Raw genomic sequence first — 143,805 nt, 5'->3', positions numbered from 1 at the left:
GACTCAGCTGAAAAATGTAAAGATTGGATTTTGAATCATTTTACCGCCCAATGAGATTCTCTATATCATCTCCATCCATTTTAATAAAGGGAGGGTTTATTTTGAATATTCACTCTGCATGCTTATCTATTAAATTTTAAATTTTAATTTTACCTTGTGCACTCATTGAAATATAAAAGAAAAAATTAATTTAAACCATTTAAATTAACTTACTAAAAACAACAAGAAAACTATTATGAATAACAAAATAATAAAAAAATTAGTGTATACTTACAACAAATAGAATCACGTCAAGTTGTAAATAAATCCTTTAACACAATTTTAATTATTGATTTTTTTTTGTAAAGCGTAAATTTAATGTTGATTTTTACACTCATTTCTTTGCCTGCAATAATAATTGAAACAAAAAGAAGCTAGAAGAAGTTAGGAGATGCTGCGCCTGGATGCAGAAGTTTATTTGGCTTAAATTTCCGCTTCCTCTCCCTCCAATTTTTTTTTTATTTTTTATAATCAAAAGACTATATGAACATCTTGACCATATTTTAATTTAATTTAACATTTTGAAAAATCAACACAGTCTCAGAAATCTTGTAGTTAAAATATTTCAAATTTTCGATTTACTTATTGTTCAAATAAGTTTTATTATTGTAAATAAAATTTTCAAGATTTAAAGCAAAAGAATTATAGGTTCGAGTGTGCTATATGGGTGTTCAAAATAAGTATATTATTTCGACTCATAATAAATTATCCTTAATAGTAACTCTAATTACTGATATTTTTATAACAAATTATTTTATTAAAATGAATGTTCAAAATAATTTTTAAATTATAAATAACCCTTCCCTTTAAGCTTTTTTTTTTTCCATAAAAATTATTTATATACTCGCTGGCTTTCCGTTTAAATCTTTTAAGAGTATGATGATAAAGAACAAATTGATCAGAGATAATGAAGGAATTTATCACCTATAGTATTCATGATAACTCATTTGGGAGATTGGAGATTTCGAGTCCCGAAAGTCGTTGTAATTGTACGATAAGGGATTCAAGTGCATAACTGCTTCCTTTTGATGAACTTATTGATTCCGTATTGCATGAATGTCCCAAATTTTATTCCCAATATATATATTTATTAAATAGTAAGAAAATTATCAATTTCAAAAATATATTTACAAACTTACAAGAAGCTTATATGGGAGTGAGCGACTGAAAAAGATTTGGAAAGGTAGAGCACAAAGGGTGCGTTTGGTGTGCCAGATTTTATTGGGCTGTACGTAATTGTAATAGATTTTATTGTGTAGGAATGTATTAAATAATACAGTATCATGTTTGGTAGAGTATAAATTGTATTGTATATTTTTATTATTTAATGTTACTAAATAATATTATATAGTTATTATTTATTTATATTAAATCAATATTATGAATTTAATAAATATTTTAATATTTAAATTAATTGATTATTTAAATTTATTAATAAAAATATAATTACCTACAGCGAACTTCAACATCTTTTCTTATTTATCATATAAACATAAATTAATATTTATTTTAAGAGGGGGAGAAATTTATGCAGCATAAAACATGAGGGCCCAAATAGTGGAATAGAGTAGGTGTGTTTTGTTAGTGGATTGTAGTTGGTGTGTCTGCTGAGTGGAATGTATTAGGTATATATAGCTGAATATGAGTACTATAAATATGTGCTAAATCCCTTGTAAAAAATCAACCAATCTTTAATCAAATTTGAGTTTTCTTCAATACAAATTCTCGTTATGAATTTGTAATATCTTTTTCTCTCTGTGAGAGCGTAAGTTAGAACGAAAATCTAGCAAACCATTGCGTCACCTTTTAAGGACAATCTTGAGAAGCTTCAAGCTTTGGTGTTCATTTGCCAGTTGCAAAGCCAAATTTTCCTTGACACCAAACAAGCCCCTATTGGCATCTTGCCAACCTAGTATAACAATGAGTTGTCGCAATGCAGATAATTTGTTATTCATAGTAAATTGCAATAGCATGATCCTCCCACTAGTTCTCTACTAGTCTGTTACTTGTACACAAAATATGGTGCTGGTTTTGCCTTCTTTTTTCTGTCAACACCAACTTCATATATATAATTGTTTCTCCTGTTAATTTCCGTTGGAATTGGAAGTACAATATAACTTCTATAAATTAATAATGTCGGGACCATAGAAATTTATTAATTTAGAGAGATATTAATTAATCGATATATTAATAATTTATTAATTTATAGAGTGTGTTCACAGTACAAAGAACTAATATTTGATTGACTGAAAATTCATTGTATTTTACAAATCAGTAGAATTTAAATAAATTCATCAAATAAATAATGTATACTTAATTAAATAAATTCATTAATTTTACTCAATGTATTCAATGAACTAAACTAAATGTTAGTTATTAAATTGTATAAATTGAATTAAAACTAATCCAATGTACCTATATACTTGATTAACTAAATTCATGTATTTACAAAAATTTATCTAAATGTATTCAATGAACTAAACGAAATGTTAGTTATTAAATTGTATTAACTGAATTTGAACTAATTCATCTAATGTACCTATCTACTTGATTAACTAAATTAATGTATTTACATAAATTTATCTAAATGTATTCAATGAACTAAACTAAATGTTAGTTATTAAATTGTATTAATTGAAGCACTCAAGTCATTAACAACACTTCATAAGTTTTTATTGCAGTACGAGAATTCAACCCCAGAACGTTTAGATGCAATAAGAAAAATTAGAGATGAGATTCAACTAGATTTAAACTTTAAGAAAAAATAAGTTACAATAGACTCATATTTTAATAAATTGACACAGTCAGTTATATTTGTAATTTCACAGTATAAATGGAACCACAGAGTTATATAGGAGTTCTCAGAAAAATTATTATCTTATTAATTTATCGAAATTATTAATTTAGCTTCAAGCCCCAAGTTAGGAGCGTAAAAAATTATTATATTATAGAGATTATTAATTTATAGAATATTAATTTATAGAGGTTATACTGTATATTACTACCCAAATGGGAAATGTTCTGGCTGAAGGTCATATATCCAAGGCTTTTCATGACCGTTAAGTTGGTTTTAGTAATGACATACGTACATGGATTGGAGGCGCCTCCGAAAAGTGAAATAAAATTTTCTGCTAATTTGTTTATGGTTTTTGTTTTCTTCATTTATTTGGTGAAAGGTTTTTATAATGTTCAAAGAGGGCTCTGAAAATTGAAAGGAAGAATAGGCAAAGGAAACGATCTACTTTGAAGGGTCTACATGCTAGACAGCTGGCGTAAGGGGGAGATGTAGGGCCTACCGGCTAAAATTAATGTGAGGGTAAATTCGTAAAGTTGCAACTGAAATTAATGTGAAGCATCTTAATGTGCAACTTTAATAATATCTCATTGCATTTGAATTATTTTTTGACATTTGTATTTTCTTATCTACTACGTAAACTTTTATTAGGATTTGTTTGTGTTCGAGATAAGTTTCATAGTTGAAAAAAACAATTCAGTTTATCCAAGTCTATAAAAAGTTCTTTGCTTCGCCCCTGGATGAAGAACAAATGCAAGGACAAAATTCACTTATTTTCACCCAATTCTCTTGTTTTGGGACCAATAGAGTCTTATGTTGACGTTATTTTCAGGAAGCATTAGGAAACTTGATTTATTTTTATCGTTTACTAGGAGACCCATATCTGACTTTCATTATTATTATTTTTTTGCTTTCTCCCTTGATTTCTAGTTTTTCTTTATGGAATAAATTGCATACTTCTCCAATGCGAGAAATATCATTTACACCCTTCTAACTATATAATAAGAATGATATGTAAGAAAACAAAACAATTCGCTAATTATAAGTAAATAAATAAGTAATGGCAACCAAGTTGTGAAAGAAGGTGCAAATGCAGAATGGAAATATGAATTTTATATGTAAAAGGCCAAATTGAATTCACAAGCAAAAAGCTTAGGGGGAAAACAACTTTGAAACTCACTCACATATGTTTATATTACTTCGATCAAAGATTGATTCAAATGCTAAGAAAATTACCTTTTTAGATTAAAGGTCTAGAGTTCGAATCTCATTACGGGACTAAGAAGTTATTTTTTTGTGGGGTTGGTCACATGAAAAAATGGAGTCCATTTTAGATGTGCAATTGTCAATTAGCTCGTGTGTTTTTCCTTCCCCGGCGACATCATTTGATTTGGTAGTCGCTTATGTTGTAGTTGAGGGAGCTACCAACAGTAGACAACAACTTTTTTTTTTTATTACATGAGACTATTGCTCAGATTACAACTCATATTACATGAAAGTATAACTGATATTTACAAATCAGACTATTACTGAGACCAACTTACATCAATGCTAATTGAGTTATGCCCAGATTTTAACCCTCACAAATATTCGGGAGATGTCTACTCCTAACTCTTGGGTAAGGAAGAAGACTACCTTCACTCAATGTTAATTGAAGAAGGAAATTCCCCCCCAATGCATTTGTGGGGGTTCGAACTGCTGCCCTCCAAGTTGGAGGGCAGCAGCCCTAACCACTCGGCCAAAGGCCGAGTGGCTAACAGTAGACAACAACTTGATTTGCCTTGTATGGACAATCTTGAGGAGGTTGGCCATCTTTTGCATTTTATCGATTACTAAACCCGCACTTGCAAATTTTCGTTGAAAGCAAACAAGCCCCTCCAACTTCAAGATGGATCGACTCACAAGTTCAAAAAAAAAAAGGGCCGCTTCGGAATCTTGCGAACCTATAACAATGAGTTGTTACTCACTGCAGATTATTTGTTATTCATAGTGAATTGCTATGTCATAACCATCATTCCAAGCATCCCAACAAGGCAACAACACCCACTTAGACTCTCAGTCCCTGATCCTCCCACTAGTTCCTTGTTTCTAGTACATACAATACGGTGGTGAGGTTTGCATTAATTAACAAGCTACATCTGAAGTTGTATGGATTGAATCTCTGCTTAGTGAGTTGAAAATCAAGCCTGTTTCAGAACCTATTATGTGGTGTGATAATCAAAGTGCCATAGCTGTGGCTTACAATCCAGTTTATCATGCTAAAACCAAGCATGTTGAATTGGACATTCACTTTATCAGGGAGAAAATAGCAACCAAAAAGATTGAAGTGCAATTTGTTCCAAGTGAGGATCAAACTGCAGATATACTTACCAAGCCACTAACTTTTGATCGCTTCCATTATCTTCGCAGAAAGCTTAATGTCCATCCTGGACAATTTAGCTTGAGAGGGGATGTTACAGAGCATGGTCAGAGCTGTGAGGATGAGCACACTTGATAACTTGATAGCTGACGTGTAAAGAGTTAGTTAGCTGAGTCAGCTACTTTGTTAACCAACTGATTTAGTGTGTTTAGAATATAAAACAGATTTAGTTTACATTGTAACTAAGTATAAATACAGATCTATAAGCACGATTGTCTGGTTGAGTTTTATTCAATAAATTATGAAGAATATTACGAGCATTGCTGTAGTGTTCTAGGCTTTTGGCTTCAAAAAAACAACAAAAACGGTTAGGTCCTCAATTTTTAGCAAACAAACAAAATAAGTGTAGGTGGAGAAGCTTTTTTTTTTTTTTGGTTCTTTCAATAACGACGTTAGGACATCAATTAAGAACAAACAAACAAAACAAAGGTAGGTGATGGCGATTTTTTTTTCTCAATAATTGCCCGATAATTTAATTGTATACATAAAAAGAGATGTACTTGTAAATTGACAATGAAGCCATTATTCAACGTTTTCAAAGTATGAAAGCACGTCGAAGATAATCAAAGAAGTGTTGTAAATAATTATAACTGTAAAGTTCAATATTTTGGCTATTATTTTTTCTATTGGCTTTTTTTGTCTTGTCCAAAATTCTTTTATCAAATTATATCAAGTCCCTTTTGAATTTATTTATTGAATCCATCATTGAGAAAAATATCCCTGTATCACCATTATTTTGTTATATGTACATCTGACAACAAAAAAATCTCCGACATAATCTTTGTGCTGCCTATATTATGTTTCTCCCGACTCCCTCTTCTAAATCCAGCTACTTCTTCCACATTCCAAGTACAACCACATAAAACACCATATTTTATATTTAATTCTCTGTTATTCTAAATTTTTATGTTGAGTGTGCCCTCTTACAACAGTTATAATCATGATGTTCCGAAGAAAATTTGTCAACAATTTATTCGCACTAAAATATTATTTTAAGGAGTAGAAATAGTCTTAAGGACAGTGCACAGCACGCCTGGACTTTTATTTATTTTATTTACGGCCACATTCTACAAGGTACAACATATTACAGACATGCCCTGGCTTTTATTTATTTTATTATAGCCAGATTTTGATTCGTACAACATATTATTTATTTTATTAAGTATTCAAGACACATTCGACATCATGTCAAATGTATTTATTATGGTATGGAGAGAAGCCCCTTCAATAACTGAGACCGATGGTGCCTGCAAGGGCACAAAAGAAATTAATTAATGATCGGTAATAACTACTCGTTCAAAACATCTTAAACCACAAGCAAAGACTGCCGGCGGAGGACCACCCGACTAGCGTAAGTAAGAATGCAAAAGAATAGCAGAGAAATTCGAATGATTAAGTTAGCATACTTACCCCAAGCTACTCCATCACCAGGATCTGGACCTGAGGGAGATGAATGTTCGTAAGTAAATTGTGAACAAGGGTGAAAAATTTCATGCCAAAGACTAAATAAGACTAACTAAAATTTCATGATTCACACAGTACGCGAAACTTGACTTTAATTTTTAATAAATCGTTGTTATAGCTTTTACTCAACCTATACTTCAGACAACATGATTCAAGTAAATAAAGCAGCAATAAAGTATATTCAACTGGGAAAAAAGACTTGGAAGTTCACAAAGAATGGTATATTACTGGGACTTGAGTGGACTACAAGACCCCTTCCAATAACGGAATTTGTTCCAGAAAGAGGAATCTGCAAAATGTATATAAGAGGATAGAGATCAGTTCAATGGAGTTGGGTCCGTGAATATACAAATAGAAACATAGCAAAGCCAAAATTGACAAGGAGGTGAAAGAGTACCGTCTTGTAAATTTCAAAAGTAGCAATACCTAATCAGATATAACCAGAAAAGAGTTAATGACTCGACAAACATCGCACACCGTAAACCACTACATTAGTCAACATGATATTACGTGCGGCTGTGGCATTTACATACCCTCACTAGTAACAGTGATGTTTTCTAAAAAACCGTCAGCTCCAGCAGGTTTAAAAGGGGGTCCTGAAGGAAAGCCAGCAAACGATGAATTAGGAAGGAATTCTATGAGACGAAAGACAGCTTTTATTCGCAGGTTTCACGCAAGTTATTTGGTATACATAATAGAAATACTCATAGTCAAAGGGCCTCGCATACCAGTTGATATCCAATCATTGCTTATGTTTCCGTAAGTGTGAATAATGAGTGCGTGATCACCAGGCGGCAAACCAGAGAGGCTTCCTTTCACAGTTGTTGGACCTAGAAGAAGAAAAAATAAAGCCAAAAAAAAAAAAATTAGTTTAGACATGATTTAAGAACAATAAGTTCTAGAACCGACTATTTATTTAAGAACAATGACTTCCAGAACCAACTAATTAATTAATTATGCCCCCAAGAGCGTGCTCGGGTTGGTAGCCAACGAACAATGAATCACTGGACACCCGGGTTCAATTCTTAGGGGAAGTCAGGGAAAAAAAAAATTATTTGGGCTTTGCCCACCCTTTGCTTTAAAAAAAAGAAAAAGAAATTAATCAGTGATTAAATTACCACTTCCTTCAACGCTAAAGGAAACAGTTCCCTTGCGACCGTTAGTTCCAGTAATAACTGCAACTGCATTCACCATTGTGCTGTGTGATCTGAGCAATACAAAATACTACATTTAAATGAACTGTCAAGAGCATGAAAATCCTAAACTTCCAACAAACATAGAAACAACGCCATCAGAAGGAAGAAAGATATAACTTTTTCTGAAGACAATAGAAGTAACAACACAAAAAAAATAAAAAGAGAATCAGTTAAACTACAACTTGTTATTTCATCAGCGTAATCAGTAGGAGGGTACGGCTAAGGCTCGAACTTTAAACATTAAAAATAAAAATATTAAAAGGAGTAGAAAACACGTAAATTCCTGAAATCATTCACAATAAATCCCTAAATCACGACTTTGACTTGGCCACAAGCACACATAGAAGCGTGAGACAATCAAATCTAGCAGGCAAGTCCAGATCTTTAAGCAAAAAACATAAAAATAAAATAAGTGATCAACATAAAGTCAACACAAATAAATACATCATCGGAAACCCATATTGATCAGATCAAAAGTGACATAAGAGAAGTGAAATGAATAGTACATCACAACGCCCTTAGAGAGAGGAAAATGAAGATGGACTGTAAAGAGAGAGTATACAGAGATTGGTTTATCGAGTTGACGAATTTATAGGCGCGTGTGTGTGAACAGCAGTGATGAAGAATATTACGAGCATTGCTGTAGTGTTCTAGGCTTTTGGGTTCAAAAAAACAACAAAAACGGTTAGGTCCTCAATTTTTAGCAAACAAACAAAACAAGTGCAGGTGGAGAAGCTTGTTTTTTTTTTGGTTCTTTCAATAACGACGTTAGGACATCAATTAATGACAAACAAACAAAACAAAGGTAGGTGATGACGATTTTTTTCCTCAATAATTATCCGATAATTTAATTGTATACATAAAAAGAGATGTACTTGTATATTGACAATGAAGCCATTATTCAACGTTTTTAAAATATGAAAGCACGTTGAAGATAATCAAAGAAGTGTTGTAAATAATTATAACTGTAAAGTTAAATATTTTGGCTATTATTTTTTTTTGTTGACTTTTATTATCTTGTCCAAAATTCTTTTATCAAATTATATCAATTCCCTTTTGAAATTATTTATTGAATCCATCATTGAGAAAAATATCCCTGTATCACCATTATTTTGTTATATGTACATCTGACAACAAAAAAATCTCCGACATTATCTTTGTGCTACCTATATTATGTTTCAAAACTTGTATCGGTCAAATAATTTTCCACTTACACGTACCATTTAAATACATTAAATAGCCCAAACAAAATAAATATTCTACCGTCAATTGTATTAAATGAAAATAATCTTTTTGCTTAAATTTTCTTATAGATTCTGTTGGGCTTAATGATAAAGCTGTTGACTGAAACGAGTTTGAAAACATAGGCAGTGTAGAAAAGATGTCAAAAATATTTAGTGAGTAAATGTACGTATAATAGAACAGAGGTGATGCCGAGATTATTTTTAAAGTAGAAAGAAAACAAAAATTATAGTCATCATTAGTAGTTAACTCCTCGTCTTGAGCTAAAACCGATGAGATCTGTGAACAAAGAGGCAAACATTGAAGCGTGAGACAATCAAATCTAGCAGTCAAGTCCAGATCTTTAAGCAAAAAACATAAAAATAAAATAAGTGATCAACATAAAGTCAACACAAATAAATACATCATCGGAAATCCATATTGATGACGACGTTAGGTCATCAATTAATAGCAAACAAACAAAACAAGGGTTGGTGATCAAGATTTTTTTCCTTAACACAGATATTACACGTTAATATGGATAAATGTTGGATACCTACCCTGAGTTTTGAGATATCTACAATTAGACGGCGAGATTGCCCGTTTTATTAGGGATCTCCGCGGCTGCTTGTACTCAGTTTCGCATATGATTATATCGCCAGTATATGAGGGTAAATTCGTAAAGTTGCAACTGAAATTACTGTGAAGCATCTTAACGTGCAACTTTAATAATATCTCATTGCACTGGAATTATTTTTTGACTTATGTATTTTCTTATCTACTGGCTAAACTTCTATTAGGATTTGTTTGTGTTCGGGATAAGTTTCATAGTTGAAAAAAAAAAATCAGTTTAGCCAAGTCTACAAAAAGTTCTTTGCTTCGCCCCTGGATGGAGAATAAATGTGAGGACAAAATTCTCTTATTTTCACCCAATTCTCTTGTTCTGGGACCAAAACAGTCTCATTTAGAAGTTATTTTCAGGAAGCATTAGGAAACTTGGTTTATTTTTATCGTTTACTAGGAGACCCATATCCGACTTTCATTATTATTATTATTATTTTTTTGCTTTCTCCCTTGATTTCTAGTTTTTCTTTATGGAATAAATTGCATACTTCTCCAATGCGAGAAATATCATTTGCACCCTTTCAACTATATAATAAGAATGATATGTAGGAAAACAAAACAATTCGCTAATTACAAGTAAATAAATAAGTAATGGCAACCACGTTGTAAAAGAAAGTGCAAATGGCAGAATGGAAATATGATTTTTATATGTAAAAGGCCAAATTGAATTCACAAGCAAAAAGCTTAGGGGGAAAACAACTTTGAGACTCATTGGCATATGTTTATAATTTTATATTACTTCGATCAAAGCTTGATTCAAATGCTAAGAAAATTACCTTTTTAGATTAAAGGTCTTGAGTTCGAATCTCATTACGGGACTAAGAAGTGATTTTTTGTTGGGTTGGTCACATGAAAAAATTGAGTCCATTTTATATGTGCAATTGTCAATTAGCTCGTGTGTTTTTCCTTCCCCGACAACATCATTTGATAAGTTAGTCACTTATGTTGTAGTTGAGGGAGCTACCAACAGCAGATAACAACTTGATTTGCCTAGTATGGACAATCTTCAGGCGGCTGGCCATCTTGTGCATTTTAGCGATTACTGAACCCGCACTCGCAAATTTTCGTTCAAAGCAAACAAGCCCCTCCAACTTCAAGATGGATCGACTCACAAGTTCAAAAACAGGGCCGCTTCGGAATCTTGCGAACCTATAACAATGAGTACTTGTTACTCACTGCAGATAATTTGTTATTCATAGTAAATTGCTTTGTCATAACCACCATTCTCCATCGACTGAAGATGATGAAAAGGTTCTGACCCAGGAACCTTCATAGCAACAAGATTTAATTGCATATAGAAGGCCACGTACTTGCTCGCTTTGTTGATATGGTGGCCTATGCACTTCCAATTGTAGATGATGATATTCCTTCCACTTACAGTGAAGTAGTAAGTAATCCAGAAAGCATACAGTGGAAGAAAGCAATGAACGAAGAAATGCAGTCTCTTCAAAAAAATGAAACTTGGGAGTTAGTTACATTGCCGCAGGAAAAGAAGGCAATTGGGTGCAAATGGGTATATGCAAAAAAGGAAAGATTTCCTCGTAAAAATGAAATTCGATACAAGGCTAGATTGGTAGCGAATGGTTACGCTCAGAAGGAAGGAATGGACTACAATGAGGTATTTTCTCCAGTTGTGAAACACTCGTCTATTCGAATTTTGCTCGTCATTGTTGTGCAATTTGATCTTGAACTAGTTCAACTTGATGTAAAAACTGTATTTTACATGGTGATTTGGAAGAGGAAATCTACATGACTCAGCCAGATGGATTTAAGGTTGCTGGAAAAGAAAATTGGGTTTGCAAATTGACAAAGTCGCTTTATGGGTTGAAACAATCTTCGAGGCAGTGGTACAAGCTATTTGATCGATTTATGAAAGGGCAAAGGTACACAAGAAACAAATTTAATCATTGTGTGTATTTTCGCAAGCTACAAGAAAGATCTTTCATTTATTTACAATTGTATGTCGATGGTATGCTAATACCATAATAGCATCGAAGAGCAAAGATGAGATAGAGAAGTTAAAGACTCAACTCAATCAAGAGTTTGAGATGAAAAATCTGGGTGAAGTTAAGAAGATTCTTGGCATGGAGATATGCAGAGATAGAGCTCGTGGCAAAGTAAGCTTGTCTCATAAGCAATATTTGAAGAAGGTACTACAGCATTTTGGTATGACTGAGTAGACAAAACCTGTAAGTACCCCGTTGGCTTCTCATTTCAAGCTTTCTGCACAATTATCTCCTTCAACAGATGCGGAACGAAAATACATGTTACAAGTTCCGTATTCAAATGCAGTGGGTAGCTTGATGTATGTAATGGTGTGTACAAGGTCTGACATTTCACATGCAGTTAGTATAGTGAGCAGATATATGCATAATCCTGGTAAAGGACATTGGCAAGCTGTGAAATGGATTCTACGGCACATTCAGAAGACCATGGATGTCGGTTTACTGTTTGAAAGAGACGATACACTTGGTAAAGGTGTGATCGGGTATGTTGATTCTGATTATGCTGGTGATTTGGACAAACGACGGTCAACCACCGGATATGTATTTACTTTTGCTGGAGGGCCAATTAGTTGGAAGTCTACACTACAGTCTACAGTTGCACTGTCGACCACAGAGGCCGAGTACATGGCAATTACAGAGGCTATTAAAGAGGCTATTTGGTTACAAGGTTTGCTTGAAAACTTGGGATTGGCACAGGAGCACATTAACTTGTATTGCGATAGTTAGAGTGCTATTCACTTAACGAAGAACCAAGTTTATCATGCGCGTACGAAGCACATCGATGTACGATTTCACTTTGTGGGGGAAATCGTTTATGAGGGGAAGATTCTTCTTCAGAAAATCAAGACTACAAAAAATCCTGCAAATATGTTGACTAAGGTGGTGACGACGATCAAGCTTGAGTATTGTCTAAACTTGATCAATATCTCACAAGTTTGAAAGCAGTCAGAGAAAGTAGAGACTGGAGGACGGGTTGTTGATAGTCGACTCAGATTTAGATAAAATCTTTGTCGAGGTGGAGAATTGTTGAAAAGTTCAAATTTGGAATTCAAATACATGCATTCAAATTTGGCTAATACATCATTTGACCAACTTGCATACACATGCATGCATTCAACTTTGGAGAGGCAAATTTGAAGACAAATTCCTATGGTAGATAGGTGCCTAATTTTTGTTGACAATTTTGTTAGGGTTGGTGCAATAGTGCACCCCATTTTTACTTATAAATAGAGGGCAATTCCTCATTTGTTATGCATCCAAATTTGTGAGATTTCCAAGTGAGTTTTTGGTAGAGAAATTCCTTAGGTGCTAAAGAAATTTGGGTGTATTGGGTATTGAGTTTTTTGTTAGTTTTTCCCACTTTTGTAAATTCCAATTTGTTAGTAAAATTATCTTTCAGTTTTTGCCCGTGGACGTAGGCATTACACCAAACGACGTAATTTATTGTGTCCTATTTTCTTTGCATTTGTTTATCACCACATTTATATTTCTCCAGAAGTTGCAGCATTAGTAATTGCTCAACCCACGTTTCCGCAACACTTACCGTGGAGAGCTGCAAACCTGCAACACCAACGTGAAGCCAGAAGGAAGCAAAGACAGTCAAGATAAGCATAGAGCCTTTCATTTGTCTGTTCTACAGATTGGTTCTGCTATAAAGTGCCAAAAAGAGGAGAAAAGAAAGTTTAATTACAATAGAATTGTAATGGAACATGTTTATAACAATAAAACAGTCAAGTTTTATGGCATTTGTAGGCCACAACAGCCTTAATAGTTAAAAATAAAAAGCGAGTGGGTCATAAAACATGACATGCATTGGCCACAACTGCCTTAATAGTTAATTAATTCCCTCAAATATTCGAAAATAAATATGATTAATTATTAATCTAAATATTCAGATTGCATTGACCTATTGCAAAATCAATAAAATAATATGATAAATTTTTATGCAAAAAATTATTAAATTTATAAATATAATAAAAATATTTAATAATTTATAATTATGTTTATTTACTTATATTTAAATAACATTCTGAGTAGTGATAAGTTCCATATTTTGAGGAAAAAAATATATATAAGTCTTTTTTTAAAAATATATTTTCATGGTGAAGTTGAGGGGGTATTTGATAGTTCCATAATTTAAATTGATTATTTTGTTATATACTTAAAATGAGTGTAGCTGTGTGATATTTACCTTTAATAATGTTCACAATAACCCATTAAAATAAGGGATAACTGGTGGCCGGTTATAAAATTAATTAAAAATATAAAAACAGACTGTATGAGATACAGCGGTGTATTGCAGGCTGACCCCTAATTTCAACCGCTCAAAAGGTTAATAATTGTAGTATAATAGTAATACAAACACCTAAAAGACGAAAATGAAAAAGATGAAATCAATTAATTGCAACCCGCTCAAAAGGTTAGTGGTGGCAGTCCAATTTATCCAATAATGAAGTCCAGCTATTACATTAAACAAAGAAGCATCTAAATGATTGTTTAATACAGACAAAAAATGTAGTATGGTGCAATTGTTGCAACATAGTTGGACCCTGTCTGTAAGAAAGGCTCTAGACTTTATCTTCTAATTAACAGCAAACCACGTCACCAATTAATGACAAACACAAGTGGGTCATCAATTAATAGCAAACAAACAAAGGTTGGTGAAGAAGATAAAGCCTACTCGGCGAGCATATGAATTGTGATTTTTAATCCCCTCAAATTATCTCATTAGTCTCTATTTCTTAATTAACTTCATAAAATATTTTAAAATAATCTCATTCTCTCAATATATCTCATATAATTCCCTTAATACTCTTATTTTATCATTTTTACTTTTTTTTTTCACTCTCATCGTTTAAAACTCCAAAAGTAATCTAATCCGAGAAGGGGGTTGGTGTTTTTTCACCGTATTGCTGACTTATGCAGAAATAGATCTAGCCCTGTTGATGGTGATGAAAGTACCGGGACAGGAGATGCATGGTTTTGCCCGAAGGTTGAGGTGGATGATAGAGCAATAGATGAAATTTCTCTAGAAATTTGTCTTTTGATAAAATTTCAAATTCTCATTAACGTATAAAGATTACTTGCTTATCATGTGCACCGTGCAAAGCAAAAAATAAAAAATAATGTTTCAACTAGTTAAAGTTGCAAGTTGCCACGGTTGTGAACTGTGTTAAAAAGAGTGCTGCGTATCTTTTCATTCACGAAGAAATGGAAAGCCCCGTAACTTCTATTGAAGCTTACACAACCCTTGGGTTAACGGCATGAACCAAATCATTGTACTCTTTTCAACACGTTATAGGCCTTTGAAATATGGTCAACAATCTAACATAGCATTGAGTCAAAATATCACGTGTACTCAAACAAGCATTATATTTTGCACATATTATTCGGAGTAACCACAATATTTAATCTCATGAAAGGTTTAATGGGTTTAGGGCTTTTATAATTGATTCTGCAGTGATTCCATATGCAAAGTAAATGGGAAAAAAGATTGAAAGAGATGATAGTAATAATATTGTTGAGAAGAAGGAGATTAAGATTTACGGTGTTTGCGTAGAGAGATAAGAAAAAATATCTAATTTATCTTATTAATAAATTAGTAAATATGTGCTTATTGGTAAAACAATATAGAAATAATTTACTAAACTAAAATTTTATTTAAAAAATGGGTATAAAAGACTATTTTCGTGGGTCAAATAACTTCACTTTAAATTTATTAACAGGGCTGAGAAAAAATTAAGGGTCATCGCTGCTCTGACCATATTTTGCGTTATAATGTATGTGGGCTTTAAATTGGGTTTTTCTAGAGTTTGGGGTTGGGCATAATGAAGTTATAGAGTCCAAAACTTGACTCTTTTTTTTTTTTGAATTTTTTTAAGGATGAAATTTAATTTAATTTCTTCAATGCTTGTTTGATATAGGAAAAAAAACATATCTGTAGCTTGTGATTTGATAAATAGTCATGAAGAGTCGAAAATTTCTTAGTTTTAAAATTTGTCACACACATTTCTCTTTGTATTGAGATATTATCATATAAATCTTCAAGGATTGTCTAAAAAGTGGGTTTGTCTATCACAAAAAGAGTATGTGGGTGCGATAATTTTTTAAAACAAAAAATCTTTATAACCATTTCGTGAAATCACGGAATGTTATTTTTTACCATTGTTTTATATAAAATTTGTTTTTAATGTGAATTTTTTAATGTCAATAAAATTTAATGTGATTTTAATCAAACGACCCACTTTTTTTCCTTTTTTTTTAAGTTTACTGCTTATTCACAAATTTTATTAGAGATGCCCACGACCTAATCCAATTAATTCAAATTTTTCATGTATAGATTCCGTTGAATTTGTCATATACTTGTGTTTTGCAATATTTATCATGATTGTATATCGAATAAACAATTATTAATTTATTGGGAACACCCTTTTACTTGAGTAACGATAATAAGTATAACTTGAAAATTCACTTTGATGGAGATTTTAACCCACATGGCAACTAGCAGGAATCGATAAAGATAGGGCAATTATAAAATAGACTCAGCTGAAAAATGTAAAGATTGGATTTTGAATCATTTTACCGCCCAATGAGATTCTCTATATCATCTCCATCCATTTTAATAAAGGGAGGGTTTATTTTGAATATTCACTCTGCATGCTTATCTATTAAATTTTAAATTTTAATTTTACCTTGTGCACTCATTGAAATATAAAAGAAAAAATTAATTTAAACCATTTAAATTAACTTACTAAAAACAACAAGAAAACTATTATGAATAACAAAATAATAAAAAAATTAGTGTATACTTACAACAAATAGAATCACGTCAAGTTGTAAATAAATCCTTTAACACAATTTTAATTATTGATTTTTTTTTGTAAAGCGTAAATTTAATGTTGATTTTTACACTCATTTCTTTGCCTGCAATAATAATTGAAACAAAAAGAAGCTAGAAGAAGTTAGGAGATGCTGCGCCTGGATGCAGAAGTTTATTTGGCTTAAATTTCCGCTTCCTCTCCCTCCAATTTTTTTTTTATTTTTTATAATCAAAAGACTATATGAACATCTTGACCATATTTTAATTTAATTTAACATTTTGAAAAATCAACACAGTCTCAGAAATCTTGTAGTTAAAATATTTCAAATTTTCGATTTACTTATTGTTCAAATAAGTTTTATTATTGTAAATAAAATTTTCAAGATTTAAAGCAAAAGAATTATAGGTTCGAGTGTGCTATATGGGTGTTCAAAATAAGTATATTATTTCGACTCATAATAAATTATCCTTAATAGTAACTCTAATTACTGATATTTTTATAACAAATTATTTTATTAAAATGAATGTTCAAAATAATTTTTAAATTATAAATAACCCTTCCCTTTAAGCTTTTTTTTTTTCCATAAAAATTATTTATATACTCGCTGGCTTTCCGTTTAAATCTTTTAAGAGTATGATGATAAAGAACAAATTGATCAGAGATAATGAAGGAATTTATCACCTATAGTATTCATGATAACTCATTTGGGAGATTGGAGATTTCGAGTCCCGAAAGTCGTTGTAATTGTACGATAAGGGATTCAAGTGCATAACTGCTTCCTTTTGATGAACTTATTGATTCCGTATTGCATGAATGTCCCAAATTTTATTCCCAATATATATATTTATTAAATAGTAAGAAAATTATCAATTTCAAAAATATATTTACAAACTTACAAGAAGCTTATATGGGAGTGAGCGACTGAAAAAGATTTGGAAAGGTAGAGCACAAAGGGTGCGTTTGGTGTGCCAGATTTTATTGGGCTGTACGTAATTGTAATAGATTTTATTGTGTAGGAATGTATTAAATAATACAGTATCATGTTTGGTAGAGTATAAATTGTATTGTATATTTTTATTATTTAATGTTACTAAATAATATTATATAGTTATTATTTATTTATATTAAATCAATATTATGAATTTAATAAATATTTTAATATTTAAATTAATTGATTATTTAAATTTATTAATAAAAATATAATTACCTACAGCGAACTTCAACATCTTTTCTTATTTATCATATAAACATAAATTAATATTTATTTTAAGAGGGGGAGAAATTTATGCAGCATAAAACATGAGGGCCCAAATAGTGGAATAGAGTAGGTGTGTTTTGTTAGTGGATTGTAGTTGGTGTGTCTGCTGAGTGGAATGTATTAGGTATATATAGCTGAATATGAGTACTATAAATATGTGCTAAATCCCTTGTAAAAAATCAACCAATCTTTAATCAAATTTGAGTTTTCTTCAATACAAATTCTCGTTATGAATTTGTAATATCTTTTTCTCTCTGTGAGAGCGTAAGTTAGAACGAAAATCTAGCAAACCATTGCGTCACCTTTTAAGGACAATCTTGAGAAGCTTCAAGCTTTGGTGTTCATTTGCCAGTTGCAAAGCCAAATTTTCCTTGACACCAAACAAGCCCCTATTGGCATCTTGCCAACCTAGTATAACAATGAGTTGTCGCAATGCAGATAATTTGTTATTCATAGTAAATTGCAATAGCATGATCCTCCCACTAGTTCTCTACTAGTCTGTTACTTGTACACAAAATATGGTGCTGGTTTTGCCTTCTTTTTTCTGTCAACACCAACTTCATATATATAATTGTTTCTCCTGTTAATTTCCGTTGGAATTGGAAGTACAATATAACTTCTATAAATTAATAATGTCGGGACCATAGAAATTTATTAATTTAGAGAGATATTAATTAATCGATATATTAATAATTTATTAATTTATAGAGTGTGTTCACAGTACAAAGAACTAATATTTGATTGACTGAAAATTCATTGTATTTTACAAATCAGTAGAATTTAAATAAATTCATCAAATAAATAATGTATACTTAATTAAATAAATTCATTAATTTTACTCAATGTATTCAATGAACTAAACTAAATGTTAGTTATTAAATTGTATAAATTGAATTAAAACTAATCCAATGTACCTATATACTTGATTAACTAAATTCATGTATTTACAAAAATTTATCTAAATGTATTCAATGAACTAAACGAAATGTTAGTTATTAAATTGTATTAACTGAATTTGAACTAATTCATCTAATGTACCTATCTACTTGATTAACTAAATTAATGTATTTACATAAATTTATCTAAATGTATTCAATGAACTAAACTAAATGTTAGTTATTAAATTGTATTAATTGAAGCACTCAAGTCATTAACAACACTTCATAAGTTTTTATTGCAGTACGAGAATTCAACCCCAGAACGTTTAGATGCAATAAGAAAAATTAGAGATGAGATTCAACTAGATTTAAACTTTAAGAAAAAATAAGTTACAATAGACTCATATTTTAATAAATTGACACAGTCAGTTATATTTGTAATTTCACAGTATAAATGGAACCACAGAGTTATATAGGAGTTCTCAGAAAAATTATTATCTTATTAATTTATCGAAATTATTAATTTAGCTTCAAGGCCCAAGTTAGGAGCGTAAAAAATTATTATATTATAGAGATTATTAATTTATAGAATATTAATTTATAGAGGTTATACTGTATATTACTACCCAAATGGGAAATGTTCTGGCTGAAGGTCATATATCCAAGGCTTTTCATGACCGTTAAGTTGGTTTTAGTAATGATATACGTACATGGATTGGAGGCGCCTCCGAAAAGTGAAATAAAATTTTCTGCTAATTTGTTTATGGTTTTTGTTTTCTTCATTTATTTGGTGAAAGGTTTTTATAATGTTCAAAGAGGGCTCTGAAAATTGAAAGGAAGAATAGGCAAAGGAAACGATCTACTTTGAAGGGTCTACATGCTAGACAGCTGGCGTAAGGGGGAGATGTAGGGCCTACCGGCTAAAATTAATGTGAGGGTAAATTCGTAAAGTTGCAACTGAAATTAATGTGAAGCATCTTAATGTGCAACTTTAATAATATCTCATTGCATTTGAATTATTTTTTGACATTTGTATTTTCTTATCTACTACGTAAACTTTTATTAGGATTTGTTTGTGTTCGAGATAAGTTTCATAGTTGAAAAAAACAATTCAGTTTATCCAAGTCTATAAAAAGTTCTTTGCTTCGCCCCCGGATGAAGAACAAATGCAAGGACAAAATTCCCTTATTTTCACCCAATTCTCTTGTTTTGGGACCAATAGTCTTATGTTGAAGTTATTTTCAGGAAGCATTAGGAAACTTGATTTATTTTTATCGTTTACTAGGAGACCCATATCTGACTTTCATTATTATTTTTTTTTTGCTTTCTCCCTTGATTTCTAGTTTTTCTTTATGGAATAAATTGCATACTTCTCCAATGCGAGAAATATCATTTACACCCTTCTAACTATATAATAAGAATGATATGTAAGAAAACAAAACAATTCGCTAATTATAAGTAAATAAATAAGTAATGGCAACCAAGTTGTGAAAGAAGGTGCAAATGCAGAATGGAAATATGAATTTTATATGTAAAAGGCCAAATTGAATTCACAAGCAAAAAGCTTAGGGGGAAAACAACTTTGAAACTCACTCACATATGTTTATATTACTTCGATCAAAGATTGATTCAAATGCTAAGAAAATTACCTTTTTAGATTAAAGGTCTAGAGTTCGAATCTCATTACGGGACTAAGAAGTTATTTTTTTGTGGGGTTGGTCACATGAAAAAATGGAGTCCATTTTAGATGTGCAATTGTCAATTAGCTCGTGTGTTTTTCCTTCCCCGGCGACATCATTTGATTAGGTAGTCGCTTATGTTGTAGTTGAGGGTGCTACCAACAGTAGACAACAACTTTTTTTTTTATTACATGAGACTATTGCTCAGATTACAACTCATATTACATGAAAGTATAACTGATATTTACAAATCAGACTATTACTAAGACCAACTTACATCAATGCTAATTAAGTTATGCCCAGATTTTAACCCTCACAAATATTCGAGAGATGTCTACTCCTGACTCTTGGGTAAGGAAGAAGACTACCTTCACTCAATGTTAATTGAAGAAGGAAATTCCCCCCCAATGCATTTGTGGGGGTTCGAACTGCTGCCCTCCAAGTTGGAGGGCAGCAGCCCTAACCACTCGGCCAAAGGCCGAGTGGCTAACAGTAGACAACAACTTGATTTGCCTTGTATGGACAATCTTGAGGAGGTTGGCCATCTTTTGCATTTTAGCGATTCCTAAACCCGCACTTGCAAATTTTCGTTGAAAGCAAACAAGCCCCTCCAACTTCAAGATGGATCGACTCACAAGTTCAAAAAAAAAAAGGGCCGCTTCGGAATCTTGCGAACCTATAACAATGAGTTGTTACTCACTGCAGATTATTTGTTATTCATAGTGAATTGCTATGTCATAACCACCATTCCAAGCATCCCAACAAGGCAACAACACCCACTTAGACTCTCAGTCCCTGATCCTCCCACTAGTTCCTTATTTCTAGTACATACAATACGGTGGTGAGGTTTGCATTAATTAACAAGCTACATCTGAAGTTGTATGGATTGAATCTCTGCTTAGTGAGTTGAAAATCAAGCCTGTTACAGAACCTATTATGTGGTCTGATAATCAAAGTGCCATAGCTGTGGCTTACAATCCAGTTTATCATGCTAAAACCAAGCATGTTGAATTGGACATTCACTTTATCAGGGAGAAAATAGCAACCAAAAAGATTGAAGTGCAATTTTTTCCAAGTGAGGATCAAACTGCAGATATACTTACCAAGCCACTAACTTTTGATCGCTTCCATTATCTTCGCAGAAAGCTTAATGTCCATCCTGGACAATTTAGCTTGAGAGGGGATGTTATAGAGCATGGTCAGAGCTGTGAGGATGAGCACACTTGATAACTTGATAGCGACGTGTAAAGAGTTAGTTAGCTGAGTCAGCTACTTTGTTAACCAACTGATTTAGTGTGTTTAGAATATAAAACAGATTTAGTTTACATTGTAACTAAGTATAAATACAGATCTATAAGCACGATTGTATGGTTGAGTTTTATTCAATAAATTATGAAGAATATTACGAGCATTGCTGTAGTGTTCTAGGCTTTTGGCTTCAAAAAAACAACAAAAACGGTTAGGTCCTCAATTTTTAGCAAACAAACAAAATAAGTGTAGGTGGAGAAGCTTTTTTTTTTTTTTTTGGTTCTTTCAATAACGACGTTAGGACATCAATTAAGAACAAACAAACAAAACAAAGGTAGGTGATGACGATTTTTTTTTCTCAATAATTGCCCGATAATTTAATTGTATACATAAAAAGAGATGTACTTGTAAATTGACAATGAAGCCATTATTCAACGTTTTCAAAGTATGAAAGCACGTCGAAGATAATCAAAGAAGTGTTGTAAATAATTATAACTGTAAAGTTCAATATTTTGGCTATTATTTTTTCTATTGGCTTTTTTTGTCTTGTCCAAAATTCTTTTATCAAATTATATCAAGTCCCTTTTGAATTTATTTATTGAATGCATCATTGAGAAAAATATCCATGTATCACCATTATTTTGTTATATGTACATCTGACAACAAAAAAATCTCAGACATAATCTTTGTGCTGCCTATATTATGTTTCTCCCGACTCCCTCTTCTAAATCCAGCTACTTCTTCCACATTCCAAGTACAACCACATAAAACACCATATTTTATATTTAATTCTCTGTTATTCTAAATTTTTATGTTGAGTGTGCCCTCTTACAACAGTTATAATCATGATGTTCCGAAGAAAATTTGTCAACAATTTATTCGCACTAAAATATTATTTTAAGGAGTAGAAATAATCTTAAGGACAGTGCACAGCACGCCTTCACTCATATAACCGACATGTGATACTAAAATAACTTATATGTCATATATATAGATATAATTTTTTTTTCTAAACGACTTATCATACATATATGATGGATGCGTGAAGTATATGTAATTAATTAAACTGACTTGTCATATATTTCTAAAAGCCTATATTTCAGGACATTTAGGATCCTAATTGAGATATTCAAATGTCTAGAATCTCATCTCGAATAGTGAATTAGGATAAAATTTTATCCCAAATCGCATCCTAAACAAGTGGGGATCCTGAATCTCGATGGGGATTTGTGAATTCTGCCAGCCTTATTAAGGGTAAAAGTAATGGAAAATAAAATGGTAGACCCGGAAATTTAGATTAGGGGAGGCGTGATTCAATCTTGTGATATGAGAAAATCTTGCAAAATAATTAAATATAACAAATGTGCACTGTTAGTTTGATCAAGGGTATTACATTAATAAAAGATATAAGTCCTTTAAAAATATGGTAACCCGTTATCTAATTGGTTAACAGTACTTTTTACAAATTAAAGAAGGAAAAGAACGAGTTATAATTGCATTATATAAGAGATCATATAGTTGTTAGATTAATTTTATATTAATCTAATATATTTGGGGCCACACATGAAATAAATAAAATGTGTGTGCTATTATTTAATAAGCCAAGAATTAAGTGGTCTATTTGAAGTTAATTAAATGGTTAAGGGTATAATTGTTATGGATTGAATGCATAGATACCAGAATTTAATCATTACTTTAATGAGGGGCTAAAGTGATAATTATCATAAATAACGTGAATGTTGGGTTTTCTAAAAGAAAACTAATAATCACGATATTTATATAAAAGGGGTTATGGTCCCCAATCTCTCATCATCCTCTGTAATTCCCTAATTCTCTCAAAGAGAATTCTAAACTCAAGAGAAAAGAGAAGATTGGAAGTCCATCTCCTATACTCAAGAACTACTACGAATCACCATGGATTCAGGTACGCTTCCGCTTTCGTATTTCTCAGTAATTTAATCTGGATGTTATGAAGATTTAGGGGATAACAAGTGATATCAGAGCCCCATCCATGATTAGATTATTGAGTTATTAATTTCTAATTAATGGTTATAGTCGAATCAAACTGTTAATGCATGATTCAGTTATCGGGAATAATTAAAATTGGTTTTGATGGACTCATGACAAAACGAAACTAGTAGATTGAACATGTGAAATCATGGATTCAATTTCAAAATCATGCTTTGATTCTCAGTTACGGTGGCCATTATTTTTAATGTTTCGATTTCATTTTTTTTAGTTGCATTGAAATTTGATTTTAGTTGGAATGGCCATGCTTTATGATCTGGATTGGTTATGTTTTCAATAATTCGCTTTAAGTATGAAGTGGCTTTACTTCCATCGTTTCAGTTTTAATGATATTATTTAATTAATATCATTTTGCTTGGAATTTTGTAATTGTTATAATTAGCCACGATTTCGGTTTTATTAATTATTTTGGTTATGGTTTTATAATCTTTAAATTAAAATGATTTATAACATAAGTTTATTATTGGTCTAACATTGATGATATGCTAATTAAAGCAGGAAGTCACCAAAGTGATATCTCTTGTGTAGATTAGTTTATTTGGGGTGTTAGATGTTTGTGTTTGTGTAATTCATGCGGATGTTAAGCGACCCAAAAGAAGGTTAATATTTGGCCTAATTGCACACACACTTGTGATGGTAAATTTGTGACAATTATTAAGATACCTTAATGTGAGTAATGTACTAATCCAAAGATTGGTTCATTACTTGACATAATTTATTGTCAAAATTTGATCATTGCAACAAGATTACCATTTACAGTTAGTATTATAGTCCAAAGACTTGTTACTAATGTTGTACTAGGTATCTTGAAATGTTATAATTTGTTTTTAAATTTTTAAAGATTATTAATTGAGTTGTTTAATGTGAGCATTATTTACGTTTTATTTTTTGTTCTCTATTAAGCTTTTCTATCTGCTACTTCTATATCTGCAAATATGAATAGTGTCTCGGTTCTGAATGGGACTAATTTTAAGGACTGGAAAGAGAATATGATGATTCTCTTAGGTTGCATGGATCTAGACTTATCATTCAGACACCCTAAGCCGGACGAACTCACTGTTGATAGTACATCTGAGGATATGTTGTACTATGAGAAGTGGGATCGATCTAACAGGATGAGTTTTATGATCATGAAGCTCGGTGTTCCAGAAGTCTTTAGGAGTGCTATAACTGATGAGGTTACAAGTGCTAGTGAGTTTCTTACCGAAATTCAGAAACATTTTACAAAAAACGATAAGGATGAAACAAGTACGCATTTGGCAAGCTTGATTTCAATGAAGTATAAAGGCAAGAGAAACATTCGGGAGTACATCATGGAGATGTCTCATCTTGCTTCTAAGCTTAAGGCATTAGGGATCGACCTATCTGATGATTTGGTTGTGCATTTGGTCCTTATCTCTCTCCTAGCACAATTTAATCAGTTCAAAGTCAGTTACAAATGTCAGAAAGAGAAGTGGAATCTCAATAAACTGATTTCCTTTTGTGTGCAAGAAGAAGAGAGACTGAAGCAAGAGAAAACCGAATGTGCACATGTGGTAAGCACTTCTAAAGATAAGGGCAAAAGAAAGAAAAAGGGTGAAGCTGCTGCTTCTAAGGGTCTAGAGCCAAAGAAACCAAAGGTCGAGCATGGTTGTTTCTTCTACGGCAAGCCTAGATATGTGAAGAAAGAATGTAAAAAATATCACGCATGGCGCGTAAAAAAAGGTACATTTTTTACTTTGGTTTGTTCTGAAACTAATTTAGCTTCAGTACCAAGAAACACATGGTGGATAGATTCGGGTGCTACTACTCACATTTGTGTTTCACTACAGGGTTGCCTGAGCTACCAGCCGCCAAGTGATGCTGAAAGATGCATTTATGTAGGAGATGGCAAGACGGTAGAAGTTGAAGCAATTGGGCATTTTAGATTACTTATGAAAACTGGTTGTTATTTGGATTTGTTAGATACTTTTGTTGTATACTTTTGTTGTTCCGTCTTTTAGACAGAATTTGATTTCAGTTTCTGTTTTGGACAAATCTTGTTATTCTTGTTCATTTGTAAACAAATAATTTAGTTTATCTATCAATTCTAATGTTATTGGAACCAGTTTGCTTAATGCTTATGATAATCTATATTTACTAGAAACTGTTTCAAGTTATAATGAAAACCTGCATTTTAATTCCAGAGGTACAAGGCGTAAATTAAGAAAGAAAATTCGGTCTCATTATGGCACAAATGCTTAGGTCACATCTCTAAAGCTAGAATTGAGCAATTAGTGTCTGATGAGATTTTAGGATCTCTTGATTTTACAGACCTTGATATTTGTATTAAATGTATCGAGGGAAAACAAACCAAATGTAAGAAATTAGGAGCCTACAGAACATCAGACATCTTAGAATTAATTTATACATATATTTATGGACCATTCCTCACAGTTACTTGGAATGGTCAACAATATTTCATTACATTCATAGACGACTATTCAAGATATAACTATATATTCCTGATTCATGAAAAATCACAGTCTTTGGATGTGTTCAAAACGTTTAAAGCCGAAGTTGAGTTACAACTCAACAAAAGGATTAAAAATATCAGGTCTGACCGTGGTGGTGAATACTACGGTAGATATGATGGTTTAGGAGAACAACGTCTATGACCGTTTGCTAAATACCTAAACGAATGTGGAATTGTCCCTCAATATACTATGCCAGGATCGCCTAGCATGAATGGTGTATTTGAGAGACGAAACCGCACTCTTAAGGACATGGTAAAGAGTATGATCAGTCATTCTACTTTACCAGAATCACTCTGGGGTGAAGCACTAAAAACAGTAGCTTATATCCTAAATCGAGTGCCAACTAAAGCGGCTGCTAAAACACCTTATGAGCTTTGGACGGGTCAAAAGCCTAGTCTAAATCATTTACATATTTGGGGATGTCCAGCTGAAGCGAGGTCTTATAGACCTCATGAAAGGAAATTGGATTCCAAAACTGTAAGCAGCTACTTTGTTGGCTATGCAAAGCGATCAAGGGGTTTTAAGTTTTATGATCTCAGTACAAGGTGAATTTTTTAGACGGGAACTACTACATTCTTTGAGGATGTTGAGTTTGGGGGGGAGAAATCCAGTAAGAAACATTGTCTTTGAAGAGGAAGAGGGATCCACTGTTGCTTTTGACAATGTACAAGTTTTAATACCCGTCATTGATCATAAAGTAAATTCGGATCCTCAACCATCTGACAATGTTGTTCAACCCCAGAATCAACATGAGATGATTGTTCCTAAGGAACAAACTTAACAACCTCAAGAGTCTGTGCAATTAAGACGATCCACAAGAGAAAGGAGAAATACTATTCCGAATGATTATATAGTATTTCTTCAGGAACATGAGAATGAAAATAGAGTGATGGAAGATGACCCAATCAATTTTCATCATGCCATGCAAAGCTCCAGTTCTCATAAATGGATTGAAGTCATGAAAGAAGAGTACCAGTCAATGCAAGACAATAAAGTTTGGGAACTCATCTCATTACCTTCCGGTGCGAAGCCCATTGGTTGTAAATGGATATTTAAAACCAAAAGGGATTCAAATGGTAATGTGGAAAGGTATAAAGCACGTCTTGTAGTTAAAGGCTTTACTCAAAAAGAAGGAATTGACTATAAAGAGACTTTCTCTCCGGTTTCTACGAAAGACTCTTTTAGGATAATTATGGCACTTGTTGCACATTTTGATCTTGAATTACATCAATGGATGTTAAAACTGCTTTCCTTAATGGTGACATTGAGGAAACAATTTATATGGTACAACCAGAAAACTTTGTGTTGGAAAACCCAAAGAAAATGGTTTGTAAGCTAACCAAATCCATCTATGGGCTCAAACAAGCTTCTCGTCAGTGGTACTTTAAGTTTCATCAAATAATTATCTCATATGGTTTTGAGGCAAATGTTATTGATGAATGTGTATATCACAAGTTCAGTGAGAGTAAACATATATTCCTGGTTTTATATGTTGATGACATATTACTTGCCACAAATGATATAGGCATACTGCACAACACCAAGAGTTTTCTATCAAAATATTTTGAGATGAAAGATCTTGGTGATGCCTCATTTGTTTTAGGAATCAAGATACATCAGGATCGTTCTCGGGGTATTCTGGGATTGTCACAAAGGAACTATATCGATAAAGTTTTGAAGAGGTTTGGCATGCAAAACAGTAAACCAGGTGACACCCCCGTTGCCAAAGGAGATAAATTCAGCTTTAGTCAATGCCCTGAGACCAATCTTGAAATCCAGGAAATAGAGAAGATTCCTTATTCTTCAACTATAGGAAGTCTTATGTATACTCAAGTATGTACGCGTCCAGATATTGCGTTCATAGTTGGCATGTTGGGCAGATATTTGAGCAATCCCGGCATGGATCATTGGAAAGCAGCCAAATGGGTTATGAGGTACTTACAGGGAACAAAGGAGTACATGCTCACATATAGGAGGTCGGATCAGTTAGAGATCATTGGGTATTCCGACTCTGATTTTGCTGGATGCCAAGACAGCAGAAGATCCACATCAGGCTATATTTACCTGTTGGCTGGTGGAGCAATTTCTTGGAGATCTGCCAAGCAGACACTTGTAGCTTCATCGACTATGGCTGCAGAGTTTGTAGCATGTTATGAGGCATCTAATCAAGGAATATGGCTGCGTAATTTTGTCACTGGGTTGCGCATTCTAGAGGGTGTAGAAAGACCGTTCAAGATATTTTGTGACAATAAGTCAGCAGTTTTATATTCCAACAACATCAGGAGCTCTACAAAGTCAAAACACATTGAAATCAAGTTCTTTGTTGTGAAAGAAAGAGTGCATAGTGGACAAATATCTATAGAGCACATTAGGACAAACTTCATGATAGCGGATCTGCTCATTAAAGGATTAGCACCTAAAGTCTTTCATGAGCACACTGCTCGTATGGGTGTGATTCTACTTGAGGATATTCAGATTTAGTGGGAGTTTGTATAATTACTAAGTGTGACTTTTAGATTTTAATTATATTATTCGGATTATTTTCTGCAGAAATAAAGTATTTCAGTTCCTTACACTCTGTTAGACTAACTTAAGTTTAGATCTCAATAAAGTAAATTAGGACCAGTTGGGAATAGACATGTTTAGATCACATTGCATGTAATTTCCATGCTATGCATCCACAATTGATCTATGTCATGTAACTATATTGATATATGTGACCATGGATGGTTGAGTTACGATTAATGTAACAAAGGCCGCTATGATCCTATACCGATGTGGTTGTTGAACTATATTGTTCAGATATTCTCTAAGGACATAATAGCAATTTTATGAGTTCATTAAGTTAAACACATTTCAGTTTTTATTTGTGGCCCAGTGGGAGATTGTTAAATTAATTTTATATTAATCTAATATATTTGGGGCCACACATGAAATAAATACAATGTGTGTACTATTATTTAATAAGTCAAGAATTAAGTGATCTATTTGAAGTTAATTAAATGATTAAAGGTATAATTGTTGTGGATTAAATGTATAGATACCAGAATTTAATCATCACTTTAATGAGGGGCTGAAGTGATAATATCATAAATAACGTGACTGTTGAGTTTTCTAAAAGAAAACCAATAATCACGATATTTATATAAAAGGGGTTATGGTCCCCAATCTCTCATCATCCTCTGTAATTCCCTAATCATCTCAAAGAGAATTCTAAACTCAAGAGAAAATAGAAGATTGGAAGTCCATCTCCTATACTCAAGAACCACTACGAATCACCATGGATTCAGGTTCACTTCTACTTTCGTATTTCTCAGTAATTTAATCTGAATGTTATGAAAATTTAGGGGATAACAATAGTATCATAGAAAAATCCATAATTGCAATTATAATAGAAATTGTAATTGTAATCAAAATTGGAATTAGTCAACGGTTGTAATTGTCGTTGAACAGAAATGGTAACTCTGACTACAATTGGAATTGTCGTCGACATTGTGATCGGAAGTTTGGAACTGAAATTGTAATTATAATAGGAATTTAATTGGAATTGGAATTGGAATTGGAATTGCAACTGTAATTTTGGGTGGAATTGTAGTTATCAATGTAATAGAAGTTGTAATTGTAATTGTAATAGCTATTGTAATTGTTCTTGTACAATTGCAATTGTATTTGTAATTTTAATTACAATTAACAATGCAATTATACGTGTGATTGTAATTGCAATTGTAATTACAATTGCACTTTAAAAAAATTGTAATTACAATTTACAACTACAATTTTATTATTGCTATTGTAATTGTTATTAAATCTTATTATAATAGCATTGTTAGTGTTGATGGAATTATATTAGCATTGTTAGTGTTGATGGAATTACGATTACAATTGTTATTGTAATTATTATTGTAATTAGAGTTGAAATTGTAATTGTAACTGTAACTATTGTGATTGGAATTACAATTGAAATTAAAGTTGTGATAGTTATTTTAATTAGACTTGGAAATAAGCCACTCGGCCTTTGGCCGAGTGGTCAGGGCTGCTGCCCTCCAACTTGGAGAGCAGCAGTTCGAACCCCCACAAATGCATTGTGAGAGTATTTCCTTCTTCAATTAAAATTGAGTGAAGGTAGTCTTCTCTCTTACCAAGAGTGAGGAGTAGACATCCCTCGAATATTTGTGAGGGTTAAAATCTGGGCAAATCTTAAAATTGAGTGAAGGTAGTCTTCGCCCTTACTAAAAGTGAGGAGTAGACATTCCTCGAATATTTGTGAGGATTAAAATCTGAGCAGAGTTCCATTAGCATTGATGTAAGTTGGTCCCAGTAATAATCTGATTTGTAAATATCAGTTATACTCTCATGTAATATGAGTTGTAATTTGAACAATAGTCTCATGTAATAAAAAAAAATAGACTTAGAAATAATAATAATAATTGAAATTGAAACTATTGATGTAGTTATTGTAATTGCAATTTTAATCGTAATTGTAAGAAATTGCAACTGAAATTATAAATCGTAAATATAATTAAAATTGTAATTAGAATTTTTTGAAAGACAATTACCCAAAAAAGTGCCCACGCCATTTGTCATTTTGGAAAAAGAAAGAGAAGCAACGATAACTAATTTTTAAGAGCAGTACATCGAATTTCTCCTTTCATTGGTTGTTTCAACTAGGCCACCACATGTTGTTGCCGTCAGTTGCCTGCAAACTCTCAACTATTTGAAGACAACTTCCAGCCGATGATTATACAAGGCATCAAATCTAATGGTCTATATTTTCTTAAACTATTTTATCACATGCGATTTATCAATAGATCTTGTGCATGGTAGTTGTAACCGTAATTGTAATGCTCTAGGATTTATCTTCCAAATAACAGCTACGGAAGGCAACCAGGTAGGTATTATTCGGGAACGACAGTATCTGTGTCCATATTCATTTAATAGTATATATTCTCATTCTCTACCCTTACTTGTTGTGAGTTTGAATGGGAATGAATCGGGGATTCCCCGTCATTAAATAGAAATATTAAATTTATTTAAATAAAAATATGAAATTACTAAATAAGAAGGAGGAAATTTTTAATATTCATATAGAGAAATACGATGAAATGTTAATGATTGATGCGCGACTCCTGATTAATGATGCTAAGAATTTCGATTTTTCCCTCAAACTATAAGTATATGGACATTCTAAGATGGAGGATTTTGGAAAGAAATTCAGTCTTTTTTTCTAATCAATACTGCAAGAATCGGAATTAGCATTTCCAGTTCTCTATATTTTTAATTTTTTTTCTTCCCTATTTTTATTAATTGCAACCATTTCCTTTATTTAATTACTTCAAGGCTTTAAAATACGGAGACTCCCCACGTTTTTTTCTTTTCTCTATATTTTTAATTTTTTTCTTCCATATTTTTATGCTAATGACAGAAATTTCCTCTCTTTAATTACTTCTAGGCTATAAAATATGGAGGCTACCCGCGTTTCCTCTTTTCTCTATATTTTTATTTTTTTTTTTCTTCCATATATCTATGCTAATGGCAGACTTTTCCCTTTATTTAATTATTGCTAAGCTTTAAAATATCTTCTTTTGGCGTCCTTAGGTTTCAAAATATTCCAACATAAATATTAGTTAATAAATTTAGCTTTTAAAATTAATACAAAATCAAACGGATTTATTAGTGGGTACGGTTTTTTGTGTTTTATACCCGTACCCTCCCTGTCCAATCAATGGATTTAAATAATTGTAGCCATACCAAATGTTTTTCATAAAATAAAAGAAAAATTAGACCCGACACACCACCCTAACAAAACTGACCCCCACAGGCTCGCTTATTTGCGAGAATTTTTGGCCATCCCTAATAACAAGTTAACAACTACAGGTAAACATCAATTACTAGCAACCAATCAGAGGTAGGTGAAGTTTTTTTTTTTTTTTTTTAAATGCCGACATGAAGCGATCATTAATAGCAATCAAACAGTAATTGGTAAACGAGTTTTTTTTTTTTTTTTTTTACTACCAACTTTAGGGGGTGAGGTTATTTACACTCTATAAATTATTCAGAACACTCTGGTTTTAATAAAATAATTTATTGTAAAATTACCCATCATGTAAATTACTATTAAGGACAATTTCTTTATGAGTCAATACAACTTAATTACTTTAAACACTCATTATTTAACATATAATCTTTTATATCTAACATCTTAAAAAATAATTCATTGAACATGCAGGAAATCAATATTTTAAATAATTTTGAAGACAAAATATTTGTAAGACTTACATTTTTCAATAAATAAAATAAACTGAAATTATTGCAAAGGTGTTCTTTTTTTTTTCTTTGATCTAAAAAATAAATAAATAAATAAAAGCAGCCTAGACCTAGTCTTTTTTGTGTTAAATTGTCATTTGGTTTTCAATTATTATTGGGTAGTGAAAGTCCATACTTCTTGATCTTAAAAAATTTATAGGTGCAAAAATTAATATGAAATACATTTTTTAATTAATGAAAACTAATAAATAAAATTATTTTGAAAATTTTGTTTAAAACTTGACTTAATTCCACTGTTGCAAGTTGTACTATATTTCTTAAAAAAAATTATTTGAGTGTACTGAATGTTTTTATTGGTATTTTGAGTAAATTAATTTAAATGATTTAAGTAGTGATTTTTTTGGCATTTTAAAGAGTGTACAGAGTAAAAATTATTTTTTAAAATTTAGTATATGAGTGTATAGAGTAATTGAGTGTTCAAAATAATTTTTAAAGTGTAAATAGCCGTGCTCAACTTTAGGTCATCAATTAATAGCAAACAAGAAAAAGGTAGGTAAAGAAGTTTTTTTTTTTAAGACTGATATTAAGGTCATCAATCTTCCAAAAAAAAAAAAGTCATCAATTAGTAGAAAACAAAAAGAAGGTAGGTAAATAATTTTTTTTTTATACCAATATTGAGTCTTCAATTAATAGCAAACAAAAAAAAAAGGTAGGTGAAGAAGTTTTTTTTTTAATACTGATATTAAGGTCATCAATCTTCTAAAAAAAAAGTCATCAATAAAAAAAAGGCAGGTAAAGAAGATTTTTTTTTTATTAACGATATTAAGGTCATCAAAAACAAAAGTCATCAATTAGTAGCAAACAAAAAAAAAGGTAGGGAAAGAACATTTTTTTTTTCTTAATAGAACATTTTTTTCTTAATATTAGCTTTTAAGTCATCAATTAATGGCCAACAAAGAAAAGGTATATCCTCCGCATTGCCTACTACAAAATCCTTTGGATCAAGGATCAATTCTGCTTCATTGCCTGTCCATTCATCTTCAGTCACCTGCTGTGATTGCATTAGCATATCTTGGAAGGGTAGGTGCTCAGAGTTATCCCCATCATCTCCCTGAGCCCTAAACTTTGCTTCTTTTATCGAACGATCATCGACCAATGGTGGCAAGGGGTCCTTCACGTAGCCAAGATATATGTTTGCCCTGTTTATTATATTTTAGAGTATTTTTTTAAATCAATACCCCTCTATGGTGGGGGGTTAAGCAGGACCCATACCTGTCATTTAAAACAGATAATGAAAATACATGAGGAGAGGGACATAAACCAAAACCTCCAATCAAAAGAAATAAATATAACTGTAAATGAAATGATTTAGGCATAGTCTAATATAAGAAGAAAAAGTCTAATATAGACGGTGATAATATCTCTTACGATACTTGTGGCCGGCAAGTAATTTAATGCCTTTTTTAAATGATCGACAACACTAAAATCAGGGCTAGAGTCAATTCTCTTATCATTCTCAGGAGTAGACAGAAAATGGTCATTATTTGCTAATTGATAGTCAAAACTATCATCATTATTAGTATGAGAATTGTAAAGCCTAAAATCTGTATTGAATGCTTGATGAAGATGTGTATTATACTCACTTGGTTCTCGGATCCTAGAATCATGAGTCGTGACATCATGGCCAATCAACTCCTGAATGGAGATAGAGTTTGTAGCGTTAACTCGGTTCTCCGTATGTACAATCGGAGACCCTGCATCTGCAGTCTGCAGTCTGCAGTCTGCTTAGTGATGGACAGCTCAGGTCGTGGAGTATCCAAGGGTTGAAGAGTATCAGAGGGCAGAACTTCTGACTTCTTATTATCTATTCTGGTCTGCCAATTCCCACTGGGCCGCTGAGGACGAAGTCCCGGATTGGCCACGTAACACGTCTCAATGGTATGGCCAAGGTGCTTGCAAGAAGCACAGTAGAGTGGGATTTTCTCAAAAATTACACTCTGCCAAAATCCAGAATCCCGCACAACGATTTGTATCTGTGGCAACGGAGGTTGAGTGACATCATACTCCACTAACACCCTAGCTACAGAAGGGTAAGCTAAAGAGGCAGTAGCTTGGTCAATTCGCAATGGCTTACCAGTAGCTAATGTAATAGAAAATAATGCTTCCTTATAGTGCATGAAATGGATAAGCAAGTAAGGAAATGAAATCCAAACTGGGACTATAGGGGACTCCTCGGAACATCGAAAATCGGCGGTCCACTTAATAGGATATTTATTTCAAACTAATAGCTTTTAAGTTTTTCTCTTCAAATGTTGAAAAGAGCAAACAAACATGTCATTCAGATATTTTCATTCAGATTTCAGCAAAATTCAGACTTATTCAGATTTTAGATAAAAAAAACAAAAACAATCTAAAATTTACGGTGTTTGTGTAGAGAGATAAGAAAAAAATCTAATTTATCTTATTAATAAATTAGTAAATAAGTGCTTATTGGTAAAACAATATAGAAATATTTTAATAATGTAAAAATTTATTAAAAATGGGTACAAAAGAATATTTTCGTGGGTCTAACAGCTTCACCTTAAATTTATTAACAGGGATGAGAAAAATTTAACGATCGTCGCTGCTCTGACCATATTTTGCTTTATAATGTCTGTGGGCTTTAAATTGGGTTTTTCTAGAGTTTAGGCTTGGGCTTAACGAAGTTAAATAAAGTCCAGAAATTGACTTTTTTTAAAAAAAATTTGAGGATGAAATTTAATTTAATTTCTTCAATGCTTGTTTTGCGATAGGACAAAAAAAACATATCTGTATTTGTGGTTTGATAAAATGGTCGTGAAGAGCCGAAGATTTCTTAATTTTAAAATTTATATAAAATTTATTTTTAATGTTAATTTTTTTGTCAATAAAATTTAATGTGATTTTAATCAAATGACCCACTTTTTTTTTCCTTTTTTTTAAGTTTACTACTTTTTCACAAATTTTTATTAGAGATGCCCACGACCTAATCCAATTAATTCAAAATTTTTATATATAGATTCCGTTGAATATGTCATATACTTGTGTTTTGCAATATTTATCATGATTGTATATCGAATAAACAATTATTAATTTATTGGGAACACCCTTTTACTTGAGTAACGATAATAAGTATAACTTGAAAATTCACTTTGATGGAGATAGGGCAATAGAAAATGGACCCAGTTAAAAACAAAAAAACAAAAAAAAATGTAAGATTGGATTTTGAATCATTTTACCGCCCAATGAGATTCTCTTTATCATCTCCATACATTTTAATAAGGGGTGGATTTATTTTGAACATTCTCTCGGTATACTTATCTATTAAATTTAAAAATTTAATTTTACTTTGTACACTCATTGAAATATATAAAAAAAATCTTAATTTAAACCATTTAAATTAACTTACTAAAAACAACAAAAAATTATTAAGAACAACAAAATAAGAAATAAAAAATTTAGTATATACTTACAACAAATAGAATCACGTCAAGTTGTAAATAAATTTTTTAACACAATTTTAATTATCGATTTTTGTTTATTAAAGAGTGCGTTTAATATTGATTTTTACACTCATTTATTTGCCTGCAATAACAATTGAAAAAAAAAAAAAAAAGCTAGAAGAAGTTAGGAGATGCTGTGACTGGATGCAGCAGTTTATTTGGCTTTAATTTCCGCTTCCTCTCCCTCCTCCATTTTTTTTAATAATAATCAAAAGACTATATGAACATCTTGACAACATTTTAATTTAATTCAACATTTTGAAAAATCAAAACAGTCTCACAAATCTTGTAGTTAAAATATTTCAAATTATCAATTTATTTATTGTTCAAATAAGTTTTGTTCTTGGAAATAAAATTTTCAAGATTGGAAGCAAAAGAATTATAGATTCAATAACGAGTGTGTTATATGGATATTCAAAGTAATTATATTATTTTGACGTATAGTAAATTTTCCTTAATAGTAACTTTAATAACTGATATTTTTATAATAAATTATTTTATTAAAAATGAATGTTCAAAATAATTTTTAAATTATAAATAATCCTTCCCTTTAATGCAACCAATTGTTTGTCTTTTACCAAAGTCGCCTGACAGCTTTAAAAGAGACACGTACCCGACAAAGCAGGTTATGGGCCGTTTATATGCCGGGGGAAACAAAAAATTTTCTCCAAATTGAATGGGTCAATTCACAAACTTACAAGAAGTTTATACAGGAGTGAGTGACTAAAAAGATTTGGAAATGTGGAGCAGCGCTTGGCGTGTGCATTGTATTGGACGGTAATAAATTATAATGGATTGTATTGTGTAGGAATGTATTAAGTAATACAGTATTATGTTTGGTGGAGTATTAACTGCAGTGTATATTTTTAATATTTAATATTATTAAATAATATTAGATAGTTATTATTTATTTATATTAAATAAACACTATATAATTTAATAAATATCTTAATATAAAATTAATTGATCATTTAGATTTATTAATAAAAATATAATTATCTGTAGCGGACTTCAGCATCTTTTCTTTTTTATCATATAAACATAAATTAATATAAGACAAAAATATACTATTTGAGTTGTATTGAATATAATAGTTAATATTAAATAAATAATTAAAATAAAAATTGGCTTGTACAAATTAGACACGTAGGGGGTTGGGGGTCTCATTTTCATTTTGATTGCCGCACTATTTTCAAAAATTATATAGACCAGTGCAGCCCCTCATAAACCCGCGCGGCAAACATGCCCAAAGTGGCATGCGACGTAATGATACAAGAAAGCAATAAAGGATGTTGATATGAATTCCCCACTCAAATTTTTAAAAGGGAAATTATCAGCCATATACTCTTAAATGTCACCCGTATCAAACGCGCTACAACACTTTTCAAATATATCACTCGTATACCCTAAGTTGACAAAACATTTATACTGTCCACCAATCTGTTAACTTCTGTTAAAAAGTTAACAGAATTGTGGCAAATTGACTATTTCGCTCTTGAAATTTAAAATGAGGTAAAAATATAAATTTACCCCGAAAATTAATGTAAATTTTGAATGCACAATTTTTTTTATTTTGTTATTAACAATACATTTTTATTAAAAAATATGAATTATTAATGGTACATATTATTAACAATTATTCGTAAAAAATATCCATATTATATCATAAAAAATTTCAGTTGGAGCTTAGAGGAGTAGATCTTCAAAAATCCAAGTAAAATTTTGGAGGAGTAGATTCGGTTGTAAAGTAACTTTTTTTTAGCAATTATTAACAATTACCCGATAAATGAAATGACATGTCATTTTTATCTATATATCATATGACATATCATTTGTTATTAGGTAAATGAGACGACATGTTATTTTTTACGAAGACTAGATTACTCTTATGATGTCAGCGCTTGCAAACGGTAGTGAACGGATTGGTGAACGGCAGAAGTATTTTGTCAACTTAAGGTATACGAGTGATATACTTAAAAAATATTGTAATACATTTGATATTGGTATCATTTAAGAGTATATGACTGATAATTTCTTTTTTTTTTTAAATCCTTTATTTTGTAAAGAAACCCATTGAATGTCAAAATTACCTTTATATAAATTCACATACTTACAAGAAGATTACGAATCCATACTTGAAATCCATAAACTGGCCTTTAGATGGGTGGGCTCGGGTCGGACACATCTAAAATTTGACTCCATTTTAGATGTGAAATTTTCAATTGCCGCGTGTTTCTCCTCTCTTGGCGACATCATTTGATTTGATATAATTGCATTAATTAATCACTTATGTCGCAGTTGAGAGAGCTACCAACCTCAGAAAACAGCTTGATTTGCCTTTTAAGACGATCTTGAGAAGCTTCGAGCTTGGTCTTCGTTTGCCAGTTGCAAATTTTCCTTGAAACCAAATAAGCCCCTTTTGGCATCTTGCCAACCTATAAGTCTACAACAATGAGTTGTCGCAATGCAGATAATGTGTTATTCATAGTAAATCGCAATGTCATGATCCTCCCACTAGTTCTGTTACTTGTACACAAATATGGTGCTGGGTTTTGCCTTCTTTTATCCGTCAACATCAACTTCATATATACAATTGTTTCTCCTGTTATTTTCCTCTGGAATTGGAAGCATGCTACTACCCAAATTGGAAAAGTTCTGGCTGAAGGTCATATCCAAGGCTTTTCATGACTGTTAAGTTGATTTTAGTAATGATATATGTTCACGGATGTGGAGTCTCCTCCAAAAAGATGAACTAAAATATGTATGACAACTAATGCTATTCACAAAATTGTGTAGTCACTTATGAATGATCCCCGTACAAATCATGATATGACGTTGTGAGCTACTACGATAAAACATTGCATTAAGATTACAGGTATTCCAGATTCCAGAGAAAGTTAAACACTAAGCAAAAGCTGAGGATAAACTAAATGAAAATGTAAAGATGGAGATTATAAGAAAACCATCCAAGATACACAACAAAGTTATAGATTTCTCTTATTCAAGATCATAGTCTTGAAAAGTCACACTCAAGCATATATGGACTATAATGCACTCAAAACATCATATCAAATGAATTTATTATTGTCCGATGAGATAAGGCTTCACCCTTGGAGGCCAATGATGCCTGCAAAGACCCCAAAAAAAAAAAATTAATGATCACTAATTACTAGTTCAAAACATCTTAAACCACATGAAATAATGGACCTGTGTCTGCAAGCAAAACACTGCCGGTGATGGAACACTGAGTAAATAAGAATATGCAAAATTACAGCAGAGGAACCCTAATGGGAATGATTAAGTTAACAAACTTACCGCAAGCTACTCTGCCACCAGCATTTCCAGTGCTTTTGCTCAGCTCATGACCGCCTGAGGGAGATGAACATTCATAAATAAATTGTAAACAAGAGTTTAAAAAAAAAAAATACATCTCTGTGACTAAATTAAGTATTGCTTAGGGAAAACATGATCCATAGTACACGAAACTTGACTTCAAATTTTAATATATCATTGTTATAGCTTACTCAACCTATACATTAGACAACATGATTGAAAGAGTTTAACACTTCATCAAGATATCAAATCATTTCTTTCAACTTCAGTTTAATTGAATGTAAACAAAGCAGCATCGAAGTATATTCAGCTTGGGGAAAAAAAGAGTCCTGAAGTTGAAAACATTTATATTACCCTTGCCAAGATCATCGGGATCTGCGTGGACTACAACAGCCCTTCCAATAATGGAATTTGGTCCAGAAAGTGGAATCTGCAAAAGGTATATAACAGTATAGAAATGAGTTCATTGGAATTGGGTCCATGAACATATAAAGAGAAACATAACAAAGCCTAAATGACAAGAAGATGAAAGAGTACCTGATTGTCAACAACTGTAAAAGTAGCAGTACCTGAATCAGATGTATAAACCAGAAAAAGTGTTAATGACTTTGACAAATATCGCACACCACAAACAACTAATTAGTCAACATGACAATATCCGCAACATATACATACCATCATCACCAACATTGACATTTCCTAAATCACCAGCATGACGATTATCATCCTCTGGAGCTCCATGTTCTTTTCCAGCAGGGTTAAAGTGGGGTCCTGAAAGAAGACCAGCAAGTGATGAATTAATAGCAAATTTTAGATTTTCCCCCCGTCCAGGGCTTTCCCCGAACTTATAGATACACATAATTGAAATACTCATAGTCAAGGGGCTATATATACCAGTAGACATGCAACCATTTGTTGTGTCTCCAAGAGCATGAACATGGAATCCATGAGGACCAGGCTTGAGACCAGAGAGGCTTCCTGATACAGTTGTTGGACCTGGAAGGGGGAAAAAAGGCCCCAAAAAAATTACTTTAGACATGATTTAAGAACAACTAGTTTCAGAATCGACTAACTAATTACTGAATAAAATACCATCTCCTTCCTGGGCAAAGGAAACAGTTCCCTTGACACCCTCAGTTCCACCAAGAACTGCAACTGCTTTCACCATTGTGCTGTGTGATCTGAGCAGCACAAAATATCACATTTAGTGAACCATCAGAGTATAAAAATCACAAACTTCCAACTACTATAGAAACAACGCCAGCAGAACAAAAAACAAAATAAAAACCGTTGCCGGAAACAGAAGAATTAACAAGAAAAAGGAAAAAAAGGAATCAGTTAAATTATAACATATAATTTCAGCCTAATCAGAAGCATAAGGCTAAGGCACGAACTTTAAACATTAAAAAAAAAAACAATTTTTTTTACACCGAAAAGTGTCATTGAAAAAACATAACCAAATACACCAAACAAGGAAGAAACCATAATATTAGTAACAAAAAGCTACAAGCGCATGAAAAAATTTCCGCCAAATCTTGAGTAGCAGTTAACTCCCACCAAAAAATTAATGGCCAAGCTATAAGACAGAGCAATTTTTCAGCACAAGCCCATTAATTCAGTGAGAAATTAATCTTCCCATTTTTACTATAAAACACTACATGGTTAAAAGGGGGTTTTTTTTTTCTCTCTCTTATAAAAATAAGAAAAACGTTTAAAGTCATCATCAGTAGTTAACCCCTCATCTTGAGCTAAAAATCGATGAGATCTGTTAATAAAGAGGTAAACCCAGGAGCAGAAACAACAAAACAATCAAATCTAACAGTCAAGTTCTGATCTTCAAGCAAAAAACATTAGAGAGGGAAAAAAAAAAAGACAGTCGGTGATCAATATAAAGTCAACACAAACACATCATCAAGAACCCATACTGATCTTTGTTCGGATCAAAAGTAACATAAGGGAAAGGAGACGAACGGTAGTACCTCAGAACACCCCTTGGAGGGAGGAAAATGAAGAGGGCTTGTAGAGAGAAAGAGGGAGTGAGAGAGAGAGAGAGTGTGTGTGTGTGTGTGTGTGTGTGTGTGTGGGTGTGGATATTGATGGATTTATGGAGTTTGACTAACTTTATAAGAGTGTGGGTTGTGTGTGAACAGAAGCGAGTGAAGAACACCGCAAGCGTTGATGTAATCTTCTAGGCTTCACCATCTTCACCTACCCCGTGTTTGCTGTTAATTGGTCACAAATATTTGCTTTTCACTGTTTCGTTTGTTTGTGGGCTTTAAAATGGGTTTTTTTTTTTAAATTCTGGGCTTGGGCTTTAAGAATTTAAAAAAACTTCGTTAAATAGAGTCAAAAATTGGCTCTTTTTTTTTTTTAAATGAAATTTCAATTCCTTAATTTTAGAAGTCACCCGTATTTCCCTTTGCATTTAGATACAACCATGTAAATACTTAGGGTTCTTTCAACAAGTGAGTTTCCGTATGTAAAAGAAAAAGTATATGAGTGTGATTATTTATGAAAGTGAAGAATCTTTGTAATTGTTTCATCAAATTACGTAGTGTTATTTTTTACAGTTGATTTATTTAAACTTTTGTTTTAATGTACTTTCATATGTATTATATATATATGTGTGTGTGTGTGTGTGAGCTGCTAAGTTATAGCGGTTGTAACTTATAACTCCTTCAAAATCATGTGAATAGTGGGATCAAGTGGGGGAATCCATATAATTTTTGAAGCAGCTTTAAATTAGAGGATGTCATCTTTCACCGTTGATTTATATAAACTTTTGCTTTAATGTGATTTTTTTTTTGTGTGCACGAAATTTAATGTGAGTATAACCTAGTGATCGGCTCTTTTTTTTTTTTTGAATTTACTTCCTTTTCACAAATTTTTATTAGAGATGCCCAGCAGTTAATCCAATTAATTCAAAATTTTAATACATGGACTCCATTGACATGTTATATACTTTTGTTTTCAAATATTGCATTATAATTTTATATAGAATAAAACAATTATTAATTTATTAAGACCACCCTTTTTTACTTGAGTAACAATGAGCACAAATTAAAAAAATTCACTTTGTGGAGAAAGCTTACCCTAACACCACAGCATGAAGAAGTAGACTCAGCTGACAAAAATAGAATTGGACTTTGAATCATTTTATCACCCAATGAGATTCCTTCCCTATTTGTCTAAATCTATTTTAATAAAATTTTGTTTTGAGTCAAATTTGAAACAATCCCAAACGAACTTGATGAAAAATTGAAAATGTTGTCTGGCATTGGAATCTTCGTGTTCCCACGATTCCATATTAAATAATTATTGTCGTAAAATCACGATCTGATTCTGATCCGCTGGTGTCGATTTAACGAACTTTTTAAAATATTCAAATTGGTCACCATGCTCATAAAATTTTGAAGTCATCGAGATATTTATACCTGCCAACAAAACGTGAAAGCAATTTATTGGCTACCCATTTGGATGGGGGTATTAATTAATCGATCATACATGTGTAACCACTCACTTCTCTCTGTCTTTTCAATTTTTATTTAATTAATAAGCAGGCATAGTAGTGAGATTCAAACGCAATCTCTGAGTTATGATTATACGATTTTCTAATAATCTGATCTTCGTTTGAGTAAAATTTATTTTAAGTTATTAACATAAATATATTATTAAGATTCAAACGCCTGACTTCAATCCTAATATTAGAATTTTCTTATAATTTAATTTTCTTTCGAACAATATTAATATGTTAATAAATTTAAAAATAAAAAATAATTAAATTATAATTAAATACTAATATTAAAGATTAAGTAACATAAAATCTTTAAAAACTCAATATAACTCTTATCACGATCTTAATCCACACATCAACGCACGATCTTATGCAAATTAATATTCAATTGCATAGCAAAAAGGAAGGTGAAAGAAACTAAAAAATATTTGATTCTCTTTTTGCCGGTTAGACATAGAATATGCAATTTTTGTGGCAGCTGAAAAAGATTCAAACACTTTTGAGATCTGTCCCACGTTGAAAAAAAACACTTCACTAAAATTATTTTTCAAACAAAATTCATTTTAAAATATCGCCATTTTGAAAAAATGAAGCCTTATTTTGACTATGAAAGTTCCCACAAACTCATGACTAAAAAATTCACAAGCAAAAGAATGATTAACCAAATAGAATGGGGTTCATTTCCGGAATCAATGGCCTATACAAGATAATAATTTTGCATAAATGTAAGTTGTTGATTCAACTCTGCTACGGAGACCATTCATAATTTTGCAAGTCAAAAGAATATGTTTGTCACTTGAACAAACTGAGAGGATAAAAGATTCCTTTCGGGTTCAAGATTGAATATCAATCAATATCAATTGTGTTATCAGAAGTCATACTCTAGTTGTGATTTAAAGTCTTCCTCGAGCCCTTTTCGAGATCTTTGCCACAGCTGGCTCTCGAGACCAAGCTTCCGGAGCTCTGCTAGGCCTCGTTCAACTGTACATCAGAGAAAAGCTCAACTATATTTACAAATTAAAGGACAGGTTATTCATGAGGCATAAACAACGCTCTTGTTACATGAAACTGTGGTTTCTTCTTTGAACCCTGAAAACTTCAAAACATTTAGAATTGCGAAGAAATTTTCTAAGAAATGCAGCTGACATATGTCTCATTATCGCCTACTGTATCGAGACATCTGAAGAATCATGCATCTTAGCCAATAAATACATATTGTATGTGTGTGCGTGCGTATGTATTCATATGCTGAGTAATGAAACAATGCGAAAAAGAAATTTCGTTTGAGAACCAGAAAGATAAGTGGCATGTTGCTGGGCATGAAGGGCAGTATGAGGAAAGACTGAAGAAGGGATGAGAGAAGGGAGAGTACCATCAACTGCATCCTGTGAGCTGGAAGACTGGCCGCTATGCACAACCCAGAATTCAAATCGATCATCAGCAATGTCTGATTCTACTCCATGGTCTTTTGCTCTTCTCCAAAAATATGTAAGCCAGGCCTTCACGTGCATATAAGCAAGCATCCAAGAAGTGATTACATTTAATGTTCATTTTTGAATGGCTCAAAAAGACAAAAGACTCAACGCAGAGCTTTCATGCCTGCAAAAGTTGTTCAATGACCTGCTTAAACCGTGTATCTTCAGACTCCTCTGGACTCAATTCTGAAAATGAAAGTACACATTTAGTTTTAGAAACCATATATAAACTAACGCTGGTGCTTTACTGTGGTGCAAGTAAGGTTTAGCAAATTCAAATATGCAAAATCATAAATATGTCGGCAAGCCAGTGGTGAAAAAGAGAAACTCAGATCTCATACTAATTATGAACTTACCAAATGCCTCGAATTGTCCCTCAGAGGGTATCTTCACTTCATCTACTGAAATGATAACGAGAGAAATTTAAAATAGTCAAGGAACCAGATTGAGTAATGTATGCAAAACAGTTTGAATACTCCAAAAGAAGGAGATTCCTGATCAATTCACTGTATGTAAAAGTAATTCTAAAATGTCCAAGTTCACTGATAGAGAATATTTCAAAGCATGAATTGCATAGAAACATGCTGACTTAACTATAACAGAACTACTGGTTATAATAAATGGCTCTGGCATACCAGATTTAAGCTGATTTAAGCGCCGCTGTTGGGCCATGGAAAGTGCAATCGCATCCTCTACCTTCATTAAAAGTAATCATAAGCTAAGAATTGTTGTTACATGTTGAAGAAATGAATCATAAAACTAGTCATTGGTTATTTGACTGTATCAGTACTCTGGATAAGCAGAGGTACAAAAAGCAGAATATACATGGACACATTGTCGCCAGAAATATTTCTCAGAGACGACAGCTTGATGCATAATCGCTTCAATATTTTGTCTGCAGAATTATCGGATGCAAGCATACAACACAAACCTTTAAGTAAGCCAATTCTCGCAAACCCTTCTCCACTAAAAGCATACTCTCAATATTTCCATCTCCAGAAAGTTCTTTCAAGTCTTTTAGAACTTTTTCCCTTTCCTCTGCAGCAGTGCTTTCTGCTCAGCAAGGTAACAAAAGGAAGACGGTCAAAAAAATTTGAGACATTCAGAATCTTGTCACTGCTACCACTCTCAAAATAAAAGAGTGAAAAAAAAATGGTCCAAAGAATTGGGGTTGATATCAATTCCCAATCCAGTTTCAAATGCAGCTGAAAAGGACACAAAGTGATTACAGGAATAAATACACGTGTATCTGTATTAATTCTCACCTGATAAGTTCTCCTCTTTAGCTCTCTGTCCAGCACCTAGTACCATTTCAAATGGCAGAGGCGCAAATGATGACCAGTAATCATGCTTTGCTTTAGCAATCTCTGCATGGATACCTGCGAAGAAACAGAGGAGCCCTTAAAATCTCAAAGGAACTTGCATTCACATATATTTTTTAATTGACTCTGAAATACAAAGATGTATGAACTAATAGTTGATCATCCTTTATCTGGTTTGTTATATTCAAGTTTGATATAAGCTATTTGTTCAGTATAGTTGCAAATAAATTTGAATTCATCACGTCCTAACTAAATGGCCTTTACATACAACTAACAAAGATAAAAGAAAAAAAGCATGGAAACTTATTATTTTGCAAGTTTGAAATTTTTTTTTACCGTATTGAACACATAAGTTCCAGTATCGAGCAAGCCAACACCTCTTTAAAACAACTTCTTCCTAGAACGATAACTGCAAATCATGTAACTATGGCAAAAACAAGTAGAGAAAACCAAGTAAAAACATATAAAAAAGAACATGCTGAGATGGGGAAAAATTCAAAACCATCTCTTCCTGAGTCAGTATCATTCTCTGGGTCCTGTTTCGAAGTGATCTAATTTCATCCTCCGAATGTTGCAGTGTCTCCAGAGCAATTGTTGCTTCATCCCTAGCAGTCTAAGTCAAAATTGGAAAAGTTTATTACAAAAATTCAAAAAGACACATTGATAAGAAAGGTGCACGGCATGGAAAAAAGTTCAGATAAAAGTATGACAATCGAAAAATAAAAGTTCTGAATACCTCAGCCTCTGTCCGAAGTGCAGCAATCTCTTCAATGTTACTACCATGACTCCGTGCTGCAACTTTCAAAGCAGCCTGAGAAAGAAAGAAGAAGAACAAACATGTTTGCATGCCGTCTTGATCAGTACTCACTACTGTTTTCTGGCTTATTTCAAAATAACATACAAATAATCCATTGACCTTCACATAAAAATGCATTAGACAGCATACATGTTTTCATTCACAAATGCATGCAAGTGGACCAGTAAAACTAGCATAGACTCGCTGAGCATACGGTAACATGTAAAGGGCATTTAGCTGATTGCATTTATCTTAAGCAAGTTGTGTGACTATTATATGCATGTGGTATCTTGCAAATTCAATACTCTTAGTAATACGCACCTCCCTTTGATGCAAGGCTGCCTCCTTTCTGAAGAGTGAAACAAACTCAAAATTAGCATATATGAGAATGATACATCAGCATAAAACATGCATATATGAACTTTAAAGCTTGCCTGCTTAAAAGCCGGGCTTCTAGTGTGACACCTTCTCCAAAAGAAGCAACCTTGATAAAATCATATAAATCAATAGATAAGAACACTGGAAGAAAAAATAATAAAATATTTAAACAGATACTGTGAATGTCAATACAGTTCATTAAACTACTTCTTACTGTTGTTGCTGTTAAAAATTAAAATCTCAGTTATGACACTTTTAACAAGACTGTTATCACTTGGGGAATCATATATCTGCTAAAATGGTCAAACAATAAGGAAATTAAATATAAAAATAAAAAGTTACCTGTTTCTCAAGCTGTCGAGATCTCGCTTCAGCTTCCTCACACCTCTCCTCTGCAAGTTGAAGCTGAGCAGATACATATCAGTAATATCATAATATACTGCCAACACATAAGATAAAATGAAAATGCCAATATAATTACAGTGAGAAAACATCATTTTCTGCTCAAAACTCAGAACATCATATTTAGTTAAGTGAATAGTGATGTGACAGAAATATCAACATGGTGGTACTTGCTTTATGTCTTTGCATTTGAACTATTGAAGTTTGCAGCACCATCAATCGGTATTGTTAGGAGCATAGAGGACAAACTAAATGAGAAACATCTGATTCTTTTTAAATTGAGCTTTAAAAAATAATGGCATCACCTTTTCATGTAGAATTTCATTTTCTTCCTGTAGCATATCAAGCTGCCATAAGATTAACACTTATTAGTGCAATGCCCAAAAAGATAAAAACTCTGCTAGGACTTGCTTGCTAGGCCTTTTCAGTTAAAATGTTGAGAGAATTAAATTTAATGTAATAAAATACTCTAAAAAAGGAAGGGCAACCAGATATTACGTACATTAACAATTACCTCATATTCGAATCTTGAAGAGCTGCAAACAATGGACCTTAGATACACAGATACAATCAATTGAAAGGGCATACCTCATCTTGTAGAGCAGAGGCAGAACGCTGATTGTCAGCTTCCCTGAAGTTTGCATTTCCAAAATCTACAGACGATCTGATTATTGACAGAAACTACATAATTAGGCTGACAAATGCATTTATACAAGTGCATTAAGAAAATCTCCACACTTAATATCAGAGCGAGAGGATTACTCCCGAAGTTTGAATTAATAAAAAGCTAAGACATGGACTACTCATATCAGTAGCCAAATAGTTGCAGAGGAATAAACAAATTCTTGACAGACGCTATTAGTTTTTCTGAAAACATTAGATGTTGCCAGTACTTCAATTACTCGGGCAAATCTAGTTGTGAAGCAAACAAGAAACATTTAATTGAAATAAGAGAATCGTCTTACTTTCTTGATCATGAATATATATATATATATAAACCATGATTAGGTCAACGTAAAAATCCCACATAATATAAATAAATGGTAGTGAAAGATATAGAATTTTCAAACCTTATTCAAATGAGAAGAAGAAAAGTGCAATGATACAAGTGATGTATGCACTCAAAAAGGAGAAATTACATAAGTTTAGAGCTGATACCTTCTCTCTCTTAGATTTTCAACAGACACCTCTGATGGAGTTGCTGATGAAGGCCTTAGTGATATTGGTACAGCAGATGGTAGCATAGCGACTGTTTTGACTCTCGAATTTGAGTTAACAGATGATGTAGAACGAGCAGATGAAGGTTGCTCCATGCAATCTGTTGATTGAGAAGGTCGACCTGCCACTGTAGAATAAGATGGTCGTTCAACTAAATTCAAAGGAGCTAATGATTGTTGATCCATAGAGTTCACAGATAAAGATGATCGAGCACCTGAAGCTGAATGTACAGAGGGAAGTTCTTCTGGATTGGTGCGAACTGACTAGTACAAAGAAAAAACATGATATCCTTAAAACTACACAAAAAAATATGAGCATTTAAAAAGGTATTTCTTCAAACTCTATGAGAAAGTCTCTATTTATAGAAACCATAGTTTAGAACTTGTCCAAGGTAGACAACAGCGTGTGCATGCCAAATGCCAACGTCATACTTGAGATTGGTACATGAAAGTGTATTCTGTTGCCTAAGTTGGTTATGTAATATTTAAATACTGGTCAAATTGAAAATATCGCTATAATAGTTTTAGCTCAACATTACATTATCCTAAAGCTGTGCACACAAAGCTCTAACCTTAAATTCAAGAAACTTTAAGCAATAACCTATTTTTCTGGTCCAGGAATTTATGTTAGATGCAAAAATAGATGAAATTCATAATGAAAAATTGGATTGTCGATGAATACCTATTCTTACGTATTATTAGCTTGACTTGAAAAATCACGAATTAAAAAAAAAAAGAAAGAAAAAATCTAAAGTTGCAATAGCTGGTATGGCAATTACCATTGGAGAAGGTGATCGCCTTGCTCTTCCACCAGCATGACCAATGCTTGTCTTGCGACTTGCATACCTAGAACCATATGAAAGGTTATCCACATCATTTTCTTCTTCAGTTGGTTGATTCGCTGTCACCTTGATCTGCTTTTGGGCTGTAGCTCTGATCTGTGCTTTATAATGTTTCTCATAGTAAGAACTTTCACATCCACAACATCAATCCCCAAGCATGAAGGTTCTAGTAAATAAATTAAATCTTTAAAACTAATACTCTAATGGCCCATGCTCCAATGTCATGAGTATCATAATAAATAAAAAACAAAGTATAAAGAGTACAGAATTCATGTAAAGAGAAAGAGAGATTCATGATCACTGATATTAACTACAAATACTTCCAGACTGTACAACATCAAGAGACATCCATGATAACTAACATTGACTGAAAATAATTTGTTGTTGTACAACATCGGCAAACTTGAATATTGATGTAATACTTTTTATTGTCATCTAAAATCATTTTCGCGTCAACTACTATATTTATCTGCAGCACTAGAGTCTTGTATTCACATAGTTTCTTGGCAAATACAATGTATGCATACACTACAAAATTGAATGTTCAATCATAATTTGAGCCAAGAATCTGAAATTCACGGTCATAGACACTTACATTAGGAGTGGGTGAACGAATACCTCTTCCACCAGCTAGCCCAATACTTGCTTTACCGCTCACCAAACCATAGTCGTAGTTTTCATCATTTTCTTCATCCATAGATCTTTGAGGAGTAGATATGGTCTGTGCTTCATTATGTAAGCCAGTATAAAAATGTACATGAATATGATATTTCAAGCATGCATACTGTAGGAGCAATATAAATTGTTTAAATTTGCACTATCATGTTCACTTGGTGGTAGCAAAATATTCTAGAATATGCGAATAACAGCCCATTGGTCTCATAATAAACTATAACATAACACACGCTAAAAGGCTTCAAAATGAAGATAACAGTTGCATAACCATTCATCAATCAAATTAGTTTAGCTATGTTTTCTTTGCATCAGCTTACACTTCTTATCAATAAATTGTTTGCAACTACAATTCATGTTTCTTCTACAGCATTATTTTACAAAACTAGTGCGTGTTGCTAATCTAACTTGATATTCATAGAAAATTACCATCGGAGTTCGTGTCCTCCTGGATTTTCCAGAATTAAATCCAATGCTTCCGGTGCCACTGTCCTTGCTATATTCATTGTTCTCATCTTTGTTTTCGTTGGCTGGTTGGTTCCCTGTCTCCTGCTTATATTTTTGAGGTGTCATATTGTTCTGCACATCGCTATCTTAGTTAATGTGGAATAATAAATTAATGATATATAAAAGAAGGCATACAAAGGAATTTATAAGGGCCGCAAGGAAGGTCTAAATCAGTATTCACAGATAGTTACCAGGGGAGAAGGTGTCCGCACAGACCTTCCACCAGCAAGCCCAATGCTTGCTCTGCCGGTTACTGAACCATAATCACAATCCTCATCGTTATCCTCACTGGCTGGACGGTTTACTGTCTCCTGCTTTAGCTTTTGAGGAGGCGTACTCTTGGCCTGCACTTTTATCTTGAAAAGTCAATATAAGTTGTTCTATTTCCAGTGCGAGGCATTTAAATTGAAGAACATACAAGGGTTAAAATGCTCTACATGTAAACTTCAGTGACATAATGAACGTTATATATGCAAATGTGAATTTATTCAAGTTAGTGGTCTAATAATAACAGAAGCCATTTGTGTTGAAGTATATCATAATATATTACCTAACAATCTGAAAACCATAGCTTAACAAATCTATAAGTCAAGAATATAAACTGATATTCCTCAAGGGTTACCAAAGGGGAGGGTCACTGCCTTGATTTTCCCCCAGGTCCAGTGAGTCCAATGCTACCTCCACTGCTCACTCTACTATAGTCATAATCATCACCATTATCATCAGTAGCTGGTTGGTTTGGCCTTTGAGGAGAAGTTTTAGGCTGTGCTTCAAATGCATGCCAAATATAAGCATGTATGAACTAAGACCAAACCCTCTGTAATGTAAATCTTAGAATCAAATGGTAACCATGAAATGTATGACAATATGCTAGTTAATTCAATCTATTAGTCTTTCAATACTAAGGAAGGCCGTACTCAATAAGCTACATACATCAACACAGGCTTCGATATGAATCAACGGTAAGATCATGTTTCCTATGTATCAGAGAATTAATAATTTCAATACAAGTCAAGAATATGCATCATTGTTTGTCGCCATAGACAATTACCGCAGGAGAGGGTGACCGCACAGATCTTCCACCAGCATATCCAATACTCCCTGTAATGCTCGCCTTGCTGTAATCATAGCTCTCATAATTATCTGCATCAGCTTGTTGGTTCACAGTCTTCCGAGGCACAGTTTTGGCCTGAATTTCACAACACAAAGCGATACAAGAAACTAAATCAATTTCCAGACATGCATACTAAACTAAGGATGACAAAAAGAGATTAAATGAACTGCAATACAACTGCCTATTACCATATTAACACGCGACTGCATTGCTCTTCCCCCACCAAGCCCAATGCTCGCTTTACCACTCACCAAACCATAATCATCATCATCATCATCATCATCATCATCATCATTATCCTCATCGGCTAGTTCATTCGGCATCATTTGTGTCCGCTTTTGGGCCATCGGTTTTCTCTGCAAGTTACAGTTCCAACGTATAAGAACATACATGTTTTGTGCTTTCAATTTCGAAGATTAAACACCATAAGATCATAAAGGGATAAAAGTTCACAACACCATAAAACAATTAGTATAAAATAAGTAATGAAACAATTCATCAAATTTTCCAATTACTAACATTCTTAGTTTGTTAAAATCCGGACTGACAACTCTTTATACAAACAATTGCTAAAAGAAAAACAAAATTTTATTTAATGGGTTACATGCATTAGTGCCGGCATAATCGCACCCAACAAAAGTATTATTATTTTTATTATTATTGTAATTTACTTATCTCCTTACCGATGGAGAGCGGGAGCGCATTGTGCGACCACCAGTACCGGAAAGTCCGATAACGCCGGGCCCACCAGGGGCTCTGTAATCACGAGAATGATCATCATCGTCGTCGTCGTCATCATCAGTCTCATCAGATGGCTTATGGGCCATGACAGCAGCCAATCTTTGAGCTGCAGCTTTTGTCTGAGCTTTTCTCACATTGGACACTGATCCTGACCGCGTGTGACGGTGCGATGGCGATGATGATTGGTCCGTCGGATATACGCTGGTCTTCTGCCGTATATACATTCTATTATTATCCATTGCTAGCTAGTAAACAACAAATGCACGATAGATAATAAAAAAAAAATGAAATAAGTTTTGTTATAGGTGATGAAAGGATAATAATAAAATGATTTGATTGATTTATGAGGATGTGGTAAAATGCTTTTTTCTTTTTTTTCAGTTCATTTCAATTGGGAAAGAAGGTGATCCGTTGGTTAAGGCAAAAAGAAGGGGAAGGAGGGAAACAAATGTAGCGGTTTTAACGGTTAGAATCTTTGAAGATTCTAAAATTGAGTATTGTGTTACAATTTCGTAATTGGATAGGATCAGCGACATGGGAACCTTTTTGTTTGAAAGTTAATAAAACATAACATGTAACATTAATCCATACTCATTATCATTGAGTTGGGTGATCGCTAAGACCCTAATGTAAAGTGTATTCACGACCAATCGAATTGAATTCGAAAGTCTTATAATATAGTTATATTTATACAAGATCAAACTAGTCTGTCAGATCCATTTATGTTGTCTATGTTGAAACTCACGTAATTTAGCTCGTGAGGTATATATATATATATAAATATTCCAATCTAAAATTTTAAAATGCAGGAAAGTCCGAAAAAACGTACAAATCGTTCAATTTAAGCGCTTTATATTTGAAATCAGTAAAACCCTACAGTGTTAAAGTTTTTCCAAACTTTTTTCGTACTTTAATATATATATATAATGTTCTAATTTAAAATTTTAAAGTGTGGGAACGTCCGGAAAAATGCATAAACCGTGCGGTTTAAGCGCTTTAAATTTTAAACTTTTAAAACCTCATGGTTTTAAAAGTTTTCCCAGACATTTCCCGCACTCTATGATCCCAGACTAGAAACATATATATATTTATGTGTGTATATATGTGTGTGTGTGTTATATTAATTTAAGTTAACCATCGATAATTAAAAATATAGTTCGATGTCAAGTTTAACTAGTTCACGGAGACAAAATTGAAAATTTAAGGGGTCAAAAATCATAAAAGTAAACTTGCATGAATTTGCTAGACTCTAAGAACAGCTTGTCGTTTACTCCCACCTTAGGAAGCCACGGTTGAAAATCTAGTGTGGAAGAAAAAATTATAAGGAGACAATTAGGGGTTGAAGTCAAAACAGAGTATATGAATCTAGAAAAGTTGTCAAATTGTAGTAATTACAGGGGAGTATCATAAGCTTTATTTTGAAAAGGCTAAAATTAACAATATACTGCATATGAACATTATATATATATATATATATATATATATATATATTCTCTGGGTCCTTAGCTGGGCCTAGATTGCTCCCTCTCAAATTTATATCTTATGCATTGGAGGGATAATTTATCCATTGACCTCTTATTTTGACTATTGGGCCAATTAAGGTAGATTATCCTGAAGGATTACAATTATAAATTCTGTACTCCATTGTTTGCTATCTATGTGCATATCAAATTCAAGTTTCATAAAATATGCTGATACCAAAACTGGAGAATGACTTGTATCATAAGAATATTGGAATTATTATAAGAGATTCACATTGTAATTTTTTTTTTTAGAGTGGACAAAACTCAAATTAAATTTTTTATTCCCACCTTTCTCAGACTCGAAGATAGGAGGTTAACTAAATAAAAATATTTGAAAACCATTCAATCAAACACCTTAGACTTAGAGAATATATTTATAAAGTTAGAATACAAAGTTTGTATCCCAATAACATATCACCAAATGAAAAGGTTGACTTTTTATTTTGTTATTAATGATATAATTTCACAGTACCACACTATAAGTATTTATGAAAAAGATTTTACGTCCCAAGTATGTAAGCATATCATTTAAAAAACCGATGACTATCAATCCGTGAACAGAATACAGCTACCAGTGAAATTCTGGTCTAAGGAGAAGTCAATGCATTATACAACTAAGTTCAATTTTGGAAGAAACAAGTTGTTCTGCCATGGTTGGTGTCGTAAGGAGCAAAAGCTTGAAAGGCGATCATGGTCTGATCTTCCACTTGATATCATAAATTTAATCGCCGACCGTCTTTATTATGTCTATCAAATACGATTCCAGGCTGTTTGCAAGAGTCGGGAAGCAGCAGATATCGTCCAATACGGAGACAAATTGCCATGGTTGATGGGTACAATGCACACTCATGTTATCTCTACGATCCTTCTCACTAACAAAAATACCCTGTTTTCAATAGTGCCAGAAACAGAACAATTTTTGTTGGTGCAACACCACTTGATTCAAAAAATGATTGGGTCCTTTTCCAGGGAAATAATAAAGTTTTCAGGAGGAGAGAAAAGGTCCTTCACTCTTTTTCTACACACCTTTCATTTGAAAAGATCAATCAACTTCCTGTATTGCACTAGTACAGGATTCACAAAGCAAACTTCTCAGCGACTCCAATTTCTCCAGACTTGCGTTGTATTTGCAATATCGCTAGAATCTAATAAATATATTATCAACATATGTAGAATTGAAGATATAACCTGGAACTGAGTTCTGGTTTCAAGATAATTATCCATGGGTTGAGGATGTGGTGTACGTGGATGGATTTTTCTCCTGTTCCTTTCTTTGTCTAAATGCTATTGGTGCCGTTAACATTGCATCCGAAAGTGGGAAATACTCCCGTAATCCAACCGTCGATTAGACCTGATAATCATCGCTTACACTTAAATCCGGTCACAAATGGATTGGTTTGAAATTGAAAGCTTGGACGGTAGAACTTTGTTCTCGGGTTCTTCATGCTTATCGGTTCCTGTAGAAACAGAGAGTTCATTTGCAAACTCAATACATTGGTTTGGCAGCCTTTCTAATAGCCGAGATGCGCGCAGTGAATTTATCCTAAAGTCTGTTGAAAGTGACGCATCAAAAGTTGCCCCAATAGTTCGGGATAATGAAGATTGGGTGGAAACCAACGTCATAAAAATTTGATTTCGGTTTCCTGAAACAAGATCAGTAAATTTGAAATCTCTTTCGATGATTAAGATGGGAAAGAAAAGAGTGGTACAAACTGGATTCTACATCCTCAAATGTAGATGTGATTTATTTTGTTTTATTTTATTCAAACTTTATGCATGCTCTTAAAAAAATAATAATAATGATAGACATTCTAAATTTTTTATCTCAAATTTCAATTTAAATGATGTGTCGTTTTGTGGATAATTTTTTATAAATTTAAGTGCATTAGTTATATTATCTCACTAACTAATTGATGAATACTACATCATTTGAAATATGTTTTTACTATAAAAAAACTTGGGATGTGTAACACTACTAAAAAAACACTAAAATTCATCTTTTCTCATATCTTTTATCCTATCCAGGCTTTCATTATTTGTAAAAGAAAATCATTTGTTGTTTATGTTGCTTGTAGCCTACGTTAAATGGTTGATTTCATATAGTTGGGATGCCAATTGGGACATGTAATATATGTCTACGTTATAGATAAAATTTAAATACAACACATAAAGCAGTTTATAAGTATTTTTTCAAGTGTGAGTAGCTCTACTCAAAATAATATGTCCTTCATATGCCAAAGTGAAGGCTTTGTGACTTGAGACTCAACAAATGCTTAGCAAATAAGTAAGACTTATTACAGATTGAGACTACCCAGATTTTATGTGTGGAGTTAGGGATGGCAATTAAATCCGGATCTGGATATGGAAATTTAGGATTTGCATAGATCCGGATCCGGATGCAAGTGCATCCGAAAAATTGGATATCTGAATCCGGATAAATTTTATTTTAAATTTAAAAAATATATATAAAATTAAATGAAAAATTAAAAAAATTATTTATGGATTTATGATGTTTTTGTATATTATTCATGTAGAAATATTAATTGTTGGATTATGATTGAATTTTATTTGATATTATTAGGTAAATTATTGAATTTTATTTTGAATTAAAAATATTTATTAAAAATGAAATAAAGATAAAAATAAATTTTATTTGTAGATTTATGAGATTATTGTATGTTATTCATGTAGAATTATGATTGGATTTTATTTGATATTAATAGATAAATGATTGAATTATTAAATTATGTATTAAATTATTAAATTTTACTTTTTGCGGATCTGAATATTCGGAAGATCCATCCGCATTCGTTACAGATATTATCTACATTCGGATCTGCATCTTTTTTTATAGATTCGAATAAAGAAATATGAATCCAGATCCAAATCCAAATTTTGGCAACCCTATGTGGCAGAGGCAGATGTAGTGCAAGACCAATGGGGGCTCAAGCCCCTACTGAAAAAAAAACATTTTTTTAAAAAGAAAAATAATAAATTTTTAAATTTTAAACTATTATTTTAATAATTATAAAGTAATAATTTGACTTTAAAAAAATAAAGCCCACAACCCAAAATATTTATAATCTAGAAATTAAACCGTGAGTGCCACACTTGTAATTAGGGATTGTCTTGAACGAAAAAAACAAATTGCAAGCAGCATAACTTCTATTCTTTATTCTTAGAATCCCAGTGACGAAAGCAAAAGGAGAATGAGGGGGTGCTTTATTAATTGTTGTGGGCTTGAGTGGGTGAAACGTGGGACCGACTTGCCTTTACATTAATTTTGCATCAGGTAAACTGTAAACATGTTCTTTTCATTTTTTTTCAAATTAAGTTAATAATTTCGTATTTTATTTTTTTTCACATGTCAACACATCTCTATAAAAATTGTAATTGTTCAAGTGATTAATTCTAGTCTTTACAGTTTTTTTTTTTTGTTGATTTTGTTTATAACTATTAGTAAATTAATTTTTTCAATTGTAATTAATTTATTTTTATATAAGTACTCATATATATAATTATGAAACAGATATGGAAAAGTATTTTAAAAGAAAATCAGTGATGTCGCCATTTCTAGAGAGAGATGAAAGTGGTCCAGAAAAACGAAATAAGTTTGACTTAGAATTGTCAAAACTTCCTTATGATCCTGGACAACGACCTCCAATTTCTTCTTACAATCCTAATTGTTAGCCTAAAGAGCTATACATAATGTAATTTTGATGATAACAAACATATGTATTGAGTGATTTAATAAATATTGTATTTCACATTTTCACTAGTTTTTGAACGGTAATATTTATGTAAGTGAATCAAGTGAAATTAAGATTGAAGACACTCAACGGACAACGGCGACATCAAGAATAGTTTAGAGCTCAACGAACAAATTAGTGCAATAAATTCTTGTAAAGCCGGTATGATTTAATTGATGCATGATTTAGCATTTGAGAAGCTCAATATATTAATTTAATTAAATACTTTTCATAAACTAAAAGGTTTTATTTTTATAAAGTAAAGTATTTTGTGGATTTGAGTAAATTGGACTTAAATGCTAAGATTTGAAATTTTTTATTTTAATAAGTATTAAATTTCGGAGTTGGATGTATTTACAAACACTTTAAATGTTTTGGGCCATACTATAATTTATGAATATTTTAGACTAAAGTGAAAGGTTTTGAGAACTTTGAAAAATATAGGTATTATGCTGAAAATGACCTTTGTGCGAAACAATAAAATCTTTGGGGTAATATCATAATTTCAAAAAGTTTGGAAAAGACAACTATTCTTAGGAAGTTCTGAAATTGGACCTCTTTGTAAAGTTTTCTAACATTTTGGGCCATAGTATAATTATAGAAAGCTTTGGGCTTAGGTGTAATTTTAGTGAACAATATTATTGTAGCAAAATTCAAAAATAACGATAATATCACTGTTCCTGAGCGGCGAGCCGGATAAATAAGCGGCTAGCCGCTTGGGCGCTGGAATTTGCCTGTAACGGCTAGTTTTCGGGCTTTCACTATAAAAACTCAACTCCAACTTCATTTTAAAATAGAACACAAGCAAATATAAGATCATATAACATATATTGAGCTTCCATTTCGTAAATCATCATTTGTTGAATCATCATTGAGCTATAATTTATTATTCACTCTTAAAGAGAGTTTTATTGTTGTGAATTTCTTTTCTCATCAATTTGTGAGTGTACAAGTGTGGGAAACACTTGGGGTGAAGAGATTGGGGATATAATCTCTTGTTGTAAAGGTTCATTGACACTTTGGAAGTCAATTGTAAACATTTGAAGCCTTGGGAGGCTTGGATAGTGAAATCCTCAAGCCGGGTGAGCTTGGAGGCATGGACGTAGGCGGGGATAGCCGAACCACGTAAAAATCCTTGTGTTCGTTTTCTCTTCCCTTACTCTTTTAATATTGTGCTTGATTGAATTTATTGTTTTGATTTGATTAAGGCAATAGATTAAATTGTTGTGCGAATTGTATTGCATAAATTTTAAAATCCCAATTTACCCCCCTCTTGGATTGCATAACTTGCATTTCACTAATGTTCAAGATGAAGTTTGTAGAGCATATTTACAAATGGGTCCTTGCCAACCTAGATTCCACAATTTTTGTAACTCTAAATTTGGGCAACAACAGTGATGATTCAATCCTGCTTGGTTCAATAAATACAAAAATTGGTTAGAATATAGTATATCAAAGAATGCTGCATATTGTTTATGTTGTTATCTTTTCAGACCAGAAATTGGTGAACAAGCAAGTGGTGAGACATTTACAAAAAATGGGTTCTCAAATTGGAAAAAACCAGAAAGATTAGAAGAGCATGTTGGAGGTCCTAATAGTGCTCACAACAAGGCCGTGGGTTATTGTGAAGATTTAATGAAACAAGAGCAGCATGTTCGAACATTTTTCAACTAACATTCTGATCAAGATTGAAAAGATTATTGAACTCGCCTATTTGCATCCATTGATGTTGTTCGGCTTCTTTTAGAACAAGGGCTTGCATTTCGTGGTTATGATGAATCTGATAATTCAAGTAACCAAGGAAATTATCTTCGAATTTTGAGATTTCTTACTGATCACAATGAAGATATTAAAAGTTACTTTGAAGAACGCTCCTAGAAACAACATGTTGATTGCACGCACCTTCAATTCAAAAAGATATTGTAAGGGCTTGTTCTATTGAAACTACCAATGCTATTAGAGATGTAAGTGATGCATTATTTTTTGTTTTAATTGATGAATCCCATGATGCATCTATGAAGGAGCAGATGGCTGTTGTATTGAGATATGTAGATAAGAATGGATCTGTCATTGAGCGTTTTATAGGTCTTAAGCACGTTACTCGTACCAATGCTATCTCGCTTAAAGAAGCTCTTGATCAGTTATTTTCTAAGCATGAATTGAGTATTTCTAGGCTGTGTGGGTAAGGTTATGATGGGGCTAGAAACATGCAAGGCAAGTTCAATAGTCTTAAAACACTTATTATAAATGAGAATAAGTGTGCTTATTATATATATTGTTTTGCTTATCAACTACAACTAGCTATTGTGGCTGTCGCAAAGAAGCACGATCAAGTTAATTCTTTCTTCAATGTAGTCGCTAACCCTGTTAATGTTGTTGGGGCTTCATGTAAACGCCAATATATTCTTCAAGAGAAGCAATTACTTTCAGTTGTTGAAGCACTTGAAAATGATGACCTACCGAGTGGGCAAGGCCAAAATCAAGAGACTACTTGAAACGTTTTGGTGATACATGTTGGAGCTCACATTATGGTACGTTGCTTCATATAATCTCTTTGTTTCCACATATAATTAGTGTGCTTGAGATAGTTGCAAAAGATAAGTCAAACTCTAGCAAATAGAGATTTCAAGCATATTGTTTGGTAGAGTTTATGGAATCTTTTGATTTTGTACTTAATTTATATTTGATGAGGGATATACTTGCACTTTCAAATGAGTTGTCACAAGCACTTCAAAGAAAGGATCAAGATATTCTAAATGCCATAAAATTGGTTGAAATATGCAAGAAAAACTGGCAAATAATGAGAGACAATGGGTGAGATTCTTTGTTTTCTGAGGTTTCTTCTTTTTGTTTGAAGCATGATATTGATGTCCCTAACATGAATGATGTTTTTTTGCCATGGGGTCGATCACGACGTAAGACTCGAGAGATCTCAAACATGCATTATTTTCAAGTTGAACTATTTTTTGCTTTTCTAGATTTGCAACTTCAAGAGCTAAATAATCGTTTCAATGAGGTGAATATAGAATTGCTTCTTTGTTTTGCATGTCTATATCCAAATGACGCATTTGCTGCTTTTGATAAGGACAAGTTAGTATGTCTTGCTCAATTTTATCCAAATGATTTTTCACTAATAGAGCTTATGGCACTTAAGACTCAGCTTCAAACCTACATAATGGATATGAGTTCTAGTACTGAGTTTGTAGGATTGAAGGGAATCGGTGCCTTTGCTAAAAGAATGGTTGAGACAAAGAAAGATAAGGTGTATCCGTTAGTATATTTGTTGGTGACATTAGCATTAGTTCTTCCAGTTTCTACAGCCACAGTAGAGAGAACATTTTCAGCGATGAAATTTGTGAATAATGAACTTCAGAATTGGATTAGAGATGAATGGATAAATGATAATTTGATTGTTTATGTAAAAAAAAGATATATTTAATAGTATTGATAATGAGTCTATTGCACAATATTTTCAGAATATAAAATTGTGTAGAGAACAATTATAAATGTGTTATCAAAAATTTTATATATTCAAGTTTCAATTTTTACATTTTATTGTTATTTAATTTAGGCCTTCAGTAAATTATTTTTCTAAATCCACCATTGCTATGTGAAGTTGGAGTTGAATAATAAAGCTTATCTTCTGGGGAAGCCAATTATTACATGTTGTGTGATGCAGTGATTAAGTATATGATTTCACACCTGTTACATACTAGACAGGCTATTTTTAGAAACCTCCCCTGAGGTTTGATATAATTTCACTTAGATGGCGAGATTGGTTATATTCTCACTTACCTCCCCTACCGTTAGTATACATACGATTTGACCGTTAGTTGACTTGTAAAATTACTAAAATATCTAAACCACTTAAACCAAGTCCAATATTTGGCGCCAACAACTTCATACAAGTGCTTTTACCAATGAGTAGGGGTGTTCAGAATCCAATCCGATCCGCTCAAATCCGATCCGTGGATTGGTGGATTGGATATAGATTGAAAATTTAAAAATCCGCAGTTGATGGATTGGATATGGATTTACTTCTGTAAATCCGCAGAAATCCGTGAATCCGCAAAAAAAAAAAAAAAAAAAATATATATATATATATATATATATATATATAATTTAAAAAATTATTATAAATTAAATTTAAAAAATTATAAATGTGACATTACATAGTTACATAAGCACTATAACATATCTTAGTCATTACCCAATAATAATATAAAATAAAAAATAATTAAATAATCAAATATACAAATATAACTTGTAAAAATTGTAAAACAAAATAAAAGCAAAGTCACACGCACTAGCAAAAGCAAAGTAACATAACGCCAAGTCACCAACAATTTGCAAAGTCACCTAAAAACAAAGTAATATGACACCAAGTCACCAACAATTTACAAACAAAAAACCCTAAGCTTCCCCGCCGTCACACACACTAACAACACTCAATACTGGTTTGATACACTCTCGACACGAATTTTAAGGACATCGGTCGCACGATTCCGGCGAGAGCAAGCCATCTTCTTTCCCAAGTCCATCGAGCCACTTCACATTCACTGGTTTCAGCTGAACAATTTCACTATCACAACCTTCAAGATCGCCACCCGTACGGCTTCTCCTGGTTCCCATTGTGGACGGCTCCATAATCACCACTTTTCGACAGGCACAACAGCCCTTGTGAAGGATCAGACTGTGTTTGGTTTCCGAAACTTCGTCATTTCAATTAATTGTGATTTTATTTGAACAATTAATTTCGATGTTATATTAATGTATTATTGTAACTTTATTTGAACAATTAAACTTGGTGTGTTATATTTTGAAACTTTGAACGTATTATTGTAGCTTTATTTGAATAATTAATCTCGATGTGTTATATTTTGAAACTTTAAATGTATTATTTTAGCTTTATTTAAATAATTAATTTATTTAAATTTTATTCAATTTTAAATTTAATTGGTAGCAAAACTATTTTTATATTAAATTTTTTTTATTTCATTAGTTGGAGAGAACTAAAAATTTTTAATTCGAAAACTAATGCACAAAATGGTGGATTGGATATGGATTGAGTCAACCGTGCGACAAGTGCTTGTCTCCTCAAATTACAGGATGCTTGTTTTTGTAATTTGGAGCGACGACTGCTCGTCTCCCGGGAGACAACTTATTGTCTCCCCAAATTACAGGATGCTTGCCTAGAGGTGCAATAAAAAACTACAAAAACATAATTTAGTTCTCTCAGCAACGGACTATACCAATCTCCACCAAACCACCAATATTTTACTTGTCTAATGAAATAACTAAATTCGAATCTATCAAGTTGTTTGTCAACCAACCAGCAACACAAATAACAAACATTTTAATTTGTGTCGAGAAGAAAAAAACATTATTATGAGTTAATTGAATTGGAAAATAACACTAACGAAAATGGCATTCAAATTTAAATAACAGTCACATGTGCATTTCTGCAGTTTACAGTTGATCACAATCACAATTTGACTGAATTTCATTAGTCAATACATCCAGTAATCGCCCATATACATAAAAAGAATAAAAATAATAACTACACTAACAGTGTGCCATGATAGCTGAGTTAAACCACCAATACATTACATTGTCACTATGTTAGTATCACATTTATACAAAATATACAAAATCTACATAAATTCAATCTTGTGCCTATGACTGAGTACAAAAAGATAATACGACATCTCAATTGCCTTGCTCGTACTAAAAAGGTGTTGTATCATCAGATCCCTCAAAAAAATGTATTGTATGAGATTAGTTCGGGTGATGCTATCTTTACAAAAAAATGTGACATTTGTGCTACTAACATGTTACTGAATACACTGTACTTCATACTTGTTACTCTTGAGTTACTTGTCCTTCAATTGTAAATATACATAATTAGAAGATTATCTAATTTTTATGTATATATTATTTCATCATTTTAAACAAAATATAAATGAGATTATTAAGATAATACCATGTCTAATGACACTGGACTGAGTTGACACCATATTTTCAGTAGATACAGCACTTGAAGCAATGCCATCATCAGCATACTTTGAACCAGAGCAATGACCTTTCCCATATATATATGTGTGTGTGTGTGTGTGTGTGAGTATTGGTGGTTGATATGTTGGAGGGTAAATATAAATGCATAAAAATAAACTACAAAATTGTAATCACTGACCTTTGCTGAATTTCGCTTCAGTTCTGTTTTCTTCAACTTCAAACACTGCATAGGTGCCTTACAACCCCTCTTATTGTGGCCCCACTAAGCACATCTCGAGCATTTCACACTGGAACTCCTTTTGAAGGACTTTGTTTCACCCAATTCTTTCTTTCTCTTGGTCTGAGGCCTACCAACAGATCTACTGATAATTGGTGGTTGAAGATTATTGTGCAGAAATAGAGGCCATTTACTCTCATCAGGCACTGGATATAATTTGTGAGAGTAAGTGTTTTGAAATGATGTTTTCTTCAACAACGAGTGGACATAGTCATTCACGTTGAACCTCATGGCATCAATGCAACAAATTGCATGTTCGTAAGGCAACCTTGATATGTCCCACTCATTGCAATCACAATGTTTTCCTAACAAATCTACAACAGTCCTCTTGGACACATCTTCCATGACCTCAAATGTTTGGTTGTGACCAAATATCACAATCAATGATCTAGCCGCCTCCTTTTCTCTCGTAACTTTCCTCCTCACAACTGGAGGCAACTCATCCTGCCAAGTGAGAACTTCTTGTTGTCTTATGTGAATGAGTGTCAGCATTTTCCTCCTAATTTCTTCAAGCATTCGGAGGATTGGCATGCCTCTATAATTTTTTATCCATTTGTTGAAAAACTCGGACATGTTATTAGTGACATGATTACTTTTAGTATGGGCAAGGAAACAATGATTCGCCCAACAAACCACTAGTATTTGCATCAACCAATCATGTCCAGCAGGACTGATTTCATTCAACTCAGCCATGTGTCTTCTGAAATCAGAAACATTTGCACTTCTACACGCTTGCCATAATGGTTTCTTAAGCAAAATACCATGAATTTTTTCCTTGAAGTTAGCATAAATATATCTGCAACAGTATCTCTTCAAAGCTTGAGGAAAGACCTTGTCTAATGCATTCAGTATCCCCTTCTGTCTGTCACTCATAAAACACAAACCTTCCCCATTATTGCAGCCTATTTGTTCATACAGTTTCTCCATAAAATACACCTAAGACTCTGTGTTTTCATTTTCTACTACATATACGGCCAACAGGTAAATGCCATAATTGGCATCCACACTAATTGCAGAAAGCAATACTCCCTTATAAGGTCCTTTTAGAAAACAATTATCAGCGCCTATGAATTGCCTTATAAGGTCCTTTTAGAAAACAACCATCAATGCCTTTGAATTGCCTACAACCCCCAAAAAATCCCCTTCTACTTGCATCAAAGAACAAGAAAAATCTCCTAAAATAAGGATCCACGCCACCCCTAAACCAATCTTCATCTAATGATACAGTGGATCCAGGATTCCAAGCAAGTATGGCATGCATATACCTGAATAGTTTGGTGTAGCTGGTTTTATGGTCTTGTCCCAACAGTTCTAATGCCTTGTTTCTTGCCCGATATAGCCTTTGATTGCAGCATGTTATCCCATATCTTCTAAACAGTTCTGATGTAGTGATATCAATTAGCAGTTGAGTATTAGCCCTAAACAGATGAAGAAAGGAAATAGTTATCCATGTTGATGTTGCTTCGTAGTTCTCGCTGTTTCTTGCACAAGTATGCTCTGAACAATAAGTCTTGATCTGAAAATGGCCTTTATTCCAATTAGGACTAGCATGTAGCCTCCAAGTACATCCTATAGCAGCACACCTAAGTGTAACTGTTGACTTTTCATTCTTTACTCTTTCTAATCTGAATGCATTCTTTATTGCATACACCTTCACAACCTTCCTGAATTCATCTACATCCTTGAACAATTGACCCAGTTTAAGTACAATATTTTCACCATTGGCTGCAAACTGAAAACCACCTGAGTTTCGCTCATATCGACAACATGCTTCGTACGCAGCCCCATCATCGGTCTCATCTGAATCACAACCACTATCATCACCAGATTGGTAGTCATCCAACTCATCATCAAGCGCATCGCCAACAACTTCATTAACCTCTCCTCGCTATCAGCGTAAGGCAAATCATTTTCAATATTATTTTATGTACATTCATCTGCAAAGACATCTCCATCGTCATTTGCTGCCATCATCTCAAGAGAATCTTCTACTGTCGTCACTTGCTCAATGTGAACCTCATCATTCAAATCAGGGAGAGCAAACTCATTCTCATCCGCTAAGTCAAACCTATCTATTTCAACTGACCTTTCGTCTCCACCATATGTGAATAAGCACACGTTAATAAGTGAAAGTAAAGTAATAATTATGAATAATAATAATAATAATGACATTACTAAACAACAACAGCACAACAACAACAATAGTTATAATAATAAAGAAAAATAATGATAATAGTAATACATTTTAATGTTTTTCATGTGACATGCCTATCACCTAACAAACAAAAATTGCGTTCGTGAGACAAAACTATCGCACGGGAGACACAATTTGTCACCCAAAAATACAGAATGTCTGTACGTGAGACAAGAGTATGTTGCCGCACAAAACATAAAAACAGTGTTTCAAAACCCTATTTGTCGCCTAAAAAAAAAGAAATTGCGTTCGTGCGACATAAAATTATCGCACGGGAGACATAACTTGTTGCCCAAAAACACAGAATGTATGTGCGTCAAGAGCATATCGCCGCACAAAACACAAAAACAGTATTTTTGTGCAACAAGTATTGTCCCCCGTGCGACAAAATTTGTTGCCTAAAAACACAGAAACTGAATACGGGAGACATAAGTTCGTCGCATGTGCGACAACAATGTCACCCAAAAACACAGTCTGTATTAGTGCGACAAGGACTTATTGCACGGGAGACATTCATGTCGCCCAAAAACACAGGAACTGTGTTTGTGCGACATGCGCACACAAACACTACAAATTCATAAACATATCAACTTAACCAAACTTTGGCGGGAAAAATAAAAATTATAGCTAAGAGTACTTCTATTTTACACACCCATTTGCATAACAATAATAAATTATTGGCTTTATATACCTTATTACACTATGTATGGTGTAAATCACAAACATAAAATAACTATTAATTAAATTTTTCCAACTCATGGCCATATATGGCTAAACCCATTCTCCTTTTAATAAATTTTTCTACCAACAACCACTTATAAAATCTCCAAAAATAAGAAAAATAAGGTATTTAAAAATTTTAGACTTTGATAAAGTAACTAACCTCTTACAAACTCCAATACCAGTAGCATATTCTGGCCGCCGTCGATCGTACCGGTCGGTGGCCTTCTCCGACCACCCATGTTTTTCTTCTTCATGGGTTATATATGCTTTTGATGTGTATTTCTTTTTGTTCCAGCAAATGAGAGTAAAGGAGTGGAGTGAAAATTATGAGAGAATGTCATCCATTGTTTGTTTGTGCTGGGGAAAGAGAAGGGAAAGAGAAATACACTCTTTTACACAATTGATATTGTGTGTAATCGGTTAATATAATTATCCAATAGATTTTAAACTATTTTTTTATTGTTATTAGATTTTTTAAGAATTTCACCTTATCTTTTACATTTTTGCCATCGTCAACTAACGATCAAACCGTATGTATACTAACGGTAGGGGAGGTAAGTGAGAATATAATCAATCTCGTCATCTAAGTGAAATTATATTAATCTCAGGGGAGATTTCTAAAAATAACCCCACACTAGACCTATAGCAAAGCCCAAATTTTAATTTTAAGCCCGGAATGACTCGAAGACGGGTCAAGCCCTTGGGCCTTCCCATTTCCAATTCATTAAGAGGGGAAAAAAAGCCCTAAATCCTTCCGATAACACCAAGAAGTTTACCATGGGAGATTCAATTTTGTTGTGCAATGGCCGGCGGCATCAAGGAGAAGAAGCAGAAGCTTGAAAGGGGATCATGGTCTGATCTTCCTCTTGAAATCATAAATTCAATCGTCAGCCGTCTTTATGTTGTTTATCAAATTCGTTTCCGGGCGGTTTGCAAGAGATGGCGAGCGGCAGACATCCAATCTAGGGATAAATTTCCGTGGTTGATGGGTTATAATTCTCACTCATGTTATCTGTACGACCCTTGTCACAAACAAAAATACACTGTTTTCAATAGTGACAAAAACAGAACAACACTTTTAGGTGCAAGGCCACTTGATTCAAAACATGGTTGGGTGCTATTCGAGGGAGAGAAAAACGTTAATTCCGGGGGTCGAAAATGTTCTCCACTCTTTTTCTACTCACCTTTTGCTGATCAGATCATTAACCTTCCTGCATGGCGCGAGTTTAGTATCGCCAAAGCAACCTTCTCAGCGACTCCTATTTCTCCAGATTGTGTGGTTTTTGTAACATGGGTAGGTATCATGGAGATAAGTTGTATTAGCATTTGTAGACCTGGAGATACAACCTGGACTGAGCTCCGGTTTCAAGATAATTATCGATATGTTAAAAATCTGGTGTGTGCGGATGGATTCCTTTACTGTTCCTTCTTTTCTCTAGAAGCTATTGTTGCCTATAACGTTGCGTCCCAAAATTTGGAAATACTGCCATATCCACCGTCGATTTTATTTATGTATAAATACTTGACTGAGTATGATGGAAGCCTTTTGATTTTTGGTAAAGTTGTTGATGGTTCTGGATATCGTGTTTTCACATTTAATCGGTCACAAATGGATTGGTTTGAAATTGAAAGCTTGGATGATAGGGTTTTGTTCACGGGTGCTTCATGCTTGTGGGTTCCTGTAGAAAAGGGGAGTGCATTTGCAAACACAGTACATTGGTTCGGTCGCTATTCTTACATCCGTGATGTATGCAGAGAATTTATTCGGAAGCCTGTTGAAAGTGACTCATCAAAGGTTGCTCCGAGAGTTCGGGGTTATGAATATTCGAAGGAGGAGGAGGAGTACATGACCCAAATTTGGATTCAGCCCCCCGTGAGAAGATCAATAAATTTGAATTAATTCTTAATTTGTAGATTAATGATTTGATTATGATGGGAAGGAAAAGAGTGGCTGCAAACTTTGGATTCTACCTCCTCAATTACGTGGTAATTTTCTTATTTACCTTATTCTGTTTTTAAGTTTATTCATGCTCTTTAAGTTTTTTCTATTTTTTTGTTAATTTTATGATATTGTTCTATATAGAATAGGTGATGTTGTAGCTGCGAACAAATTATTTTGTATTGATCGAATAAGAACTAGTAATTATAATGAAAAAATAGGTTGTGTGTGGGCCACGTGGTGTTTTCATCAGCAAAATCTATATTGCACGAATTAATGAGTACTTATGTCAATTAATGTTCAACATAATACACCGATCGAGAAATGATAAATGATGACTGGGGTGAAGGGGAGAAATTTCCAGCTTCTCATAAAAACAAGGAACTTAAGTCAAATTAAGATATCGACCACAACAATAATTTGTATACAACTCTGATCATAGAGTTACATTGTCCTCAAAATTTGAAGCATTCATCATCTCTTTTTTCTTTTCTTTTTAAAATTTAAACAACGTGTTTTAACTGGTTTTAATCCGGTAGAATATTTTTAAATAATTAAAATTTTTCATGAATAGAAATAATATGTATCATTGATTAAATTCAACGGCACATATTTATTACATTATTAATGTTATAAAAAAATAATAACGGTTTCATATAGTGCCCTTCGATTGTGATGGAAAAGAAAAGAATAGTGAAAACTTGCTAGATTCTACATTAAAAAAAAAAAAAACACACACACACACACACACCCCAGAGAATTCATCTTTTCTCATCTGTCGGCTTTCATTATTTGTAAAAGAAAATCATTTGTTGCTTATGTTGTTTCTAGCCTACGTGAAAGGTTTAATTTCACATAGTTGGGATACTAGTTGGGAAGTATAACATTATTCATTAAAATATAATTTAATTATGAATAAAATTTAAACATAACATGCGAAGCTGTTTATAAGATTTTTTTTAGAGTGTTAGTAGCTCTATTCAAAATAATATATGTCCAACATTTTACGCCGAGCTTTTGCTGAGTAATAATTTATTTTTCATTTTATTTTTTCATTCCTTTTATCTAACAATTATTGATTCAATACTTAGTAAAAACCTTAATACCGAATCCTTATCCATCTGCATATGTCAAAATGAAGCCCACATTGTGACTCAACAAATGCTTAACAGATAAGTAAAGACTTCAATGCAGAGCAAGACTAAACAGATTTTGCCTGTCAAGAGTTTAGATAATGATCAGAATAATAACAGCTTATCTACAGGGCCAGCCAAGGTTGAAGATATGTTATTTGAAGAAGTAAATATAAATCAGGATTATAGCTGGATTATGATACAGTAAATACAAGATTTCATTCTTGTTATAAGTACTAGATCTGCAGCGAAGGCCAAAGTTTTAGTTTTTTAGCCCGGAGTGATTCGTACATGGTCAAGCACTTGGGCCTTCCCGTTTCCAATTTGTTAAAGGAAACAAAACTACATATATAGGCACTGTTTAAAAAAAAGAAAAACCCTAAATTTTGTTGTTCAATGGCGAAGAAGCCGAAGCTTGAAAGGCGATCATGGTATGATCTTCCTCTTGATATCATAAATTTAATCGTCAGCCGTCTTTATATAATCAGGCGGTTTGCAAGATTCGGCGAGCAGCAAACATCCAATATATAGATAAATTTCCATGGTTGATGGGTTATAATTCACACTTATGTTATCTCTACGACCCTTGCCGCAAATAAAAGTACGCTGTTTTCAATGGTGACAGAAACAGGAGAAACTTTTTTGGTGCAATGCCACTTGATTCAAAACATGATTGGGTGTTTTTCTTGGGAAATAAGAACATTATTTCCAGGAGGCGAAAACGTTCTTCACTCTTTTTCTACTCACCCTTTACTGATAAGATCATTAACCTTCCTGTATTGCGCAAGTATAGTATCGCCAAAGCAACCTTCTCGACGACTCCAGTTTCTCCTGATTGTGCGATTTTTGTAATATGGGTAGGTAGCGGGGAGAAAAATCGTATTAGTGTATGTAGACCTGGAGAATGTGGTGTACGTGAATGGATTCCTTTACTGTTCTTTCTTTTCTCCGACTGCTATTTGCGCCCTTAATGCCGCGTCCGGAAAGTGGGAACAACTCCCGTATCCACCTTCATGTAGACTTGAAAAAATTCGCTTGATTGAGTATGATGGAAGCCTTTTGATTTTTGGTGGTGATGTTAACAGTTCTAGATATCGTGTTTCCATATTTAATCGGTCAGCTTGGATGATAGAGAAAGGGGAGAGGATTTGAAAGCACAATACATCGTTTTGTGGCCTGTTCTAATCGCCGTGATCTACGCAGTGAATTCATCCGGAAGCCTGTTGAAAGTGGCTCACGAAAAGTTGCCCCAAGAGTTCGGGATTATGAAGACTGGGAGGATAAGGGCTTGTTCAGCATTTGGATTCGGCAACCCTTGAGAAGATCAAAAAATTAGAATTAATTCTTAATTTGTAGATTTGTGATTTGATTATGATGGGAATGAAAAGAGTGGCTGCAAACTTAAGTTTATGCATGCTCTTTAAGTTTTTATGTTTTTCTTAATCTTATGAAATTATCTTATATAGAATTGGTAATGCTATAGCTGTGAACAAATTATTTTGTATAAACTAATGTAATAAGACAAAACACAATTGATTAAATAAAAATACTAAATTACCAAAAATAAAATAAGTGTGTGGGCCACGTGGTGTTTTCATCAACAAAATTTATATCTCACAAGGTATACGAGTACTTATGTTCTTGATCAATTAAGGTTCAACATAATATTTCGATCCAGAAATGATAAATCTTGCATAGGTGAAGAGGAAAAATCCCTACCTTCTCATATAGACAAGGAGTTTAAGTCAAAGATTTCGAGCTCAATAAAAGTAATATCCATCTCTGATCATAAAATAGGATGTAATTTCGGACCAACGATGACCATAAAATATTGACAACTTTTCATCCGATCAGATTGTATGATATTTGCAATATGGGCTGTAGAATGTGAAGAGTATTGTATCAGCATATGTAGACGGGGAGATATAACCTCGAAAGATTTTTGGATCGATGCTCATTATGGACTCGCTGAAAATGTGGTGTACGTGGATGGATTATTTAACTGTTTTCTTGAGTCTCACGGTAACATTTTGTTGGGTAATCTTTGCTAGGATATTATTAATATATAAACTTTTTATACGATGCTGCTTAAAATATAAACAATACTTATCGAACGGATAAACCAAATTTTGAGTTGTTATTGGTTTTTGTTATTATTACTATCCTTTCTAAATCCTTGCAAAAGGATAAACCAAACCGACGGCATATTCTGGCCTAATTCCCTTTCTATCCATATAATTACTAGGATACCTACTATGATCGTCCATTCAAGAATGATTTCATAGAATTCTTGTAGAAATTTTCAATTTAGAAAAAAAAAAAAATCATAACTTATACTTTTGATCTATATATTATCATTTCAACGATCACTTTTCCTATAATGATATTTTTAACACCAAATATAATCTTAATAAGAGCTAGTTTCATTCATTTAACTAAGGAAAAATTACAAATTGATAAAATCTTTTTGACAAAAGAAACAAAATTTATGGACCTAATTCAAACTTAAAAGTTATGATTTATTTTTAGTGTATAATTCCTTTTTACCTTATGTGAGATATTTTCCTATCATCTAGTATATACCTTATATTATGTATGAAACACTTTATATTCAAGTATCAGTTTGTCTGTATAATTCGGAACTACAGCATTAAAACCAGAAAGGAAAAAGGTGGTTAATGCAATACCACTTGATTCGAAACAAGATTGGGTTCTTTTCTTAAGAGAAAAGGACAAGGTTAGATCTTCCCTATTCTTGTACACACCTTTCACCGACAAGATCATTGAACTTCCGGAATCGTGAAATAGTGGAACCACAATGCATCGGTTTGATTTCGGCTCCTATAAAATTATAGTCAGGACCTGCCCTAGAGCACAAGGAGCCTTAGGTAAAATTTTTTTGTGAGGTTTTCTTATATTCAAGAACTTCAATACTCAAAGAAATATAAAAGAGTTTTAAAATTTCGACAATAATCAACGGAATCCGAAGAAATTTCAAAGAAGAAAAATAGTCAAGAAGTTAACCATTATTTCAAGAAAATGTTTTTTCACTTAAAAAAATGAGCCAATAAATGTAATTATTTTCTTTGTGGAGAAGACTGCAAGAAAATTATTAATGTAAAATAAATAAATAATTTTTGTCTTGGAAAAATAATAATGAATGAATTCTTAGTTAGTCAATATTATTAATTGTAACTCTTTAATATTAAGGTTATAATTATAGAATCTATACAAGAAAATTTTGATTGTAGAATAATTATTAATTAAAGAGAAGTTTAAAAAATAGGCTTTCCTATTGTATCTAACTTAAAAAATTTAAGTATTATCATAGAAGTAACAAAAAAATATGGTTTTCTCAGAATCGTGGGCCTTAGGCGACCACCTAGTTCATTTATACTTAAAGCCACCATTGATTATAGATCCCTCTTATCATGTCCGGAATCTGTTGAAGGTTGATTACTTGCCAAGATTTGGTCCTCCGAAATCCTTAAAAGGTAATTACTCATCAAGATTTGGTCCCAAGATTCGTGATTATGATGACTGCGTTGAAAGGAACCTAACGAAGATTTGGATTCAACCTCCTCAAAAAACGCTCAAACCATTCAAGTAGTCAATAATGCTATATTTACTTGTTGAAATACTTAGTTTGTATCGCAAGGAATGTGTCAGTATTTGATTGGTTCAAATAATAGATAATTATTACAATATAACTGTTATTTTTAATTTAAATAGGGAATTTTAATTGGTGACACATTAGTTCAGATACAAATTAAGTATCTCATCTAAGTAAGTATAGCATCACTCTCAAGTGGTAAGCCTACATCAAAATGAGTGCTCTACTGATTGGATTATTGATCAAACCATGATTGTTAGGTGAACATAATGGATTTTTTCCCCTTTTTATGAATCGCATGGGTAGGAGAACATTGGCTCTTGATAAAACAATTGATGATATATGAATTCTTCCCAAAATTTTCTAGCTTCTTGAAAAATATGCAGCAATTTTAATCTTCATTCGAATCAAGCGAACAATATGGGATTCTGTCGAGCAATATTGGTGGTCATCAAATTTCGAGTCATCAAATATTAGTGGTCGATTCAAATCAATTATTTAATTTGAAGTATAGTGAGTAACCAATTAATGTTCTCGTCAAATTCTTTGACTACTTAGCCATCGGCATCAAATAACAAGCATCCTCAAGTCCCATTGTCATCGAGGGTTTTGTCTCTTTGTGTTATTATTTTTACTTTTATTATTATTATTATTATTTTTTCGTGCGCCTGTCTTACAAGTTAACAGGCTAACAGGTAACAGCACATCATGATATAATAATTAAAATGAGTATCAAATTCAGCAGGAAATTCATTATATATGATACAAAATATAATATTATAAAGAATTAAGATCTTCTCTTGATATAAGATCAGAAAACCTCTTTCAATAGCATTACCTAACTAACAATATTTCCATTATACTACAGTGAAATCCTACCCTTAGAAGAAGTCAGTGATAATCAATCACCGTTTCAAACTTGTAATCGGAATAAACACACACACACTTATATATATACACATATACATAATACGTATAAGATATAACAATTTATCGAAAGCAAACCCAAAGGCGATCTTGATCTTGAAAACTAGAAGAAAAAAGAATGTCTTCTCTGGCTGCTGCTAGAGCAGATAACTTTTACTATCCTCCAGAATGGACTCCAAATCAGGGTTCTTTAAACAAGTTCCATGGTCAGCATGCTTTGAGGGAAAGAGCAAGAAAATTAGATGAGGGCATTTTGATCATAAGGTTCGAAATGCCTTTCAATATATGGTGCGAAGGATGCAATGATTCTATGATAGCAAAGGGTGTCCGTTTCAATGCTGAAAAAAAGCAAGTGGGAAATTATTACTCTACAAAGATATGGAGCTTTACGATGAAGTCCCCTTGCTGCAAGCATCAGATTGTTATCCAAATAGATCCGAAGAACTGTGAGTATGTAATCGTAAGTGGGGCTCGGCGAAAGATCGAGGAGTTTGACGTTGAGGATGTAGAGACTATTGAACTGCTTACGGATGAAGAAAGGGCTAAGCTTTATTCGGATGCTTTTTTTTGCCTTGAGCACGAGAAAGCAGATTTGCAGAGGAAGAAAGAAGCTGAACCAGGACTAGTGCTCATGAAGAGAAAATCTGATGCCAGATATTCGGACGACTATGCCCTAAATAGGGCTCTCAGGGCCAAACTTAGACCTCAAAAGAAAAGAGTCGCGGAAGAGGAGGCTGCTTCAAGAAAATTGGGGCTTGGCTTACGGCTTCTTCCGGCGAGTAAAGAAGATGCTGCCGCTGCAGCACGTGTTAAGTTTCTTTCTTCCAATAAGTTTGAGAAAAATAGAAAGGACAAGAAAGTTTTGATCAACGCTGCTTCAATCTTTTCTGGTTCCTCGGTATCAAATACGAAACGACTGGAGCTAGAAGCCAATAGAAGGAAAATCAATACAGCTGCGGCATCCAACCGCTGACCGGGGCTTTTAAACCATCATCATGGTCTCAGAGTTCTGTGCCTTCGAGTAGGCATAAGTGTACGATTAACAAATTATCTTTAGACCCACTTTTTAATTAATTGCTTAATTTTAGAATTACCCTTATTAATTTTTTTCCCTTTTTGTGGTCTGCACATACTCTCTCTCTCAAACCGAGCAACCTCAATGAAAACGTATCCAGACGCATTGGCTTACAACCCCATTCAAATCTGAATGTTTCTTCGACACCATTTCAGCTGCCATAACATGGCCAACAATTCAGCAATTGAAAGCATCGTATTCCCGTAATTGTTTCTGATTCTGACTTGTCCTCTTAACATATGGTCTAACAAATACAAATCTAAAAAACATCCTATAGAGTACAACATCCTATACAGACCAAACAAAATTAAAGAGATATATATTCTAATATATTATTTTATTAGCAATAGCTGATGATGAATAAGCCATCTTATAGAAGAAAGTTTTGTTCCTGCAATGATCGGTAATATTGGAAGGCAATGTCTAATTGAGAGGAAAGAGAGGGTGGACAAGAGACAAAAGAAAAAAAAAATTTAATAGGAGCATTTGTAAAAATAGACGGGTTAAATTAAAAAGTGAGGGCTTAAGGGATAAAGTAAGGGGCTAAAATATCACTAATCGTGACAAAATCAAACAAAGCATATGAGACTAGTTATGGAACTAAGTAAAAATATAAGTTTGATCCAACCCTCAACTTTTATGCTAGGTTTTTTAGTATGAGTTATACCCATAAATTTTATAACTAGTGAATTAGCATGCACGCTATCGGTGGTGTTGCTGGAGTTATTCATGGTTTTTTATTTGGGAGATTGGTGTTTACGTCCAAATGACAGAAGAGATTATTAAAACTTGCAGTTCAACCAACTTAGAGGCCGTTAATTTTGGGTCTGATTTTCAGTAGCTGGGCTTTTTTTCTTTTATAAGCTAAGCTGTTACATTGAGTGTCCCAGACTCAACCGGTTTGTCAATGGCTACTGGCATCAACGCGATTGAAAGGCAGTCATGATCTGATCTTCGTCGTGATATCATAAATTTGATTGCCAACCGTTAATTTTAATAGGGACGGTTATGCAATTGAGTTAAAGACACTGATAGATATGTAGACTAGAAAGCCAGTTGATTACTCTCATCTATATGTATTTGGATGTCATGTATATGCATGTACAATGCCCAAGAAAGAATAAAGCTGGATCCAAAATCTAGAAGATATATCTTCTTAAGGTTTGCTGATGGAGTGAAGGGGTATCGGCTATGGGACCCCACTGCCCACAATATCGTTATTAGCAGAGATGTTCTTTGTAGAAGATCAACTGCGAAAGAGAGATGAGGATGATGGCATTGTAAAGGAAAAGTTAGTGACTTTGCCAATATATGTGGAAAATAATCTAGAAGATTCAAATTTTTCTGAAGGAGCACTAGAGCACGAGGAACAAGTACCAGTCGAGTCCGAGGCTCCAAAAGTTCGTCGGTCAACTCGTGAGAGACGACCGCTAATTTGGCACTTAGAGTATGTCATAGATCAATGTTGCATATTGTCTTCTAATAGAGGATGAAGAGCTATCAACTTTCCATGAAACTTTAAACAGCCAAATGTTGCTTTGTGAATGATAGTAATGCACGAAGAAAATGAAGCTCTACACAAAAATAAAACATGGGAACTTGTACCACAACCACATTGAAAAAAAGTCATTGGAAATAAATGGGTCTACAAGATCAAGTGTGATGGCAATGACCAAGTAGAGCAGTATCGTGCAAGATTGGTGGTAAAAGGATATCCTAAAAAAGAATGTATTGACTTTAACGATATATTTTCTCTGGTGGTCTGACTCACGACAGTCAAAGTAGTATTGGCGATATGTGCTACATTTGACCTATATCTAGAACAGTTAGATGTGAAAAACTTTATTTTTTCATAGAGAACTTGAAGAAGAGATTTATATGCTCCAACCAGAAGGTTTTGCTGAAATAGGAAAAAAGAACTTGGTTTACTGGTTGAATAAATCTCTATACGGTCTCAATCAGGCACCGAGGTATTGTTACAAGAGATTTGATTCCTTCATCATGAGTCTTGGATACAACAGACTCAATTTAGATCATTGAGCATATTACAAGAGGTTTGAAGATAATGATTTTATTATTTTGCTGTTGTATGTGGATCACATGTTGGTAGCAGACCCCAACAAAGATTAAGTCCAAGAGTTGAAGGCATAATTGGCTAGGGAGTTTGAAATAAAGGACTTGGGACTAACAAAAAAGATTTTTGGATTGCAGATTTACCGAGACAGAAATAACATGAAGATTTGGCTTTCTCAAAAGAATTACTTGAAAAAAATGCGGTGCTTCAACATGCAAGATTGTAAGCCAATTTCTACCCCACTTCTAGTTAATTTCAAATTATCCTCAAGTATGTATCCTAACAATGAAGCAGAGAGGAATGAGATGTCTCGAATACCGTATACATCAGCAGTGAGAAGTATATTGTTCGCTATGATTTGTACAAAACCAGACATTGCACAAGCAGTAGAAGCAGTTAGTCGATACATGGCGAGTCCTAGTAGAGAGCATTGGAAAACTATGAAGAGGATCCTAAGATACATCAAAGGAACATCAAAGGTTGCATTATGTTACCGAGGATCAGAATTTACTGTCAAGGACTATGTGGATTTAGATTTGGCAGGAGACCTTGATAAAAGAAAATTCACTATTGGCTATGTGTTTATACTTGCAGGAGGAGTTGTAAGCTGGTGTTCAAAATTTTAGACTATTGTGACTTTATCCACAACAGAAGCAGAATACATGGCAGCTACAAAAGCTTGCAGGGAATTTATTTGGATACAAAGGTTATTGGAGGAGTTCAGACACAAACAAAAGAAAATTCATGTATTTTGTAACAATCATAGTGGAAGACAGCATTTCATTCCAAGACAAAGCACATAGGAGTTTAGTATAACTTCGTTTGAGAATTAGTGGAAGACAGAAGTGTGGATTTACAAAAAATTTATACGAAGGAGAACCTAGCAGATGTTTTGACTAAACCGATCAATGTTGATAAGTTTGTATGGAATGGATTCTCTTGTGGCCTTACAGAAACTTAAGCAACATGATAATGACGAAGTAGAAATGATGGTGTGGAAATTGAATGGTTCTCAATCTAATTTCCAAGTGAGAGAATAACAAAAATGGCATGTAGGCACCACCCTTGTAGATGGCGGGCCCGCCCATTTTGAAGAAGGAGGTGTTGCTTCCTTCTTTGACTGGGACAAAGAAAAAAAAAAGAAGAAAAAGAGTGGTGCCACACCACAAAGGGAAAAGAAAAAATAATAAAATAATATTATTATTATTTTAATTAAAAAAGACAGAGAAAACGAGTTATAAATAAAGGGCTTCATTTCCCTCCTCAATATCCAATTTTGGGTTGGGAATGTGGTGTAAGTGGATGGACTTTTCTGTTGTTCCTTCCTTTGACAAAATGCTATTGGTGCTTTTAACATTGCATCCAAAAATTGGGAAACACTCCCGTATCCAACCGTCGATTAGACCTGATAATCATCGCTTACACTTAAATCCGGTCACAAATGGATATGTTTGAAATTGAAAGCTTTGACGGTAGAACTTTGTTCTCGGGTTCTTCATGCTTATCGGTTTCCGTAGAAAAGGAGAGTTCATTTGCAAACTCAATACATTGGTTTGGTAGCCTTTCTAATAGCCGAGATGTACGCAGTGAATTTATCCTAAAGCCTGTTGAAAGTGACGCATAAAAGTTGCCCCAGTAGTTCGGGATAATGAAGATTGGGTGGAAACCAACTTCATAGAAATTTGGTTTCAGCTTGCTGAAACAAGATCAATAAATTTGAATTCTCTTTCGATGATTATGAAGGGAAAGAAAAGAGTGGTACAAACTGGATTCTACATCCTCAAATGTAGATGTGATTTATTTTGTTTTATTTTATCCAAATTTTATGCACGCTTTTTAAATAATAATAATAATAACGATAAACATTCTAAATTTTTTATCTCAAATTTCATTTTAAGTGATGTGTCATTCATTTCGTGGTGGATAATTCTTTATAAATTCAAGTGAATTAGTTATATTATCTTACCAACGAATTGATTAAAGTCACATCATTTGAGATAGGTTTTTATGATAAAAATCTTGAAATGTGTAATACTACTAAAAAAACACCAGAATTCATCTTTTCTCATATCTTTTATCCTATCCAAGCTTTCATTATTTGTGAAAGATAATCACTTGTTATTTATGTTGCATGTAGCCTACGTGAAATGTTTGATTTCATATATTTGGGATACCAATTTGGACTTGCAACATTAGTTTTCTAATAATGATCTAATTGTAGATAAAATTTAAATATAAAGCAGTTTATAAGTACTTTCATAAGTGTTAGTAGCTGTACTGAAAATAATATATGTCCTTCATATGCCAAAGTGAAGGCTTTGTGACTTGAGACTCAACAAATGCTTAGCAAATAAGCAAGACTTCATTACAGAGCAAGACTGCCCAGATTCTGCGCGTGGAGTTGAGACAATGATCAGAATAATAAAGTTTATCTACAGGGGAAGCCGGAAGCCAATTATTGCGTGTTGTGTGACGCAGTAAGTACATGATTTCACACCTGTCACATACTAGACCTGCAGGAAAGCCCAAATTTTAATTCTTAAGCCCGGAACGATTCGAAGATGGGTCAAGCCCTTGGGCCTTCCCATTTCCAATTTATTAGGGAAAAAAATGCCCTAAATCCTTCCTATAACACTCAGAAGTTTACTTTCGGAGAATCAATTTTGTTGTGCAATGGCTGGTGGCATCAAGGAGAAGAAGCAGAAGCTTGAAAGGCGATCAAGGTCTGATCTTCCTCTTACCATCATAAATTTAATCGTCAGCCGTCTTTATGTTGTTTATCAAATTCGTTTCCGGGCCGTTTGCAAGAGATGGCGATCAGTAGACATCCAATATAGGGATAAATTTACGTGGTTGATGGGTTATAATTCTCACTCATGTTATCTCTACGACCCTTGTCACAAACAAAGATTCACTGTTTTCATTAGTGACAAAAACAGAACAACACTGTTGGGTGCAAGGCCACTTGATTCAAAAAATGGTTGGGTGCTATTCGAGGGAGAGAAAAACGTTATTTCCGGGGTCGAAAATGTTCTCCACTCTTCTTCTACTCACCTTTTGCTGATCAGATCATTAACCTTCCTGTATGGCGCGAGTTTAGTATCGCCAAAGCAACCTTCTCAGCGACTCCTGTTTCTCCAGATTGTGTGATTTTTGTAATATGGGTAGGTGTAATGGAGATAAGTTGTATTAGCATTTGTAGACCTGGAGATACAACCTGGACTGAGCTCCGGTTTCAAGATAATTATCGATATGTTAAAAATATGGTGCGTGCGGATGGATTCCTTTACTGTTCCTTCTTTTCTCTAGACGCTATTGTTGCCTTTAACGTTGCGTCCCAAAATTGGGAAATACTCCCATATCCACCGTCGATTTTATTTATGTATAAATACTTGACTGAGTATGATGGAAGCCTTTTGATTTTGGCTAAAGTTGTTAATAGTTCTGGATATCGTGTTTTCACACTTAATCGGTCACAAATGGATTGGTTTGAAATTGAATGCTTGGATGATAGAGCTTTGTTCATGGGTGCTTCGTGCTTGTGGTGGGTTCCTGTAGAAAAGGGGTGTGCATTTGCAAACATAATGCATTGGTTCGGTCCCTATTCTTACATCCGTGATCAATGGAGTGAATTTATTCGGAAGCCTGTTGAAAGTGACTCATCAAAAGTTGCTCCGAGAATTCGGGGTTATGAATATTGGAAGGAGGAGGACACGACCCAAATTTGGATTCAGCCCCCTGTGAGAAGATCAATAAATTTGGATATTTGTAGATTAATGATCTGATTATGATGGGAAGGAAAAGAGTTGCTGCAAACTTGGATTCTACCTCCTCAATTAGGTGGTAATTTTCTTATTTATTTTTTTCCTGTTTTTAAGTTTATGCATACTCTTTAATTTTTTTTCTTTTTCTTTTTTAATTTTATGATGCTATCCTATATAGAATTGGTAATGCTGCTGATGCGAACAAATTATTTTGTATTGGTCAAATGAAAACATTAAATTATAATGAAAAATAGGTTGTGTGAGGCACATGGTGTTTTCATCAACAAAATCTATATTGCATGAATTTATGAGTATTTATGTCTTGATCAATTAAAGTTCAACATAATATACCCATCGAGAAATGATAAATCTCGATTAGGATGAAGGGGAAATTTCTCATATAAATAAGGAATTTAAGGTTTGTATAGTTGTTGTGGAAAAAAAATTGTAAATATTAAATTAAAATTAATAATATGTAGTAAATATAAATTTTAAATAATAATTTGAACAAAATTATTAAAAATATAATAGATTTTTCATTATACAAGTAAAAAATTATATGAACATTGGTTACAAGTCATAGCAGCTAGTGTTTACCAAACATTTTAGTGTTGTAACTTTTAAGTTACAGCTGCTCAACCTTAATCTCAAACACACCTTAAGTCGATTTAGGATTTTGAACTCAACATGAATTTGTATACAACTCTGATCATAAGAGTTACATTGTCCTAAAAATTTGAAACATTCATCATCTTTTTCTTCTTTTCTTTTTAAAATTTAAATAGTGCATTTTAACCGGTTTAAAATATTGTTAAATAAAAGAAATTTTTTCATGAATAGAAATAATGAATATCGTCGATTAAATTCAATTGCACACATTTATTATATTATTAATGTTATAAAAAAATAATAAAAAAAATAACGGTATCATAGAGTGACCTTTGATTATGATTTGGAAAAGAAAAGAATAGTGCAAGCTAGATTCTACATTAAAAAAAAAAAAAAAAAAAAAAAAAAAAAAAAAAAAAAAAAAAGTTCATCTTTTCTCATCTCTCGGCTTTCATTATTTGTAAGAGAAAATCATTTGTTGCTTAAGTTGTTTCTAGCTTACGTGAAAGATTTTATTTCATAGAGTTGGGATACTAGTTGAGATGTATAACATTATTTATTAAAATATGATTTAATTATGGATAAAATTTAAACATAACATGTGAAGCCGGTTATCAACTTTTTTTTAGAGTGTTAGTATCTCTACTCAAAATAATATATGTGTTTTGGGGTGAAAAGCATCACGATCAAGGCACATGAGTAGAATGTGCTTCTCTTGGCCTAAAATGACTCCTCGAGGAAGATTATTCCGGATAAGGCGTGTGGCCTAGTCACATGAGCAGACTCGGCTTGACTGGTTCGTATAACAGTCGGATTTTCAATTTGTTTGCAATGGCCCGCAAAAGACAGTTTTGTTCATGGTCTGATCTTCCTCGTGATGTCATAGATTTGATTGTCAATAGTCTTTGATGCGTCGATCAGATACGTTTCCGGGCAGTTTGCAGGAGTTGGCAAGCAGCAAATATTGTCAAATATGCGGATAAATTGCCCTGGAAGATGGGCTGGAATTCCGGTTCGTGCCGTCTCTACGACCCTTCTCACAAACAAAGTATACAGAGTCTTCGATGTCCGTACTGATACAAGAAGACAAAACCTTGAAGGAATTTGTAATGGTACTCCTAGGGCTATTGATTCAAAACAGGATTGGGTGCTTTTTTCAAAACAGGGTGTCCGCAACAGGAAAACTTGACTCTGCTTCTACAATCCTTTCACCGGCGAAATCATTGAACTTCCGGATACGGACTATCGCAAAATCAATTCTGCGTGCAACAAGCAAGCTTGTCAACGGTTCCAGTTTCTCCGGAGAGTGTGGTCTTCGGTTTTCATATTATCCGGAATTGTATCCGTATGTGTAAACTGTAAACCTGGAGATAAAAAATGGTCTAAGCGTGGGATTGCTGGTGATTTTGACTCTGTAGAGGACGTAAAATATATGGATGGAGTCCTCTACTGTTGTTTAAATCCGAGAGTTATAGGGGCCTTCACTGTTACATCGAACGACTGGAAATTACTTCCACACCCGTATTCTGAAGAGCCTCGAGAACGCATTATGAAAGTTTTTCATGTGGAGTGCGATGGTAATAATAACAACAATCTTTTGATGTCAATGGTGGTTTGCAATGATCCTGCTTGGTATCACTACCATGATAGTCAAAATTATGACTGTCGCTGGCACGTCTACAGATTTGATCAATCAAAAATAGAGTGGTTTGAAGTTGAAAGCTTGGATGATAAAGCGGCGTTGTTGAATGAATCCTACTTTAATAGTCCACTCTCTACTATATTTATATGATATTTTCTTTCCCGTTAGAAAATAATATGTATGATATATATATATATCCCAAAAATTGTGCTCTGAAGGAATGGAGGGAGAAGAGAAAAATACAATTGAGGATTGAGATCTGGTACTGTGTATGAGCCTTTAGATGTATGTTGTTGTTAGGTTTGCTTAAAGAACCTAATATTTAAAGTTGGTAAACATATCTGAGTATATCGACGGGAATCCGACGACGTAAATTCCAGAGGCGATCCTGAATAGGCGCTAGTCTAGTCTGCATTGTTGGTAAACGAGTCACGTATTTCAGATATCTAAAATTTGACTACTAAAATTTGATTAAGCCGTTCCGATCTTAATAATTGTTAATATCAGATTCCTTTATTTTGAATTCCAACGAAAGCACATCCATCCTTCGATCCTATTTTCTACTGGTATCAGAGCCAATATATATATATTCCTTATTTCATTTTATTCATTTTCTATTCAGAAAATTGTACGAAAGTGGCTGGACGAAATTGCTCGGCGTACTATTGTAAAATTAGGATCCCAAGGACTATTATAAAACCACTACTTTCACAGAGTTCATGAGAAAGAACAAGTTGTAACATTGTATTAAAAAAAAAATTTGAGGCTAATAGTAGTAGAGCTGGCAAAATTTGACACGACCCGATTACCCGACACGAACACGACATTAATAAATGGGTATGGGTCGTCAAATTTAACACGATTATTAAATGGGTCGGGTCCGGGTCAACACGATTTTTTTCCGTGTCGGGTTTGGGTTAAAATTTTTGACCCATTTACCTGATCAATGACCCGATTATATTTTTTATTTTAAAATAATTTACATATTCTTATAATTAAAACTCAAATATTAGAGATGATTTTCTTTTTTTTATTCTTTAAAAGGTTAAATATAAACACAGTGTTTTATTTATAAAATTTTACATACATTTAGAGCTTCAATACTGTAAATGTGTAAAAATTGATAGACATGTATATTTTATAATATTAATATATAATATTTTATATATATATATAATTAAAACCTCAATAGTGTAAATGTATAATATATTGGTAGATATGTATATTTTATAATATCGATAAATTATGTATGTATGTATGTATGTATGTATTTATGTACATATATATGTATATATTTATGTACATACGTATGTATGATAGTGTGTAAATATTTGATGTAATTTTTGTTCAATATATAGATATTAAACGGGTTATTGGGTAACCCGATTATTTTTCCGTTTCGGGTTTGGGTCTCAATATTTTGACACGATTATTAAATGGGTCGGGTTTGGGTCAACCTAAATTTGACACGACATGAAGCTGATACGACACGAACACGACCCGATAACCCGTTTTGCCAGCTCTAAACAGTAGGGCCCAAAGTAGAGAAATCGAAAAATGTAGTCAGCCATAACAAAATTGTGCAAAAATTAGGTCCATACGTAGAATTTTCAAAGACACGGTGAAATTTGAAGTCATACCTTTGTTTCACTTGTACTTAGTTTTAGCTTGGGGCGGCTGGGGCCACTATCCACCCAAGCTTTTACCTACTTCCTCCACCCATGACTAGGGGTGTTGTAACTTTCCTTCCAATATGTTAGTGCAAAAATTTTACCTTCGGAGAAATCTTTCAAGTTACATGTGGTTTTGTTAAACTTTAAAGTTGTTAACCCTTTTACCACCCTATTTTGGTTTTTGAGTAATGCGTCAAGTCAACAATGCCCAAATTCATTATTTCTAAAACATGTTTACTCTAAAAATAATACCATGAATAATGTTTAAGATAAGGAGCCGCCACACTCAAAAGATGAGTTTATCGGATGTAACATTATACTTAAATATTGGTTGAATATTTGAGTATAGATGAGCTTTAAGTGGAAAAAAATGAGGTAAGAGTAAGATTGTTCATATTTCTCATGTTTAAAAGGTGTGTTCGTGTGAAAATATTAAATTACATACTTGTGTAATTAAATATTTTTATTTTAATAAAAATAACAAGTAGGTCTCAGTTAACTCAATTGATATAATTTCTCAATAATAAAAAAGGTTTAGAGTTAAGATGCAAGTCAGAACTTGCATCCATTCAACTACTAAAAAAGCCTTTCTACATGGTAAGTTAAGGGAACTTAAATGATGAATTCCGCAAACCATTGGTTTGGTTTTATTTTTAAGCAAATAATGAGGACTTTATTGAAAATTAAATAAATTATAATTTAGTAAAGCTTTTAATTTTTATAAAATCATTTTCATCGTAGGAGATAAGCACCTTTGACGACTCGCAACGTCAATCCTTCAACCCAGACACGTAGCCAAAGCTCCGAGGTTTGCCCATTCAGACATTCTAAATTGCCCAATTGAAAAAAATTAATTGAAATCTAAGTTTAGGGTTAGGGTTTTCTCTTATTTCTTTAATCTGCATGCACTACCCACAAGATGCGAGTTCTTGACCAAATTGCTCAATCTCCATTTCCTTTAATTGCATTGTCACAAAACCCTAATTACAGTTCATCTTCAATTGTCAAAGGGGGTTCCTTTTTTGGGTCGGGACTCTATAAGTGGCTTGTTGAATGTCATGGGTTCTTGCACAATGTCGTTTTGATCGTGTCTTCGGTTTGTTTTGTGCTCTACCTTTCGTTTCAAGCTAAAAAGAGCTTCTCGAAGCTATCCAATGGACGATCCCATATCATGATTGCTTATTATGGTTGTCTTTGGCTTGTTAGCTTGCTCAGCCTTGCTTGGTGCTGCCTTCAGGTTTGTGGGTTTCAATCAAAGCTTTTAAATTTCGTATTTTTGCTGCAATTTTTTTATTGTATTGGTAGCAGTAAATGAAGCAATATTTCTTTTATTACGGGTGACTGGAATGATGGGTACTCTTTAGAATTCGAATAGCATTTATGTGGGTAATCTCATTCGGTAGGAGTATTGTCAATATTGTCTATGGCTTGTGTTCAGTGTGACTCATTTGGCTCTCAGCTAGTCCAATTAAAATGAAGCCAGTTTGAGGGATAGTTAGTTCATTTGGTCTAATGTGCGGGCCTCTAAACTTTCACTTAATTGGCTGTAATTGTCCTTGCTAACTCTCTTTCATTGAAAGTTGATGTTGACTAAGCCAACACTTACTTCCATGTGATGGTTTAAAATTAAGTTAGAATTCTAAAGCTTTGATGTTTATGATGCTATAATTGCTTGCATTTAAGAGGAATGTTACCCTGGTCTTAGATGATCAGAGGATGCTTCATGCGATTGCCTGTGGTAAGCTTATCGTGTGAGTTTCTTGCTGGACTTCTCTGGACCTACTGATTAAGATCAAACTAAATTTTGTTTGCTAACACAGGCATGGGAGTGCACTCGTGGGAAAGAAGTTGCATGGAATATCTTATCTCTGTTTACAAAATCTGGGATGCTGTTTTTGGAAGTAAGCTTGCTGGCCTTTTTGTTCCAAGGGAGTTATGCAAGTGGGCCGGAAGCCTTAGCACGCACCTTTGGTATCTCAGGACTCGTTGTTGGGCTGGATATAATTCTCAAGGTATGTCTTTCACTCTTCCTCCTTTTTCTCAAGCTTTATCTATACTTGACCATAGGATACTAGCACGGGACTGGAGAAATCTGCAATTAAAAAGTATGCCAAATTCTGGGAAGAATCAAGGTCTCTGGTTTGACATAGTACAACTTAGTATATTTTCAGTCATTCCCATCCAATCTAAAAAGGTTCTATCTGAGGTTCCAACTTTATATTGATTGACCGGACGTGAACTGCTGAGAAAACATGTATATTTAAGCTTTTGCTGATATTGATCAACATGCTTTTGATAATGCTCTGCAGAATTGTATCAAGTCATTTCTATGTCTTCTTTCTTTGGTTTATCATAATGTAGTTCTTTTTCCTATTTGGCATTCACACAGTACGGTAAAAGGAAAAGGTCTTTCATTATTTATTTCTCTTTCAGGCGGTTTACCTTTTTGGATTTGGGATCCCTCTGTTCATTGATAGCAATGGGCAATCGCCTCATGTTAAATGGGGTTTGTGGGTTGTACATAGGCTGGTGCTAACAGCAGTGTATGGAATCATTTTGTTCATGTACCACTCCAAGTGGAGAGAAAGGTTACCTGGTATGTCAATTATATGCATTTTTTAACGAGTGGTTTTTATACCCATCAAAAAACTGCATGTTGTAATTTTAGTGTCTGCTTTCCATTTTTGCAGCCAGACCAGCATTCTACAAATATATCAGTATTATGTTTATCTTGAATGCCCTTGCTCTGTTTGCTTGTGTGCTTAATGGAGCTAGTTTTGGGTACTGGTAAGTCTGGACCACTCTTTAAAGCAGAAGTTTATGTAGATGACCTATTTAAATATGTCATCCTTCAGTTGTCCTCGATTCCTAATATGCTGATGATGTTATTTTACAGGCTGTATGGTGTCACAAATGTGTGTTACCATGCCTTCTATCTTCCTCTTATATACGTAACGTTCTTGGCAGACTTCTTCCAGGTAATTAACACCATTCATTGATCTCAAGATATTTTTCTCTTTATCTCGATTCCTTTTAGTTTCTTAGTCATGAATTTTGTCAACTGACTTTCGGGAAATAACATGATGATACATTAATGTATAGCTATGACGCACAACTTATTGTTTTTGGTGATTTAGGAGGAAGATTTGCGCTTAGAGAATGTATATTACTCTGAGATGAAAGATGCCGGATTCTTCGATGCTGATTGGGAATGAAACAGAAGCAACTTCATAACCGTGAGACGATCTTGTTGTTAGACTCTGTAAATATTGTAATATGCTCCAAAATTGGAAAGATGCTGAGAGTTAAGGCATATGTTGATAAGCTAATAATGCAGAATATGTGCCTTGATAAACTAGACCTCTATGAATGATATAGTCGTTTTCCTTATCTTTTTTTGGGCGTAAATAAAAACCTCAATGGTACGTGTCACAGAATTAAAAGCGAAATTTGCTTGTTTATTGTCACTAATCAACGTGAGATGAACTGTTTGCCATTTTTTGAATGGTCCATAGAGAGACAGATGGAAGAAAGACACAGACTAAATGATTTTTTCACATACATGATCCTGTATTTGATTGCTTCCAGCCCTTTTCAAAGTTCCCAACTAATTCTTTTCTTTAAAAAAATAAAAAATAAAAAGTTCCCAACTAATTGAGTTGGTTTTATTTCACTTTCTTGCTAGTTGCTGCCATTCTCTTCTTCCTTTTAATGAGTTTTTTTTTTGTACTTTTAGGTGGGACGTTGAGTTTGTAAAGTAGCTTGATGACTCATTATTTATAATTATAAAAGTTGTAGAATATTCTTGGTCTAATATATTAATTTCGCTCGTCATTAGTCATTATATTAAAGTTGATTTTAAAAAATTATTATCAGTATTATTATATTTTGGTAGATAGAAAATCAAGACCTAGGCAAAAGATTGACAGTCGATCGAAATAATAATAATAATTACAATAATCATGTGTAGATTTATATACATTATTATAGAAATAATTGGTAAGACTCTTCTTGCATGTCAATAATGTGCATATAAGATTATGTTTTGATTGATTATAAAAGTTGTTACATATTTTACATGATTGTCGAGATAATGAGATTCTCCACCATGAACACACATAATTGGAACAAACTTTTAGTGCAATTTTTGCTTGCCAATCTAAAGACTCTTATTATATATCTTACAAAAAAGAACGTCACCCAAATTTTATATTTTGAGAAAAAATCATCTTTATATTGGTTCATATGAATGATTATGAGTAATTAAACTTTAGAAAATGATAAACCGAAAGGCAAAATACATGAAAAGGAGCAATGAAGAAAGAGGCACACATCCATGGAGTAATGACTAAATTCTTCTATTGAAAAGCGACTTTACAACAATTACTTTTGAATGAGGAATAGTTTGATTTTACACAACGGTATAAAGTGGAAAAGGCAAAGGTTATGAGGAGATCCAAAGTTGATCTTATAAAATATTGACTTTAGTGGGACACACAAATCAACCAAATTCAAAAGTCTTGCATGGATGGATTGCTCTTTCAAACCCTCAAACGAAGCAAGACAACAAAGACTTCCATGTAACTCCCAACAAATGTTTTTAAACACAAATTTGTAAATTGATAAATGAATTTGAGAAAAGTAAAAATGTTCTCTCTTCTAACAAATGTTTTCAACACAAAAAAAATGTTCTTTCTTTCAACAAATATTTAAAACGCAAGTTTTGCATTTTCTTAAAACTATTCTACCACTCCATTATTAAAGGTCACGCAAAGTAGACGTTAAAAAATTTTATCTCTTCAGAATTAAACTGGTCACAGTCAATGAAAGCTGTTTGAAAATCACTCGATCAAATTCTTAAACAATATTAAATATGATTTTAGGTATTTAAAATATTTTAAAAGTGAAAAAAAAGTTCATACTACCAAAAAAGAGAGATAGCGTGAGTTGGTATATTAATAAAGAATATATTTAGTCTATTTGAAAGTTGTTGTGTGAAGTGATAATTGATCATCTTCCTTCAGATGGAAGAAAATAATTCAGTTTGAGAAATTTTGCTGCATTAGGTATGTTCCGTAGTGCTATTTTTGCACCCAATCTTAACCTTTAAGACATCACTGGCTCCATTGCAATTTAAATTGTGGATTAATATTAGCTATCAAACAAAATTCTCTCTTTCAATCATAACAATTAGATAGATATTTAACTTTTTCTTTTTCTTTTTTTCCTTTTAATCTAAAATTTTGCAAAATTATATTTCCTCCACAAACGTTTTGAAAATTTCAGTTTTGGGAGAGAAAAATTATAATTATAATTAACATAGAGTGAGCTGAGGCAAACAAAAGGCGAGGCACACGAGTGAAACGGCGGGTACAACAATTCAACAAACGCCTGTCAAAACTTGTCTTTCACTTCCCATCGAAGGGTGCAGCAGCACTGCGCTTCATCTCTCTCTCTCTCTCTCTCTAGAATTTCTCTCTCTCTATAAAACGACGACGTTATCATCTCAATACGACACTTCCACGAAGTTATATAATCTATATATATTATTATGTTCTCTTCTTCACCGTGAGCTCATCACTTTCTCGATTCTCTCTCTCACTCTCTCTCTATCTCTTTCACGTTCTAAGACGAAAACCGGTAAGCTTAGGCTATCTATCTTTTCATCATTCCTAAAACGCTGTCGTTTTTGCTTCATTCTCACTCACTCTTTTATCTTTCGAATGATTCAATGATTTAATTAATCTGAACACGATCACGCGCATAACACATAGTTTCTAGCGATTTCGAGATCGTGACGTTGTCGTTTTCGTGTTATTTATTTTTGTATTTGTTTGTTATTTAATATTTTTGAAAGAAACGAGTTAGAATCTGCGTTAGTGTTGAGTTCGTTTGGTTGGATATTTGAATAGTAAAAACAGAGGAGCTGCTTCTTCCTGAGTGATTGCACTCGAGACTGCAAAATTGGAAACGACGTCGTTTCGTTTTGTTTGCGTTTTCATTTTTATTTTTTTGATTCGACTGGTACTCTATGATCCGAGCGGAAAAGTGAGTCGGAATTCGATTTCGTTGACTATTTTTCGTTGCTGTTTTGTTGAACGAACGATCTGAGTTGAGAACGAGTTGGTATTAAGTTTTATTATGGTTGGTTTTTTTTCCTCATTATGTTGACTGGTTCCGTTTCGTTGACTGTTGTATAATTTTTATTTTTTTTTAATTTCCGGTTCTGTGATTCCGGCTTCGTCATTGTTTCGTCGATCATTTTTAACGTATACGAATGAGTTTGGTGTTCACCTTGATTTAACTTGACGCGTGTTCTCAGTTCGTTGAAGCTTCTATGCGAATTATGATCACTGTTTGCTCTGGAACTCGTTTTTATTTTAATTTTTACTATCATAACTGAGTCAAAACGAGTCAAAAATAGAATCAGATGTCTGAATTCAATTTTTTAAAATTAATTCAGCATAAGTATTCCATTTTTCATTTCTATTTTGCATTAGGCAATCTTTGAATTGGATATAATTTTGTGGATTGTTGGCTAAAGTGCTAATTTATTTGATTACGCAGGGGAAGAGATTTGGATCTGTAATTGGCTGTAGCGGTGGATGTTAAGCCTATAAGAATCTTTGAAAGTAGAAGAACTAACAAACACGATGAATAAGCAACTCTTGGAAATTCAACCCAAGGAACTGAAATTCATATGTGAGTCTCTATGGTAGTTCGTGTTGGTCACAATTTCTGGTGTGGGCCATTGATTCTGTACTTGTGATTGTAAAACTTGTTGATTTTTTTTTCTGAATATTTACAGTGCCTGTAAAATGAAATTATGATGTTTTAGTTCTCTTTTCGTTGTTTTTAATTTTTTCTTGACGATTTGTGATGAAACAGACCTGTAGATTTCCATAGGTGAATATGCTTATTATTTTTATTATTGTATATGATTGTTGATGATAATTATGTTGCCTTTCCTTTATTATTTATTTATGATAGTTGATTATATGCTAAAACAATGGACTGATTATCTTGGTGCCTTTTTTCTTTTTATTTTTTCCCTGCACAGTTGAATTGAAGAAGCAAAGTTCATGCTCAGTTCGACTGACCAATAACACCCACCATTATATTGCTTTTAAGGTGTGAATCATAATTTGCTTGTTTTTCAACTTTTAACAGTGTTGTAATCTTATTTGATTTCATAGAATGCACAGATGGTAATATATTGAGGAATGATATTGACAGGTTAAAACTACTTCTCCCAAGAAGTACTGTGTGCGACCAAATGTGGGCATAATTCTGCCAAAATCTACTTGTGACTTTAATGGTATTCCTTATTCATATTCTGTTTAGATTGTTTTTATCTCTGTGTGTATCTATGTGCACAACCAAAACTACCCTGTTGTTATTTCTTCTGGGTGTTTTCAAAGCTATCACTGGCTGTTAATCTTGAATGCTTAACTTCTAGTCCACTGTGGTCATTATGTTGTTTCGAGGTATATAATGTTTACACTGATGCAAGTCATTAAATATCATATGCTGGACATACAGCACCTCTATTTTGGTGAGGTCATTTTCAGAAGAAACAATGAGGAGGATGAGTGAGGCAAATGTTGTGTGTTGAAGTTGGAATCATAATTGTAGAAAGTGTATCATAATAGGTGCTAATTGTGAATCAGTCAATTGGTGGATATTAATTTCTTTGGGGCATTGGTTTCTCTGTAAGAAGACAGTGATCGCCTGCTCAAAAGAGACAACTTGTAGGCCACACTGCTCACTTACCATGAGTTGATAAGGTATTTAACTTTGACAATGAAGGATAACCTAATCTAGGACTCGTTGCTTGAGTATTATTATGCAACTTACCAATGGAGTAGGCTGATAGTCTCGGACGTCATTCTTTCATTGCTTTACTCATTTGACATGTTTTTCTCTTCTTAACTGTATTTTCTGACTATATACTATTTTCTTTCCAATAATTAATATTGTTATTATTTCCTGTTGCCTGTGTTGTTGATTCAGTTACAATGCAAGCTCAAGCGGTAGCACCACCTGATATGGTGTGCAAAGACAAGTTCTTAATCCAAAGCACAGTGGTGCCTGTGGGGACAACTGATGAGGATATTACAGCTAGCATGGTGAGTTCTTGTACTGGTGTTGGACTTGATTATCATGGCTTGGTTGCTGATTGCTTTATATGGCAGTTTGCCAAAGATGATGGCAGGTATATTCAAGAGAACAAGCTGAGAGTGATCCTTATTAGCCCTCCTAATTCGCCAGTATTATCACCAATTAATGGAGTACTGAAGCAGGGACCAACTTATGAATCCTCATCACTGAAAGATCCAGTATTCAGTAAATTTGAAATCCTCACCCCTCCTCACACGGTTAGAGAATCTTTTTGTCCTTGAGATATTGTATCTGCTAACTCTCTGATATTATCTCCCATTGCCCAAATCTGAATATACTTTTTAAATTAAGCTGTTTCTATTTTCAAATTCTTTTTTCTTCACAGTTCTTTAGTCTCATTCATGGGGAACCTGAAAGCACAATTTGAGCAGTGAAAGTATTGTCTTGATTTGTCAAACTCTTTTTTTTTTTTTTTTTTCGAGTTCACTAAGCTAGAGCGTTCAGTCTGAAAGTCAAACTGTAATGCATATTACCAACTTCTTTTCTTTTCTTATGAGTCTATTGGACCCTATTACTCTAAACAAACATATACAATTCTATTTATGTGGCTGTTTCCTTGTCTGTTAGGTTTCTAAGAATGTGGAGGGATCCAAGTTGGTGAATGCCGAGAAATTAAAGCCTGACAAGGTTGAAGAGTTGAAGCCGAGGGAGGATTTCTTTAGCGGTGAGGTATTAAAGTCGGCTAAAGATACAGAGGTAAAGCTTAGGAAGGATGTTGTTGACAGCCAGGAGTTAACTCCAACGGTGAATGCAGATTTGAATCCTAGGAAGGATGTTGCTGATGGTGAGGAGTTAAAGTCATCAAAAGATACAGAGTTGAAGCCTAGGGAGGATATCATTAGAGGTGAGGAGTTAACATCAACAAAGGATGCTGAGTTGGAGCTTAGGAAGGATGTCATTAGTAGTGAGGAGTTGACATCAACAGAGGATCCTGAGTTGAAGCCAAGGAAGGATGAAGCTAACAGTGTGGAATTAAAGGAAGAAAAAGTCATAGAGTTGAATCTACCAAAGGAGGTTGTTAATGGTGAAGAGTTACAGCCAAAAAAGGATGCAGAGTTGAAACTAATGAAGGAACTTGAGTTTAAAGCAGGGAAGGCCGCAGAGGAGCTGGAGTTAGTTAAAGATATTGAGGAGATGAAGTCAAAACTAAATGAGCTTCAATCAAAATTAAGTGAGGTCAGTTTATTTTCAGTATTTTCCAAACTATTTACAGTGTGAATTTGTTGTTTCTGTGAAGTTGCATGAACAGATTTTTTTCTGGATAACTGTAAATCCTGATGCCATTGAAGCCATCTCTTGTCATTTGTGTATTTTTGTCCAGATGTTTTTTTAGTTTTCCAAAATCAGTAGAACTGGGTTCAAACGAGAATTATTCACTGCCTTTTTCATAGTCGTATCCCTTTGATTGAAAACTCTAGGCATATTTTTAATAGGAGAGGGTTCTAGTGGGCTTCGTTGGTATTTGAGAGGACTCTGTTTGTTTTTAGTTAGATTGGAGATAAAAATGTGCATTTAAGAAATCATGCTGCATTTTTTAGATCATTTGTGATACTGGATCTATTTCCTTCCTAGGAATAATGCAATTTTTGAGAGGTTAGAGCTTCCCTTTGAAGTAACCCTCTGATGGTAATAAAGTTTTATGGATTTCTTTTGCAGGCCGAAGTTACAATTTCAAAGCTCACAGAGGAGAATAGATTGGGCATCCAAGAGAAGAAGATCTTAAAAGGAGAACTGGTAAGTTCAAGATACATTTCTTCCCAAGTACTAAATGTTCTATCCCAACTACTATGATTTCAGAATAACTGAAAATCCGCACTCATATTTTCAGAACACCATGATCATATGATAGATATTTTTAGGATTTTTCTGGCTTTTGAATGACTATAGATGATTCATTGTAAGCCTTAAAAATTGTCTGTTTGATTAAAAATCTTTGTCCCTCTGGCTGTATATTCCTTCATGTCTAAATTCATGTTACTCTGATGCAAATGATAAAGTAATTATAAATCCCTTATTGTGATGCTCTTGTTAATGTCTTTGCGGGCATTGCCCCCGCGTTTCTTTCAGGACACGTTGAGGAGTAAATCAGTTGTGAAAAATGTTCATGTTGGATTTCCTCTTCTGTTTGTGTGTATGGTGGCACTTATCAGTTTCGTCCTCGGCCGTCTGATATTGTGAAGAAGAAAACGAACACTTTTTAGAAGAAGAGATTTTCTAGAATGATTAACAAAGTTTGTTTGATAATAGTTAGAAAAATGTAGAGTATATGCATTTCCCTAGTCTCACTGTGAATGTGAAAAGGTGTATAGGGGGCTTCGGTTTATTACTTGGTGTTTCTGTATGTGCAGAATTTTACAAAGAAAATGGAACAAAAGGACTTTATGTCGTAGTGCTGGAGGAAACTTTTCCCTTAGATTGGATATGAAATAATTGCTTTTGCTTATGGTATATTCATTGATTTCTTTAAGTTAATACTAAAGCGATGCTTGCTTTACCTTTTTATACTCCTTTCTCAGCTCTAGTTGGTGCCTCTAATATGATTTCTCTCATTGAGTTTTTCTTTAATTTTCGGCGCTTTTCAAATTTTGAGTTGCAAGTTACAAATGTTTTTACAGATTTCTCTATGACGATGTATATATTTTTATAGTATCGATGGTGCGATTATTTTGAATTCTTAGATTTAAATATTTTGATTTCGGTTATTTATTTAATATAATGATAATTATTTAATTAATTAAAAGATAACCGGTAACGTCAGATAAATAGATTTCTTTAATTTTAAACTAATCAAAAGAGGGGGAAAAGGACGACAATGAGAAGTGAGCCGTTGGTGGATTACCAAGATCCATGGTTGCTGTTAAGTTAAATTTCACTACATTAAATCTGTATTACCATAGTATGTGAAAAATACTGCAAAAGCTCTCTAGCCTCATTTTTGAAAACGTTGTTAGATCTAATCTTTTTGAAGCATTTACGAAAACGTCGAAAAGGGAAATTGCGGGGCTTTATGTATCTTGTAAAAGCCGTGTAAAATCATATACGACAATTTTTCGCTGTTGTGGTATATAATTTTCTAAAGAGGTGATATTCCATATTCTCATTTTTTTTTTATTCAGTGCTTGCGGTGAGGCGCGCCACCCACAACAAACAAAAGGGGAAAACTTGCTTGCTATAGCCCTATTTGCTTCCCTTAAAAAAGTTTTAATTTTTATTTCCAAAAAAAAAAGTTTTAATTTTTTTAACTAATCTGTGAACATTCACTTTTTCTTAGTAATATTTTATCAATTCAAAAATCTCTTAATCATCTATCAAATATGGTAACCAAATAATTACCAATATAAATATTGTTAATCGAAAGAAAATTAACTAATTATATCCAGTCAATATATAACAATGTATTCATAATAATACACGAGTAAATTACTTAGACTTCAGTAATTGAGAGAGATAATACTAGGGGTGTTCGTGGATTGGATATCAATTTATATTCAATCCACCATTTTACAGATTGGTTTGCAAGTTAAATATTTTTAATTATGTCTTATCACAAACTAACTAAATAAAAAAATTAATATAAATTTTTTTTACTACCAATCAAATTCAAAATTAAATAAGATTTGAATAAATTAATTGTTTAAATTAAGTTAGAAAATACATTCAAAGAGTCAAGCTACAATACACCAAAAAGAAAAAAAATATCATTTGATTAAATCAATACATAAAAATTAACTGCTTAGGAAGTTATTTTTTTATTTAATTATTTTATGTTATATAATTATCATATAAGATATTATATGGTGTTAATGTAACTATATTTTAACATATTTATTTATTAGTAAGTATAATGCTATATTTACAAGTTTAATTTTTTATTTAATAATTTTTTTTTTGTGGATTTGTGGATTTTGCGGATTTTGCGGATTTATATAAGTAAATCTATATCCAATCCACCGACTGTGAATTTTTAAATTTTTAATCCAATTCAATCCACCAATCCACTGATTGGATTCTTACGGATTGAATTTTTATGGATTAGACGGATTGAATTCTAAATACCCCTAAATAATACTAAGGTTATATGACAATGACATTGACACAATATTTTTTTCTGGCCGGGATCAAATCCATTGTTCCTTTCCAATTGGTGAAATTTTGTGTAAACCCTAAGATAGATCTCTTGTTGTGCAAACGTGACACATTATTAATTGTAGTCTAACGTTCAGAAACCACTTCGTATTTCAATTATAGTTCAATAGAGTATTTTTATCTAAAAAAAGATGCATGTATAAGCAATATGTTAAGAAGATTACTTGCTTAATGTTTTAAAAATTCAATTTCAAATAAAAGAACTTGAGATATTGTATTATACCGTATCTCTTTTTTTATTTTTAAATTTAAAATCACCATTTTAATTTGTTTGTTAATAGGCTATATTATTTTAAAAATAATTTTTTTTAATAATAGAGATAATGTGTACTATTGAATGTTGATTCGATCAAGTGATACATACTTTTTATGTTATTGATGCTGTAACAAGCGCGAAGATCAGCTGGCATGAGACTGTTTTATCTTAACCAAGGTCCTTGGTTCAAGACTTGAGAATGTAGTTGTGTTAAATACTTATTGAGAGAGCTTTGCCACCCTAATGATCTTACCCGGCTCAAATTTGGATTAGTTGAGGGCAGAGGCACAGACAACATATTGATTGACTGGGGGCTTGGAAATATAAAGAGTTGTACGCCATGTCACTGCATTTTTGGCTTTTGCATATGTAATATATATATATATATATATATATATATATAGGAAATTTCTATGGGTGCTTGGTTGACGGTGGAATTAGTGAATGTAAGAATAATGAAAAGAAAATTTAGTGAGCTTGTGGGTTATTAAAAAATTAAATTAATATTAATATTTACGGGCTTGATTTTAGTTTGCAAAGTCCAACTCTTTTAATTTGTATTTAAAATTTTTAGCGTGAAAATTTAATTGTAAATATATATTGGGGGCTTAAGTATAATTTATTGGGGGCATGATAACAATTTATTGAAAACTTTTAAAAAAACACAATTAAATATTAAAAGATTTTTTTTTTCCAGCGGGGACTTGAGTCCCCACTAATCCTTCAATAAATCCGCCCCTAGTTGAGGGTTAACGTGTTATTTAGATAACAGATGATTTAATACATCGAAAATAGATTTTCAGCATCACAAATGGATTCAAAATACTAAAAAAGATTTTTTTAAAAGATTTTTTATCAATTAATTATGAGTGATAATGATGTTACAAATTTTTGTATAAATTTATTTTATAAAAATTAATGTGATATAAATTTAGTAGCCGGATGGAAAACATAAAATTATAAAAATAACGGCAGAAAAAAATTTGTGGTTGTATAAGATGACTTGGACAGATTGCTATTCTTATTGTTTCCATTTTGAAAGGAGACATGCAATAATAAAAGTTTTTAATTAATTAAACTGGATCACGCCGCAACCATAAACTTCTAAGGAGAAAAAAAATCCAAATATTACCTAGGGATGTGATGTTATTTTGAACCAGTAATTTAAAAATAAAAATATTTAAAGAAACCGTCCTCTTCTTCGTGTCCTCCCATCGGCTTCAAACTAACGTACTGGTCTCTGACTCCACAGCATCAATCAGGCTTTTCGTTTCTCATTCAGTTCCCGCGCATAAATCAATCAGCATAAAATGCTGTCTTCTCCTCTTCCTTCCTTTGATCAGATTCTTGAATCAACCCAGAAACCAAAACTCCGTAAAGCCTTCAAGCTGCTCAAATCCCACGCCTGTAAGGTTGCCAATTTTACCCTCCAATGGCAAGACCTTGAAGACCATCTCCGCTTCATTCACTCTGAAATCGAATCAAAAATCCAACAAAACTCCGCCGCCAAAACCATCCAAAGCGACACAAACCCACCCAGCAAAGACTCAATTTTGCCCCAAAACAACAACCCAGAAAACAAAGCAAGCAAAACCAGTGAGATTTCTGTAAAAAATGGAAAAGAGTTGATTTTGTACGTAAAAGAGCATGTACGGGATCATGGATTGTTGCAAGATTATTTATTTAAGCTCTTTAAGGCTGTGGATGAGCCGGGGAAGCTTGTTCTTGAAGCATTGAGGGAATTTTATTCGCTGGCGGATACTGAAACAAGGTCGAGTTGTGTGGTGGTGTTGGAGGAATTTGGGAGGGTGAAGGAGGAAGTTGATGACGTGGCAGAAGAAGTGAGGGAGGAGGCCAAGAGATTTGCTGTTGAGTGGAGAGGGAAGTTGGGGATGAAGAATTCTTTGGAGGTTTTGGGGTTTTTGCTGCTTTTGATTGATTTTGAGTTGGTAGGTGAATTTGGTTTTGATGAAATTTTGAAGCTTTTCAATTGTGTTTCATCACGTAAACAGGCGCCTGGGTTGTTTAGAGCTCTTGGTTTTGCTGATAAGGCTGCTGGTAAGGTTTTGTAGCTATTTTTTCCTATCTTGTATCCTTTGATAAAGTTATATTGAGGTGGAAATCTTGCTTCATGTGAATAATTGGTAGATTGGTTTTGAAGCAGTGATCAGTTGCTAGGGAACTTTGGTTCTTTTAAAGTTCATGATTGGTTTTGAAGCAGTGATCAGTTGCTAGGGAACTTTGGTACTTTTAAAGTTCATGGCAAACTTTTATATTGAAATTTGGCATTAGTCTTTGTTGGGAAGTTGCCATAGATGAGCTAAAGTTAGGAGTTTGTTTCTATTCCAGATGCTTGCACTGCCTGCCCTTCTTTACTTCATTTTCTAGTCCCATAGGAGCTCAAATATTGTGATATATTTGGGATTCATATAGATAAGGAATAATATTTTCATAGATGAAAGCCTTCCTGATGTTTCCACAAGCTTGCTTGTGTAATGATAAAAACTTAATTGCCTTAGATTTGGAGAAACTTTTTTTACTGTTTTGGAACTAGATTCTACTCTTCATTACCTATTAGACATTGTGTTTTTAGTCTGGTGTATAGCAATGTCACAGATTCTTCGATTATCTCTTGGCCGTTAATATGTTTCCTAAACCTTCACTCATGTACTTGTAGGATATTCAATCTGCAAAAGTAAGAGGGAATCTTAGGTTTAAACGTACATTGTTTGTAATGAAAAAGACTTATATTGGAAAACACTAGACGGGCAGAAGTAATTGGAAGTTAGTGGGTTTCTGTGTTGATTTTTTCAATTTCTAGGGATCAATTGGTAATTTGGTGGGGATCTTTTGTAGCTTATTTTCACATTATTTCCCGTCGAGTGGTTGTTCTGAAAAAAAGTGTTTGGATTTATGTTAAAGGTGACATTACAGAAGTTTTGGTGGCAAAACAAGTATGTTTGGGATATTTGTGTCTCTTTTATTTCATGTTGGGCTTGTGGTGAGAGGGGAACTGTCCACCTTCAGGGTGGATTTAGCTGCCTTAACTTTACCTTAAGTAATTGTGTACTTTGTCATTGTTTCTCAATCTATTTGCTTTATATTATGGGGATAAATTAATGGATGAAACCTGAAATTTGCAACTTGCTGAGTTGGATTGGTCATGTCAGGTGCTTGTTACTGAATTTGCATATAAATGCTCAAATTGTATGATTTTTGAAATCTGTTTGCATTAAAAGATGTCAATATCTGTAGGGCTTCACTGCCATTTGTGTTAGGTGCTTATGCTCAGACATCTAATGAGATGTTATGTTTCTAACAGTTTGGATACCGTGCAACTGTAGGCTGTCACTCTGTTAATACTTTCTGCTTATTTTGGCTTGAATTTATCTTAGGAGTTATTAGTATTGTGATTTCTCCTGTATATTATACTTAGCAGATTAAGACAAAATGTGTGTGTTGGGGAATAGATTTAGAGAATATAAAATAGGAGATGGATTGATGTCATTGTCTTTATTTTTGAAGTTATGAGGCAGAAGTTTACTTTTATCTGGTATTGTCTTCTGTAATCCTTTGAAATAGTCTGATGCCAACTGCAGTTATATTTTGCCTGTGACAGACTATATTCAAGAACTAATTGCGAAGAATAGGCGACTTGAAGCTATTAGATTTATATATGAATTTGAATTGGTTGATCAGTTCCCTCCAGTGCCTCTTCTGAAAGGCCATGCAAAGTATGCCAAGAAGGTTGCAAAAGAGATCCGCAAAAAGGGGAAAAACTCGTTTGAAGCGCAGGTACTTCTGTCTCATGTCACATTTTCATGTTGTTCTTCTAGACTGTGAGAAGAATAATTTAGTAATGTTCATCTGTTCCATATATCCGTTTGTTACAGAATGATGCCACAAAAAGCGAAATAGCTGCTCTGAGAGGAATAATAAGATTTATAGAAAATTACCAGCTTGGTTCCGAATACTCACCCAACATGCTTAGAAACCAGATTCAGCAAATAAAGAAGCAGAGAAAAGAGAGGAAAGCTGATACAAAAACCACTGGTTCCAAGGCTAATACAAAAATCACTGGTTCCAATGCTGAGTCACAGCAGAGTAATGGAAATAAGCGTACTGCTCCTGCCTCTAAGGCTGAACAGAATCAGCCGAAGAGGATTAGGCGTGAACCGGCAGCTGATATGAGTGCTTTTGCAAAAACCTTACCTCCAATTCACTTGAAACAAGCAACTCATCATCAACCAATAAGCTCATTTGAAGGTCAAGGCACTCAAAATTCAGCGCCATTAGCTAGAACAGAAGCTCCATCACAAGCTGTTCCATATACTTATGCCGATGCCACCTCCAACGCTCAGGCAGCACGCTTGTTATCTCATCTTTCAACGGCTGCACCGCATTTAAACTCGCCTCCAATGTACGCAAAACAAACAACTCATCATCAACCAATAAGCTCATTTGTGGGTCAAGGCACTCAAAATTCAACCCATTTAGCTAGAACAGTAGCTCCATCACAAGCTGGCCCGGGTACTTTTGCTGGTGCAACCTCCAGTGCTCATATACAACAATCTCCAGATCAGGCAGCACTCTTGTTATCGCATCTTTCAACAATCGTGCAACATTTAACCTCGCCTTTTGGGAACTACAATCGCGCTGGCTCCACTCCCATTAACTCATCATATACAAGCTTGTCAGCCAGACCCTACGAATTGTCAGGCGCGGCAACAATCCATCCACACATGAGCTCATCGCCTGGACCATACGGAAGGAGTATTCCTGCTAATGGGAGCCCTGGTCAATTTGGATTTGGTGCGACCCACACACCTATAGCCAGTGCTTTAGGTGACCTGCTGAGGACATCTATGTATTATAATAACTGGCAAGCATCTTCTCCTAGTACGGGCATTGCTCCGAATTCTAGCTTTCATGCATCACGTTATTACGATAGGCCTGCCCCTTCCGGTGGCAACTATGGCATATCATCTAAGTCCCAGCCATCAATTTACCACCCCTAGTCGGTTTCTCACGGGCCTAATTCTGCCATGTATAGTTCTGTAGATTACTTTATTTTCTGTTAATGGTACATGATTTGGGCACTGAATAGTCTGAATTTTTTCAGTCCATGGCGAATTTGATTCTTTAAAATAATGGAAGATCAAATTATTTTTTAATAATTGGTCGTTTTCCATCTGCATATGTTCTTCCGTACTTTATATTGAATTTCTTTTTTCTTTTTTTTTTCTCTGTTCAAATCAATAAACATGTAATTTTCATTTTCTTCATTAAATACTCGTCTTCCCAAAGGGCACATTTTGTACAATTTATGGAACTTGTATGTCGTTCATGAGTTCAGCAAACAGATGACTTGCTGTTAAACTGTTACTCGACAGTGAAAAGGATTGTATGTAGCTGTAACTCGAGAGTTAAAAAGATTGTAAGACGTGCCATTTCTATATTTTTCAAAAGTATGGTCCTAGCTAAAAAAAGTGTGGGCTCAAGATGTCCTATCTGAACTTATTTTATTTACACCAAGCATGGAATACAAATAACATTTTGTAAAAATAATCCAATCCCGAAACTTTTATGCCTCAACAAGACACGCCCTTAATAGTTTTGGAGGTGAAAAAGAAAAAGAAATAGTTGGGGCTAGCAGGGAAAATAACAATGAATTAATAAAGTATTATTTCGATTAAATTTTTAAAATCTTAGAGGTGCTTGATAGTTTATTCATTAAGAAGGTCAAGGCAATTTCATGGAAGATGAAGTCTAATGCAATTAACTCATTTATGAAGCAAAATAAAAACTAATTCTGTTTCTTAGGCTTTAATCAAGAATAGCCCAAAAACCTATTTAACTTCCATTATATGCAACCCAAGCATCGTAAAATTACAACACGTCCCAGCAAAATCACCATCCCACTGCACACAAACGTTACATAGAATTAAACCATCAAACATTATGCAACACACTTACTGTTTTCATGTTTAAGAAAATGAAATGAAAATTAGCTACTTATAAGATACACATCAACAAGGATGATTTACAGAATATGCACGCGTCCCAGCAAAATCACCATCCCACTGCACACAAACGTTACATAGAATTAAACCCTCAAATATTATGCAACACACTTACAGTTTTCAAGTTTAGGAAAATGAAATGAAAATTAGCTACTTATAAGATACACAACAACAAAGATGATTTACAGAATATGTTAACACTGCACTCGTGCAAACAGCTAACCTCCACGCTAAAGCCTCAACAAAAAGTAATGAAAAAGGTTTTCAGCCATGCACTTGCTTGTTTTCAATGCACCGCACGTTTACTTACAATTATGGTACAGTTTTCCTTCTCTCACTGTCCTCCACGGACGCTTCGTTCCGTTGGCGAGCCAGGAACAAAGGGTGCAAAACCCCGACCGCCAAAAACGGGGCGCATGAAGGCGTCATCAAACTTGCGCCAGTAGTAGTGAACCGTGTGTGTAGGGGTCGTCAGAAGAGCACGCAAGCTGCCAGGACGGGGAACAGTAGGGCCAACAAGGTCAGCGTAAGAGTCCTGCTGGCCCTCCTCAAGGAGTGGCTGCGACAGAGATTTTGGAGTACTGGGATCTGATAGTATATGGTTTGTCGTGTGTTTTGGATGAGGCAGAAGTAATCTTATCAGAGGTTTAGTCATCAAACCGAACACCTAACATGACCAAAATGCAGGATAACTATCATTACCAAAAAGCTTGAAAATTTTGTGTACAGAAGATATTGTACAGAAGATCTGAAGTGCAGTTGCAAGCCCACACAGTAATCATTAAGTACATCCTCGTGCAGCTCAGTGTAAGTTAAGAGATTAACGAATATAACTGTTGATTCCAGGCAACCAGTTTGATTCTAAGGAATTTATCACAAGTCAAAATATCTTACCACTGTGCTGAAAAGAACAACAGTTATGGTGCTGGTGATCATAATAGCGTTTTCCCGCAATTGAGTGTGCCCTGACCTAGTAAACTGCATCACCACCAATTTTTATTAAATAAAAACATTTAACACAATTCAGCTAATTACTGCAATTTGAAAGATTATAAAATTTCCCAAGAAAAAAACAGAATTTGAGATTCAAAATTTAAATTAACAAAAAACTGAACTTTTGGCATTTTACCTGATTGTAAGCAAGTGCCATAGATACCGCACCTCTCATGAGACCAGCCCACCATATGATAACCTGAAATTGGGAGTATGATTATGCAAATTAATATATTTATAAAGATGAAGAAATTGATAACATCACGTGAAGAGAAAACATACTTGCTGCTTTATGCTAATTTTCTCTGTAGGAGATTTCTTGGCTAAGTTAGTTAAAAAGGATAAGGGAAAAACAAAAGCTGCTCTTCCAGCCATAATCAAACCCATCAGCATCGCACTCGCTGCAACCGATGTTCCAGGGCTGCAAAAAATGAAATTTGAGCCCATGTAAACAAATAATAGATGATTTCTGTATCAAGGCAGTCATATACAGAAATACTGTGGAAGATTTTCAATTCATTGGAGTTCTCAAGTGTTCTGTCACTGCACCTGCCCTTTACGAATCTCCACTTCTCAATGTCCAGGGCATCCATACCAACATATAAGAAGATAAAAATTTCAGCAACAAATGATAAGGTTGCAAAAGTGTGCCTGTATTGATTACAACATGTAAGCGATAAACAATACACATACCAATTCAATTAGTGTTTTAGTCAAAAAGTATACAACCGTGGCATTCAGACAGCCTAACATCATTTAATGGAAAAGACTTACTTGGTAGTAACTCTTGAACTCTCAGTCACATTGTGCCAGGTATAATGGGACATCACAATCCCACAGAAAAATACTGTGAGAATGCCACTTAAATAGAACAACTGCAGGACATGATAGCAAACATCAATATTGTCATGTTATAGAGAAACCAAAGAAGAGCTCTTCAGGAAATTTCAGATGTAGTTAAGGAGAATCTTACTTCGGCCAGCATATATGAAAGGTATGCCATGAGCACCATGATAGCAACCTCACGATCTGTCGAGTGCCTGGACCATATCAGATACATAAATAGACTTATATTATCAACTACTAGTCTATAGTACATAACAACTCTCAAAAGAATTGAGTAAAATATTTGGTATCACCCAAAAAAAAAAAAAATTCCTTGGTATTATTATAATAAAGTATTGCTTATTCACAAGAAAAAGAAACGATATCAGTTTAACTCTAAAATTTGAGGAAATTAGCGAATTACAAAAGTTTGAAAACTACTCATTAAGGCCAACAAAAACCTAATAAAGATGACCATATACCTGCCAAAATACAGCTTTTTAATAACATAAGCACTAAGCAGTCCGCCCTGTGAGAAAAACCACGAGGTTACACACCTGGAGCACTGAAGGCATTATTCACACATATTCAAACAAAAGAGAGAGGGACTTACAATCACCCCCAGCAAAGTGCTAGTGAAAAATAGATAAAGGAAGTTTCCAATAAACTGAAATGCTGATCTGGTATTTATATGAGTGAGGTCAAAGCTCTGGATTGCATTGAAAAGAACCACAGATGTAGCATCATTAACAACACCCTCCCCAAATACCAGACTGTAGAGCAAAGGTGTGTCATCCTGATTAAGCACCTGCAAATTAAACAAACAAGCCAATATTGTACATCTTTTGTAAGTTAGTTATTGGAAGTTTAAAATGCTACCGCAACTTTGACGAGGGACTTACCTGCAACGTGCAAACGGAATCTGTCGCAGCAAATATTGCACCAATTGCTGAAAATAAAAGATCAAATCACTAAGACGCCTCATAGGATTTAAAGTAATCCCAAAAAGAGAGAAAGATAAAGATAATACCTAGATAATCTCCTATATCCAGAGTACCAATATCCAATTTCTTAAAGAACTGAATAACACCTGTGTCCAGCAACAATTACAGTGAGCACCAATCAATCATGTGCTTTTGGACCTATAATCCAACTCAAATGAGGTGTTACTGACACCAAGAGAAATTTAAACATCATAAAAATTTTAATCCAGGGTTTCTCTTCTCATGAACAAACATGCGAACAAGGAAGGTTGAACCTATGAGAAATCTGAATGCCTTTAGTACATATATTCTAATCAGAATTGTTTAGAAGCGTACATTATTGAGTTAGTCAGACAGAGAAGAAGTTTTGAAGGATGTACCTAGTGATATGATGGTACAGCTTACTAATGTCCCAATTGCACCAAACAGCATGATAGTAATGAAGTTACGGAAAAATTGCTTCTTTTTCACCTGAAATCTGGCACAACAGAAAAGACATGACAATCATAGATTAGAATTAAATCATGAAAATGAACCAAAAACAATCATTCAAAATTCAAACAGTCATCAATAACAGAATAAACTCACCCTGCATTAAATATAATGGGGGGCAACACATATATAAAGAACAGATCTTCACTGAACACAAACAGATGTGAGCTTTTTCCCCCAGTTGTCAGCAAAATAATCACACCTGCACAAACTCCCTGCCACCAAACCCACATCATTAATGCACAAAATCAAGAATAGAAAAATATAATAAAATAAAAACTGAAAAATCCTCAATATGACCTCAAAACCTCCACTTGTTTAATCTTAATGCTATATACTACACTCAATCATAAGCAGCCATAAACCCATATTAATTGATATTCTAAATCAAATATGTTAGCCAACCCATTAATCTTAGTAATTACTAAAAATTTGGGGTCTCAAAATCATCCACTCGCGTGTTAGATTCAGCTAAAATAGCTAGCTTTTCTCTTTTCTTTTTTTCACTTATTAAAAAAAGAAAGAAACTTAAAATTACAACAAAATGTATACATGCGCACGTTGCCATCAACTCAAATTAAGTAAAATATCAATCAAATATATGAACCACCAATCTATTTTGGACATAATCATTAGTGTCTCAAAACCTCCACTGGTTTAAGCCTGCTGCAAGCACTCAGCATAAGCATCTACTTCTAGCTTGCCACTGACCTACATCAATGCATGTACTATTCGATCTTAATTCACTCCCTATTGAAATCAACAAGACTTGATCAAAATGACATCAATTTTGTCACTTTCTTCATTGTATAAAAATTAACCAGAAAAAAACACATAAAGCTTAGAGAACTAACAATCAGTAGAGCTGTAATGGACTCGTTCATCCACCGGCTTTCTTCAAGAAGGTGACCAATCACAATAGAAGCACAAAGAAGCGCCACAAAAATGTTTATGGAAACCACCGAGTTGTGATCAGACGTGTTCACCATTTGCAATTTCCTTACAACAGAACTTATTGCTTGATCCATTTTTTGCAACCACAGCTTTTATCAATCAATTGCTCAATACAGATTAATTTTACTTCTTCTTCACAACTCTAAAACTCTGATTTTCTCCAAACAAGCCAGTCAGTTCACAAACCTGCATCAAAACAAACAAACAAACAAGTAATTAAATAAAAATTACTCCTTTCTAATCAATACATACAGTAATTACATAATTTGGTACATTTAACTTTAAAACGAAGCTTCCAAGCAGTAAAAACAAAACAAAACGAATATAAAAACAAAAATGAATCCTTTTTTCTTTGTTGGGAAAAAAATATAAAATTGAAAAGAAAATTGACGAATAAATATGTAAAAGTTATTTCTGGTAACTTGAAGAAAAATTCCTTTTAATTAAATTCAGCTAAAATATTCCGATATAATTGTGAAATTCAATCAATTAAAAGTTTTCGCGACTACAAAAAAAAGTTCGAAAGATCGAAATTGAGAAGAGAATATGCGAATAAAACATTAAAAGAAGTTGCGTTTGGTTGCCGAGAAAATTATTCCTTCGACTTTTTCTTATCGAATTTCTCGTAAAGCTGAAAATTACTTACCGTAACGCTTCTCATTTGCCGAAAAAAAAAATCCAAATGATTGAAACCCAGAAACAGAGAGTCAGCGGGAGAGAGAAAGAGCAGAAATTATGATAAAATAAATTCAGCTCTCGACGCTTTAATTTTTAATAACACTAGAACATAATAAAACAAACAAAAAAAATTTTAAAAGGGGATAATTTTTTTATTTTTTTATTTTTCATCTTTTAAGTTTGGTAATTTGGTATAAAGGTGAAAATTCTGGAAAGAAAGAGAAATTGAAAGAAGAGGCGTGTGTTGCGGGGCAACGGGGCAAGGGTTGATAATGAGGATGATGAATCACCGTTGGATTTGATTACTAGAGTGTAGATGGACGGATGGGGGTGATCCAGGGCGGCTTGTCTTAGCGTGGGATTGGATGTACGGTTACGTGGACAGAACTAGTTCAAACAGCGATTTTCTATTTGGCGGCAGTTTAAAGATGGCGGTGTATAAAATATCAAAACTGTATATATATATATATATAAACAATAATAATATGCGCACAAAAAATTATATAAAAATAGTACTATAATTATTTTTTAAAAATTGACGTAAGATAAAAAATTCACTATAACACAATTTTTTTTTGTCCTTTACGATTTTTATACTAAATTTTTTTCTATTTTCGTCCATAAATTTCAAATAAAAACGACATAACTATTTTAAAAATAACTTTTTTCTGGGTTATGATAAAAATTCTCAAGATAAATGTAAAAGGCTTTTTTTTTTTTTCAACTCTAACAAAATTAGCTATGAATATATTATTTATAGTATCACACTCCAAAATTTGATGTTGAGTGGTCGTCACGGATCCACCAATAAATGAATTTCTCTTTCTTACTAATTTAGGAACAATTTATTTTTAAAAAATACGAATATTTAGAATGGAATATCCGAATTTCCGAAGCGCTTTGCCAATTTTTTTAATATTACAAAAATAATATCTTGTCAATATTTCAATTAATCAATCTTGATCCATACATAGTCCCAAATTTAAAATTCTTATAATATTCCAAGATATTTTTATTGATCAATAATTCAATCTTGACCCGAACGTAGTCCCAAATTTGAAAACAGTCTTAATAATTAAATTGAAAGTCGATTTGGCATAAAATTAGTGTTATAAGATTGATGTGTTCTAGGTGGACAGATCATCAGGTTCACGTGCTGCCACGTCGTGAGTGCAATATTGGTTTAAGTTCACATGAGATAAAGTGATTACAGTTAGGGCACGAGCCATGAAATCCACTTTAGCAAAAAGGCATTTTCCAGAACAACGCAATGCACAATCGGATGCGGTGATTACGTTGTGACGAGCTCGTGATTATCCCTAAAAGAAGATTTTGCGAAATCAAAATCTTCAAAATTTTGCATTTTTGTTTTATGATCAAATAATACGTCAAAAATTATATGCTTTTCCTGTTATAAATAGAGGTTCCACACTGTCTGGCCACCGTCACATTAGAAAATCAATAAAATCTGATTATTTAACGATACCTAAGTCATGTTATATAATAACTATAATTATATATGAGTAATGTTAAAAATTTCAATAAGTGAATCACAATTTAAGTCTCAGCTTATATGATATTCATATAGTAGATGGTAAAATATTAATTTTTATTTGTTATAAAATTTAATATTTAGCAGATGAATGATTCAATGCATAGCAATTAGAACTCGAGTTAAGGCTTGATGATTAGAATGCCAATAGTTGAGTCCTAACTTCAGCTCCAATTGTTTTTTTATTTATTAATTTATTAGTTGGTGAATTTCATAATTGATAAAATTATTATTATACTATTTATTTAAAAAAGCCACATTTAACTGTAACTCATATTCGGACCTAATTGTTGGGATCTCTAATGTTACTCTAAAATATATTGTAGTTACAACTTATAAATAAATGTCACGCATTTAAAGTTAAATGAGGAGTGGGGCTATTGACACCCCTCTAAATATCTGTTAAAATCTCTTAAATTATTTTACAATTTTAATCTTTACAAAATTACATAATTGGACAATTCTAGTTATACTCCCACTCAAAAGTCAAATTTATTTTTTTCATTTTAGAAAGTAAAATGGTTTGCTTTTTTTTTTCTCTAATTTTCGGGTTAAAAATTTACCACTGATGACTACAATGGAGAGAATGAAAATCTATTATTTTTTTCTTTTAAATAAAAGAGACTTTAGTTGTTGAAATGAGGTTTAATAATAAAAATTAGAGAATGGAGTTTACGCAATAAATTTTACTTGCAGGTATTTTGTCAATGATGGAGATGTTAAAAGAATTTTATAATTTTTTAAATATTTTAATGGGGTTAATTAAGAAAAGGGGCATTAAGAGATATTTATAAGGGTGTCAATAATCCCACTCTTAAATGAGTTCTTTCCGAATATAAATATTCATTTATTTACTCATAAATAATAAATCAATTATATTACATCAATAACAAATATTAAATTTAATTTTAATTATTAAAATTTATTTATGTAAAAATCTTAATTTTTGAATCCGGACTTCACTCTCAAATTTATTTATCCCTCATTTTATTAGATGATGAATATAAACTTACTTCACTCACATTGATGATTACATATTTACGGCTTAAGCTTTTTTATTTTTATACGGACAAGCACATAATTAAATCGTATTTTTTGACTTCTAATAAAGCATTGTTTTTTTTTTCTTTTTATTTGTTTTTTTTTTATAAATAAATGTTGTGGATTTAAAGTTAATGAATTCTATCCCGAATTTAATCATTCATCTATTTTCTCATATATTTGACTTCTAATAAGGCTTGTTTGTATTAGATATTAATTGGCAATTATTAGCAAATGATCGGCAAGCTAACTAACTGAGGTTTCCACCTCCATCATTATTGTATTATATTTATGAAAATATAATAAATAATATATCATATTAACTTATGCTTTTCATTTTTTTTAAATAATATCCTCTCGTGATTGACTTGCGGTATTTAAATGGTGTCGGTTAATCTTGCTTGATAGAGTTGCTAAGTTGTTAAAATGATGGTTTACGCAATTGACACGTGTTTTTAAAAATCTTTTTTGCTTTTTTGAGTTGAGTTTGCATAAGTGGATGATACCGTACTCTACTCAATCTAATCGTTAATCAGTTTAGATGCAGGGCCGGCTTTATAGTCTTTGGGGTACTAGGCGAAATTTTTTTATGAGGCCTTTATTTGTTTTACAATTTCAATATTTAAAGAAATAAAAAAAAAAGCTCAAAATTTATTTCATTTGTAATTCTTGAATTTTAAAAATGAAACCTAAAAAAAAGTTAAGAAGACATTTTTTATTCCATTAAAACTATTACAAAATAAACAATCAAATAAATACAAATAATATTATTTTCAAATAGGATATTTAGAATGATAGAATATAAAAAGTTGAGATGATAAATTAATGATCAGATAATAGAAATGGACTTTGTATTTCTATAAATTGATTTTTTTTAAATGAACCAATGAATATAATATTTTTCTTTTTAGAGAAGTGAGCAAGAAATTTTTTTATTTACTGATTTTTGAGATTACAAAGTTTTTAATGGAAATTAAAAGAAATACTAAAAGTCAAATATTCTAACATTAAATAATTAATTTTTTGAGGAAATTAAAAAGATAATTAATTTAATTTTTTTTTGAAAGACTAATAATGAATGAATTAATGATTAAATAATATTATTAGTTATATCTATTTAACATTAATGTTATCAAATATAGATTTTTCATAAAAAAATAATTCTTAACTATAGGATAATTAATAATTAGAAAGATATTAATAAGCTTTTTGATTTCCTAAAATACGTAATTTAAAAAAAATGAGAATTATCAAAAAAAAATTAAAAATATAGCCTTCACAAAATATGGGGCCTTAGGCGACCGCCTTGTTCGCCTATACCTAAAGCCACCATGTTTAGATGGGCCACAAATTATTTCTTATTAACCTTTTCTTTTTGGGAAATTATATTTTTCTTAATAACTTTAATTAGATGGACCACATATTACATTTTCGTGATTGACATAGATTCCATTACCATATCGCACGTGTTTAAAACATTTAACTGACCAATGGAAAGAAAACAAAGGAGAGAACGACAGATGCCCTATAAATTTCGATAAATTTATTTTTTTAATTTTTTTTTGAGGAAATTTTATGGCTGTATATAGTGGTGAGGCCTTTTTTTAAAAAAATTTAAATACATTAATAAACAGTGCAGTTTAACAATATTAAATTTTTTATATATGTATATACAAGTATGTATGTGTGTGTGTATTGTTTTTCAAAGTGTGAATGGTATTAACATTCAGTAGCTGTAGTGTAAGAGAAATAATATTGATGTGTTTGGTAAAAATTAGTAACTGTAGCTTAGGAGTTAATTTGATTTTTAAAAAAATTATAAAATCTTTATTATTTTTGATAAAATTATTAGTTAAAAGTTATATTTACTATACACTATTAGTTTTTATTTCATAATTATATTTTTTTCATATTAGTTGTAACTTAAAAAAATATAATATCTCAATACGAAATATGACCTTAATTTATTTTTTAAAAATGCTGAGAAGACCTCTTTTTAATATTGATTGAATAAGGTGATCCTAGCGAAATTTAAAAATTTAATAATATTTTGTTTTAACTTAATTAAGGTTTTCAATTCGAAACTTGAGAATGCAAGTACGTTAAAACTTATTGGGAGATCTTTACCGCCCTAGTGGTCATACCCAACTTAAATCTGGATTAGTTAAGATCCAATGCGGTCTTAAGATATCAAAGGGTTTAATATACTAAAAAAAAAAATTTACTAATATTTTTGTATATATATACGAATCCTTTTGTCTATGTTTCTGACATACCTTTATGATCGCTTTGTTCATCTGGCCTTTACACCACATATATAGTTATAGTATTGTTTGTTGCCTAATAATTGATTTTCGGGAAAAAGAAAAAATAAAATATTGTCACTATTAATATATTGATTTTTATGAACTTAAAATATATATAAATTTTTGTGGCAAATAGTTGGGCCATCTACTAACATCGTGAGTCATTATTGATGTTGATGTTTGGGTTTCCCTGTTTTTTTTTTGTGAGAGTGATTGTTCAATTTCTTTAGAAACATACTTTTGGACTAGATTTCAATAGTGATACCTCGAGGGCCACAAATTTTAATTATGAAATCGGCAGGTCTTGACAGCGCTTTCTGATTCTGCTATCAACAAATTTCTAAGTTTGTGTTGTAATTCAAAAGAAAAAGAAAAAAAAAACTAATTCCGATTCCTGTCATGGGGAAGAAGAAAAAGACTAATTCAAACTAATAACAAATTAATCAGCATGCCCAATCAAAAAAGTCAGTTACTTGACCACCACACAATGCCTATTCGTGAAAGGATCAACACAAGATGATTTCTTTCCTTATACTGTAAATAAAAAAGGAAGGCATCATTTGCTGTCTCCATCTTGCTATATAAACACACAACATGTACATTCAGAATCAATAAAAACAAGAAACAATACTCAAAATTTTCAACATGCACGATAGCAAGGAATCCTTTGCATTAATCTTTCTACTTCTCATAGCGGGCACCGCATTGCTGCCGGCAGCTAAAGGGAAAATATGCATTGAAGATTTTGGGACGCCTTGTAGTGAAGGTAGTTGCGAGAGAACATGCGAATCAAAACATGCAAATGGATTAGGGGATTGTGATGTTGATGAGAGCTGCAAATGCTTCTACGACTGTGAAGCCAATCCCCCTAGAAAATTATGCAAGGAAGATCTGGGTTTGTACCCTCGTGGCTGCACTGCTCAACAATGTCAAAATGATTGTGCAAATAAATTCCCTGGATCTAAAGACAATGTCCATGGATACTGCTACGGCCCTGACATTTATCCTGATCAATCCTGTCGTTGCGCCTATTTTTGTTAACACAATGATTAATTAATTTTGATATCTTTTTCTTCCAATAAATAAATATAAATAAATAAAAGAAGATTATGAGATCAAAGCTAGCAAGCAAGATGGTTTACTCTAAAATAAATTGCTTCTATGTGTTGCTTGTTTGTAACCCATTTATGGTGTAATTAATAAATGTATATTGATGATGATGATTTAAGGATCTAAACATTGTTATAATTGCTATCCCAACTAAGTAAATATAATATTATTAATTAAAGAAATACGGGATAGCATATACTTAATATCAACGACGCCTTTAGGAATTTGGTCCGTTTCATTAATGCTATCCCAACTAATTAAAGAAATACAGGATAGCATATACTTAATATCAACGACGCCCTCAGGAATTTGGTCCGTTTCAAGTAGCTTTATTAGGGATATGAATTACTTGACGACCACGAAAAGACTAATCGAGAGAGGATCAGCACAAAATAATTGGCTTTCCAAACCCACGTATGATTTCTTTTCTTATGAAGTAAATATAAAAGGAAGGTATCATTCTGTTTCTCTCTCGATATAACAATGAACAATATTCAATATATTGTACTTTGAATTACACACGAACATGTACTTTGAGAATCAATAAGAACAAGGTCTTATTTCTCAACATGTACAATAACAAGGTCTCCCCTGCTTTATTCTTTCTTGTTCTCATAGCAGGAACCACATTGCTGCCAGTAACTAAAGGGAAAATATGTATTGAAGATTTTGGGCCAAATTGCAGTGGAGGTGATTGCGAGACGAAGTGCGAATCAAAGCACAAAAATGGATTGGGGGACTGTGACGTTGGTGAGAGCTGTAAATGCTACTATGATTGTGAAGCCAAACCACCAAGAAAATTATGCAAGTCTGATCTGGGTTTGTACCCTCGTGGCTGCGCTGCTCAACAATGTCAAAAAGATTGTGAAAATGAATTCCATGGATATTCTAAAGAAGATGTCCATGGATATTGCTACGGCCATGACATTTATCCAGATCAATCTTGTCGTTGCGCCTATTTTTGTCCTTCTTTTAAGCACAATGGTTAATTATTTTGACCTGTTTTTCTTCAATTATATGTTATGATTTTGAGTAATTAATAAAGAGATGATCAAGATTAAGGATACTCAAAAATTGCTTCTTTGTTTGCTAGTTGTTTTTTTTTTCTTTTTTTACAATATTTTTTCAATTCATTTGTTGAATAAAAATTTAGTATGCCTTCATGGAGTATCAATTTATCAAAGATTATTTTTAATTATTCAAAGTGTATTGATGATGATGTAACTATCTAAACACCGGTAGTTTAAAAGATTTTTATGAGAGAATGATGATTATGGACTTAACAAGTTGACTAATTCTTAAAAAGAGAAGGAAAATTCTGAGGAAGGGAGAAATTAAATGGTGTATGTTGAGGTTTAATCTTATAACCTTTGAATGAGGCAATAAGCAAGGGAACGATTGTGGAAAGCGGAGCCTTAGTGATCAATTTTTAAATTTTCTCATGAAAAAAAAATGTAATTGAGAGGGTAAAATGTGGATGCACAAAAATGGACTTTTAAAATTCTGAATTTAAACCTATTGCTGAAGCGAGCTAATTTAATAATCTTTTACCACGTGTACAGTTATAAGAATGTGCAATTATAATTTAGTTAGCTCTTATGTGCTTTTTTTATGCAATAATTACTAATTATAGTTTCAACATTAAATTCAAATCCATCTAGTTTTCTTAAAATCCAGTAATTCCTCATCGAATAAATCAAAGAATAGTGAATAATTAGATATATGCTATTCTAACGTAAATACATGTACAATGAGAGAACATAAACAAAATTAGATGAATATGGAATTATAGTTGTAAAAGCCTGTTAAACGTTACGTTACAAATCTGCCTAAACCAAAAGATCAATGGCAAAGGAAAGAGGAAACCGAATTAAAGAAATATGCAATGTATGTCTCCCAATTGATTAGTTGTAACCTAAACTGAAAAGCACTGTTGAAATACTAATGGATAAATTTATAACATATTTATAATAAAATTTAGAATTAGCTTTTAGCATGTTTGTCATTACTGATTTAAAGAGTAATCTTACACTTTACAATCACAAGCAGTGTCTCGTCATCCGAAGTGAGATGGTCGACATATCTATTAAATGATTAAAAAGAAAAATAAATAATTTTAATGGTCAAGAAATTGATCCTCAACGAGTGAGTGCCACCTTATGCTTGGATGAAAATATGGGGATATTACTTGAAAAATATAGTATATAACTGAGTAATTCTAATGGAAAATATAAAAAGGAAATAAAGGTGACGGAATTTTAACGCACGCATATGTTCTATGTTTTTTCATGTTGGCTGGGTATTTGGAATGTAATCTGCAATAGAGTCACCATATCTTTTGGATGAATTTTGAATTGCAACTAGCAAATTAAGCCGTGTTAATATAGCAATCAATCTATCTAATCAAAATAATCCGCTAGGAAAAGAAGGAAACTAGGTACATCAAAGGAATGCAGCCTGTCCATGCTTTCAATGTTATTTGTTCAAATTGGTTTTGAATTTGAATGTAATCTGAAGAAACATCACCAAATCTTTATTTGATGGGAAAAAAAAAATTGAACGCAATTGGAATACTATTTGATCGTTTTTGTTAAGAATAGATTTGCTCATAATTGATATTTGTAGTGTCTACACCTATAAATTGAGCCCCCTGTGTCCTAAACTTCACTGCATAAAGCACATTTTACAATCACATTAAAATTCATAGTTAATTTTATCTCTCAAGACAATGGAGAAATCTTTGCTAAAGTTAACTTTCTTGGTGGCCCTAATTGTTACTGCTTCATGTAAGAATCTCTGATTTGCTTACGTTTCTTTGTGATTTAGGTGTGTTAAATCAACACCATATTGCTTTTAGTTTCCAAATCCGTGAAGCTAACATTACATATGTAAACAAAAAATGATAAAGAGACTAAAAAGCTTACAAAATGCTGAGTATATACTCAACCGGGCAATGCTTAAACCCGATCGAGTTGCACATTATTTTTGTCACTACTTTATCTTTAGTTTTTTTTTTTTTTTTAATGTGAATATTGATGCTCGTATGTTTATGTAATGTATGTACAGGTTTAGGACATGGAACAGAAGCAAGGGAAATAACGAATGAGGCCAAGACAGATAGTGTTCAATGCTCAATTGACGCTGATTGTAAAGTGGTATGCCCAGAATGCCATTGCAAGTGCAAGGCCCACGTCTGTGATTGTACTTGAAAGTTGACAAATTTACTTGGAACAATAGTTTGTTTTCTCAGGAGCTTAGCTCTGAGGAAATTAATGAAACAAATTGTTCTTATGTACCGTCCATGTTCCAAGATAATAATAAAAAAGTGAGGAAATATTATTCTATACTTGTTCAACTTTTAAATAACCTTGTAAAGAACTCCTGGGTTCGGATAGTAACTAAGCGTTTTTAAATCGTAAACCTTGTCCTCCATGTTTGCTAAAAGAATTAAAAAACAATGGTGAATCGTAAATCATGTAATGTATCAATTAGTTGAAAATAATTTGGTGTGGATGTCCCTGCACTGTAAAAACTATAAATGTGGTCTTATAAACAAGACGTCTCCACAGTATATGTATACATGGACTATTGAAAAGTTAAAATTGGTATAGTCGGGGTAGAAACAACTGAGGTGGCATATAACATGTGATCGTAATATTCATAATGGTGAAACTACTTGGTACAATTACCGGATCAATAATGTAATAAATGCACACCATTATTTAATATAATCACGGCATCAACAGTGTAATAAATTTATACCGTTATTTAGTATAATTACGGTATCAATAATGTAATAAATGTATACCTTTAGATTTTGATCAAATATTGTGTTTGGGTTGGATTTTTCTAGTAATGTCTCGAAATATAGTCGATCATAATCTACTCATAACTTATTAATGTTGAGCTGACCTCATAAGTACAACCTAAAGCCTATGTTGGCGACCTGGTTTAAGAATACAACATCATATGTCTGATTTGAAAGTGAAGTAATCCGACCTCGAAATATATTTGTCTGACCTGAGAATTAGCTTGATATGGCAAAATTGCTAGTTAAGAGAACGTGACCTAATTTCTAGGGAAGTTGTGTGCCACGATCTATTTAAACCATCTCCAACTGACAACCACTTGCAACTGTTGAGGAAAGCGGGCTGAAGTTAAGGAAGTAACCGTCCACGACCAAGAGCCTACTTAAACTAAAGAGCTCATCAGGTGAAGGGGTTAGCAAAATGAACCAAATCTTCTACAAGTTTAAACCTTCTCTACAAGATTTTCTGCCCATTGACCGGAAAATTACTTGACTTTAACTCAATCACAATCCTTCATTATCATTTTTCTCCCTTTATACATAATTTCTGACTTAAGCATCGGAGGGTCTATGCCGGAACCCCACCGACGTATCCTAACCGTGTTTTCTGGTTGGCAGGTATAGAAAATTACGATCAGACTGGCGTTTAAGCTCAGATTCGGATTGTAATCCCCCAAAAGAAACAAATTCAGTTGTTGAGGTCGTTTTTCGGCATCAACATATTTTATAAATAAAAAAATATAAATTCTTTAAAACACTGTAATTAGTTAATAAATTGGTCAAAAATTTATTTACAAATTAAATAAAAGTTATAGTAGATGACAATCTCTCTATCTATTTAATTTACATTCATCAACTTAATTTTAAAGATTATTAATTAAATATTTATTTTTTCACTAAATTAAATCAATGATAGAGATTAAAAATTTTAAATCTAAGGGTTTAGAACAATCCCAATATCAATATTATAAAAACTCATACACTATCACAGAAAAATTTAAATTAAAAAAGATTACTTAATCCATGAGTGTCACCAACAAAGACAAATCATTTAGGATACACCTTTCGCACTCTTTACATTATATTATCGTAATGCTTTCTTGCACCGTTATTTAAGAGCAAGAGTGAGAGAGCAATCGATATATAGAGAGAGAAATCGAGTCTTATGAAATGAGATTGAGACTAACGAAGAATGTGGACCAAAAACAAAGGATGAAAATAATGTTGAATAGTGAAAGATTAGTGATAATATTAATTTAGTCTCAGTTTAAAATGTCCTCGGCAACTTCACAGTGGATTAATTGGTGGCACAGCAACACCTGGTGAATGATGCATAGGGATAAAATGAAAAGAAATAGTATTAAATCTTGAACGTACGCTATTACAGCTGAATGACGCATACATTATTATCAATGCGCGGGCGGCAAAAATTTATATCCAAATTCATAAACACGTTTACACGTGTGTGTATAAAATAAATAAATTTACGCATTTAATTTATATTATTAAAGCGTTAACAGAGATCTTTATGAAATTGTAACCACCGATAGAGGAGTTATTGTACATGTGTATTTAAATTAAAGAACGTAACTCAAACACTACCAATTTATTAAATAAAGTTTATAACCTTTCAAATTCCATCACATATTCCCCCACAAGTAGCCCCATATTTTCTAAATTTCTATTTCATAAAAAACACATTTACAATTACATTAATTTATTAACTGCTAAATTTATCTCTAAATTAAGACAGTGGATCAGAAAGCTTTGCTCAAGTTAAATTTTCTTGGTACTAATCCTATCTAATTGCTACTGCTTCATGCAACAATCTACGTCCTTCTTCCATGTAATCTTTACAATTTTCTAGAAGAGTATAATTGAGAAATACTTTTTGAATTGAAGAAATAATTGAAAATACTTTTACATTCCTAAATTAAGGCTCTATTTTGTATTGAGGTTTGACAATTATAACTTAAAAGTTATAACACTAATATTATTTATAAAAAATAATTATTGTGGTTTGAAATTTAAATTAAGTTGATCTTAAATTTGTATGATAATACACTTATAATAATATCTGTTAATATTTTTTAAAATTAAATATTAATAGTCATACTATATACTATCAATTTTTATTTCATAATTACAATTTTTTTTTATGGTGGTTGTGACTTGTAACTTAAAAATTACAGTACCTTACTATCAAATAGGACCTTGATCGATCATGTTGCTAACTAACAGTAGTATATATGTAAATTTAGTGCATGCACGGGTATAGGACATGGAACGGAAGCAAGGATGGTGAAGAAAAAGAGTCTATATGAACTGCATGTATGACTTTGACTGTTCTAGAAAATGTAATCGGTGGTGCCATCTGTGGGAATACATGCATGCGCAGACGGGAAACGTAAATTTGACTGCTATAATTGGTGGTGACTGTTTTTGAGTGTCAAAATCTGAATGTTGTTCACAAAATTTTCAATTAAGAAATTAAATAGTCCATTATTACAAGCTCTATGGAACGCATGGTGCAATGTTACTATAATAAAAAGTTCGAGATCAATTATCACTACTCTTGCCGAATTATGGTATATAGGGATGGATTGATCACTTATAAAAGATTTTTATACTTCAAAGTGTATTGATGATGATGTAACTATCTAAACACCGGTAGTTTAAAAGATTTTTATGAGAGAATGATGATTATGGACTTAACAAGTTGACTAATTCTTAAAAAGAGAAGGAAAATTCCTAGGAAGGGAGAAATTAAATGGTGTATGTTAAGGTTTAATCTTATAACCTTTGAATGAGGCAATAAACAAGGGAACGATTGTGGAAAGCGGAGCCTTAGTGACCAATTTTTAATTTTTCTCATGAAATTGTGTTTTTTTTTAAAAAAAAATGTAATTGAGAGGGTAAAATGTGGATGCACAAAAATGGACTTCTAAAATTCTGAATTTAAACCTATTGCTGAAGCGAGCTAATTTAATAATCTTTTACCACGTGTACAATTATAAGAATGTGCAGTTGTAATTTAGTTAGCTCTTATGTGCTTTTTTTATGCAATAATTACTAGTTATAGTTTCAGCATTAAATTCAAATCCATCTAGTTTTCTTAAAATACATTAATTCCCCATCGAATAAATCAAATATTAGTGAATAGTTAGATATACACTATTCTAACGTAAATACATGTACAACGAGAGAACATAAACAAAATTGGATGAATATGGAATTATAGTTGTAAAAGCCTGTTAAACGTTACGTTACAAATCTGCCTAACCAAGAGATCAATGGCAAAGGAAAGAGGAAACCAAATTAAAGAAATATGCAATGTATGTCTCCCAATCAATTAGTTGTAACCTAAACTGAAAAGCACTGTTGAAATATTAATGGATAAATTTATAACATATTTACAATAAAATTTAGAATTAGTTTTTAGCATGTTTGTCATTACTGATTTAAAGAGTAATCTTACACTTTACAATAACAAGCATTGTCTCGTCATCCGATGTGAGGTGGTCGACATATCTATTAAATGATTAAAAAGAAAAATAAATAATTTTAATGGTCAATAAATTGATCCTCAACGAGTGAGTGCCACCTTATGCTTGGATGAAAATATGGGGATATTACTTGAAAAATATAGTATATAACTGAGTAATTCTAATGGAAAATATAAAAAGGAAATAAAGCTGAGCGACTTTTAACGCACGCATATGTTCTATGTTTTTTCATGTTGGCTGGGTATTTGGAATGTAATCTGCAATAGAGTCACCATGTCTTTTGGATGAATTTTTAATTGCAACTAGCAATTTAAGCCGTGTTAATATAGCAATCAATCTATCTAATCAAAATAATCCGCTAGGAAAAAAAAAAGGAAACTAGGTACATCAAAGGAATGCAGCCTATCAATGCTTTCAATGTTATTTGTTCAAATTGGTTTTGAATTTGAATGTAATCTGAAGTAACAGAACCAAATCTTTATTTGGTAGGAAAAAAAAAAAGAATTGAACGCAATTGGAATACTATTTGATCGTTTTTGTTAAGAATAGATTTGCTCATAATTGATATTTGTAGTGTCTACACCTATAAATTGAGCCCCTGTGTCCTAAACTTCACTGCATAAAAAGCACATTTTACAATCACATTAAAATTCATAGTTAGTTTTATCTCTCAAGAGAATGGAGAAATCTTTGCTCAAGTTAACTTTCTTGGTGGCCCTAATTGTTACTGCTTCATGTAAGAATCTCTTATTTGCTTACGTTTCTTTGTGATTTAGGTGTGTTAAATCAACACCATATTGCTTTTAGTTTCCAAATCCGTGAAGCTAACATTACATATGTTGATGCTTAAATTTGCTCGCCTTTTGACCGACCAGATTCTTTTACCAACGTTTGTGTTATCAACTGTTGCTCGAACCACTGGGGTTGGAATCGCCCTCCTTTCTCCTACTAGACCTGCGTTCACCAAAAACGGATCAAAGACGCCGGTGGTTTTACCGGTGTAAACCCTCCGATGCCTAAGTTAGCACAAGGTGTTTACGGGAAAACAATACAATTTGGATTCAAGAATCATTTCTAATCTATTCGAAGTTTTTTAAGAAAAAGGCCTAATTGCAATTTGGCAGCGTTTTCCCTTTCTCAATTTTTCTATATCCTTCTTCATCGATTTCTCCTTCTTTTATAGCCGCTGTCCCACGTTTCCATTTACCCTTCATCCCCCCTGTTGCGGGTAGTGGCAGCCTCTCATGGGATTTTAACTGTTTCATTGTGGGCAAACGTGAGATCTCGCGTTTTCCGCAACGGTTCTGGGAAAAGCGCAACTACCGTGATTCTGTGGGATCGTGTTCCCGCTTTTTGGGGGGTTGGTATCGGCTTGGTATATGACTCTGGTCAGTATATTACCCTGGCCGGTACTCGTCTCTGGTTGGCTTATGTTTATCCCCGTACCCTGCTCATACCGTTTGGCTGAGGTGATCCATGCTGGGGCGGAATTAATAGCATGGCCGACCTGGTGCTTTTATTTACTTAACACCAGTCCCCCAGTTTCTGGTCTTGCGAGTAAAATGAGTTAAGAGTAGAAACTGAGAGTCAAATCTTGCTGACCTGGGGAGCTTTTCATCTGGTCTTCTTTTTACCAGGATGGACCTGAGGTACTACTTTCTTTCTAGGAAATTCCGACTTGAGTGTGGGCCTAAATGAGCATGTCCATTGCCTATCTGGGCTTACGCCTACCCTGGCCTCTTGTAACGGTTAGTGACGTGGCATCTCCAGACTCTTCGTATTTGAAATTTGAAACGACGGGCTATCTGTCCTCGATATCCGGTGAGTGAGCTGGCATCCCCATCACTTAAATGCTTTTATTTCCCTTTTCGTTTCAAATCCCTAGACTTAAATCATCGTCGTTTCGTTATATTCGCTTTCTCTGTTGTGAGACAACTCCTATGAATTTCGTTCATACTCTCCGCGTCTGGGACTTCCGTTTGCAAGGTCTTTCCTCCATCACAGCGACATTATCAGTGCCAGTCTATTCCAGGTACAACCTTTAACTTCTTCTTTGGTTGTTGTTGCTTGGGTTATGTGTTGCCCGTTTTTGTATTCGTATACTTGGACTTGTTTTGGTTTCCTTTTGGGGTTCCGATATGTCAAATCGGAGAAGAAAATTGATTGCCGATGAGAGTGACGAAGAAACGGGGGATTTAGACCTTAACTTGTCGATACCCACTGATTTTTTGTGTCCCTCTAGTAGTGTAGGGCCCTCCCATGGTCGGGATACCCTTGAGTACCCACACCCCTTGGCTGTTTCTCCCTCCCCCGAACTAGAGCTTGTAGGGAATAGAGGTGGACCTACGTCGGGCTCTGGTGAGAACCACAGCTTTGGTGGGGTTGGAGTCCCTGAAGGAGTTAGTGATAGTGAGGGGAGCAGTTCTGGACCGAGCAGACCTACTGAGAAGAGGAATCTTGGCCATAGGGTGGAGGCGGATTCTTACCATATTGATTTCACAGCTTGTGCCACCACCCCCACTGATCTATTTAAGCTTAGGAACCTCTACAACATTCCCAATGAGGTTCTCCTGGTAGTTCCTGGAAAATGTGATGTCCCTAGTCGGCCTCCGAAAGAGTATGTGACGATGCACCTGGAAAGTTTCAAATTAGGAGCTCGGCTGCCCCTTCAAAGTTATTTTGCCAGGATACTGGGCGGTATGCACCTGGCCCCAGGTCAGCTACACCCAAATGGGTGGAGGGTTCTCTCGGCGATGTTTGTATTATGGGAGAGGTGTGGATCAGAGGAGCCCTCCCTTGTTGAACTGAAGCATTTATATCAGCTGAGGAGTAGCCCAAAAGAAGCAGGTTGGTATTATTTTATGTCAAGCTCTGCGAAGAGGAAGCCAATCACCGGCTTCCCCTCCTCGTGCAAAAATTGGAAGAAAAAATTCTTCTTTGCTGGAGGAAATTGGTGTCCAGCGGCCCATTCGTTGGGTGGTGATATTTACCTTGCAACGCATTTTGTCATCCCAGGTCGTTCATTTTTCGCCTATGTTTTTTCTCCAATTGCCACTTATTGGGTTCTTTAACCTTGTTTGTTTTTTCAGAGTCGTGGGGTTTTATTAAAGATCTTGAAGACCGACCTTTACTTCAGGTGGAAACTGCTCTGGTGAACGCGTCTACTTGCCAAGACCTCCTGTCGCCAACAAATTTGGTCGGTTCGGGCTTGGTAGATATTGCTGTTGGAATGGATAACAAGATCCTCAGTGCGATGAGCAGAAAGCGTGGTCGAGCTTCAAGCAGCTTCAGCAACCCCCCTCCTCCTCCTCCAAAGAAAGCCAGTGCCGGTCCTTCCAAGGCTCCTGTTTCTGCTCTGCCCCCTCCCCCCCACGTAAGAGTGGTGGGGAGAAAACTTCCGACAAGAGTCCTGAGGTCAATTGGCAGTCTGGGGACTGATCTTCTCCTCTTCCATCTTGGGATCAAGGTGACTACCTGAGCCCGTATCAGAAGGGTTACAGAAAATCGGTGGGGCCCAAGATGGTGAAGGACATCAAGAGCATGAACCTCTCCGAGTTAGCAGCTTCTGTTCAAAGGGTCTCCTTTAGGCTGGCCACCATGGTTTCATGTTACAAGACCAAGTCTGCCTGCCATGAGAGGAAGCTTCAAGCTGACAACCAGGAGTTGAAGAAGAAATCTGAATCTGCTGATCGCTCCAAGGAGAAACTGGCCGAGCTGAACAAGCAGCTTATGGAGCTTGAGGAGAAAGTTGCGGTTGCTGAGTCCACTTCCTCCAAGCTTGAGGGTGAGTTGGGTGATCTGAAGTCCGATCTTCAGGCTACTCAAAGTGAAAGAGATACTTTGAGGACCGCCCTTGAGGGAGAGATCAAATCCCTGAGTGACCAGCTGGCTGAGGAGAAAGGCAAATCCGCTGATGTGGACGATCGACTGGATGCCGAGTATGACTACGGGGTTGCTTTCAGCTATAAGTGCATCATGTCTGTGCTGAAGGAAGAATACCCCGAGCTCGACATGAGCAAGCTAGAGGCTGGGGTGGAGAGATATATGGTTGCGGCCGGCCAGGGAGATAAGGAGCAGGGTGAGCAAGAGCAGGTGGAGGTTCCTTTGGATGGGATGCAGGAGGGAGAAGTTGGGGAGCATGTTTTTGAAGTGGGACAAGGGTCTGTGCCTCCTCCTCCCAGTATTGCTGATCTTCCACCTCCAGAGATAGCTGATCCTTCCCCTGCTGAGGCCGTTGACCCTCCTAATCCTTACGTCTATTTTTGTAAAGACTCTAGATTTTCATTTGCTTTGTAAACATTTGAACGTTTATAAATTTTTAAATGCTCTCTATTGGCTTTCTTGTCTGGTTTTTGCTCATGGGTTGCTTCTGCAAATTAACTTGACAATTTATTTGATCTTGCCTGCTGGTTCTTTAGTGCACCGAGCAGGAATAGGCATCCGTTTGCCTTAGTAAAATTTTCGCAAGATTGCCTGCTGGTCTTCGGTGACCGAGCAGGAGCAGGCACTTATTTGCCTTAGTCGAATTTCATGGAATCATCTGCTGGTCTTTCGATGACCGAACAGGAACAGGCACTTACTTGCCTTGGTGAAATTTTGTAAACTTGCCTACTGGTCTTTCGTTGACTGAGCAGAAGTTGGCATTTTCTTGCCTTAGTAGAATTTTCGTAGAATTAGCTGTTGGTCTTTATGTGACCGAGCAGAAGCAGACATTTACTTGCCTTAGTAGAATTTTCGTAGAATTAGCTGCTGGTCTTTCGCTAACCGAGCAGAAGCAGACACTTACTTGCCTTAGTAGAATTTTCGTAGAATTAGCTGTTGGTCTTTCTGTGACCGAACAGAAGCAGGCACTTACTTGCCTTAGTAGAATTTTCGTAGAATTAGCTGTTGGTCTTTCTGTGATCGAGCAGAAGCAGGCACTTACTTGCCTTAGTAGAATTTTCGTAGAATTAGCTACTGGTCTTTCTGTGACCGAGCAGAAGCAGAAGCAGGTACTTACTTGCCTTAGTAGATTTTTCTAATGGGCTTATTAGCTAGGGGATTTCATGCTGAATTCATCTTTATTGAAATTTGAATGCGTTACAAAATATATGCACGTGCATCAAGCCACCATGCATTTGACAAATATAACTTATCAAATTGAAGATTTAGTGGAGCACTTTGCTTACTGAAAATACTTCTTTAAGTGCTCAGCATTCCACGACCTCTTCACGTCTCGTCCATCTGGGTATGCTAACTTAAAAGCTCCTGGTCCAGTGACTCGTATCACCCTGTACGGGCCTTCCCATTTTGGGCCGAAAGCGCCATGGTTAGGATCCCTGGTGCTTTGGTTCACCTTTCTAAGTACCCAATCTCCTGCTCGGAACTGCCTCACGCGTACGTTCTTGTTGTAATAACGCATGACCCTTTGCTGACACTGGACCACTTTCTGCGAGGCCCATTCCCTTTTCTCCTCAAGCAGGTCCAGGCTTAAGCAGATCTGCTCGTCGTTTTGCTCCTCAAGGTAATATTCCGTTCAATGTGTCCCCACTCCAATTTCTGCTGGGACTACCGCCTCATGACCAAAAGTTAAAGCGAACGGGGTTTTCCCTGTGGTGGTTTTGTGAGTTGTCCGGTAGGCCCATAATACTCCTGGTAGTTCGTCAACCCAAGCTCCCTTCTTCTCTCCCAATCTAGTTTTCAAGAGCTTCTTTATCACTTTGTTGGCTGCTTCCACTTGTCCGTTCGCTTGGGGGTGTGCGGGGGTGCAGAACTTCAGGTCTACCCCCAAATTTCGGCAAAATTCCCTGAAGTTGCTGTTGTCAAATTGCCTCCCATTGTCTGTAATGATGGCATAGGGGATCCCATATCTGCAGATGATATTCTTCCAAATAAAATCCGTTGTCTTCCTCTCCGTGATTTGGCTGAGGACTCTCACTTCTACCCACTTGGTGAAGTAGTCTATTGCCACAATTGCATGTGTCGCCGCTCCTCGGCCCTTAGGTAACGGACCAATCAAGTCGATTCCCCATTGAGCGAAATGCCACGGAGATGTCATAGTGGTCAGCTTTTCCGGAGGTTGTGCAGGAACATCAGAGAAGCTTTGGCATGTTTTAGAGTTTTTTGCCATCTTTTTTGCATTCTGGTGCATGGTTGGCCAGAAGTATCCTTGCCGGAGTGCCTTAAAGGTTAAAGTTCTTGCTCCCGAGTGATTGCCACATATTCCTTCATGAATCTCCCTTAGTACATAATCTGCCTCATCATCATCCAAACATCGCAAAAAGGGGCAAAGTGAATCCTCGGCGGTAGAGCACCCCATCAAGTAGTGTGTACCTCGCTGCTCGGCATTTTAATTTTCTTGCTTACCTTTTGTCCTCCGGTAGAGTGCCATCGCGGATGTATGCGAGAATCGGGTCCATCCAGGATTCTTCAGTGCTTACTTTCATTACCTCTACTTCCTCCCCTATACTCGGCGAGGTCCTCACCTCTAGTGGAATTGACTTAGGTAACTTTGGGTCTACAATTGCTGCCATTCTTGCCAACATATCTGCTCGGTAATTCTCATTCCGGGATATCTGCTTTACCTCTACCTCTTTGAAGAGTCCAACCATTTGCTTCGCCTTCTTCAAATGAAGCCCCAACTTCTCTTCCCTTACTTGGAATTGGTCGCAGAGCTGATTGCAGACTAGCTGGGAATTGGCTCGGATTTCTACCCTTTCAGCTCGTAGTGCGTGTGCAAGCCTGAGCCTAGTATTGAAGGCCTCGTATTCAGCTTGGTTATTTGTAAGTTGGAAATCGAATTTAATTGCATAGGATACCTCGACCCCTTCTGGGCTCCATATTACAACTCCTGCTCCGGATCCTTGTTTACTACGTGACCCATCGACCATCACCAGCCACACCCCCTCTGGTTTCTCCTGCTCTATTGGTTGTGCCTCCGGAATCTCTTCCCCTGGTAGAGCACGGTCAACTATAAAATCGGCCAGGGCTTGGGCTTTGATTGCTCCTCGGGGCCTATAGGACAGGTCAAATTCGCTCAGCTTCACAGACCATTTGACTAACCAACCAGACGCATATGGTTTTTGAAGCACTTGTCGAAGGGGTTGGTCAGTCATCACAACGATCTGGTGGGCTTGGAAATATGGTCGGAGTTTGAGCGCTGCCGTTATCAGAGCTAACGCCCACTTCTCCATTAGTGGATATCTAGTTTCTGCGTCTACCAGGGCCTTGCTTGTGTAGTATATAGGGTGTTGCTTCCCTTCTTCTTCCCTGACTAAGACCGAGCTGGTAGCCCACTTAGAGATTGTCAAGTATAAAAGCAGCTGGTCACCCTCTCTCGGAGTTGATAGTAACAGGGCGCGGGCTAGGTATTCCTTCAGCTGTCCAAATGCCTCATCGCATTCCGGTGTCCATTCCATCTTCCTCCATTTCTTTATGGTTTGGAAGAAAGGGTGGCACTTATCAGTGGCTCGCGAAATAAATCGGTTCAATGCTGCCAATTTCCCTGTAAGGCTCTCCACCTCCTTAACTGTTCGTGGGGACCTCATTTCTATCACCGCTTGTATCTTTTCCGGGTTGGCCTTAATCCCTCGATGGCTCACCAGGTATCCCAAAAATTTGCCCGAGTTGACCCTAAATGCACATTTCTCCGGGTTAAGCTTCATTTCATACCTCCTCAGCAATTCGAAGGTTTCTTCCAAGTGCTTCACATGATCTCTCGGTTCTCTTGACTTGGTGATCATATCGTCCACGTATACTTCTATAATGTGACCGATCAATGGTTTGAAGACCTTGTTCACTAGCCTTTGATAGGTAGCTCCTGCATTTTTCAGGCCAAAGGGCATCACCATGTAACAAAACAAACCTATGTTAGTTATAAAGGTAGTGTTTTCCTCATCCTGCTCGTCCATGGGTATCTGGTTGTATCCAGAAAAGGCATCCATGAAACTTAGCAGACTATGACCCGCGGTTGAGTCCACCAACTGATCTATTTTTAGTAGGAAAAAGTTGTCCTTCGGGCATGCCTTATTGAGGTCCGTGAAGTCTACACACATTCTCCACTTCCCATTGGCCTTCTTTACCAGTACTACATTGGAAATCCATTCCGGGTACTTGGCTTCCCTTATAAATCCTGTTTCAACAGCTTTTCCACCTCGGCATTTATGACTTCGTACCTTTCCTGATTGAAGCACCTCCTTTTCTGCCTCACCGGCATTGCCCCTTTCTTGACTACCAGCTTGTGACAAGCTATCCCGCGATCAATACCTGGCATATCCTCATGGGACCAGGTAAATATGTCTGCATGGTACTGTAGACACTTCACCAGCTCGCCTTTTATTGCTTCGCCCAATTCTGATCCGACCTTAACCACTCTGCTCGGGTCACTCATGCTTACAACAACCCCCTCCAGCTTCTCAACAGGTTCCTGGCGATCCTTTTTTGAATCCCCTCGGTTATCTAGAGAGGTAACCTGCATCGTTTCCTTGGCCGCCGTAGCATAACAGCTCCTGGCCATTCTCTGGTCGCCTTTTACTACACCAACAACTCCATTTATTCTGTACTTCAGCGCCAGATAATGCGTGGACATTACACATTGGCTTATCCTCATGAACGGTCTCCCTAATATCATCTGGTAAGGACTTCTTTATTCTACCACGACAAAATCCAGCATCATCGTTCTTTCAAACGGTTTTGATCCCACGGTAATTGGGAGTTTGATGATCCCCATGGGAGTTAGCCGTCCCCCTCCAAATCTCTTCAAGGATGTATTCGTCCGCTCCAGCTTCAAATCTGAAATCCCCATATCATCTAGGGCCGACTTAAATAGAATGTCTACTGAGCTGCCCGTGTCCACCAGTATTCGCCGCAATTCTGTACTAGCCACCAATGCTTTAATCACCAGTGCATCCTCATGAGGATATAAAATGCCCTCTTCGTCGTCATCTGTCCACATAATGGGAACTTGCCCCACTTTTGCCTTCTTGGTTACTGGCAAATTGAAAAACACTTCTTTGCTAGTCAGGGCGTATCTCCCATAGTTCTTCCGTGGCCTGTTCGAATCCCCAGCCAAGGTTGGCCCTCCTGCTATCACACGGATGGTCGGCTGTTCTCGTTCCAGACCCCTCTCAGCTCATTCATCCTGTGTGTACTGTGATTCAATGATAGGGGACACTCCATCTACATACTCATCCAAGTATCGGTTCCTCACTAAATCCTCCACTTGAACCTTCAGGTCACGACATTGGCTGATAGTGTGACCGTGAGTGTCGTGAAATTTACAGAATCTGCTCTTATCCCGTCAATGAGCCGGTTTTGTTATTGGGGTTGGAGGGTACAGCAGGCCTCGTCCCTCGATCCTCTCATACAATTCCTCCAAGTAGATCTTTAATGGAGTGTACTGTCTATATGCCAAGCTCTGGTCTACCAGCTGAACTGCTCAGCTATCATGAATGTCATCTCGGGCTGGTATAGTCACTAGCTGATCTGGTCGTCCAGCCCTGGAACCAGTTGCATGTAACCCTCTGGGAGTGTTGCGATAAGGGTGGCCAGCCATCTGCCTGAATTCTCGTTGCCGCTCCGGGAACGGGGTGCGCGGAGGTTGGGCTCAGCTGTGTTGGAATTGTTGCGGCCTCTGAGCTATGGGGTAAGGGCGGGACCGAGCTGATATTCCGCCCATAATTGATGATTCCCCAGCTCACTTTCCCGATCTGCTCCCGGTCGGGGCTCTCCGTTCTTTTTGCCTCAGCTCTTCCAGCTGTTCACTCTTTATCCTTGCCGATTTCTCCTCTTCGATTTCTATGTCTCGCCTCGCCTGTTCATACCCCGCCGAATAATTCTACACTAAGGGGCTTCTCAAGTTATATCACAATCGGCCAATTCTTACACCTTCTTTTAATCCCCTCAGCGCCTGTGGGTGATTAAAAGCTCCCAAATCTAGCACGGCCTGGTGATATCGCTTTACAAAATCCCGAAGGGACTCATGCTCCTCCTGTTTCATCCCCATCAGTTCCATCATGTCGTCTTCTGGGGCTACTGCCCCTTGGAACTGTTCGGCCAACTCTTGGCACATCTGCTCGTACCCTTTTATACCTCCTCGGGGCAGCTTGCGGTACCATTCTCGGGCTCGCCCCTCGAGAGTCAACGGGAACACCCTACACCTCTGAGCTGGTGTCAACCCCTGCACCCCCGTCATGTCGTTGAAACGCTCAATATGCACCAGAGGGTCACTTCGACCGGAGTATTTGAGGTCGGGGAAGCGGAAATCTCTTGGGATTATTGTACCCATGATCTTGGTTGATAACGAGGATTCTTCATCCAGCATTATCCTCCAGCTCGGGGGCTTTCTCTTGCCTTGTATCTCCTCCATCACCTGCGCCAATCTGCGTACCTCCCCTTCTAATTCTACGGCACGGTCAGGGTCACGTGCAGCTACCCGATCTCGTTCCAGCTCGGCATTGTGCAACCGATGTCTGAGCTCTCCTTCATCAACAATGGCCTCTCGGCCATTGACTTCCAATACCCGTCCGGGGAGAGGTTGTTCCCTCCCTTCATCTACTCGCTCTCATGGAACTCGACCAGCACTTCTGTAGGGATGCACCCCGTTAGGTTGGTCTGCCGGCGGAGGGATTTCCTCGACTCTACGCCTCCGAAGGCTGGGTTCTGCTCCAACATCATCTCTCCCCACGGGGGTTTCACAATCCCTTCTCCGCTCATCCCTCAGCTCGTGCAGTATGGTCGCGAGAGTTCCCATTTGTTTCTCCATCCACTCCAATCGACCTTGCATCATCCTCTCTCGGGCTTCATTTTCAATTTCCAGGAGAGTGATTGTCTCCACCGTTTCATTGTCCTCCCTTAAAGTATCCTTTCTTGACACATCCATATCCAATCGTTCGCTGCTTCTCCGGTAATTACTAATTTGGTGGTAACTTTTTATTCAGTTCCCCACAGACGGCGCCAAAATGTTGATGCTTGAATCTGCTCGCCTTTTGACCGACCAGATTCTTTCACCAACGTTTGTGTTATCAGCTGTTGCTCGAACCACTGGGGTTGGAATCGCCCTCCTTTCTCCTACTAGACCTGCGTTCACCAAAAACGGATCAAAGACGCCGGTGGTTTTACTGGCGTAAACCCTCTGATGCCTAAGTTAGCACAAGGTGTTTACGGGAAAACAATGCAATTTGGATTCAAGAATCGTTTCTAATCTATTTGAAGTTTTTTAAGAAAAAGGCCTGATTGCAATTTGGCAGCGTTTTCTCTCTCTCAATTTTTCTATATCCTTCTTCATCGATTTCTCCTTCTTTTATAGCCGCTGTCCCACGTTTCCATTTACCCTTCATCCCCCCTGTTGCGGGTAGTGGCAGCCTCTCATGGGATTTTAACTGTTTCATTGTGGGCAAACGTGGGATCTCGCGTTTTCCGCAACGGTTCTGGAAAAAGCGCAACTACCGTGATTCTGTGGGATCGTGTTCCCGCTTTTTGGGGGGTTGGTATCGGCTCGGTATATGACTCTGGTCGGTATATTACCCTGGCCGGTACTCGTCTCTGTTGGGCTTATGTTTATCCCCGTGCCCTGCTCATACCGTTTGGCTGAGGTGATCCATGCTGGGGCGGAATTAATAGCATGACCGACCTGGTGCTTTTATTTACTTAACAACATATGTAAACAAAAAATGATAAAGAGACTAAAAAGCTGACAAAATGCTTTGAGTATTGACTCAACCGGGTAATGCTTAAACCCGATCGAGTTGCACATTATTTTTGTCACTACTTTATCTTTAGTTTTTTTTTTTTTAATGTGAATATTGATGCTCGTATGTTTATGTAATATTAGGACATGGAACAGAAGCAAGGGAAATAACGAATGAGGCCAAGACAGATAGTGTTCAATGCGCAATTGACGCTGATTGTAAAGTGGTATGCCCAGAATGCGACTGCAAGTGCAAGGCCCACGTCTGTGATTGTACTTGAAAGTTGACAAATTTACTTGGAACAAGAGTTTGTTTTCTCAGGAACTTAGCTATGAGGAAATTAATGAAATAAATTGTTCCTATGTATCGTCCATGTTTCAAGATAATAATAAAAAAGTGAGGAAATATATTCTTTTTAATAACCTTTTAAAGAACTCCTGGGTTCGGATAGTAACTAAGCGTTTTTAAATCGTAAATCTTGTCCTCCATATTTGCTAAAAGGATTAAAAGTTCCTCCTATGTTACAACTGTGGTACCATACCACAGATTGTCGCCCTTATATAATGTAACTGTTGGATTGAAAAGCAAACGATCGAATGCGGTGGGGATAGCCACGTATGTGTTAAGGCTAACTATGGCACGGCACGGCCCACCAATTGTCGGCCCACAAGGGCTCGTGGGCCGGCACGGCCCACGGCACGAGCCCTCTCGTGCCGTGCTTGTGCCGTGCCGTGGGCCGTGCCCAAAAAAAGCCCACCAACTTTTTTTTTTTTTTTGCGTGCTTAAAAAAGCCCACGTGCCTAACGTGCTTTATTCAAGCCCACGTGTCTGACGTGCTTTTTTAAGCCCACCAACATCATAATAATAATAATAATAATAATAATAATAATAATAATAATATTCAAAATCATAATCATATTAATTTTTATTAAGAGAGCAATTAACATTTTTCTTGTGTATAAAATGAAAAATATTTCATTCACAAATGAAACATATCTCTATTAAATATTAATTAAGTTATGATTTAATATTAATATGAAAAATATTTTATTATTAATTTTGTAAAAAAAATTATTTTTTATTTATAATATATAAATTTATGATATTTATAATCTTATTTATTAAAATCATGATATTTAGTTATTTACTTATTCATTTAATAAATTATAAACGTAAATAAATAATTAAATAAATATCATAAATAAAATTAAATAACATTATTCATTTAATAAATATCATAAATAAAATTATGATATTTATAATTTTATTTATTTAAATCATGATATTTACTTATTCATTTAATAAATTATAAACATAAAAGATTAGAATATTTATTTAAACTAAGATTTAATGATTTAAATTAATTTTTAAAAGTCTATGCTAAAAAATATATTAAAACATTTAATTTCAAGATATTGTACTTTAATTTCATAACATTTTATATTTATTTTTTGTTAAAAAAATTTATTTAGATATATTTTGGCCCACGTGCTATTAATGGCTCACGGGCCGCGTGCTAGCCCACTAATGAACCGTGCTTATTACGTGCTTTTTCGCGTGCCGTGCTTTAGCCCATCTCTTATCGTGCCGTGCTTTAAGGCCCGCGTGCCTAAAATTCTAAGCCCGGCACGGCCCACGTGCGTGCCGTGCCGTGCCTCGTGCCTCACCGAAACGTGCTCGTGCTGTGCCGTGCCGTGCCGTACGGACACGTGCCGTGCCGTGCCGTACGGACACGTGCCGTGCCCGTGCCGTGCCACGTGCCGCCCGGCCCATTGGCCATCTTTAGTTAAGGCAAATCGAGAAAGTCAGTTAAAGAAAAGGTAAATTTACCTGTAACAAAACTCATGGTGAGTTAATGACCTTTAGAACATGACGATTTAAAATGTAATCACAAAAAACGAAAACCAAATTATTGGTTTCTTAGAACATCCATCTCAAAACTGATCTCCCCATAATCAAAGATCCTTTGTTTAGCAGAAAAAAACTAATTAAAAAATGGGCATTTTCACTTTCACCGCAACTGGCAGTGCCTTCATTCTAATTGGTATCTGAGAATCAATTTGCTCACTAACGTCAACGCAAGATGAAATTGTAGACCCATCTTCACCTCTCACAGAAGCATCACCTACGCCTAGAACCAAGACGAAACAAAAGCAAGTCTTCTTCTTCCTTAGTTTTGTGTTTGTTTTGGTTCTTTCCTTATTGATCATATTGAACTCGTTGGTTTCCGTGTTCAAAGCGGTTGGTTTGAATGGGAAAGTTGGTTCTGTTCTTCAATTACAAGTTCTTGCTATTGCTTCTCTATTTTTTCTTTATTCAGCTCTTGTGTTGTTTATGAATTTGAAGAATTCATTGTCTTTGCCAAAAGTGGTTCTTGATTTGATTGTTCTCTTTGGATTTGTGGAAGAATTCAATATCGGTTGCACTTAGCTGCAGCATTAATAAATTCGCCATCGGTTGCCAAGAAGTGAGAGGCCATCTTCATGAATAATCGAAATTTAAATTTCCCATAGAAATTGCGATCCTCTAGTTTCAATTTTCGTGTCTCTAGATTAATTTTCGAATGAAATTAGTTAAACCCTAATCTTTTTGAGATGAAATCAATGAGACCAGAAATTTTTGGAAGACACGCTTGCTCAACAGTAATATATAACCAGCTTCAACGGTTGACAGTCAATACGTAAATTATGTAATAAGTAATTTGAACCATTAGATTGAAGAAGTTTACATCCAACGGTTACATTATATAAAGACAAAAAGTTGTGGTATGGCACCATAGTTGTAACATAGGAGGACCCTTAAAAAAAATGGTGAATCGTAAATCATGTAATTTATCAATTAGTTGAAAATAATTTGGTGTGGATGTCCCTGCACTGTAAAAACTATAAATTTGGTCTTATAAACAAGACGTCTCCACAGTATATATGTATACATGGACTATTGAAAAGTTAAAATTGGTATAGTCGGGGTAGAAACAGCTGAGGTGGCATATAACATGTGACCGTAATATTCATAATGGTGAAATTACTTAGTACAATTACGGGATCAATAATGTAATAAATGTACACCATTATTTAGTATAATTACGGCATCAATAGTGTAATAAATGTACATCCTTAGATTTTGATCAAATACTAATTGTATAAATAAAATAAATAAATTCTTTAAAATATTGTAATTAGTTAATAAAATGGTCAAAAAAAAGTTATCGATTTATAGTAGATGACAATCTCTCTCTCTATTTAATTTAAATTCATCAACTTAATTTTAAAGATTATTAATTAAATATTTATTTATTCACTAAATTAAATCAATGATAGAGATTAAAAAATTTAAATCTAAGGGTTTAGAACAACCCCAATATCAATATTATAAAAATTCAAACACTATCACAGAAAAATCTAAATTAAAAAAGATTGTTTAATACTTGAGTATCGCCAATGAAGACAAATCATTTAGGATACACCTTTTCGCATTCTTAACGTATATTATCATAATACTTTCTTGCACCGTTATTGAAGAGTAAGAGTGAGAGAGAAATCGATATAGAGAGAAAGAAATCGAGTCTTATGAATTAAGATTTGAGACAAACGAAGAATGTGAAAAAAAAAATGAAAATAATGTTGAATAGTGAAAGATTAGTGATAATATTAATTAATCCACTGTGCAACTTCACAGTGGATTAATTGGTGGCACGGCAACACCTGGTGAATGATACGTAGGCATAAAATGAAAGAAATAGTATTAAATCTTGAACGCACGGTATTACCGGTGAATGACACATGCATTATTATCAATGCACAGGCGGCAAAAATTTATATCCAAATTCATAAACGTGCGTGTGTATAAAATAAATAAATTTACACATTTAATTTATACTATTAAAGCATTAATAGAAATCTTTATGAAATTGTAACCACCGATCGAGGAGTTATTGTGCATGTGTATTTAAATTAAAGAATATAACTCAAATACTACCAATTTATTAAATAAAGTTTATAACCTTTCAAATTCCATCACATGTCCCCCTACAAGCAGCCCCATATTTTCTAAATTTCCATTGCATTAAAAACACATTTACAATTACATTAATTTATTAATTGGTCAAGTTAATTTTCTTGGTACTAGTCTTAATTTTCTTGGTACTAGTCCTATCTAATTGCTATTGCTTCATGTAAGAATCTATATCTTTCTTCCATGTAATTTTTACAATTTTCTGGAAGAGTATAATTGAGAAATACTTTTTGAATTGAAGAAACAATTGAAAATGCTTTTACGTTCCTAAATTATGGCTCTTTTGGTATTGAGGTTAGACAACTATAACTTAAAAGTTACAATATTAAAGTATTTGGTAAATAATAACTATTGTAGTTTGGAATTTAAGCTAAGTTGATCTTAAACTTGTATGATAATACACTTATAATATCTTTTAATATTTTTTGAAAATTAAATATTAATAGTCATATTATATATACACTATCAATTTTTATTTCATAATTACAATCTTTTTTTATAGTGGCTATGAACCTATAACTTAAAAACTGTAGGGCCTCACTATCAAACAGGACATAGATCGATCATGTTGCTAACTAACAGTAGTATATATGTAAATTTAGTGCATGCACGGGCATAGGACATGGAACCAAAGCAAGGATAGTGAAGAAAAAGAGTCCATGAACTGCAAGTATGACTTTGACTGTTCTAGAAAATGTAATCGCTTGATGCTTGATGCTTGAAATGGGTAAAATTGTGACGGCAATAATGGGGGTCGTTTCGGAGCTTGGGTGGGGTTTATGTGGGAAGAGTATTACTGTTCAAAAATATGATTACGAAAGTATGTGATGTTTCCTTTAAAGGAATTCGGAAAGTAATCTTAATTAAGTGTAAGGTAACCAAATCTTTTAATAACTAAATTGAAAACACGTTCGAATATTGGTTCATCATTTGTATTAATTCTGTGTAGAGCACCCCTATAAATTGAGACTGATTAATTTCTTGTACTTTATTGGATAAAAAATCCACTCGGATTAAGAATACATATTTAATAAAAGTTAAGACAATCTATGAGTACAAATCTGCCTAAACCAAAAGATCAATGGCAAGGAAAGAGGGAATTAAATTAAAGAAATATGCATTGTATGTCTCCCAATCTATTAGTGGTAACCTAAACTGAAAAGTACTGCTGAAATAATAGTTGATAAATTTAAAACATATTTACAATAAAATTTGAAATTATTTTTTAGGATGCATATCATTACTCGATTCAAAGAGTGATGTTACACTTTACAATCACAAGTAGCGTCTCATCATCTAAAGTGAGGTGTCAGTCATATGTATTAGGCGATTGAATAGGTAAATAAATAATTTTATTGGTCAAGAAATTGATCATCAATGGGTGAGTCCCACCTAACACTAGGATGAAAATATGGGGATATTACTGGAAAAATATAGTATACAACTCAGTAATTCTAATGGGAAGTATATATACATATTGGCTACGAATTTGAGGGAACTAAACGGATGCATGTGTTCTATGTTTTTTCATATTGGCTGCGAATTTGGAATGTAATCTGCAATATAAATTCACCATATCTTTTGGATGAATTTTGAATTGTAACTAGCAAATTAAGCCGGGTTTATATAGCAATCCATCTATCCAATCAAAAGAATCCGCAAAGGAAAAAAAAAAGAAAAAGGAAACTAGCCACACATCAAAGAAATGCAACGCATCCATTCGTTCAATGTTTCTTTTCTTCAAATTGGTTTTGAATTGGAATGTAATCTGAAATAACATCACCAAATCTTTAAATAGAAAGGGGGGAAAAAAAGAACAAAACAATTTAACGCAATTGGTATACTAATTGACCGTTTTTGTTAAGAACACGTTAGCTTATTGTTTGAGCCTACTCCTATAAATTGAGCCCTCTGTGTCCTAAACTCAACTGCATAAAGCACATTTTACAATCACATTAGAAGTCATATATAGTTAGTGTTACCTCTCTAGACAATGGAGAAATCTTTGCTCAAGTTAACTTTCCTGGTGGCGCTAATTGCGACTGCTTCGTGTAAGAATCCCTAATTTGCTCACGTTTCTTTTGTGATTGGGTTGTGTTAATTCAAAACCATATTGCTTTTAGTTTTCAAATTCCTGAAGCTAACAGTATACTAACAAGAATGATATTGAAGAGACTGAAATGCCGATGACAAAATACTTACAGCATATACTTAGCCGAGTATTTTATCTTTAATTTTTTTTTATTTGAATATTGATGCTCATATATGTTTATGTGATATATGTACAGGCTTAGGGCATGGAACAGAAGCAAGAGAAATGACTACGAATGAGGCCAAGCCAGATAGCATTGAATGCAAAAAAGACGATGATTGTAAACAGGTATGCCCTGACTGCAAGTACAAGTGCAATTCCCCCTTCTGTCAGTGTAAATGCCCTCCTCCGCCCGCAGCAACTACTCAAACTTGAAAGTTGACAAAATTTACTTGGAATAAGAGCTTGTTTTCGCTGAAGCTTAGCCCTGAGGAAATTAATGAAAAAAAAAAATTTCTTATGTACTGTCCATGTTTCAATATATATAAAATAAATAAAAAGTGAGGAAGTATTATTCTATATATGCTTGTTCGTCGGTTATGGTATGCTTGCGCTCTTTTTAATTACTTTTTGAAGAGCATCTGGGTTCAGAGAGTGATCTGGTGTATTAGTTAGTTAAAAATGATCTGGTGTGGATGTCCCTGCACTGTATAAAGTGGGTGTTAAAACGGCATATAATTTGTGATCATAATGTTCATAATGGTAAGATAGTACAATCAACGATTACTTTGTACAATTACGGCGTTAATACACTTTTAGACTTTGATCAACAGTGCAAAATGTTCGTGTAAATAAAAAATATGACTTCTTAAAAAGTATTGTAATCAGTTAACTAAATAAAAAAAAAATTACTTAATATATGAGGGTCACTGAATGAAGCCAAATCAATTAGGATACACCCTTCGTATTCTCCACGCTACTACGTAGCACATATATATATATATATATATATATATATATATATATATAAAGTTGGGACTTGAGGAGGTAATGTGGCATCACTATTTCTCATCTTTGTATATTCTCTATTATCTAATAAATAGAGAAATTTTCTTTTAGATTTGGCTTTTCATCTTCTCATAATTAATTTGATTGTTATTACACAATAACAACTATGTAAAGATTTTAATGAAACATATTCTTTGTAATAAACATTCAAGGGGGAGTGTTATGAATTTATTAAAATAAATGTAGATGTTCATAACATATATCTCTTAGTCTTCCCACTATCTCCCATTAGCAACCTTTAACTTCCCTATAACTCTCACTATCTCACAAGAAATTATGATCCATAATTTTTCATTAATTTATTTTTCATTAATTTCATGGAGTGATTATGTAACTATAAAAGGAGGGCTCATCTTTTTGTTTTGTATACACAATTGTAATGAATAAAATCATTCTATAATATATTTTCTCATTTTATTCTTTATCTTACGTTGCTTCTTTATTTGTATTGCTGGTTAATAACTTTTTTTTGTTTTTTATAAGGCTGCCTCATCTTTAAAAAAAAATCAATTCATATTTTTTATCAGTTTTATCAAGTGTAAAGTAAGAAAAAAGAATAATACTAAATTCTTTTTTCAAAGTCGCGTGAAACGCGGTTCTATTTTATAGTATATATATAAAGCTAGAACTTGAGGAGGTGTTGTGGCATCACCATTTTGCTTCTTTGTATATTCTGTATTATCTAATAAATAGAGATTTTTTTTTTAGATTTGCCTTTTCATCTTCTCATAATTAATTTGATTGTATTTAACTCATTTAATAAATAGTAACTTTATTAATATATATCATTCCTCATCTTTTTATATTTTCTATTATCTAAAATATCTAAAATATTGGTGGATATTCTTTGTAATTTTTTTCTCTTTCTATTTAAATTCAACAATATGTAATCATTAATAATATTAATTATAAGTGTTTTGAAACATTTATTTATTTTATTATGTTAGCAATTAAACTTTAGTGGCATAAAATACATGAATTAATCTATATCTATCTATCTATCTATATATATATATAAAGTTGGGACTACAAGAGGTGATGTGGCATCACCATTTCTCATCATTTCATATTCTCTATTATCTAAAAAATTGGTTGAAATTAAAAAATAATTACATTACAAAATATTAAACTAGAAAATAATTATTATATTATAAATGATTACATGTCTGTTCCTCTTTCTATTTAAATTCAACAATATGTAACCATTAATAATAATTAATTATAAGTCTTGAAACATTCATTTATTTTATTATGCCAACAATTAAATTTTAGTGGCTTAAAATACATTAATTAATTAATATAGGAAGGAAGGTTCCTTCATCTTCCCTCAACAATACCATTAGAGCCTAATTTTAATGTCATAATCTCATATTTAATTATTCAATCTTTTGTTTAGTGCATTTTGGCTTCTTCAAACTCCATAAACATGAAATATTTAAGATTTGTGACATCATTATTTCTCATCTTTTTTTATTCTCTATTATCTAATATATTGGTTGAGATTAAAAAATAATTACATTACAAAATATTAAAAATCTATATATATATATATATATATAAAGTTGGGACTAGAGGAGGTGATGTGACATCACTATTTCTCATCTTCTTGTATTCTCTATTATCTAATAAATTGGTTGATATTAAAAAAATAATTACATTATAAAATATTAAAAATAAAAATAATTATTAGATTATAAAAGATTACATGTCTCTTCCTCTTTCTATTTAAATTCAATAATATGTAACCATTAATAATAATTAATTATAAATCTTGAAACATTTATTTATTTTATTATGCCAGCAATTAAATTTTAGTGGCTTAAATATATCAATTAATTAATATAGGAAGGAATGTTCATTCATCTTCCCTCAATAATGCCATTAGGGTCTAATTTTAATGCCATAATCTCATATTTAATTATGCAACCTTTTGTTTAGTACCTTTTGACTTCTTCAAACTCTATAAATATTAAGTAGTTAAGATTTGTGGCATTATTATTTCTCATCTTTTTATATTCTCTATTATTTAATATATTGGTTGAGATTAAAAAATAATTACATTACAATATATTAAAAATATAAAATAATTAATAGATTACAAAAGATTACATGTCTCTTCCTCTTTCTATTTAAATTCCACAATATATAACCATTAATAATAAATTAATTATAAGTTTTAAAACATTTATTTATTTTATTAAGCCAACAAATAAACTTTAGTGGTTTAAAATACATAAACTAATTAATATAGGAAGGAATGTTCCTTCCTCTTCCCTCACCAATGCCCTATGACCTAATTTTAATGTTATAATCCTATATTTAATTATGCAACCTTTTATTTAGTATCTTTTGGCTTCTTCAAGCTCTATAAATATTAAGCATTTAAGATTTGTTATGTTTGAGTTTTTATTATTATTTAACCAACATCCTCTTTAGAAATGTTTTTGTGTTTTTATTTTTTGACTTATTTAAATTTTTAGTATTGTATGCTTCATGGAGTACTATTTTCTTCACGAGTTAAACAATGATAAAGATAGTTGGATAATAAGGGCTAGACTTTGTAAGATGTGAGAGTCTGTTAATACTAAGAAAAATGGAGAGTTGATTAGTATGAACATAATTTTTATTGATGAAAAGGTTGTGTACACTTAACTATATACATTAATATATTTTTTTAATGTTAACAAAAAAATAATTAACTTTCATAAATAACATTAGTTTTATAAGACTGCGTCATCTTTAAAAAAAATAATTCATATTTTTTATTAGTTTCATCAATTGCAAAGTAATAAAAAAATAATACTATTTTTTTTTAAAGCCGCACGAAGTGCGGTTCAATTTCCTAGTTATAATAAAAAGTGAGGAAATTTAAGTTTTACCGCAGTACTTGTCGTTGCCTTTACCTCAATAATTTACTTTTTCCCCAAATTGGTTATGAATTTACAATATTATCTTAATTATAGTAACCAAATAT

General features: G+C 33.8%; 12 protein-coding genes and 1 pseudogene across 20 annotated transcripts; 8 read left to right on the top strand and 5 right to left on the bottom strand.

Annotated features, from left to right (window-relative positions):
- Positions 1-6,258: 6,258 nt before the first annotated feature.
- Positions 6,259-8,585, bottom strand: LOC127902530 (superoxide dismutase [Cu-Zn]-like). The gene is made up of 8 exons (XM_052441818.1): positions 8,419-8,585; positions 7,835-7,923; positions 7,445-7,546; positions 7,250-7,312; positions 7,114-7,142; positions 6,945-7,005; positions 6,663-6,692; positions 6,259-6,499 (listed from the first exon to the last, which is right to left on the bottom strand). Exons 2-8 carry the CDS (start codon positions 7,908-7,910, stop codon positions 6,477-6,479), a joined length of 384 nt encoding a protein of 127 aa, XP_052297778.1. The 5' UTR covers positions 7,911-7,923; positions 8,419-8,585; the 3' UTR covers positions 6,259-6,476.
- A 14,888-nt stretch (positions 8,586-23,473) lies between these two features.
- On the top strand, positions 23,474-25,702 carry LOC127902532 (uncharacterized). Its single transcript, XM_052441821.1, has 3 exons — positions 23,474-23,570; positions 24,649-25,378; positions 25,486-25,702. The coding sequence occupies exons 2-3, from the start codon at positions 24,664-24,666 to the stop codon at positions 25,512-25,514; spliced, it is 744 nt and encodes a 247-aa protein (XP_052297781.1). The 5' UTR covers positions 23,474-23,570; positions 24,649-24,663; the 3' UTR covers positions 25,515-25,702.
- Positions 25,703-38,881: 13,179 nt separating this feature from the next.
- LOC102628406 (superoxide dismutase [Cu-Zn]) lies at positions 38,882-41,435 on the bottom strand. Its single transcript, XM_006471743.3, has 8 exons — positions 41,267-41,435; positions 40,380-40,468; positions 40,182-40,283; positions 39,963-40,058; positions 39,825-39,856; positions 39,642-39,717; positions 39,270-39,323; positions 38,882-39,081 (listed from the first exon to the last, which is right to left on the bottom strand). Exons 2-8 carry the CDS (start codon positions 40,453-40,455, stop codon positions 39,059-39,061), a joined length of 459 nt encoding a protein of 152 aa, XP_006471806.2. The 5' UTR covers positions 40,456-40,468; positions 41,267-41,435; the 3' UTR covers positions 38,882-39,058.
- Positions 41,436-43,514: 2,079 nt separating this feature from the next.
- On the bottom strand, positions 43,515-48,755 carry LOC102618594 (coiled-coil domain-containing protein SCD2). Of its 5 annotated transcripts, none has more exons than XM_025096871.2 (17): positions 48,607-48,755; positions 48,333-48,519; positions 47,763-47,838; positions 47,480-47,521; positions 47,115-47,177; positions 46,829-46,878; positions 46,716-46,743; positions 46,335-46,409; positions 46,101-46,211; positions 45,935-45,995; positions 45,542-45,655; positions 45,208-45,329; positions 44,912-44,972; positions 44,633-44,677; positions 44,422-44,462; positions 44,174-44,300; positions 43,515-43,782 (listed from the first exon to the last, which is right to left on the bottom strand). In XM_025096871.2, the coding sequence occupies exons 2-17, from the start codon at positions 48,485-48,487 to the stop codon at positions 43,670-43,672; spliced, it is 1,284 nt and encodes a 427-aa protein (XP_024952639.2). In that variant the 5' UTR covers positions 48,488-48,519; positions 48,607-48,755; the 3' UTR covers positions 43,515-43,669. The 5 variants fall into 5 exon arrangements, with proteins under 5 accessions (XP_024952639.2, XP_052297770.1, XP_052297771.1 ...); XM_052441810.1 differs by having other exon boundaries at positions 48,333-48,513; positions 48,607-48,726; XM_052441811.1 differs by having other exon boundaries at positions 48,333-48,492; positions 48,607-48,717.
- A 10,093-nt stretch (positions 48,756-58,848) lies between these two features.
- Positions 58,849-60,978, top strand: LOC127902371 (uncharacterized; annotated as a pseudogene).
- Positions 60,979-63,816: 2,838 nt separating this feature from the next.
- Positions 63,817-64,758, bottom strand: LOC127902370 (uncharacterized). The gene has a single exon (XM_052441276.1). It carries the CDS (start codon positions 64,756-64,758, stop codon positions 63,817-63,819), a length of 942 nt encoding a protein of 313 aa, XP_052297236.1.
- Positions 64,759-74,478: 9,720 nt separating this feature from the next.
- LOC127902132 (uncharacterized) lies at positions 74,479-75,333 on the top strand. Its single transcript, XM_052440814.1, has one exon. It carries the CDS (start codon positions 74,479-74,481, stop codon positions 75,331-75,333), a length of 855 nt encoding a protein of 284 aa, XP_052296774.1.
- Positions 75,334-80,182: 4,849 nt separating this feature from the next.
- On the top strand, positions 80,183-81,294 carry LOC107176233 (F-box/kelch-repeat protein At1g57790-like). Its single transcript, XM_015528363.2, has 2 exons — positions 80,183-80,494; positions 80,578-81,294. The coding sequence occupies exons 1-2, from the start codon at positions 80,183-80,185 to the stop codon at positions 81,292-81,294; spliced, it is 1,029 nt and encodes a 342-aa protein (XP_015383849.2).
- Positions 81,295-85,932: 4,638 nt separating this feature from the next.
- Positions 85,933-88,587, top strand: LOC102628115 (protein CANDIDATE G-PROTEIN COUPLED RECEPTOR 2). The gene is made up of 6 exons (XM_006471742.4): positions 85,933-86,434; positions 87,018-87,209; positions 87,631-87,793; positions 87,888-87,984; positions 88,094-88,175; positions 88,335-88,587. Exons 1-6 carry the CDS (start codon positions 86,117-86,119, stop codon positions 88,410-88,412), a joined length of 930 nt encoding a protein of 309 aa, XP_006471805.2. The 5' UTR covers positions 85,933-86,116; the 3' UTR covers positions 88,413-88,587.
- Positions 88,588-90,572: 1,985 nt separating this feature from the next.
- Positions 90,573-95,826, top strand: LOC102627426 (vesicle-associated protein 2-2). 3 transcript variants are annotated; one of them, XM_006471739.3, is made up of 9 exons: positions 90,573-90,837; positions 91,765-91,899; positions 92,258-92,328; positions 92,434-92,515; positions 93,211-93,326; positions 93,393-93,575; positions 93,946-94,554; positions 95,035-95,112; positions 95,446-95,826. In XM_006471739.3, the coding sequence occupies exons 2-9, from the start codon at positions 91,851-91,853 to the stop codon at positions 95,554-95,556; spliced, it is 1,299 nt and encodes a 432-aa protein (XP_006471802.2). In that variant the 5' UTR covers positions 90,573-90,837; positions 91,765-91,850; the 3' UTR covers positions 95,557-95,826. The 3 variants fall into 3 exon arrangements, with proteins under 3 accessions (XP_006471802.2, XP_006471803.2, XP_006471804.2); XM_006471740.3 differs by lacking the exon at positions 90,573-90,837 and adding an exon at positions 90,968-91,341; XM_006471741.4 differs by lacking the exons at positions 90,573-90,837; positions 91,765-91,899; positions 92,258-92,328; positions 92,434-92,515 and adding an exon at positions 92,554-92,984.
- Positions 95,827-98,922: 3,096 nt separating this feature from the next.
- LOC102627133 (inactive FRIGIDA-like protein 2) lies at positions 98,923-102,973 on the top strand. The gene is made up of 3 exons (XM_006471738.4): positions 98,923-99,838; positions 101,400-101,575; positions 101,674-102,973. The coding sequence occupies exons 1-3, from the start codon at positions 99,091-99,093 to the stop codon at positions 102,796-102,798; spliced, it is 2,049 nt and encodes a 682-aa protein (XP_006471801.2). The 5' UTR covers positions 98,923-99,090; the 3' UTR covers positions 102,799-102,973.
- A 644-nt stretch (positions 102,974-103,617) lies between these two features.
- LOC102626468 (sodium/hydrogen exchanger 2) lies at positions 103,618-108,931 on the bottom strand. 3 transcript variants are annotated; one of them, XM_052441388.1, is made up of 16 exons: positions 108,697-108,931; positions 107,951-108,236; positions 107,193-107,311; positions 106,985-107,082; positions 106,652-106,711; positions 106,524-106,570; positions 106,235-106,429; positions 106,104-106,150; positions 105,770-105,836; positions 105,571-105,671; positions 105,346-105,447; positions 105,079-105,217; positions 104,933-104,995; positions 104,698-104,781; positions 104,114-104,470; positions 103,618-103,701 (listed from the first exon to the last, which is right to left on the bottom strand). In XM_052441388.1, the coding sequence occupies exons 2-15, from the start codon at positions 108,122-108,124 to the stop codon at positions 104,138-104,140; spliced, it is 1,629 nt and encodes a 542-aa protein (XP_052297348.1). In that variant the 5' UTR covers positions 108,125-108,236; positions 108,697-108,931; the 3' UTR covers positions 103,618-103,701; positions 104,114-104,137. The 3 variants fall into 3 exon arrangements, with proteins under 3 accessions (XP_052297348.1, XP_052297347.1, XP_006471798.2); XM_052441387.1 differs by lacking the exon at positions 103,618-103,701 and adding an exon at positions 103,703-103,863 and having other exon boundaries at positions 108,697-108,930; XM_006471735.3 differs by lacking the exon at positions 103,618-103,701 and having other exon boundaries at positions 103,865-104,470; positions 108,697-108,929.
- A 15,258-nt stretch (positions 108,932-124,189) lies between these two features.
- On the top strand, positions 124,190-125,529 carry LOC127902369 (uncharacterized). Its single transcript, XM_052441275.1, has 2 exons — positions 124,190-124,898; positions 125,141-125,529. The coding sequence occupies exons 1-2, from the start codon at positions 124,190-124,192 to the stop codon at positions 125,527-125,529; spliced, it is 1,098 nt and encodes a 365-aa protein (XP_052297235.1).
- The last annotated feature ends 18,276 nt before the right edge of the window (positions 125,530-143,805 follow it).

This window comes from Citrus sinensis, chromosome 5 (genome assembly GCF_022201045.2).
Source record: "Citrus sinensis cultivar Valencia sweet orange chromosome 5, DVS_A1.0, whole genome shotgun sequence".
NCBI lineage: Eukaryota > Viridiplantae > Streptophyta > Magnoliopsida > Sapindales > Rutaceae > Citrus > Citrus sinensis.
The sequence above is the reverse complement of the archived record's forward strand: the minus strand, read 5'-3'. Positions and strand labels throughout refer to the sequence as shown.

Excerpts from the sequence above, each read along its gene's own strand:
- LOC127902530 (XM_052441818.1), bottom strand. The coding sequence starts at position 7,910 with ATGGTGAATGCAGTTGCAGTTATTACTGGAACTAACGGTCGCAAGGGA. Across the intron at positions 7,313-7,444 it reads CAATGATTGGATATCAACTG|GACCCCCTTTTAAACCTGCT; the intron begins GTATGCGAGGCC and ends GCTTTCCTTCAG. Across the intron at positions 7,143-7,249 it reads CATCACTGTTACTAGTGAGG|GTATTGCTACTTTTGAAATT; the intron begins GTATGTAAATGC and ends ATATCTGATTAG.
- LOC127902370 (XM_052441276.1), bottom strand. The coding sequence starts at position 64,758 with ATGGAGAAACTGTATGAACAAATAGGCTGCAATAATGGGGAAGGTTTG.
- LOC127902369 (XM_052441275.1), top strand. The coding sequence starts at position 124,190 with ATGTCAAATCGGAGAAGAAAATTGATTGCCGATGAGAGTGACGAAGAA. Across the intron at positions 124,899-125,140 it reads GAGTAGCCCAAAAGAAGCAG|AGTCGTGGGGTTTTATTAAA; the intron begins GTTGGTATTATT and ends TTGTTTTTTCAG.
- LOC127902132 (XM_052440814.1), top strand. The coding sequence starts at position 74,479 with ATGTCTTCTCTGGCTGCTGCTAGAGCAGATAACTTTTACTATCCTCCA.
- LOC102618594 (XM_052441808.1), bottom strand. The coding sequence starts at position 48,577 with ATGGATCAACAATCATTAGCTCCTTTGAATTTAGTTGAACGACCATCT. Across the intron at positions 45,656-45,934 it reads GAACTTATGTGTTCAATACG|GTATCCATGCAGAGATTGCT; the intron begins GTAAAAAAAAAT and ends GTTTCTTCGCAG. Across the intron at positions 44,463-44,632 it reads GGGACAATTCGAGGCATTTG|AATTGAGTCCAGAGGAGTCT; the intron begins GTAAGTTCATAA and ends TTTCATTTTCAG.
- LOC107176233 (XM_015528363.2), top strand. The coding sequence starts at position 80,183 with ATGGCTGGTGGCATCAAGGAGAAGAAGCAGAAGCTTGAAAGGCGATCA. Across the intron at positions 80,495-80,577 it reads TTGATTCAAAAAATGGTTGG|ATCATTAACCTTCCTGTATG; the intron begins GTGCTATTCGAG and ends TTTGCTGATCAG.
- LOC102628406 (XM_006471743.3), bottom strand. The coding sequence starts at position 40,455 with ATGGTGAAAGCAGTTGCAGTTCTTGGTGGAACTGAGGGTGTCAAGGGA. Across the intron at positions 39,718-39,824 it reads TTACAGTTGTTGACAATCAG|ATTCCACTTTCTGGACCAAA; the intron begins GTACTCTTTCAT and ends TACCTTTTGCAG. Across the intron at positions 39,324-39,641 it reads TCCCGATGATCTTGGCAAGG|GCGGTCATGAGCTGAGCAAA; the intron begins GTAATATAAATG and ends CATCTCCCTCAG.
- LOC102628115 (XM_006471742.4), top strand. The coding sequence starts at position 86,117 with ATGCGAGTTCTTGACCAAATTGCTCAATCTCCATTTCCTTTAATTGCA. Across the intron at positions 87,794-87,887 it reads GTGGAGAGAAAGGTTACCTG|CCAGACCAGCATTCTACAAA; the intron begins GTATGTCAATTA and ends CCATTTTTGCAG. Across the intron at positions 88,176-88,334 it reads TCTTGGCAGACTTCTTCCAG|GAGGAAGATTTGCGCTTAGA; the intron begins GTAATTAACACC and ends TTGGTGATTTAG.
- LOC127902532 (XM_052441821.1), top strand. The coding sequence starts at position 24,664 with ATGATGATTCTCTTAGGTTGCATGGATCTAGACTTATCATTCAGACAC. Across the intron at positions 25,379-25,485 it reads CGCATGGCGCGTAAAAAAAG|GGTTGCCTGAGCTACCAGCC; the intron begins GTACATTTTTTA and ends GTTTCACTACAG.
- LOC102627426 (XM_006471739.3), top strand. The coding sequence starts at position 91,851 with ATGAATAAGCAACTCTTGGAAATTCAACCCAAGGAACTGAAATTCATA. Across the intron at positions 93,327-93,392 it reads AGGATATTACAGCTAGCATG|TTTGCCAAAGATGATGGCAG; the intron begins GTGAGTTCTTGT and ends TTTATATGGCAG. Across the intron at positions 93,576-93,945 it reads TCCTCACCCCTCCTCACACG|GTTTCTAAGAATGTGGAGGG; the intron begins GTTAGAGAATCT and ends CTTGTCTGTTAG.
- LOC102627133 (XM_006471738.4), top strand. The coding sequence starts at position 99,091 with ATGCTGTCTTCTCCTCTTCCTTCCTTTGATCAGATTCTTGAATCAACC. Across the intron at positions 99,839-101,399 it reads TTTTGCTGATAAGGCTGCTG|ACTATATTCAAGAACTAATT; the intron begins GTAAGGTTTTGT and ends TGCCTGTGACAG. Across the intron at positions 101,576-101,673 it reads AAAACTCGTTTGAAGCGCAG|AATGATGCCACAAAAAGCGA; the intron begins GTACTTCTGTCT and ends CGTTTGTTACAG.
- LOC102626468 (XM_052441388.1), bottom strand. The coding sequence starts at position 108,124 with ATGGATCAAGCAATAAGTTCTGTTGTAAGGAAATTGCAAATGGTGAAC. Across the intron at positions 106,151-106,234 it reads GCACTTTGCTGGGGGTGATT|GGCGGACTGCTTAGTGCTTA; the intron begins GTAAGTCCCTCT and ends TTTTTCTCACAG. Across the intron at positions 105,218-105,345 it reads TGGAGATTCGTAAAGGGCAG|CCCTGGAACATCGGTTGCAG; the intron begins GTGCAGTGACAG and ends CATTTTTTGCAG.